This window comes from Atractosteus spatula, chromosome 1 (genome assembly GCF_055471065.1).
Source record: "Atractosteus spatula isolate fAtrSpa1 chromosome 1, fAtrSpa1.hap1, whole genome shotgun sequence".
NCBI classification, from domain to species: domain Eukaryota; kingdom Metazoa; phylum Chordata; class Actinopteri; order Semionotiformes; family Lepisosteidae; genus Atractosteus; species Atractosteus spatula.
In genome coordinates, this window is record NC_142706.1 from 53,934,899 (window position 1) to 54,057,305 (window position 122,407).

Genomic DNA, 122,407 nt, shown 5'->3' on the forward strand with positions numbered 1-122,407 from the left:
TACTGGGGCGGCTGAAAGGAGGGAGGAGCAAAAGGCTGGACTCAAAACTCACCTTATACTGTGACAGAGCAGCCCAGGTTACTGCGATAAATTGTTTATTTATCAAAATCAAACCTCATTTTTTTCCTAAATGCGGGCAACCGACAATCGAGATAAAAGGTTCCAGCTTTGTTCTCACAATTATTTGGGATTTACAGTGTTTTCCAAGGGAAAGAAAGAATTGTGGCTTGCGGAGAATATCTTCGGTTTTTAAGCAAACAATAGCTTCAACTTGTGACACCTGGTGAACAGTTTGACATGTTTCTTGCATAATATATTTTTCTTTAAATAAGGCGTCTAAACTGTTGGAGAGTATACAAAGCGTTCAACTGTCGGATTTTTACAGTAAGTAGACTTCTTAATTCTTTACCGCCTTTATTTTTAACAGAAAACCAGCTTAGTAACATCTGTTTAGTTAGGGTATCCACTTAAAAATAAATTTAAACCTCGTCTCTTAGTGTAATTGATGGTGTTATTATATATATGAACTTAGCTTATATAAAAACTTGCTTACGATGAGAATGGAATGAAACCCAACGAAACTGCACCGCTTTTTAAGCTGCGTGATACTGTAAACCTCAGATAAACTGCTCGCCTGAAGGCCGACAGAAAACTAAACGTTTTGTGTGCTGGACGTAAAAAGCATTTTACTTAGTGCATGTTTCATCTTATTTTTAACTTTAATTGTCATCCCATCTGAGGGACGTGAAGCAGCGACCTTCTCTGTAAAATCAGATTGTTGTACAGTATATAAACAAGCTTGAAAGGGATCTCCCTTCGGTGCCATGGAAACTCAGACACATTGATACTAGTTCACCTGGTGGCAGTGAGCCAAGAGGTGAATAAGACAAGAGCTGTTGTGTGACTTGGGGGAAATACCACACTAAATACAGCCGCTTAAGTAAGCTATCTGTATTAAGTTTCCATTCCATTTGTTGTAAATGCTTGTTCTGTTTATGAAGGTAATTTTTTATAAGTTATATAAGTTAAACGTTTGAAGTTTGAATTTATTTGAATGTCGTATAGTACCTTTACGAAAATCTCATTTAATAATTACGTACAATATGCTGCCCCCAATTTGATAGAATTTTAAAGCGCTGTTTCAGGACTTACTCTTTATATTTTATATTTTATATATGTCTTTTCACATTGATGTTTGCATCATCATGACTTTAAATAATTTTATTATAAGCTCCTGTTATAGAAATCGGGTCAGATAAGCAAGATTTGGCTCGCAAACCATTGATTAACGTTTCTTGAAAAACCTTTTGCATAACTATATTCTCAAAATATTTTAAGAAAATATTTAAGAATGACCTTTTTCAATTCTTAAACTCTATACTTCATGTATATTTCATATTATCCATAGACAAACTAAGCCTTGTCAAAAGGTTGCTGCTTTATACATTAATCATAATTTGCTAAGAGACATTGAAAAACAATATGTGTTGTAGCCACCTACATTTGTTACATTTTTAATGCTTTTCAGTATATAATACATTTTATTTATAAGTGATTTTCAGAAGAACTCAAAGCACTGTTCAATAGCACACATGTAATACTCATATCAGAAGTAAAAATTCAAAACTACTGTATTTAGGGTGTATAATGGATTTGAGGAATGAGTTCCACAGACAAGGTGCTGCATACGGGATGGTTTTACTTTTCATTATGTGGAGCCTTGTCTGTAAGATAAGACCACCTGAATCAGCAGATTTTAGATGAAGTGTTAGACTTAACTCGTGCAGTAAGCCCTTAAGATAGGGGTGTCAGATTCAATTCCTGGAGGGTTTATTGCCTTCTAGTTTGTGTTCCACCCATGTTCGTGACTACAAAGGTGTTTTTTTTTTAATTAGCTGTATAATTATAATACATCTAATCAGGCTCTGTTGTCAGTTCTAGCTATGGTTTTAATGGAGTGAACATCACATATAAGCTACTGTGAAAGACCTTAAGAAAAATCCTGTATTTGTCTTGTGTATGAAATAATTAGGTTAATTGTTTAGTTGACTACTCGGGTTGGAACAAACACCAGAAGACAACTGACCTTCCAAGAGCTGAGTTTGAAACCCTTGCCTTAAGATAGCGTGGAGCTAGATCAATCACAGCAGCAGGAGATCCTTCATGTCCAGTCTAAATTTCACAGAGAGTCTAAATTTCACATCCAATTTGCATAAGATAGGAGTTAAATGCTAATGCACAGTAGATATAGGTAGCACACAAGCTGTAGAATTCTAGACATAGTCAAGTCCATTTAGTAGCCTGGCAGATGCCACAGCAAATTGAGGGATGAGTCTAACTTTGATTAAAAGAAGGCATGTATCAATATTTCAGTGCTGGACAGACATAACATAAGCCTAATGTTTTGCAGATGGAAAGACGATACCTTTGTGACTTTTCTAGTGTGAGTTTCAAATGACAATCACAAACACAGGGCTAGAAGTAACACCAAGATATCTTACTTTTGTCAAGGTATTAATTTCAGGACCAACAACAACAACAACACTGGAATCATTAAACTTGCAAAGCTGATGTTGGGAGCCTGTGAGCATAACTTCACTCCCCTCAGAGATTTGAAAAGAAAGTTCCGTTGCTTCCATATCTTAATATTGGGCAGACAGCTTTAAAAGCAGCAGCAGCAGTAGTATGTGCATTTGTCTGCAAGTAAATCTGAGTGTCGCCAATGTAGCAGTGCAACCCAGGTCTATAATAAGTAATCTACCGACAATGTAAATAGTAAAGGGAAAGTTCTTGCACAGAACTCTGAGAAACATCTTGAGCAAATGGGATAACAACTGCTTTAAAACAGTCATCATTTATGAATGGAGCTCTTTTCACCTGATGGGAGCCCAACCAATGAAGGGTAGTAACACCTGTCCCTTGATAAATGTCTGTGTGCTTCAGTAGGTTGCAGTGATTGACAGCATCAAAAACGCTACCTGATAAATACCGAGCATCAAGGGACACTTATCACTCTATTTATGCAATGTGTTTTAGAAAAAGTAAAGTAGGTCTACATGAATTTTATATATTATATGTTTTTGGCATCATTTATTAAATCCATTATTAATGAATGACCATGATACACATGAGTAACCTCACTGCGTAAGATTTGGGCTAATTTAACATGCTGAATGTCAAGCCAGGCAAAAATTCAGAATAAAGTATAGAGCGGAACTAATGTGCCTGTCTTATTAAGTGGACAACACCTGCATGCCATCGGTATGTTGGAAGCTAGACCAAGTTTGAGCATAGTTGTTCACTGTCTGTCTTGGGTTTTCAATGCCTGGCACAGTGTCCTACCAGATACAGTCCATCAATGACAGGTTGATGTCTGAGAGATCACCAGTCACAGAACCTTGCCAAGATCAATAGGCAGAACTAAGTGTGTCTGGCTATGGGTGTCTAGTCATTACAGAACTCCATTTCTAGTGATTAATAACAACCTGACTTCACTCGCTGCCCCTCCTGTAGGCTCATCCTGATGTGATATCATCCCAATAGGACAATGCATGTCCTCACACAGCCCCATTGAACATTGGTAGGTTGAGCTGGAATGATACAGTATGTGATATGTAGGACTCAAAGCATGCATTGCTTCCAACACAGCTACTTGCGTTAGCAGCCTGTGACTCTAATGGTATGGAAATGACTGGCTGTTTCTCTGTTTTCAACTATCATTTAGTATAGATACAGTATGTCAAAATTATGCTGAACCAATCATATAGCAACTAGCATACATGAGAAAATTTTAATTGGTCATTGCTTCCATACATTTTTAGTTCTTATTTTATTACTTTTTAAAAAAACTTTTGAATACACTCAGTTCAAACAAAACCTGGAAGTAGGCCTTTTCACAATTATGTTGAAAGGAGCTAATCTGCTGAGTTTAGTTTGTTTGATTGCATAGAGGCTCTTTAAACCCTCAAGGACACAGGTGAAAGCTGATCTGCAGGGAAATAGAAGCCATGTGCTGGTTTCAGACATCTCTGCCTCCTGTACCTCTGTTTTAAATTACCTCAACATGTTTACTGCAATAAATTAGCCTAATACTTCAAATAATTATTATTTGTTTAAAGATATTGTTTTTAAAATTTCTTAACATTAGTAGACATTAGTTTGCAGTGATTTACTGAAGGTCTGAACCAGTACACTGACTAGATTTTACAGACCCTAGTGCATTTTGGCAGATGTTGATAACTCAATACATATAAATACATATCAGTAAACACATTTTTAATTGTTTTTCTGTATTGCTATAGAGTTTCTAATTAGAACACACATGCAGGGATTTTATCTTCTAACAGAAGATGAAATGTATGATTTTGTAAGTAAGAGACATGATGGCAAAGTATTGCTGTTTCATCTTCTTGTGCAGGCAAGGCTCGCCTCTCATCCTCTGATATTAAGCAGCAGCTAGCCCTTCACTTTAAGTACCACACACAGAACATTTGCCGCCTTGTGTGTCCCAATCAACTGGTGTTTAAGCCTCTCACAAATCCTGGCTTCAGCTGCAGCCTGTAATTTTAACTGCTGCGCGCAAATATATCCAAGGAACATGATTCATCTGCAACAGCCTTTCTATTCAAAATCTCAGAAGCTTGTAATGTAATAACCTGGGGCACTCAAGTTTATAATCTGCATGAAACAGTATAGATTTAATGTTGGTCATATTTCAATATATGTGAGGAACGTATACGGTACACGGAACAGTCATAAGTCACTGTGTCAGAACCATTTTTGGTAATTAAGCTACAGTATATGGTGGAGCAATGGTTAACATTCCTGCCTCTGAGTGCTGGGGCTCTGGGTTTGAATCCTGAGGGCCCATCTGCATGAGGTTTGTATGTTCTTCCCATGTTCACGTGGGTTCCCTGCAGGTGCTCCAGTGTCCTCCCACAGTCCCAATGAAACTAAACTGGTTGTTTCATTGGCTTCTGGGAAAACTGCTCATGGTGAGAGTGTGTGTGTCTGTGTGTGCACTGTGATGGACTGGCGTCCTGTTTAGGGTATACAGTATTCTTGCACCTGTTGCTTGCTGGGATAGGCTCTGGCTCCCCTGTGACCCTGAGCTGGATGAAGCAGTTTTAAAATGGATGGATGGGTTATTGGTGACATGGGTAGTTTCTTTTTAAGTCCCTCTGAGTCTCTTCACAAGCAAAGTTTTCTTAAATGTTTCCCTGTGACATAATGTAAAAAATAGGAAAAAATGAAATTCCTATTATCCTCATCAGTGGGACTTTTTAAAAAATATTTTGTAAACTCCATTAAAATAGTTTTATTCACTTAACAAATCCCAACAATCCTGATCATTCATGTATATATACACTTTAATGTAATTTTAGTCAACTGTAAATTACAGTGGTAGCTTATACCTGTGAAGACAGGACGTGGATGGAAAGGCAAGGAGAAGTAAATTTCAGGAAATAGTCAATTTGTTACTCTTTAGGAGAAAATAGCAACCTACACGTGCAGCCAGTCAATCATCCCCTCTAATAGCCTCTGGTCTGGATAATTCACAGTATCACGTTTATCTCTTTCAATTTGGAACCAGCCTCAAAGTTCACTCAAAACACCCATGGGACCTTTCCAGTCAAATTATCAGTGTGCAACATGCTACTAGTCAGCTGTCTCCCAGCCAAGTAATTGTGACGCAAAGTCAGATTCGAATTTAGATTCTATTTGCTATCAGGGGTCATGCCAGCCTGGAGGGTCTAAGGAAACCCATTTCAGCCCCATGAGAATGATTTAACATATTGTAGTACTTTAATCCACATAACCATCTCTTTGCTGGCTAGAGTTTAAATTGGTTTTATGTATTTCCCACATTTCCCACAAGACGTAGTGTTGTGAAAATGTGTTTTCTCCCTTTCAGGTTTTCAGATTTTTTTGCATATTTTCACCACTGAATGTTATTTGAGCTCCATGTGCGCGTCCTAGTGTGCTCCATATTTAAATGGAGTTTTAATGAACAAATAAAATCAGAGTCTGGTGCTTGTTTCATTTACTTAATAAACAAAGTCATCCATCATCCAAAGCCCCTGTGTAAAAAAATAATGTCCCCATAGTTCAGTCAATTCAATTAAAGGGACAACAAGGGCCAGCTGTGTGAATACTTTATTAAACAATCAGGGCTGATGTTGGCCATCTCTGCTCTACATATAACTCACAAACATTAGCTCTCTTCATCACAGTGAAGTCCTCACCACGGGCATCTAGAGGCATGCAATGCCTTGTTCAAAAGATATCACTCTTGACGTATATGTAACTGTAGCTTACTAAAAACCAAAACATACTGTATGCATCCAAAGTAAAAATGAAGGGTCTATTTAAGGCCTCTGATTTAAAGCTAGCTGAATCCGTTAACGACTTTAGCGATGTGTTCTGTACTTTTACTACACCATATCATCCTATAAGGAGTCTTGCTACTGAAAGTATGAGCAAGTACACAGAGAAAGAAGCCTTTCGTAGGAATGTGTGCCTTCTTTTTACATGTATGGTTAGTGCTGACTGGCAGTGCGTTCTGTGCAGGGAAGGGTTGAGCACTTGTTGAGCCTGGTAACCAGGATCCTTATTTGTCTGTTGTTGGCCTTCCTCATATTTGTTTAGAAAAACCCCAAGCTTTACTACAAATAGAAAGGCTCCTACTTAAACTAAGTGAATCCCTTTTGGTTTGTCTGACGTGGTTAATGGATGATCAAAATGTACTGCACATGTGACGTAGGTGAGTATGCATTTTCAGAATATTTTTAACATGGCATAATCCCCTTACCAGATTCCATTTAAAGAAAAATGCAGAACAGTCATAGATCCTTCGTGTTATTATTATTCCTGTTTGCAGACTGCCATTCTCTAAAATGCCATAGGATCTTTGCTTCTTGTTTTCAAGAATTATTCAGAGAAAAAAAGAAATTCCATTAAATACTAAATGCAGGTAAAGAAGATGTTTGTTTTATAAATATTAGTTTTTATTGTTCATTTGCCTGATAATTATTAACAGCTATTGTACTGTAGTAGGTGTACAAACTGTAAGTACTGCTTTTTTAATTAAGCAGTAGTCAAATCTGTTTGTCCTGCGTTAGTAAATAAGAGGACATCTATTCTGTCAAGAAGAAACAAGTAATTCTTATAGGGCTAGGGTAAAGTTGATAAGTGTGCTGAACAGAAATAGAGTTAGCTGTCATATTCCCCTTATTGGGTTTAATGGTTGTGGTTAAGAGTTTTAACCTTGCAGAGAAAATAACGTGGTGCCATAAAGCAGATATTCATCTACAAGAACAGTGACAATAATAAACTTTATTCCTCATCTGAATGCTTTCTTACTATAAATACTTTTCCTTGAGTTTATAGTTGTCAGTTTTAAAGTATTTCGGATTACCAGACTGCCTAACAAATGACATAATTAACAATTATGGAACTTTACAATTTATAAATGAAAGGAGGCTATTTGATCCATCTTACCCATTTGCTAGTCACTAGTTTGATTGATTCAAGGTTCTAATCCAGCTGTTTCTTGAAGGAAGCCATAGTATCTGCTTCAACCACAAGGCAGTGTAGCTTGTTCCATATACTCACAACTCAGGGTAATAAAATTGCTTCATGTTTTCATTGTTAAATGCACTTCCACATGGTTTCCACCTGTGTCCTTTGGTGTGTTTTCACTGATTGAATTTGATTGAATATCTATGTCAGGTCCCCTCACAATATTCAGCACTAAAATGATTCAGTTCTTTCAGCCCTGTGAGTGTAGGATATTCCTTAAGTCCTGAAATACATCTCATTGTTCTTTTCTGGACTGATTCTAGAGCAGAAATTCCTTTTTTTTTAATATGGTGACCAAAGTTGTGCATAGCAGTCTAAATGAGGCCTCGTAGAGCATTGTACAATTTTAACATAACGTCTCTCTATTTGAATGCTACACTTGTAACTATATAGCCTAACATTTTACCTTTTTTTACCTTTTATTGTTTTCCCACTGAGGAAAGGTGTTTCCCACATACTGAACATGAAAAGAAAATTGTCACTCAATTGGTGTGTGTGTTTGGACAAATAAAGAATATGTTTTTTTTAAATATTGTTCAAAACATGCTGTGATTAATTCAAGTGACCGTGAAACACTATTGAGAGAGAAATGAAGAAACAAAAACCACAGGAACCAATATGTTCCATTTATGAAGAGAACATCGCATTCGTGTCCTTGGTGTGCTGAAGGCTGGACTGTGTCGCTTGATGTCTGGGTTGTTCATAGCCAGTTTCTGAGATCACAAGACATTAAATTCAAACACCATCCAATAAGCAAATACAGTTGATAAACAAATTGCGGTTCAGTTATATTCCTCTGAGAGATAATAAGTCATGACACCTCACCAAGACTGGAAATTATAGTGATTAATGGGGCAATTAAAGTGATTAATGGGCTCATCCTGACGTAATGATAGCCGAGCAGGACAAGCTGCATCCTCTTGCTGCTCTTGTGACAATGACTAGGTCGCAATTGGAGAGATCACCAGTCACAAAATCTTACCAAGATCTATAGGGAGAACTAAGTGTGACTGTCTGGCTAGGAGTGTTTAGTTGTTACAGAACTCCACTTCTAGTGATTAATGGCAATCTGACCTCACTTGCTGCCCTTCCTGTAAGTTCATCCTGACATGACATCATACCACAAAGACAATGCATGTCCTCATGCTACTCTTGTAATCATGACTTTCATAAGATGAGGTTGCTACAGTTATGTTGTGGATGTCCTACTCTTCCAATCCCTTTGAACATTTGTGAGATGAAGTTGGATAACATGGAATCCTGGGATCAGAAACCCGTGAACAGGTGCATGCTTAGAGGAATTGGTCAGAGTCCAACAAGACAGCATTTTACAATCTTTTGTTGGAACAGATAATTCCATCTGTGAAAGGCATGCATCACAGATACACAGTTTGTATTAATTCCACACATGCTACTATGCCTGTATCTATCACAGAACTCTGTTAATGATAAATGCGAATTATGATACAATACAATAATACAATAATCATTTATCTCCAAGCAGCTATGTTTTACTCACATAGAGACTTTCAAAAACATACAAACATTACAAGTAAACATTACATTAAAAATCACATTCCAACAGGAATCCACACAACTTTCCAGAACCTGTAGGTCCTCCACTTAGTCACCTGAAGCCCCTATAATTGCACAATACACTTTCACTTTTGCACCTAACCACTAATTGCATTTATCGTGAACTCATTTATTGAGTAATTTGATTGAATATGTCATAAAAGAATTCCTCATTTTGTTATGTTTGCATTGAGAGACTCTGAAGCTTCTGTTTGAAGGCATCAGTTGGTGTTCTTTATGCAGAACATGTGAAGGATCAGTGCAGATGCTAACAGCTAGTGTCACCATACTCTTAATGGAAGCATTTTGAAAGTTCTCTCAAGTGGCTATCTTAGAACGTGTCCTTAAGAGTTTGGACGTCTTGGGTTTCTGTTGCACAGAAAGATTGTTATACCATACAGTTAATCGGAAAACTGAAGTTAATTAGCAGTCACTAAAATCAGGTTTCCTGATTGAGGACATTCCTGTCATTCTCTTCATGCTGTCCCAGAGTCTTCTAGGGTTATTAGCTTTAAATGCTTCCTCCAAATGTGGCTAATGTGCATTTCTTGGTGTTTTCACCAAAGTCCTTATTCTTGAAAGTGAACTTCCTCAGATTCATGGTGTGTTTAATATTCCTTGTTATATATGCCTACATATTATATATATGATTAATTACTATCAGCTAGTCAATGATTAGCGAGCATCTGTGCCACATCTGTTCTGTAAAATGTTAATGAATTTGCAACAAAAAAGATTTTCATTTCTCTGTTAATACATTTTTAGATGTGGGAGAAGGTAGTTTTGATGACCTAAAAAGGGAGAAGCCCAAGTTTACCACAGGATTAAAAGTAAAAATGTGCCAGAGCATAGGTCACAGCATTCTGACACTGGCTAAGGATCAGAAGGGATTCAGTGTAGGATGCTCTTTCACACTGTTTCCCCAGTGTTTTCTTTTTAAAACCAAGCAAATAGAACATAGTGACAACAACTGGAGAATGAAGCTGTCAATACAAGCATGAGAACTGCAGTATATAAAAAGGGGCTGTAATCACAAGTTCATTTTAATGTTGATTTCAGTGGTAGATTTGCTGGTTGTCACCATATCTACTGGTTTCCCATTCAGAACTCTCTACTCTTCAGCGTCCCGTGCTTGGAATTAAACTTAGCCTGGCTGAGCTGGGGGTCACTGAGCACAAAGCAGCTATAGAGCAAAAAACAGTTGTGAGAGATATTAAGAGATTGTTAACATAATCCTCACTGCTTTTGCATGCTGTTGCATGGGAGAAGAAGTATGTTTGCATAAATTTGTGGGGTCTCAGAGTGCTGCAGGCACTTCTGTGTCATATTTAGAAGCTAAAATCTCATTCTGTCATGGCTTACACAGCATAGATGCATAACAGATTTATTATAAGCAAAGCAAACACCTTATTCAGCCTTGAGAATTGAATTAAGCTGTTTTTTGTGATTTTTCCCTTCCATTTTTTGACATTTAAAAGTGAAGGTTCAGTCTTTTAAAATCCAAAAGGTGACGTACTGTATAACTGCTCAGTTTTTCTTGTTAAAGAGCTGTACTATTCATTCCATTTTATTCTAATGAATAAAACGGATATTACTTCGCATATCGTACTTCCTATTAAGTCTCATATCTTAGATTTGCTTGAACAGTGATATTAGTTATAGGTTTGGTCTTGTGAGGTAGGATTTTCAATAGGATTCCATCATGACTGGCAAAAATCCTTAAATTCTTAAAAGGTCTAATAGTCTTATGGTTTTAATAGGTCTAACGGCAAAGTAGGTAAAGTCATTGTTATTTGTTTTCAGATTGAGAGAAAGTGGTTGTATATTATTTATATGTGTGATTTTCACTTTTTCATTAGCCTCACATGCCATTTGAAAAGCATTTGAAATACTGCCTGCGTTAAGACACATTCAACACAATGTAATTAAGGAATTTGTAACAGTGAAAAAGGCCTATTTCCTTTAAACTATGAATAATTTTCATCATGACCGTTTCTTACGATTTACTGCAGTTTCCATTTTCCAAAAAAAGAATATGAATAACTGGTGTGTGTGTGCTCACTCCTTTCAGAAGTATAAAGTGTCTCTGTAAAAGTGAATTCTTATGCCAGTATACTCCTCAGTTAGAGTAACTGGGCAGCACAGCTGAGGGATCATAGCTCAGCAAGTGAAAACTGGGGCAGTAACATTTATCCGTCTTGGACTGTTGCTGGACGAATGTTGGTGCCCCAGTTTTGGGTACAGTAGGTGTAATGGGTAGGGCCCTGGCCTTCTAACTGCAAACGTGGGGTTTCAGGTCCCTGCTAGGGCACTGCTGTTGTACCCATAAATAAGGCATTTTTCAGATAGTTTGTTTCAGCCAAATACTCAGCATTATAAAATAAGCACACATTGCACAGATGCAACACCCATATTAATAAAAAAAGTGTATCCAGCTCAAAGTGCGCACACAACTCCTCTCTGACAGTAAACAATTTTTTTATGCCGGCCAGTTTCGATGGCCAGGCTGTGGTGGTTGCTTTTTTTCTTAGGGTTTGGCTGGGTTTTTGTCCCTGATAAGGTGTTCCTGCTATGCATGGCATTTTACTGGAACAATTACACTAAAGTATCTTACAGCAGTGCTCCACCTAAGATTGGAACCCACAACTTTACATGTAGGTGTGAGTTTAAGGCTTTAATCACCACCCTTTTGTTTGAATGAGAAATGTGTTAAACACCCAGCACTACTGTAGATATCCCAGATAATGTATTTCAGTGTTTTTAGAAATGTATGCCGAAATTATCTTTTTCTCAGATGATTCTGTTAAATCCCCTTTATGTACTTGGTGTGTATTGCTTTCTGCTGCTACATGATGTAACAGCAATAGCTCCTGTTTAAAACAACAGCTGCAACAAAACCATTTACTTGGAAAAAATGTTAATTTTCTTAACCGACACCTTGCAAAGAACAACATTTCGTATGAACAGCTGTATTCTTTAAAATGTAATTCCCTGTTAATGCGGCTGACCCTAGTGCCTCCTCTGATCATAAAGCTTAATGTGCTGAACTCAGCTGTTTTCAGTGGCAAGAATGTAGTCGCGTTGCAGTAGGGATGTGCAAGATACACTTTGAAGATGACATGGGGAATTTCTCTTTTTTTTTCTCCACCTCTTCAAAAAAATAAAAGAAAATCAGCATCACAACAATCACATTTGTAAACCTGTAATAAAATATTGGGCATTTTTTAATTTTTATATCCTGTCATTTAGCCTCTTAAAGATGTTTTGCATATTTGTTTTCTTTGTACACCATTATACATTGACTGCACACACGGGAAACTAACACCATGCATGATTCTAGCTGACAACAAGAGACGCAGGTGCTGAAATGCTGTTCATAGTAATGCAGTAAACAGAAGTGAATCAAATTGATTAGCTGTTTAACTCTCCTTTTGTTGCTTTTCAGAGCAATATTTAAGAGTCAATGCAGCTAATCACCTCTTCTAATTATTCACTCTTGTTTCTTCTGGTATATTTGAGAAATTGTTTTAAATAATGGAAATGTTGAATATTGTTGTATTCAGTTGAGTGGCTACGATGAACAGATAATTTGGCATTGACAAAACACTGAAACACAGCAAGGAGCAGACACAAACCCATCATACTGGCTTGGTGCTGTGCATTCAGTAGCATGGACTTTATAACCTATAAAAATTAAAACAAAGTATTTTTTTTAAAGAGTTAAAAGAGTTAGAGAAATATGATGAAAGTTAAAAAAAAAATCAAGAGATCTCAGGCTGAAGGTTTCCGCTGCAGTTAAATCAATATGACACAAAACAGCCCAAGATCGACAGATCAACTTAAAACACTGACGTAACAGTATTGTTTCATCATTTCTGAAGAAGTCTGAGGGTTTTACATGTATTAAAATCATCATGGAAATTATTCTCAAATCGAGCGCTGTTATGGAGCTGCCCACTACAGATTCATGTTACCATAGCAAGAGTATGGTAGGGGGTTTGAGACAAAAAAGCAAATTATGTTTTTGTATAATGGTTGTGCGTAATGGGAAGGGAGTGCGACTTCTGTTGGAACTGTGCTATACTGTACATGAGTCTGAAACCCAGTCCGGCTGAATGCTGATCCTTTTCTGATGGGGGGGGGTGGAAGTGGGAGGGGCGAGAGAAATCCTCTAGCTTGGCTTAGACCCTGGCATTAAGGTCCATTGCGGAGACAGATGGCATGCACAGGCAGTAGAGAGACTGACACGTGTGGGGCGGCTAGCCTGAAATCCAGAGATGACCCCCATCCAGTATAGCCACAAATGTCACCACAAATACCCGGAAAAGGTGAACTGATGTCATTTTTACAATCGTGAAGGCTGTTCTGACCCTGTCCTCCTGGTGCTTGTTGGTATTCATCATCACGTATGATTATTCCCATGTGATGGAAATATGCACATTTGATCCTTAAATTTTATTTATTTTTACTCATGAGAGAAGTATTTTTGGAACTATATGTACAATATAAAATATATATATCTAAGTATATATGTGGATTAAATCATAGGCATTGACCTTGTGTAATATTTTTAAACTTTGAAATAGGAATTTGTGTAGTTTTTTAATAATATCGTCTGTCATGTCACCTAAATGTGTTTATAGGTTTGAGATCACATTTTGTAATAATAAAATTCTTCATATACGGATTTGGAAAATGGATCTTTGCTGTTTTGCATTTAGAACCTAACTAAATAATTTTAGCCATCAAATGAAAAGCTACATTGATTGATCTCTTGGAATCTAAGGTTCTCTTCCATTTAAGGCACATCAGCAGTAATCACGTTTTCTTCACCTGCCTTTTGAGTGCGCAAAGTACATTTACTGTAGGAGGGGAAGTAGCAGTATCCTGTCAATCAAGCTTCATCGTGTGCTGTTCTTAAAGCTGCAATTTCCGTATTTTCAGATCTGTGACCACATAAATAGCATTTTTACTGGAAAAGATGTTTAATCTGTTTGTGGTAAAATCAATGCATACTGTTTTTAAACATTGTTTTTTTTCCCTTGAAATATCTTCTTTTTAGGAACATTTTAGAAAAATAGGCTCAGAAGTTTTAGTGTGCAGCTGTTGTCAAGAAGTGCACTTTTATTCGTATGATCTGTATGGAATTGCTATTCCTCTTTGGAATCTAGCTGTAGACATTTTCTTTGCGTTGTACATACAGTATACTGTACATAGATCAACAATAAAGTAGTCTTGGTTAGAAATCAGTCTTTTTTGTGCTGTATGCCATAATTAGATTCTTTGCAGAATACTAATTCTTGTAAGGGTAATTACAGGAACTCCTGTACTTGATCTATTAACTAACACATCATGCACTTTCTTTCTACTTTCAGACCTTGTTTGAAAGAACTAGGTCTGCCCCCAAATGTTTCACGGGGCTTTCTGACTTTGTAAGCTTGGTAATGTGTGATCACTTCATGGCTATGACTTGGGTAAAATGTAAAATATCCATCCAATCTCCAACTGCTTCTACCGATTCAGGGTCACTGGGGAATCGGAGATTATCTCAGAAAACAATGGGCTCAAAGCAGGGTTCACCTTGGATGAGAGTCCAATCCGTCGCAGGTCAGACACACACCCACTTAGGACACGTTTTTCTAGAAACCAGTTAACCTAGCAGGACCATGGAAGAAAACTGGAGGACATGCAGGAAACCCACATGAACGCAGAGCGAACATATAAACTCCATGTGGATTTGAACACAGGGTCCCAGCTCAGCAAGGCAGCAATGCTATCCACTGCACCACCAGGCCACCCTATTTAAAATATATCCCCTGTTATTTTTCTTTTGCAGTGGAAAAAATTCTTCAATAAATACAGGTACAGTATAGAGTAATTTCAAACTGTATGGCTCAGAGACTTTCAACACTCAGCAGAAAGAAATGATGGACCAACTTTAATACAAGATCCGGTCTAATTGTTTCACAGGTTAAACTTCCAAAGTGATTAGTTAATTTATGTGATTTTTAAATTAAAGTAAAATCCATTTTTTTCGCCATTTAATGCCTGACCATCTATAACCTGAATTAAAATAAAATGCAATCCGCTTAATACTGAAAAAATGATCATCATAAATCTAAAGGAAATCAGATTTTCAGCAAATGAAAAAGGGACCACTGACATTCCTAGAGCCTTCCCGACTCCAGATTTATATTTAATCCTGTATTTAGGAATGAGGGGGATGATTTTGTAGGCTTGATGCTCTGTTCAATGCATGCTGTGAACAGGAAGAGGCAAATTCCTCTGACATTTCCAGTTTTGTTTCCTCTTTGTTTTACTTTTAAGATATATAATTGCACTTTGCTAGTACTCTATAACCAATCTGATAGCAAGGCAGATTGAAAATTGACAAATTTGACAAGTTTCTTTCAATTGCAACAGGATTAAGACATAGTATGAGTATATTCCTCTGTAATTCTGCTTTAGAGCATTTTCAATATCCCAATTAATCAATTTATTTGCTTCCTCAAATGCATGATGAAAAACAAGTTCTTGACAGTGACTGCAAAAACAAGTATTAGATACACCAAAACATCAATCGTTCTTTCCTGTAAATTGACAGAAGTTCAGTCATTAAAACCAAAACCTATTTGTAATTCTCTTGCTGGTTAATTTAAGAACATAGAAGAATATAATAAAATGTTACACAAATCCTGTGATTTTCTCTTATACTTGTAACTAATATACTTTGAACTATAGGGAAACTGATCATGTAGCTTTGTCAGAAGCATATTCTCAAAGCCTGTCACCAATGTGATTTTCATAACTTTGCATCTCTTGCAAAAATGAATTCAGTCTTTTAAAAGTGAAACAAAGCACCATGAAATAAAGGATGGAGCACTGTAGATCAGCATCAGATACAAGGACGTTTTTAACAGACGACAATAAGTGAATAGACCATTGTGAATATCACATAGGAAATATATTTTCAACATCGAAATAGAAGGCTTTAGTTGGTTTGCATGTGTTCACATTTGAATTTTCCATGAACAGTGATCTCACGGTTTACCTGAAAAGGCTGTTCTTTTCTTCACTGATTTTCACAACCACACACTTGTGAACAAACGCTTTCCTTAAGACTACAGACGTTTGACCTTTATAAAAAACAGTTCCCTTTGCAATTTTATCCTAGAAAAAATATGTAATAAAAATGTAGGCATATTAATTTTTATTTTTCAATTGTTAATATTTTCTGCAGAGGGGTTTAACCCTTTTCAATAGAAAGAAAGGCTCATGAATTTAATATTGTGCAGTCAAACATTTTTTAACTTTTTTTTATACTTTCTCAAGTATCCATATACATAAGCAAAAAATATTACAATGAAATGCAAATCTTTATGTTCATACAGTTGATTACAATATGTGTGACCTAACAACTAAATAAATACTTTAGAAAACAATTGTGGGTTCTGGAGGCTGAATGTTATACAGTGTTCGTAAAAGATGGCAGAGACCTTCACAGCCCTGATGTGTTTATTCTGAATATATTTAGGTATTACTAAGAATGATCATACTGCTTTTGTATTTGCTATCAGAGCAATAGGAAACAGGAAATATAAAGAAAAAAATGCTAAGTATGAACCTAAGAGCCTTGCTAACTGAGAAAGGCAAGGAATTTGGCCTCTTATTTTAATTGCAATCAACTAAGCTGAGTGAAGTATGAGCTACTGCTTATAAAGGCTACATTTATGCATATAAAGTAGTAAGTAGGCAAACCAAGGACAGCACAACAAACTAGAATTTTGCAAGCAATGTTTGGTCAAACAAATGCACGTAAGCATGCACAGAGACTGATAAATGCCGTCCCTTGGAACTGCATTTCTGTTTTTTTATCCCTGATATAGGGTATATACAGGGAGAGAGCTTGTGCTTTCCCAGTCTTGATCCAGGATGAGCAGAAGTGACCTACAAGAAATATTTAATAAATATTTGCTAAATAGAAATGAGTGGAGAAGAACTGTAGATAAAAATCTAGTGAATTAATTATACACTTTAATGTTTTAGAATAATATGTATGAAATAGAGCAGTTTCATTTTCTAATGTTTGAAATGTCTGTTACTCCCTTCTTTACTTGCTATTACTGTACTTCTAAAAAGTATTTTAGATTTTTTCCAGTGGTTACATAACTATTGATCATTTCAGATATGTTAATCCTTTTCTTAAACGATTTAAGTATTTAATCCTGTATTGCTGTGCAGTTTTTTTCAATGCTTTAAGAACCTAATAATTCTCACAAGTATCAGAAGGGTTTTTCTTATGCCTTTCAATTCCCAGTTGGATTTTTTCATGGTACTTGCCCAGTTTGACCAATCAAATGCAGTTGTTTAGAATTCAGAATATAATACTTATGAAATAGAACAGTGTTTCATCTGAACTTCTGTGTGAAGAAGCAGCTTCATCTTAGGAACATAAAGATGATAAATGCACTGTGCTTTGGTTCTTATGAAGTGGATTTTGATTCCATTGGGAATGTTGAGGGAGGGACAGTGTTGCAGTGGTTGGCATGGTGGCCCTAGGTTCAATTCTGGACCTTAGATGCTATCTGCGTGGAGTTTGTATGTCCTCCTGTGTTCACATGGGTTTCCTCTGTGTGGTCTTGTTTCCTCCCACAGCACAAAACAATACTGGTGATCAAATTGGCTTCTGGGAAAATTGACCCTAGGTGTGAGTGTGTGCATGTCTATGTGCCCTGTGAGGGACTGACTCTCCTGCGACCCTAGATTGGATGAAGCAGTTAGAAAATGGATGGATGGGAATGTTGGACTTCTTTTTAGTGCGGAAATAGCTCACATAACTAAAAATTCTTTGGTCTCTGTATTTGCTTATGCAAATAGAGTGGATTATCCTGTCTGCTGCAGTTCCTTCTCCTCTCAGAGCTTCGTTACTAATTTCTGCCTCCAGAAACAGGCCACAGTTTTAAAGTGCAAATTCTGGGAATGGCAACTAGTTACTGCAACCTGTATTATATACATATATAAAAACAGTGTCTTGAAAACGTATTCAGCCCCCACCCCTTTTTTTCACACTTAAAAATCTCACGGCCTAGAATTATTATTTAGAAAGTTTCTTTCAATTGCGACATTATTTTTTTAGAATGGGAATTTTTATTTGTGAGTCTTGCATTCATCTTTACAGAGCCAACCCAAAAAAGAAAGATAATAGTAAGCCATAAGTTAATTACAAATAAAAAAGAATAACAATCTCATACTTTATTAAGTATTCACCCACCTTGGTCAATATTACCTGGCAGCTATTACAGCTAGTAGTCTTTTTGTTCACCTAGTTGGACCTTTCCTCCTTGCAAAATGGCTCAGGCTGGGTCAGGTTAGTTGGAGAGTGGCGATGGAGTGGCAAGTTTGAGGTCTTGCCACAGATTTTCAAACGGATTAAGGTCAGGACTCTAAACTGGGCCAGTAAAGAACATCTATTTTCTTCATTTTAAGCCACTCCAGTGTTGCTCTTGCAGTGTGCTTTGGACCATAGTCCCGTTGAAAGACAAACGTCCTCCCCAGATGAGCTTTCTGGGAGAGGCATTTGTCTGTAATGTGCGCCATTCATCTTCCCATCAGTCCTGACAAGATGGCCAGTCTCTGCTTCTGAAAAGCATCCCCATAGCATGATGCTACCACAGCTGTACTTCACGGTGGAAATGATGTTACCTGGCTGGTGTGCAGTGTTTGATTTGTGCCATACAAGTGCTCCACTTTAGTCTCGTCAGACCACAAGACTTTCTGCCACATCTCTGCGATTTTTCTAGATGGCGTTTTGCAAACTCTTTTTTTTTTAGCCAGGGTTTCTTCCTCGCAACCCTCACATAATGACCCATTTTGCGGAATGCCTTGGACTGACTTCTGTAGCTCGTTCACAGTCACAGTTGGCCTTGCAGTTGCTTCTCTGATAAGTGCCCTTCTTGTCCAGCAACTATGTTTAGTGGGGGGGGCCTGATCTAGGGAGGATGGGTGTAGTTTCATACTTCTTCCATTTCTGTACAATGGACTGCACTGAGCTCCGAGGGATGTTCAATGTCTTGGCAAAGGTCTCGTACCCTTTCTCAGATTTGTGCCTCTCTATATTCATGTATCTGACTTGTTTGGAATGCTCTTTGATCCTCATTTGGAGTTTTTGTTTTTTATGAAGTTTCTACCATACTGTAGGGGTATTTGTATTTCTAAAAGAACTGACAACAGGTGGTACACTAATTTCTTACACAGGTGGAGTCAATCAACAAATTGTGACTTTTGAGGGAATGTAAAGCACCTGTGCAAATTTGAGTATGCAATTACAAGGGGTATGAATACTTCTTAGATTCCATCATTTCTGTTCATTTCTATTTTTCATTTATAACAAACTGTGGAACTGTTTTGGAACATTTATTTTGTTTTTGCACGGTACTTAATACTTTCTAGATCAGTGCCAAAAAATCCTACTGCAGTGTAATTCAACTTCAGAATCGCCGACAACAAAATGTGAAAAATGTGTTGGGGGCTGAATACTTTTCAAGACACTGCATATATACGGTATGTGTAAATTCTCCACATCTCACCTTTTTTAAGTTAGAGTCAAGAAGTACTGTAGGTCATCTAAAAATTGAATGAATTGTAAATGGTCATTTAAAAAAAAATGTAACTTTCATATCTGTTTCTTTTGTTCCCTAGTGTTGTTTGTAGAACAATTTTAAGGTTGAGAAGCGTAGACAGTTGTACAGTAGGTTCAAGTCCTGGGTGGTTCCCCTCAGAAAAAGGTACTACACTTTGACTGTTTCCATTCAAACATACCCTTTTGTATAAATGGATTCAGATGTAAATAGCTCTGGATAAAACTGCCAGATGAATAAAATAAGAATAATAAAGTAGTAACAGCTGTGTAGTTACACCTGCACTATAGAGGTTTAGAAAAGATATGTTAACACGAGGCTGTGGGAGTGTGGACTAAGGTACCCAGCCATGTTGTTGAATTCGATACTTTGGCATCATTCAAGAAACAACTGGATTGGATCCCTGGATCAATTAACTGCTAATTACCAAATGAGCTAGAAGGGCTGAATGGTTTCCTCTTGTTTGTTACCTTTCTTATAGTCTAATGAACTGAGAACCTAATAGAAAATAGAAAACACTTACTTCTCAGTCCTGTAAAATAGCAGTTTTTCGAGGTCTGTCACTTGTGAATACTTCGATATGGTAATGTGAGAACACAGCTTTACAAAGCTTTGCGTTAGCCGGAGCAGTGCAGGACTGAACACTGTTTCTTAGGTGAGGAGGGTGATGTGTCAGTCTTGTTTGCCACGTTTGCTTTTTCCTGGCCTCCTCGGGGCGTTGCGGTTTCCATGAAACGAGCGTGCTCGTCTGCAGGACTGTGGAGTCTTCCGCTTGAGCAGCTGCAGCAGCATGCGTGTCTTCACAGGCCCAGCGTCGCTGCGCGTGAGGCATGGAGAGGACCTGGGGCCCAGGAGCTGGAGGGGCTGCAGACTCACCCCGCTGTTGAGCACAAGGCTGACGTACTGTCTCCTTGTCAGTCAGACTCCCTTTCTTACTCTGGCAGCAGCTTTTTCAAGCAGGGCTCAATCAGCTGTCTTGACGAAGACAAATTCTGATATCGCCGGTTTCTATGATATAACATTTTGATAAATATTTAATAATGTTTCTAGTATGACTTTTTGTGTTGTTTTATGAGTGTGGTCCACTGCCCCTCACTTTGTCCTGAACTGCTGGAGTGAGAAATTTTCTATAAAAGCTCAAAATATGGTGTAGGGGAAGGACTCGTAAAGTAATACATCGTTTAAACATTTCATTAATGAAAGGGAACGTTTATATTCAGTGACACAGTAGTTAAATTCCTGTGTTTCTAAAAAGTGTAATAATCCTACCATGTAAATAGCCCATAGGCATAAGTAAGTTCAACAAAAAAGGACAATGTTTTATTTCTTCTGAACATCTTCATATTTTTTTGTTTCAATCACTGTGTAAAATAGAGAAAATGTCTTAGTGTCTGTGTTGTTTCCCAATCTTTGGCATCAGGTTTCAAGGATGCTGTATTATTTGTTGAATCTGACAAGAGGTTAAAGTAAAAGGAATATATGTGGATCATATATTATTTGTTTCTAGTTTTATATGGTAAATCTGACTGAAATCTGAAATCACTTTTCTTTAATGTGAGAGAGACTCTGTTACATCAAATGTCTTTTAAATGAAACCAACCTGATTTTATGAGTATACTGACAAATACTGATCAATGATCGAAGCTTAAATTAGTGTTCGGTAGAAGCAATTGCTCTACAATTAAATTATTGCTAAGCAAGCTATTGCAATTGTTGTAATATCGAAGTAATAATACAGTTCATACTGTTAACCAATGTTGATGTTCTGAAAACAGAAATCTAGTCTTTGTAGATATTATAGTTGATATACTATTATACTATACTTGGTATATTATAGTAATTATTTTACTTTATAGCCCTCTGTTTTGCTTTACCTTATTGTATATTTGCTGTAATAAAATTAATAAGTAATAATATATAACTTACTTTTTGCTTTTTACTAGTGTTTTTATACTTAATCTGAATAATAATGCCCAATCATTTTTTTAATCAAATCTTAAATCTGTGCCTTTATTATTTTAACATCTGCAGTATTTTAGAAATCTTAGAAAATTGATGAACATTCTAATTTATATTGAAATGTACAGTAACTTTACCTTATATTAATTGACTTCAACACAATTTCAGCTAGTTTAAAAGTAGACATATATGTATACTTCAGAAAATACATTTTTGGATGTTTTTGGTCCTATGACCTACTTTACATATTAAAGAACAAAAAACATATTGTTCATGTATCAAAAATTATAACCATCTGAATTAAGTTATTTATTTTTCTGTATCTTTGGTAATCGTTGTGTGCAGTGCCTTAGCAACTGGCATTTAGGATTCTTGAAGTAAGGAAAAAGTTAATTTCACAGACAATGTGAAAGAGTGAAATTTGAAAACCTTGAAAAAGCTGAATCGTAATTGTATTTTGACATAGTAATTAGACCTAATGCTGGGAAAAGCTTGTAAAGTATAAAATATAAAATATTCTAAAGTATAAAAGTTTTTAATGTAAGGAGTCTATAGAGTATTTTGTATAAGTTTCCTATGAATAGCAATCTTTTTTCTATAATTATAATTTATCATTATGATGTAGGGTTTGTAGGGTATGATGTAGGGAACTGCACAAAAAAGCTGCAGTATTACTTTTTTTTTAATTAAATTTGTAATACTATAAATTATGGATTTTTATTTATTTTCTCATGGTTGGAATAGATAGCACAACAAACATCACATTCATATTTGAAACATTTTGCCCTAAGTTGTCAGCTCTCGCTATTTTCCTTTGCAAGCTTCAGTGTACTGAAAACTAGAAATAACTGCAGTGTGCTCAGGCTCACACAACCTGTAAATATTTCAGGAGCTTGTCTTTGCAATCATGGACATTGTTACCATGGACATTGTACAGGCTTGAGATCATTGAGCCTAGCAAACAGTTTCCATACAAAGACCTTATTACCTCTTCACAGCCGATGTGATTATATTAATAATATCTTATCAAAACGGGTAATACTGGGTAGACCGGAACTGCAGTGCTGAAATTTGAGTGAAATGTGAGGCAAACTATGTGGCATTGTGGCGCAGTCTTAGCATTATTGCCAGACACAGTTGGGACCCTGGGTTCGATTCCTGCTGTCTGCGTGGAGTTTGTATGTTCCCCCAATGTTGGCGTGGGTTTCCTCCCACAGTCCAAAGGCATGCTGGTAGAATAATTTGTGCTGGTGTGAGTGTGTGCTTGAGTGGCTGTTTGTGTCTGTGTGTGCCTTGCAGGGTGTACCCTGCCTTGCGCATGTTGCTTGCCAGGATAGGCTTTGGGTCCCCTGCGACCCTGAACGACCCTGAATTGGATACAACAGTTAGAAAGTGTGTGGTGAAGCAAACATTTGTCAAACGTTCTCTGCCTAAACAACTTGCAAATAAGTTAAATTAATAATAATTTCATAAGTTAAATATTAGCCTTCCTTAGAGACAAGAAAGACTAATCTGTGTAGACTGGTAAATTTTAGATCATTTATCTATATGTGTGATTTTAAAATGTACTTTGTCTGTAAAAAGAAGTTTATGGTCTCATCTTCCCTTATCTTATAGTATTATCGATTCACACCATCAAGTTGAGACTGATTGAATAGTGCTTCCAATCATAAAGTTAGCTTTTCAACCTTCACTTAAATATTTAATAAACATGCAAATTGGAAAAATAAATTACACCACCATCGTCAGCTAATGGAATACAATCTGCACTTCAGTGATGAAGAATCCTAAACATCTCACAGCAGTGCTTTAAAAGTACTGGTGGAATGCTGTCAGACATTCAGCTGCTGTCTAATACAGTAGATGCAAAAATCACTTAGTGCAGAAGTCTTTGGGAAGCTAATGAAATGTGAAACAGCATGAATGAACTATGTTGTAGCAATGCAGTTAGAAAATACTGGAAGTATCAAACACACAGAAACATGATTAAATTAAGGAGGACTACTATTTGAATATCTTTTTTAGAAAACCAAAGTATTCTTGATACTTTAACAAAGCTCACTAGGTGTATTTCTTCACAAACTGTTATTGTTCAACAGGAATGTTTGGACATTGTAATGTAGACATTATGAGTATATTATTAATACTTAACTAGGATTTACTTCTTTTTTAGATTAAATGTGAATTATTGTCATATCTAAATAACTATTTTAAATATTGTCCTGAACTGATCTTAGAATACAGCACACACTGACTTCAAAACACTTAAATTGAAGTAAGTAAAGAATTCTGTTTTCCTAATGCTATGGTATCACGATAGTGAAAAAAGACAAAGCTGTTGATAACAGCCATCAGCGCCGGTTGCTTTGTTGTAAAGGTGTTTCTGTCTCTTTACACCTCAGACATAAATAGAATACTTAAAATTGTGTATCTGGCATAGTATGTTATGTTTTTACTCTTGTCTTTGACTTTCTCTAAAAGTCTGATTCCTCTTCCCTAGCGAACATTTCTGCTACTGTATACTGTGCAAGTGAGATTAGGTGTGGTTGGCGTTGTGAGCTGTGTTTGCCTTGCCTGTTCACGTGAAGCTCAAGGCTAGCCCAAGAGTTCCAAAGGGCTGGGATGACTCTGGGTGTCTCCTTACTCATTTTCCAGCTGCAGAATGTGTTCATATACTGTACATTGTGTTCTTAGGCAAGAAATAAGGCATGGCTGCTCTGTATGTTGTTTAACAAGTTTTACCTTCTAAGTGTTTTTTTTCACCTTTGTGTCTTTGTCAGTAATAACAATCAGCTGTCATTACTCAGGAGGTGATACACCATGGACACACCTATAATATTGTTTTGATAAGTTGAGGAGGCAAAGAATGATTGAAGCTATATTATATTACATAGCAACAATACTGGTATTTCCAGAAAGTCAAACAATTCTGTCTGATCCATACAGTATATTCATATTAAAGTGCATTCCACTGTATTATAAGTGTATCTGGAAGACATTGTGCTTCTAATTACTTGTCTGTGTGCTACAAAATAGACTGTGGTTGGAAAAATGTTCTAAGGGGAAATAGGCAGCTGCTACCTTCAACTGCTCAACACTGTAGCCAGGAGATGTATAGTTTTTCATTTGATTTTGCAAATGGCTTTATACAGACTTGCTTGCTTTTTTCAACATAATACAACATTTCAGACCTCTTTAAGAATGAATAACAAGTATACGTTTCAAGTATCATACTGGAAATCCTCTGAATAGGTTGGTATTGAGATTTTATACAAAATCAAATCCTGTTGAAAATTTAAAAACATTATAGTTCTAGTTGGTAAGTCTTTTAAAGATATTTAAATGTTATGCTGTGCTTTTTCTTTTGTCACTAATCAGCCATTAGAATAGATCATAGAACTGCTGTGATAACTGGGATAGTAGTTCATTTCAGTTGCCTTTTTTCAAGCTTCACAGTTTCATATCCACTGAGACCTAAACTGGATCTGAGCTGGAAGGCAGCTTTTATTGTTTTATCCGAATAAATAAAAAATAAATACACTGACTTCAAGTTTTAAAATCTTCAGATAGTTCCTCTTAAGTTAGGAGATTCTTTAAATTCAGCACTATGTTCTTGAGTTATATGAGCACAGAATTGTATGTGAGCAGAAAATAATAAAGCATTATAGTCTACATATTATTATCCCCATATGTCATAGTGTTATTCTCTCGGGTTAAAATGGTGTTCTTCTGAAATCTGACCGTTAAGACCGAGTCGATGATTCTTCTAAAGTTCCGCACAGGTCGCTGCCAGTTCTTTGTATGTCACTAAAAATTAGGTTAAGATGTGAAAGCCCTTTGTCGCAGAGTCATAAAAGTTCCAGATTGCAGATGGGGTTTTAGTAGGTGGTATACTGCAGAAATATTAGCTTATGTGTTGCATTTATTACTTTTCTGGTACCGTGCCAGACAGCATTGATTTACTTCTGCAGAGGAGAAAAGCAGCCTTAGCACAAGAGCTAGATTGTTTCAAATTAAGTAGTTTTAATTTACTTGGGATGGCACAAAAGCAGAAACTCACATTTCTTCTTGTCTCAGTATAATTGTAGCAAATAACATATCCTTTGAATGACTGTTGAACAAATGCACCTTCAGGCTGCCCTCCTCTTGTTGGAGAATGAGTTCAATTGAGAGACTAGAAGTAGTTTTGCTGCTTTTTATAGAGCCCATTGCACGAGTCAATAACAGAACAGTGGCTGTGAAGGAACCTTTAGGATTCATTAAGGGGTAGCATATGTTATTTTTGTTTTACTTTTCCTATGGCTTTCCTGTTGTCTTTATTTCTAAGAGTTTATTGTCAAAAGAATCTTGATTTCATCATAAGTTTGTTGTAAAGCTTGCTTCTTCCTTTTTCCCCGTTTTCTTACATTATATCTTAGAAGAGCTGTTGTTGTAAAGTTAGTCATTACATTGCCACATTACCAGTAGCTTTTTGTGAGAGACTTAACATGCTTAAAACACACAACGCCTCCATTATAATGGTAGAATGCTTTCAGACCGTTTTTGTAAAAAATATTTTGTCATCTTTATTTTATATGGATTTTATTTTCTATGTAATCTACAAAACAGTTTCTGAATTTTCCAATGAGCACGTTATCTATTGAAGGTAAACTTCCTTATCTGAAAAAAAAAACATGAGCTCATAACATCAACAAAAATTAAATGACAGTCTGCATGACAGTGATATTAAATATTTGCATCACCATGTGCTATATAATAAATGCATTATAGCTCAAATTTCTGGAGCTGTTTTGGTTGGGGGTTGTACAACAGAATGTTTCCACATCTTATTTTTCTCAGTATCATGAGGATTGTGCTGTAAAGCATTTATTGACAGATCCTGTTGTTGCTGTCTGACAGATACTATCAACAAAAGATGTTCTTTCTTGATACCTGGCTTAGTGTTATCTCTCCTGAGGAGCTCGAAGTGGTTGTTTCTGAACTTTGGAAAATATGTGTGCTATTGATTGATTAGCCTGCTCTTCTGTCGCCAGAAGGCTGGAGTAAATTGCTTGTTATTGATAAAATATTTGTGTTGTTTCCCTTCAGAAAACAATTTGCTTTTTCTTCTTTTTTCCATATTACTCACAGAATATACAAACGTATATTCTCTGATGTAATCAGAATAGGGAGGTAATTCCACAGAATTAGTTTTGTCTCAGATTACTACAGATACATTCCAAAACTCTTTTAAGCAAACCATTTCTCCCTAGTGTATTGAGTTTCCTGCTTCCTGGTTGCCTGGGACATTTTCTGCCAGCTGTGGAGTAGCACTCATTTATTGGGGAAGAAAAGACAAAAATGAGGCCATTGGCATTTACATTATCAGGCTTTCTAGGGAAAAGAAAAAAGCTAATGTATAATGAGATGCCCTTGGACTATGGATCTCTAGAGAGGTGGTCTTCACAGTGCTAATGTCCTACTTCCTCTGAATGAGAGCTCTATTTTTAGGAACTAGAGCATCTTTTCTCGTTCCAAGAGTTCTGATTCTCTGTCTCTTGGGCCTCCCTGAGATCTTACTTTTTCATCCTGCTATTTTAATGTTTACATTCAAGATATGCATCGAGGCAGTCTGCATCAGTTGAAAGTGGCCAGGTAGTTTTGTAACATCAGTTTTTATTTCTAGTCTTCCTTGAAAAGGTGTGGTGATAATGTGTCAATCTTGTCCACTTAGCTTGAGAAGAGTGCTAAACCAAAGTGATTCATTTCAGTTGTCTAGGCAGTCATTGCATTGTGTCTTTATTAAGTGCACAGGAACATACTTCAATAATAATGTTATGGAAATAGACACAAAATATAAATGATTTAACGATTTAAACATTATAATACAGGCCATAGTATAACTGCATAACTGCAACTTCAGTATTCATACTCTCCCATTTCAAATGATGCACACACATTTTTAAGGGAACAGTTTTAATCAAAACTTGAATTCTCAAACCAATGGGGAAAAGAAGTGAAATATCGCTGAAAACTACAAAGAATAATCAAAAACTGAAACTGTTTGCAGTAGGTGTAGAAGGTAATGCAGAGAACTTTGTTCCTTGAGATTTCTTGATATGGTTTTACATTTTTGCCAGTTCATGTCAAAGACAGAAGTTAGAGCTGTCAGTCTCAGTATGCTATTGTCTTGATTTCTTGTGTGAGTGTACCGTATCTTTCACAGCTCACTGCACAGTGGGCCTGTGGAGCAGACGTTATTTAGGGGAGCAAAAAGCAGATGGGACATCAGCGTGGGCTGGGGTACTTCCAGGGGGTTGTGGCAATTAAACAGCAGAGGAAGAGAAGGGCAAACTCAAATTACAACAAGAGCGACATCTGGCATGTTGCATAGAAGGCTTTTCATCTACGTTTTTTGTTTTTAAAAAAATATATTATTAATATATGATTTATAGTTTTTTTTCTTAAACTTTTGTGTTAATCTTTTTCATACATTTTCATACAACTTCTCTCAGGAATTGTACATGGTGGTGAGAAAGGAATTATAAATGAGTTGATCCATCTAATACAGTAGTATCTATCTCTGTCCAATTAGAAAGCAAAAAGCTGGAAAAGAACACGGGGTACAGATTAAAGTCATTTCGCTAACCTGGTGGCCAGAAAACTTGTACCTAATATCATCAGCCAGTATCATGGAGGATTATTAAGAGTTGTTTTTGAAACTGTTTAAAGACTAAAACAATGTTGAAAGTTCTGGACGTGGGTGAGAGAGTCTCTGTTTGAATCTGATACTGAGTGAGAACCCAGCTGTATCATGGCAGTGAGGAGAGGGACAGAAGGAAACGAGGCTCAGGCTTGAGATGGGCTTTGCAAGAAGCTATCCCTATTAGTGTTTACGAGGAAGGCTAGTTGTGAACACTCATGGACATCAAGGTGAAAGGTAATGTGTATAGCCTTGACTGCATCTTTCTTATTTTGTGCAATAGGTGGTCTAATGGAAATCCAATATCAGTCTCTGCTTTAGATAAGCATTGATGTTCTGTCTCACTCTGAGTAGGTCTAAAGGGAAAGGACTACAGCATGCTTCTTGTCTGTATTTTAGTGGTTATTTTCTTACTGAGATTTATTTGTGTCTTGCACTCTGCATCAAGACTCTCTCTTGCTCAGATCTTTAGAGGGAAGATCACACCTACCTGTACCCATTGTATGATGGAGCAAAAATGAGCAAACTGACATCTACATCAGAGAAACCATTGCAAGTGCAGGTGAAAGAGGACTGAGGAGGTTTCCAAAAGAATCATATAGCTATGCAGGTAGCATTACAAAGAGAAACAATCGTCATAGTACTGAGCAAAGTAACAAGGTGGAAAGTTAAAACCTCAAATCCTTTTCAAAGAATTGCAGCAAATGAATGAGAAGGACATGAGAATTTTGTTTTTAATTTGAGTGATAGCATTTCATATCTTTAAATACAAGCTGTACAAAACTATAAATACAAGATATGTTCAGTTTGCATCTACACTGTATGAACTGATCAGCATGATTTCATTACAAATACTAACAAATCAACAAAGCCAAATATCAATTGGAATGATTTAGTCACAATTTTGATAATTGGATTGGACAGTGATGTTCTGTTTTTGGCCAGATTTTGCTAAGTTAGTGGAAAGTTCACGCACAAGAAGCTTGAGAAAAGAGCCATTTCCCACCAGTCAGTGTTGAAATGTGCAATCACCAGAATAAATCCCTGGTGAGAGCTAAAGTTACAAGCTGGCTAGAGCAGGGGTGTCCAATTCTGGTCCTGGAGGGCTGGTTACGTCTGCAGGTTTTCAAGGTCTCCTGAAAGCAACAGCATCTGAAGAACTGGGAGAAGCTGTTAAATTGGTGCAGATGCCAGTAACCAGCTGCTTTAGTTTGTTAAGAAATGAGCTGGAATGAAAATCCACTGACACAACAGCCATTCAACACTGGACAAGATTGGACAGTCTGGGCTAGAATGTAAAAATGTCATGGGAGGTGAGAGCTGTTCCCCCTTACTGAGTAAACTGAGTCTCTTAAGATTTGGAATTTCTTATTCTGCACTGTTGACTCACTTCCTTACAGAGCTTTCTTGTCACCATTTGTGAATGCAAGGCCTTCATTCATTCATGTCTGAAAAAGAAAGGACACATTTCTGTGTAATAAATTAGCTTTAACTTCCGAATGACATTTTTTTTCACATTTTTTTCACACAGGACTTTCTGTTTATAAAGGTGGATTTCATAATAAGGATCTTTGATCGATAAAGAAAACATATTCTGGGGTGAAGGCGCAGCTATGATCCAGGAGAGGTAAGAATTTTAATTTCCCAGAACCATGGTCATAGACAATCTCCAGGCTCTTTGAACTGTAAGCTGTACTTAAAGTTAAAACAGATGTGAGTGCAGTATGTAAAAATATCTGCCTTTCTGCCGAGCACTGTATTTTTCTTTTCACTGTCTGGAATTTGAGAAGTTTGCTTTTCAGACATGTGGCATGGAGACTGCACAGTTGCTGGAGCATTTCAGTCACGTGAGAGAGAGCAACCTCACTGACAGGTTGCTGGAATCTGCAGCTTCAGCTACATGCATTTCTACTAATTACTGTACCTTCTTTTTTTTCTATTTTAGGCTACATACCTATGATTACATTAGAGTAATTGACCAAGTATTGACATAAGTAGATTGAATAGAACAGTTCTATAGATAGGATATGTGATGTGCAGTGTTTTGCTCTAGGTTAAGATCTCATCACAGGAATCTGTAAACACACATAGTATGAATGTGGCATTAGTAGAAAATTTCAAACAGCATAGAGGCCACCTCAGTTGATGTTTTTTTTTTCATTAAATATAGTGCCGAATTTAAAACAGGACCGTTGTTTTTTTCAGACTGATCTTATGTGATGCTCCAGTTACATTTAGGCAGATGATAAGTTGGAACTGTGCTTCATTTTTGGAAAAGTGAACATTAAACTGTTTTAATCACAATCACATTTTTAGGCTGGGGTGTGAGACAATGGTCTATTAGTGCTACAGAAAGCTCTAGTTTTCCTTCCATCCTAAGATATCACATATTAATTTACATATATATTTATTTATTTATTTAGAATGTTAAGGGTTATTTATAATGGTCAGTTTAAAATATGTACCTGAACCAAGGAGGTACTTGCAAAAATTCAGAAGACCTGCAGATAAAAAAATGGTCCCAATTAATCAAATATTTAAATCAAATTGAGTAATTTAGTGCAAATAAAGCTATGATGGCTATTGAAAAATCAAATTTTATTGCTCTTCAACTGAATGGAATGAATCGATGATCTTCAATCTTGCAAGCTTCAATTATTCTGAAAATTGTACTGTAAAGATGATTGTGAAGAGAACTCTGCAAGTCCCTAATGTGTTATGTGGTGGTATTAGATGAGATTAGGTAAATTTGTTGCATTTCTGTTACTATTTTAATAAAATTGTAATTTAAGCCCTAATCTGGAATTGTGAATTCTCTACTGGTCTCTAGAAATGACTCTACCACTGTGACCCCTGTACTGGTATTGTATGTGGAGATCGCAGGTATCAGCCTGGTCCCATGACCCACTGTTGCAAAGAAAACTGAGTAAACCCTGGCCAACTAAGTACTACCCAACACTGGTGACACACAGTCGGCTGAATGCTGCTGTTTGATTAGGAATACCATTTCCATTCAGCTAGTGAGAAGGCCCAGGCTTAAAGTGCTCCGTTTTCGCCAGTGTTGTACACATACTGGTAGAGACACTTGGTAGCCCCAATCATTATTATGAGGATGTTTATTATCTAAATAGAAACTGTTGACTATTTTCCTTTTTTAAAAAGAAATCACAGCCGCCTTCATAAAATTAAACCGTATCTGAAATTATTCTACTCTCTATTAGGGACATAAGATCTGTAGTAAGATATTAGAAGAATGTCACTGTTAGAGAGAGCTGATTTCTTGAACATAATGAACAATGTAATAGGACAGCAGGAAAAGAGTCAGTGGTCGAAGACAAACAAGGAGCCAAATCAATTAGGCTGTGACCTAACAACCCTTTCCTGTTCCAAAAAATGCATCGGAGACCCTCATGCCTAAAAATAAGTTTTCTGGAGATTGCAGAAATTATTTTTGCCGCACCCTGTCTTATTGTAGTTGGGATGAGGTAAAAGAGCGTGTGTTTCTCTTCAGAAGCCCTGTTTAACTGGGGTCAGAGTAATGCACCTCTGATTGAAGTTTTCATTGTTTTTAGAGAAAAATAGAGTACATCACTCCCATAGTTTTTAAATGTATCTGTATCAACATGTAACTGCATGCTTAAGCCTGGCCACATTAATGTGTATATAAGATACATTACCTTCCCAAGAGTATGTGGAATATGGAATAAATATTTCATTTTTGTAAAGAATGTCACAGGATATGCTAATCTTCCAAAAATAAGGAGGTATGTGACAGACTTCTCGGTTGCAGACAGCAAAGGCCTGGGAAGAAAAGTGTTCCTTTCACTGCTCTATTTTTAAATGAGCGTGTAGCCTTATCAGTCCCTGACACTGTCTGTTCCTGGTTGGGGACTGATAATGCTTTTGTCTGTAGTAAATCTATGTTTTCCTGAGTCTTCAGCTCCTACAGAGCCACAGAAAGCCCTGCCCTGAGCTGTCGCCTGCCACACAATTAACTTGTTACCATTTCAGACTCGATTACGTCAAACAGCCAACACAGGGAAACCACATATCAATTAAAGGACAGGCGGCTCAGCTATAGCAACTAACTGCATGCAAAGAGAAGTCTTTGTGTTCAGTGCATTTGTAATGGCCCTGGACATACACTTAACCATTTTTGTGTGCACGTAGGAGAGTTTGTAATTAGATATGTGAAAATTACCTACATAACAAAAATTTTAACATTTTTTAGCCAATGTAGATTCTTTTCTCTTTAGTGAATATATTACTTCAGTGATACCTGAATTTAGATTGTATACTGCATTGTCAAGGCATATATTACAAACCTATTTTTGCTCATTCATTTCTTGCAATTTAAAATTAAGAATATGTGTCAAAGATAGAGTTTAATCCTAAATAATCAGATTTTTACTGTTTCTGAAAAAAAAAGAGAAAAGCATATAAAAATATAATTCAGTGATCAATTCAATTCCAGTTTTATGAATTCCTTGGAGGAAATTTGTTTTAAGGTAGATTCCAACACAAAATTACAACAAAAATAGACAAACAAGTCCAAAAAAGAATACAGTACAATAGTGTTTCAGGACATAAGAGTTATTTTACGTTGTTTGGAAGTGAGATTGCAAAGGGGATGAAAGCTTTTCTAAATCTCTTACTGTTATACCTGGGGACACAGAGGCATTTCCTCAACCAAAGTAACGTAAAATTCACAGTGATTCCTACAAGATGACAAGAAGACCTAGACGTTCGATTTGAAGACGAGCATTGGAAAAGATGTTTATAGACTCATATGTATATTTCTCTTTATGCTATACATTGCTTGCTTCAATTTAATCTCTTATACAGAATATGTCTCTCTCCAGAGAGACTCCACAAAATGAACTCAAAATGGTCATAGCATTGCCCAGGATGTGTGACAGAGACAGGTACCCTTCTGCACATGTTTTGGTCCTCCTCAGAGCTAAACACATTCTGGCACAACATAGCTCAGACACTTTCTCTCGTGACCACATCTTTCTGGATCTTTGTCTTGCACTACTGGGTGATGAGGCTCTGTTAGCTAGATTTGGCATGAAAAAAGTTGGATTTATCAAGATGTCAATGAGATCAGCTATTAAATGATTTGGAAACGCAGTGTTCCACCAGGTGTTGCAATGTAGCCCAAAGAGAAAGACTCATGTATACCATGTGAAAATACCTCTTACAGCTTGACGAGAAAGCCCTCTGTTTAGGATGACTTCCTTGACTTTGTAAACTCTATTAATTCTTCTCAACTGCATCAGAAGTACGTGATTGAAAACCTTTTCTATGTTCTCTTTCCCAGAATCACCATCCCATTTTTATTCATTTATTTATTTTTCTAATTCCCAATGGAAATCTCCAGGTACAAGAATTATATACGGTATGACCCCCTATAAAGGTCTGAATTTAGTGACACATTGTGTACATGATGTCTGTAAATATGTAAACATGTTTTTTCATTATTGCTACCTTTCTTTACTGCAGACGGTTTGTGATGTATTAACTGCCGCTAGTACTGGGGAGGAGGGAGGGCCGGCTTGTCATCATTGTGAATTCCATTGTCTTTTTCCTTCATTGTTTTTGTGAGAAAATTTGTAGGCCTAACAGGAACTAACCTCTTTTCCCTCTCTTTCTTATTTTCATTCTTCATACTTTGCTTCATCCTTCTTTCCTGACTCTGAGTTTTGTTCCTCTTCAGGTCTCCAGCAGGCAGACATGTTCCTGGAAGTGTTGTGATTCGGAGCAGAAAGCCCCAGTTCCTGCTGCCCTCCACTATGGTCTAGTGGACACACAGTGGACAAGATGCCTTCTGCCGTTGCCAGTGGAAACAAGGATAAGCAGTCCCTGACTCTGAATGGGGTGGATCCCGAAACATGCATGATTGTGTTTAAGAATCACTGGGCTCAGGTAAACCCTTGTCCTTTTCTTCAGCCACGTCATGCGGCTCTGTGCAGGACAATGGGCTGTTGCGTAACAGGGAGGTTATGATGTGTGGCCATCTTGAGTTAGCTGGACGATTTCCATCTGTCCTCATTTAAACTCTCAGATATTTTGGCAGGAATTTGGAACATAAATGAGGACAACCAGTTCGGTAATACAGCACAGCTCTTGGCCTTAAACGCTAACACTTTTTAAATTGCTTTCCTTCATGTTCTTGAGGGCAAGATTTATAACCCACATGGGCTTTTGTTCTTGACGAGACAATCCAGCCTGAGCTTGTAATTGAACTTGGACTCCAGTATTCCATGTCAAAGACGTATAGGTTAGGAAGAAATCAGAGGACTGTCAGACAAGGAAATCAAAGTAAAAGCTGATGAAACTAAAATGTGTTCTTGAAATAATTTTTTTTCTTTATAAATCGAAATGAGAGAAAATACAAGATTTCACAGAAGCTGATTGATTTAGTAAGAGGACATGCCTTCAAGCTTGGTCATTTATTGGTGAGTGAAAATGAAAGGTGACTGTTGCTGTAAATCCAGTTATGTTCACCCCCAATTTGGGAAAGACAGTCTTTCATTTAAAACAGAAATTGTTGCTTGATCACAGAATGCTTTCTCATGCAGTGAAGTATATAGTGTGCCAAACAAAACAAAATAAGCTGTTTTTATTAAAAACAGAAAAAGTACAAGCCCAGAAGATTACAGTTTTATGGTTTAGTGAAATGTGTCAAATAATAGTAAGGCATGTACTTTTGCATAATACAACAAATATTAAATATAAGTTTTGATTTTGCTGCATCTTCAGAAAATGCCTGTATTTTTGCTAATTCAGTAGGAGCATGACAAATGTCTGAAATGATAATGTACATTCAGCCCAACATTAAAGCCAACCCAGGAAAGGATCTAATTTCATTACATTCAATGCACTTCTTGTCAGAATTCTCTTTGAGTGTGTTTTTTCCATCATTTCTAGAGGTTGTCCTGCTTTTCCTAATATTATTGCATATCTCTGTGTTCTGTTGGGTAATTACATTTAAAATAGCTGTTGAAATCCACAAACTTTTTCATTTTTGTTTATGAAGACTTTGGTGATGGTGATCTTGTCTAATGCTAAAAAGTTTGAATTATTTCATTATTCAAATCATATGCTTTCATCTGAAAATGTAACTTTTTTTGTGAAGTAACAGAATCTGCTGTCTTGTTATTTGTAACAAGAGTTGTTCACCTCATATTTCACAGAGGAGCTTCAGAAAAGCTTTGGCATTAAGGACTTTAATAATAGTCTGACTTGTGAATGGGAATATTTACAGTGTCCTTGTTACTTTCCTGTTCATTACCAGATTCAGCAATTAATTTTCTCAGGTAGATACACTGGTAGGTAGTCTTGCAGCTGTGGCCTTATCTTTATTTTTTTTTATGCCAGCACTTTGCTGTGGGCTCACTCTGTTTTGTAGTGTTTATGTACAGTACTGCTGATTAATTGTTCTTCCACTTTGTTAGTACTGGAGGGTTTTATCCAACTGTGAGGCCTATTCATTCATAATTATCTTGTCTCCACTTAGTCCCTAATTATTTAAGATGGAAGAAATCTTCCTAAGTCTCTTCCACCTTAAGAAAGAACAAAGAAATAAAGTCTTTACAATCTTGTGTACAAATCTTCAAAACTCACACTTCTGATTTGATATTCAGTGAGTGGTTTATCATCTCTTCACTTGCATCCCTTTCTGCTGTAATCTTTTATTTCCTTTGTCTTTATCAGTAGGAAATTCATCTTTCTGTGGGTTCATTGCTATGACATCCTGTATCTTGGATGTAGGGTTTTGTAGGTTAAAGGCACTTAGCTAGTTGTGGGGTCCCAGCTGGACTTTTGAACAAGGGCCAAGGCTACACAGTTTAATTTCTTCGCATTTTGTGAAAGTGATAGCAATGTAAATTTAAGTATTTAGGAATCTCTGTGTGGCCAGATATGTTCAGTCGCTAGAAAGGATTGGTATTGGTAGTATATATGAACCATGTGTACTTTATCAGGGTATAGCACTGTCAGAAAATATTTATGTAACAACATTAAAAGGCTTTGGCTCCAGTGGAGATGTCTTCAGGACTTTTAAATAGGCTATATTAAAAATTAAGCAACTATGTTAATATTAAGTTAAAAAAAAATTCTTTTCTCTGTTAAGGCCTTGTCTGATTAGATTTGCACCTTTAGATTTTTATGATCGCCTTCAAAATTAGGGAGCATATTTTGAACAGGTGCCAAACAATTTGGAAAACATGCCCTTAGTGTTATTCAGTCTTGAATACTACACTGGCTGACAGCATCTGTGGTCTTGTGATTAATCTGGGATATCGGCAAGGTGTAAGAGTGTTTTGCCAAATGACATTGAGTTGTCTTCATTTTTGTATTAAGTTGATTGTAAGTGCAGGACACTGTTCCCACTGCTCAGCTACTTGGCCCTGTGTTCTAAGTGACCTGTGCTTCTCCCTGTAGGTGGTGAAGATCCTGGAGAAGCATGACCCCCTGCGTAGCACTGGAGTGGGGCTGGGGGGCTCAGGAGGGGGCACCCGTTTCGTGCCCATCCCAGGTGATGAGGCCAGTGCGGTCCAGAACTATGTGGAGCACATGCTGTTTCTTCTGATTGAGGAGGACAGTGGGCGGGAGGGCGCCATGGGGCCCATCCTGGAATTCGTGGTCATGGAGAACGTGATGGAGAAGCTGTTTGTGTGGAGCCTGCGGCGCGAGTTCACGGATGAAATGAAGATTGAGCAGCTCAAGATGTACGAGATGCTGGTGGGCCAGTCCCGCCAGCCCCTCCTGCACCACAAGCCTATACTGCGACCCCTCATGATGCTTCTCAGTTCCTGCTCTGGAGCCGCCACCCCTGCTGTGGAAGCCGAGCTGGTCATCCTGCTCAACCAGCTCTGCTCCATCCTGGCCAAGGACCCCTCCGTGCTGGAGCTCTTTTTCCACACCAGCGAGGACCAAGGTGCTGCCAACTTCCTCATATTCTCACTGCTTATTCCCTTCATTCACCGTGAGGGCACTGTGGGGCAGCAGGCCCGCGACGCGCTGCTCTTCATCATGTCCCTGTCTGCTGAGAACAACGTCGTGGCCAAGCACATTGCAGAGAACACCTACTTCTGCCCGGTCAGTGTTTCCATTCTCCCCCTTTGAGGCTCTCTGTGTGCGTGTCTCCACTCATGGTTTTATTGTGGTGTGCGTATACATGTTCTCAGGTGAAGGCGTTAATTAAACCACACGTAGAAGGAGTAGAATTTAAAAACCTGTAGGCCTTTGTAGTTACTTGGGTTGTGGGTTGGAATACATTATTGATTTATTGAAATCTCTTTCAAAGTTCCTTTTAAACATTCCCTAACGGAGAGCCTGTTTTTGGTGCAAGAAAGATATTTGGATCAAAGTTAATAGTGCAATGATTGATTCATGTTATGACATACAGTGGATTTTTATTTTGTTCATCATTAAGTCAGGATATTGCTATTTAAAAGATGCTTAAAGATATTAATAAGTACTGTTAAGATACATTTTTTGGGGGGTATGGAGTTTGTTATGGGGTATCAGGATATTTAGGTATACGCAGGTATTCATTCAGTCCTGAGGAGTGAAAGGAAATTCAAAGGGAAATTCAATGAACAATTTCACCTGTCTTTGGATTATTGAGAGGTCTGATTATTTTGCACTGAAGACAACAAGAACATTGTGCAGAGAGATAATGTCACTAACCATGGTTTGTTTAGATCTGTTAGTAATCTTTGAAATTAGAATTATGTCTGCAGATTAATGCATTTATATTTGAAAATATTATCTAACTGTAAGGTACGCCAGTTTTTCAGAATCACCTTTCTGATCTTGTTAGGCATGGGTGAATATTTGATAAAATAATCATTTGGAGTTTTCAGATTTGATTTTAACCTCAGGAAAATTATCCCTATGAGAATAAAGGGCTCTCTTGGTTTCTTCACAACGTCTGTCTTATTAGAACGCAGCCATCTGCCCTGAACCAATTAACCAACTAGTATATTATCTTTTACATTGTTAAAAGATACACAGTTTACAAAGAATGTGAACAAAAATACAGATCAGATGATTGTGTTAGGTTTTCGGTCTGAAATGTGACACACTGAAAACATGTCAGAGTTAGTACTGGGTATGAGCTCACCCTGAGCATGAACACGATCCTGGCAGAGCTGGCGCACATACTGTATCTCTGGGCGGCCTGCAGTGGGATGTTCTGCCACTGTCTTCTTCAGCTGCAGCCTGCTGGCGAAGACTGGCTGATCAGGGTTGGCATGACTGGAAAAACGCGGCCGCCAGCATAATGTTCACCACAACACATACTTGCATATGGACTTTCATTAGACTCATCAAGAGTCAAATAGCACTCAGCAAGGAATACAACACTCCACCACTTGCTCTGCTGCAGGACAGCAGTTGTTAGCCAAGCAGTTTTGGCTAAGCTGACACTAGGGGTCCTTCAGGCCTCTATTGCCTATAAATACTGTAGTTTCACATGTGCTGAATTAGTTGATTAATTAGATAATTGGTGAAGGGATGAAAGTCACATTCTCTCTGGGGTTTAATTTAAACTAAGTTTGGTATATACTGTAAAGGGACTCATGGTGACAGCTGATGTTGGGTTGTGTAGAGTAGGTTTAGTTTTGTATAGTGCAGGCCCTTATGAAATAAAATCTCCATGTACTCAGGCCTCACAAGCCACCTGAAGAGAGCTGGGCTTTTCACAATGGCTCTCCAGTTATTACCCATCAGTGGGCATGGTCATTACTTTTGCTGTTCTTCCATAAATTAAAATAGTTATAATAAATAAGTAACTTATTTTGGCAGTTTTCTCTCAAGCATTAAACACTGACCATCTGTCACTTTTTTAAATTAAATTACATGACTTTAACTTAGCATTTTATTATCCTAATACTACACACAAATTAACATAACTTTCTGTTCACTAATTAAAATATAAATAACATTATGTGCCTAATGACCTGGTATTATATAGCTTATATCTTGTTTTTTCATTATGCATCAGTATGTAAATGAATACACTGTCCTTTTGGTCCTGTTGTTAAAATGTTATATTATTATTATGAAATGCTTATCAGTTTCATGGGATGGGTGTTGAAGTTCAGTATCCTGTTTACATGCCATTTTCAGAAAGTCAGGCATTTATTAGAAATCCACAGAGCCATTTCAGAAAGAATATTTGCCTGCTGTTTTGATTACTGTTTGCATTCGCCAGCACAATTTAAACATCCTGCTAAAAAGCTGCTTTTCTGATATGACAAGTCAGCCAACAAAAAGATTATTTTTCTTTCTGTACTTGACCTTTAAGGATTTTTTTCTATGCTAGTCTTTTATTAGTATGATGTTATTTTTGTATTTCCCTTACTAAGCACTGCATTTTGCGGAACCTGGCGAAGTAAATCTTGACAAAGTTTACGAAGCAGAGAGTACAGCTGCAGTTAAACCTCAGATTACCTACAAGTAAAAGTCAAGCTCAGGTCCCGAATGTTATAAATGAAAGGTATGCAATTTGAATGCCTTACCCTTTAAATAGACATGCCATTCCATTGCTACATCAAAACCCCAAAAAATATTGTGCAGGGGTAAAGACCAAGTATTCTTTGAAAAATGCCACTTCCTAAGTGCAGTTAATTGGTCCACATATATTACATATTTGACAATTTTACCGTTTCACTGAAGATTGCTGGATAATTTCTAATTAAAGGTTAAAAGTGAATTCTTTCCTCATTTTTACTGTTTGGTAATTGCACTTTCACTGGTACATTTAAGAAAAGAAATTGAGTCTCTGTGTAATTCATGGCAATACAAAATACCTTTTAGTGGTGTTGCCTTTGCACATGGATAGCCAACCTAATTCATTTTTCCTTGTATTTAATTACCTATTTGACACAAATGTATCACATTCATAATCATTCATTAGCTTTCCTACCAGTTTAGCTGCGTTTTCTCTTTTACTTTCTTGATGTGGAAGTATGCAAACTTAAAGGCTTCTCTTATTCTGTTCTTTAAATCTTTCTAAATAACATCACTGTAGCTGGAACAACAATTGATGCTTGCAATCGATAGTTTGTGATTGCGTGACATCTACACAGTCACTGATAACTGACAGTGTGGGACTAATTTTCTCATCTGAACATCAAGAAATGAGGAAGAAAAGACCTGTTTTTTTGAATCGCCAAACTCTTTTTACATTTCTTTATTCTGGCATTGATTGTCAAGAAAGAAAAGGAAAAAAAAACAGACATACTTATTTAAGACTTTGTCAGGTGTTAAGACTTTTTAGAGCCAGTAATCATTTTGTGTGCTGTATGCTCTTGGGCAAAGTTGTCATGGTTTGGGAGAGTAACGTACCTCAGGACTCACAGGCACTTGATGGGCTACCGATGCCAGGCTGTTGGTTGTCAAACAGACTTAAGGCTAAGGCCAATAATGCACTGTTGCTTTGGAAATCTCAGTCACTACTGGCTCAAGGTGAAGCCCAGTCTCATGTTGGCTATGTCCAGACTACAGTGCTGTCCTGTACCCTGAACACACACGGGGAAGTGAACACAATGTTTCCAGCAACATTTTTTTTGGAATACATCTGGTTCACTATCTCCATGCAGATAATTACCAGAATCCTATTATTCCCTGTTAATATATTAGTCTTTTCAGTTGGAAAAAAAGATAGTTTATTCCTACATCAAAACTCCCTCTGTTCTTGCAAGTACACAATCTTTCAACTACTTTATACAAGTATTTCTTATACTGTATACTGTAAAGATGTAATCAGCCAATTACAAATGGTATATGAAGATAACTGTAGAGAAATAATAAATGATCACAAAGCCATTAAATTAAGTACCATTTTGGTTAATTGCCAAAATAATATATATTATCTTTCTTGTGAAAAGTTTTGCTGAATCCAGTAGTACTGTATATTTTCTTTGCTCATGGATTATGACCAAATGTAAGTAAGTCAATGCAGGAGGATGGTTTATACTGTAAATGTTCACCACAAGCCATGGTTCCATAGAGGAATTTAGGAAAGTAATAAGAAATTAGAGAAAACAATAAGGTTGGGGTACAGAAAGAGCACTTGTGAAAATGATAGGAGGATTTGTCATTTCAAAGTTGTTTCAGCACTTAAGAGCCATCTTAAGAGAAAAGCTGCGAAAACCTTACACAGCTATAATGCCATCTACTCAGAGAAAAAACCAACAGGGTGCCTCTCTAAGCATGGTACTGAACAGACAGCTTAAACTAGATTTGAGTCACATTGAATTGCACTGGTCAACTAACAGGTGAAATTGTAAGTATTGGCGATAAATGGGTTCAGCATGGTAATAAAATTCTTTCTATTTACCCAATTTGAATATAACAATTGTATTTGTAAAGGAGGGAGGTTGCAAAAATTGAATTAACATGTAGTTCATTTTCTTTCAAAATGTATATTATACTTTAAATAGTCATATACCAGTTTATGTTTTCCATCTTTAAGTTTTAGATTTTATTTAAACTTGGGTTTGGGTTATGGTCAAGGCAAATTAAAGAAACGTCTGCAGGCTCTGGAATCACCACTTGCACACTTACCTCTATTTAGTCTAGTGGTCTAAAGTTCTTTAGCTCTACTAGCTCACATCTTAAAAATCTGAAGGGAATTTTTATTATTTGCTGTCATTTAAGAGAAGCTCGTTTGTCTCTAGGTGCATAAATGGATGGTAGGGTTTTCTTGCTGGAGTCCACATTTTTATAGATACCTGTCACATTATAGAGAGGTTGAATATTTTGGAATTAAAATTAAAACAGTTTCCTGCAATTGCTGCATTTGTCCAGATAGGGAAAAACAAGAACAGAGCTTGTGAGGCAGCTAGAATGTATACAGATATATGAAAACGGATTGCATTTGAAATTTCTGTCATCAATCTTCAGAGTACTCATGATTTCTGTGCACTTGGATCATTTATTTGTTTTTGTAAACATTTTACAAGCTAAACTCAATCATTCTTTTTTGAAAACCAAACTTAATTCAAAGGAAACTAGTAATTAGGAAACAGTTGATTATACAAATGGTATCTGTTGCTGTGAAATGATTAAATGTGAGGTGTGAGCTAGGGCTGATTGTGCTTTACTGTAATTACCTTTAATGTGCTTACATTGGAACATGAATAACACTTTCATGCCTTGGGATTTGGGATTAACTACATTGTGTGTTGTTATTCCCTTGGGTTGAGGCGACAGCTGAAGCAGAGCTCTCCGATTAAGAGAAGGTCTGTGTCCGTCCATTTTTACAAGATGTCCCTGTAAAGGTTAGCACTGTGCTGAATTCATATTTAGTGCCCTAACAAAACTTAATTTTGTTTCAGCCTCTTATTTTTATGAAAGAAATTCACTTTGAGCTGCCCACCTGTATTGAAATCTGAGAAACTTCACCGATGTGGGACATCTGTTTCTTGAATGAATGATGGATGCAGATTTACAATTTAAGATTGTATTTAAGTTTGAAAATCCTGCTTTAAAATTATACAAGAGGCTTCTTTATTTGTAAGGTTTGGGTTTTTGTTACACTGAGCAGCACAAATTGCAGATTGCTTTCTGTACCTACATAGTGAAACTGCAAACACCAGTCTCCTTGAGTCTAAAGCATGAGTTTAGTTATGTCAAATGGGGACACAAGGGAAAGGGTTTTGTAGTAAATAGATTGCCTTAGCTACTGTATGTGTTTAAGCGGTACAAATTTCTGAAAATTCATCATTGAAGTGAAACATTGATTATCTGCACTTACATTTACTTTTAAATACTTTAATCAACAGATCCTTTGTTTCTTTCTATTTTCTTTATTTTTAACTGAGTATTTACTTTGTGTCTGAGTGTAATCTGTGTAGTTATTTATTTTTTTCGGTGACGTTGTTGCATGTGGTGGATGTGAGGAACACCACAAAATTACTGTTGCATTCCCATTTCATTATTAACTCTGGTAAATTAATGAGAATATTAAAATAGTAAGATGCTCGGCAGTCATTCTTGCATGTGAAAATATCAGTTCATCCAATGTATTTGCTAAAAAAATGTTTTGCCACTTCATACGTGGACACTGATCAAAATAATCTAAACATAGACAGCGTCCAGCACTCGTCCAGTTACACTTGTCAGCATTGGTTTCAGCTTGTAGAAAGGCTGAGAATGTGGCTGTAAATTGTTGCAGTTTCAGATGAGCAATTCCCCTGGAACTTAAGGCATTAATGTGATGAAACATGCTTTACAATAATTCATACGTGTTTCTCAACTGGGTGTCTGTGACAGAACCAGGGATGCCCTTAACTGCAAGAGGCAAATTGGAGTTGTCAGTCAAACTGTAGGGCATTAGTTCACAGTATCCTACTAGATCTGTTATTAACCAGAGGGAATAATACATCCTTTAAGTGAATTCCTTGTATGGCAGTGAGGGTGAAGTTTTTGAGCTGACCTTGAATTGCTGGGAGGGATTATGTTATAAAGGCAGGTTTTGCACTACAAGAATGGCCCAGAGCCTAAACAAGTAAATGCTGACGTATGAAAGCGTGTTTGCGTGCCAGATTCGAGTTTGCCCTTTTTTGTTGTGACAGTGTGCTATAGCATTCTTTGAAGTTTCTCTGCAATGACAAAAAAAACACAGCTCACACAGCTGATAACTGGAAAGATTGCTGTGTTTAGCAAGCATTCGATTTAACTTTGGATTTTGTATTCAGGTAGTGACTTTTTAAGTGTGGGCTTTACAAATCTGTTTAACTGCTTTGTAATGAAGTGTAACAGAGTGGACAGTTGGAGACATAGGTAGATAGAACATCTGAGTTAAAAGGAAAAGTAAGAGTGAACATGATTTTTGAAATAATATTTTAGTGATGTTGATGTAATTCATGCATTTTCTGTAGTGTGGTTTAAAAATAAAGTGCATGGAATGTACAAAACACATAGTTCAATAGTGCCATGAAAATAATATATATTACTTAGCATAAAAATTAAACATTTTCATGTTAACAATGTGTATCCAACAATCATGCAGGCCAATGTAAAACTTGAAAAAAACATATGACTCTTTTAATTGAAACGACAAAATCAATACAGATAATCTGATTGGGATATGAAGTTCATATTATTTCAGTGGCACATGAGGAAAAAATGAAAAAGATAACGTTTTGATAGTACTTTATTATAACCTGATAGACAATAAAATGTATGATGTGTTAAATGTTAAGCCATGTTAAAGTAGTCTACTGGACTACTTGCTTTCATGAAATGCATGGAAATATTCTTTAAATCTGCAGCAATCTTTCAGGATTAAGTATTTTACTTCGCATTTAAATTTTATTTCCTAATATTTCTGGGAGTTTCTGCTTCCACGCATTTCATTTGTTTTCCTAGAAATGAAACTACAGGAATTAGATCACAAGATTTTTATAACATTTCACCATGAGTCCTGTTATACTTACGATACACTTATAAAGCAGTCTTATTACTGCTTGTGAAATGTTTCTTCTTCTGCTGACTCTTTTCTGTGCTCCACTTGATGAAAGAGGAAGGCTTTCTTTGGGACTTCACAGTGCATTTGACATGTGAATTTTAGTTGGAGCAAGGGTGGGATATCTGACGGTATAAAACTGGACACAAATCAAGTGGAAAAAAATGATTTGTTTCTCTTCCACTCCAGATTTTGAGTTCCAATTCCTGTAGTTTCATTTCTGGGAAAACTAAGGACAGCACACGGAATTGGAACTCCCAGAAATATGTACAAATACAAAACTCTGATAACTTACATTTTGAAAAGAAATCTGTTTTAAAGGAAATCCACAAAAAAAAGAAAAAATAGTGTTTGTTTTCCCCTGTGGCCTACAGGTCTGGTGTTTAAAGCTTTTCTCATTTGCTTCCCTGAGATAAAATTTGGTTGAAAAACCTCAGCTGTGTTTCTTCAGATTCCCCCCCTCTTCCTCACCAGGTTTGACATACACACTGCACTAAGGCATACAATACATCTCCCAGAGGCGCCGCACTGATTGGAATCCAAACCAATTTCACATTTTAGTTTGTACTTTCTCCTCTGCTTTGGCTGTGGATATGTCCAGTGCTTCTGTCTATTGGGATATCATCGGATCCCAGGCTGATTGGACACACTGTGAAATTTACTGTCCTCGTTAACTCCAGTTCATCAGATTGTATTCATATTTAATCTTTGGGAATCATGTTTCTGTCATTTTGAGTCTGTGTGTGCTTTTTCACATTAGCATAGCATTAAGAAAATAAAAATGACAAGTGGGCTCAGCCAATTGCATACAATTACAATTACAATCCACTTCCAGGACATAGCCTGCCTGAAACGGAGAAGAATCTGAGAATGGGAGGAAGGACATGTATTTTCTATCAGAATTTGTACTTTATCTGAGGACAAGTTGAAAAGGGATAATTGATTTATAATTTTTTGGTACTCAGTTATAACACAGTTCTGAAATACTATAAATCACTGGGGATCTATTCACATCTTAAGAAACACCTTAAGCACATTGTAAGAAATATTGTTTATTGCATTGTTTTGTTTGCTGAGGATCTTAAGATGCTTGGTGCCTGCAGCAGATGAGTGAAGCTGTTTGCTTGCCCCACTGTAATTTTATAACATGAAGTGCTATAACTAAGATGCAATTAAACCTTCAGTGAAGGGACTTAAGAGAAAGGTCATATTTCTATGAAGTTTTCAGTTTCATTTAAAGAACTCAATTTATCATATGAAAGGAAAACCAAACACAAAAGCAGCATTGGATGAGGGTTAAAAAAATGGAAAATCAGTGTATTGTAAATACATAGCACCTAGGACCACCCAGGAGTAAATATAGGACCATTATATATATATAGACACAGGCCAGGTGTCTTTATATACAATTCTTTTAAAAAACTGCCTTTATGATGAATATCAAATGGGTTCTGACTACTAAATTAACTGACCGAAATGTCTGACCACCATGGACTGTGGTTCTATTATTTTGCACTTTAGGTTTGCCTCTCATTTGTCCCAAGTCTTTCCTCACCGAGTCTGTTTAAAACGTCTCCGCCATGGCTACATCTGCCTAAGTACCACACTTTGAACAGCCTACAGGAGCCTGTTGTACTGTGTCTCATGTCCCCGTTCTCCTGCTCAGGTGCTGGCGACAGGGCTGAGTGGCCTGTACTCCTCCCTGCCCACGAAGCTGGAGGTCCACAGTGAGGAGTGGCACTGCCTGCACAGGGAGGACTGGATGCAGGTCCCTTCGCTGGTGCAGTTTCTGAACTCCCTTGAGTTCTGCAATGCTGTCATACAGGTGACGTCTCCAGCCTCTGTGACCTTCACCGTCTTAAAGAAGCTATTAAATATCCCAGATTTATGAAAAACAAAAATCCGACTTGACTTTTGTTGGTGTCATCAAAAATATCTGACTACAAAAGATGAAATTTGGTGCTGTGAGCTATAATTGGGCTTCCCTATACACCTCAGCATGTGCATTTCATATTTTAATGTCAACTGTCCCTGTCATTTATTCATTTAAGTCTCCAGCTGTAATGTAAAGTATGAATAGACTGTTTTAGTTTCCTTGCACTGGCTCCACGTAGGATTTCAGAATAAGATTCAATATACTGCTGCTCATCTTTATGGGCTTGAACCATTTGGTTCCTGACTACAGGAGTGAACTGTTAATTCCATTTACTCCTATACTCCTACATGTCATTTGCACTCTTTGGACTCTGGGCTTTCAGTTCTGAATGTGAGGCTCCGGACACCAGGAGCCAGTGATTTCTGTTTTGTTTTGTTCCTGTTTCTTGCTCTGAGACTTCAGAATAATCTCCCAGTCCATATTAGATCCTTTATTGTAAATCAATCAATTCTTGTCATAAATCTCACTTTTACAATATATTTCTGATTCCATTAATTTGTGTATACCTGTCTTTTGTTTCACTGTTTTATGGAACAGCACCTTCAGATGAGGTACCATGAAAGGAGTTATTTAAAATAAAGGCTGTTATCATCATTACTATGATTTTGTAATATGGACTAATTTTCACTTGAGATTGAGATGAAATCATCCACTTCGTTCCACTTTGATCATTCTTTGCCCAATTCTAATCAAGATTCATAGAATTAAGTATCAGTGAAGCTCTTGGCCTAATCTCCAGCACTGCTTTTGAGGTTTGCTTTTTTACTCTGGAACAGATAGGCAACAAAGCTGTTGCTGGGATACTATACGCTGTGACTGCTGCTAAGAAGAAGGTGTTGCTGCCCAGCAGACTGCAGAAGTGTTTAATCATGCTTGTGTTCTTGTCCCAGGTGGCACATCCTACTATCAGAAACCAACTTGTCAGCTATATCTACAATGGCTTCCTTGTGCCTGTGGTGGCACCAGCTCTTCACAAGGTCAGTGAATATTCATAGCAAAAAGCCACCGATTCCTGTCTGAACTTGCAGTAGTCAGTCAACGTTTAATTAATTAAGAAGTTCAAATAAGGTTTAACGTGCCCATCAACAACTTAAAAAAAAAATCAGTTAAATTTTCCTGTGTGGTCACATTAACATTAAGGTTTAACTGCATATAATTCATGCTTTTTTATGATTTGAGCAATTCCCTTTATTAAAAGACCAGCCACTTGTCATCTATATTGTACTATGTATAGAAAATAATAGAAAGTATGTATAGAAAATGATACTCTTTTGTTAGAGAGAAAAGTTCACAGGGTAAAAAAACCAACAAAACAGCTGAATAAGTGATGAGTTTTGATGATTTTTGCGTTAGTTGCACCGATGCAGCACTGCTGATCATAGCGGGGAACATACAGGGAATTATTTCGAAGGTCACTTAGCTTGCTTATGTTGGATGTAAAGGAGGACACAATCTTTCACAATCTTTGAAGGATTGCATTTCTTATCATTTGTATATGTATGAAGTGAAGGCAATTGATGAGGCCAGACTTGTTTTGGACTTTGAATGAGCTGACTGCGGCTCTGATGATCATAACAAAGAGGCTGCGTCTCTCCTAGTTGACATTGGAGGAGGTGATGACCACAACGGCCTACCTGGACCTGTTCCTGCGCAGCGTCTCTGAGCCCGCCTTGCTCCAGACCTTCCTCAGCTTCATCCTGCTGCACAAGCACGAGAAGGTGCACATCCTGGACACGCTGGTCAGCCGCATCAACACCCCCTTTCAGGTCAGGGGCAAATGGGACTCTGTTGGAAGGAGGAGGGATTGGAGGAGGTGGTGGGGGGGGGGGTGGCTTTTATGTCTATAGGCGATACAGAATGTACAAAAATATATCAATTATATTGTGACAAATGAAGACTGAAATAAAATGTTTTTTCATAAAATTAAAGTTAATATTTTAGCATATAGCAATGGCTACAACTAATTATATTGGGTTTGTGAATACAGTATCTACTTTTACTAAATCCTGAATGTCAAGTACTGTACTGTAAGTGATTTTTGGTAATTGTTGCATCACTAAAGACAGGAGAAAGCAGTTTGCACTTGTAAATGATGTGTTATTATATTTTGTTGCAGCTTGGCACTGTCTCTCTTGCCTTGTTTAGGACTCTGATTGGTTTGTACTGTGAGGATGTGATGTTACAGCTCGTCTTAAGGTGATTATACCCCACTAACTTCCTTATTGAATTGTATTTCTCTTCTGTGAAATAATGGTTTGTGACAGTAAGTCATTTTTTTATCAAATGGTCTTCTGAAACAGAATAAAACAGCTATTTAAAAATGTTGGAAGTATTTTTCTTATTTTTTAAAACTCTCACAGATTTATTGTAAAACAATGTTTTGTTTCTCTTATTAATCTGTTATTCTTTGCTTTTTTCTTGGGGATTCAGAAGCAGTCTCTGAAAAATTCTTATTTCAGTTTGAAGATGAGTTTATACAACATGTCTTGACAGGCAGTTCTCTCATTGAATTTAATTACTTACACTCCCCTTCAAATATAACTGCTCAAACACAGCATGGTTTGCCAGGCGATTCAAGAGAGCTGCTTTTACATCTCCAGGTACCTGATCCCTTGTAATCACATGATGCTGAGCCAGCGTAGAGTGGTGAGGGAGAGGGATTGCTACTCTGTGTCTGCTGCCAAGATCCTGGCCCTCACTCCCTCTTGCTGCCCTCCAGAGCTCAGCCCACTGCCCCGGAAACAACAGCTAGACTGCATCCTCTGGTCAAAGGGCACAGACAAGCCTCAGGCCAGCACCAAGGGTAAGATGACAAGAGCTGGGAATTACACACTTAAAAAAAGTACAGGAACTGTGAAATGGTCGAGTTAAAAAAACAACACAGGTGTTATGAGAATAAGTGTGGAGTAAGTGCATGTGGAAACATCCAAGCCTGTGATTAATTGCTGTTCCATGGAGAACAGGATTATGTTGCATGATTATGATCTGATCTTCTCTAAATTCCTCATCAGATTTTCCTTCCCTAGCAGCTGACAAATCTTTGTAATTGCTTTCGCATTCCTTTGTTTCTAAGGGGGGGATTATACTTCAGCACAATTAAAAAGTCACTGTCTTTTTATCTTGGGCATGTTTAATCTCTCCATCAGACATAATATTTTAAACAAAAATTGAAATATTTCAGATTCATTTCATCAGATACTAAGAGATTAATTTAAATTATTTTTTAAAGTAACAGTTCTGTTCAGGGTTTAATTTTTTCCTTTGGTTTTGTTACTTTACATATATATAAAAACCAATTCCTTTAACATTTCCCTCTTATTTAATATACAGAGCAGCCATTTTCAGATGATGACAGGCAGGAATATGCTTGTATCATGGGCTCTGAGACTGTCATGGATGTCAGCTACTTGCACTACTTGTATGATGCCCGCAATGGTATAACGAATTGCATTAGGGCCTGCAGAGTCTGGTCTGCCCCCTATGATGGGAAAAACCCACCTCCTGAACAGTACCAGCCAGGCTTAGGGGAGGAAGCAGGCAAACAGCCGAATCCAGCACTGGCCCAGAGAAAAGGAAGGAGCCAGGTGCCGTCGGACCTCGGCACCATAGGGGAGAGGGCCATCCCACTGGAGCTGGAGTGGGATGATAGCTATGACACTGTCCTGTCCCCCGATGGGGGCGAAAACGTCCTTCACAGCCTCCTGGAGGAGAAGGAGCCTTGTCCAGTGGAGCCACCCAAGCACATTCAAGAAATGAGGAAGAATGCCATTATGCTCATCAAGGGATCCTACATCGAGGAGGGAGACTTTCAAGATGACGTCATGGTGTATAACCTCATCGCCCAAAAGGATGCCCAGGATGGCGCGGAGCACCGCACAGCCTCTAGACCGCCGGAGCCATCGACTCTTCCACTGAGCAATGGCCTGGCTCCTACGCAACAACCTGGCACCATGGATGAGCAGAACAGGAAGAATTCTGGCTTGAGCTCGGAGGGGAACTTGATCAAAAAGAATAGTAAAACAGCAGCTGATCACAAGCTCTCTGAGGCAGACCACAACTCCAACTTGCACACTATGTGCCTGGGTGGGGAGGACCTTATCTCCGAGTATGATGAACTTATCAAGACACTGGGGGCGGAGCCTGTAAGTCCAGTTAAAGGGGAAAAGGAGTTTACAAACCCCGTCACTCCTGTAGAGGATGATATGGACTTTGCCTCCTTTTCTGTTGACACACCTGAACCAGAGAAAATACCTTCTCCGTTTGGGTCAAAGAATCACACAGGATATTCTTATAGTGGGAAAAGGAGCCCTGGAGTACCTTTCACTGGTGAGACTTTATGTGCTTTCATGATAATATATGAAATCACTCGATTTCAATATTTCAACATCAGTTTTATATAAATGTGTATTTTACTTAAAGAGTAGAGCAAAATTCTTGTATCGCAGTATAAACAGTGGTATTAATTTGTAGTAAGGAGAACAGTATGTGAATTTAAGAGGTCTTTCAGGCATTTTTAATTCTAGTATTTATCTCTTGTAGAAAACAAAGCAAGACAAATAGGCTGTTTTGAGGATAACAATGGTTAATTCCATTGCAAACATTGAGGCCGTTGGCAAATATTGAATGTAGTCAGATACAGGTTCTGTAACTGTGTAAGAGAAATACAGTTTTTGCTGGAAAACCTTTTCAATTATGCTGATAATTACAGCTTACACTGGAAGAGGCAGCCATGGGTATTTTTTGAGTAGAAGTTGCACTGTGAGAGACCATAACAAGAATTCGTTTGTTGTCTGTCACAGGGGGAGGGTCACAGTTTTTTTTTTGTTTATGATTTCCCTCACCTAACGAGGACTATAACAGCTTAACTTCTGACCTGATCAAAACAGTGGCAGGAATGTTATCGCTTTCGATTGCTTCAAGCTTCTTGTCTGAAATCATTAACTCGTCCATTTTGCTGTCTGATGCTTGTACAGCAGTAAAATATTTGAACAGTGATCCTACAGGATAAAGGCAACATGATATTCAATTGACATAACACCTGCTGTGTGCACCTCAGTGGCCCAAGTTGACCCCAAACACTTTCATTCATCCTGGCCATGTGGTGCTCTTCTGCAGGGCCATTCATCAGTGTGCTGCTCTCACGACTGGAGAACATGCTGGAGAACTCGCTGCACGTCAACCTGCTGCTCACAGGGATCATCGCCCAGCTGGCTGCCTACCCACAACCCCTCCTGCGCTCCTTCCTGCTCAACACCAATATCATCTTGCAGCCCAGCGTGCGCTCACTCTACCAGGTACTGCTTCTCTCACTGCTCTGCCCCAGGGGACTCAGGAAAAAGCTGCCTGTGAATCCCAGCAGACTGGTTGAAGCAATGTGCAAAAATCAGATGAAATAATGCAACTTTCATTATCCCAAACTATTATGGAAACTAAGGGAATGTTTTCCCATTTAAAATGTAACTCAGGTGTTTATTTTTTTAAAAATATTTTCTGTATATATTAAGGGACATTAGATTAGTAAATATATGTAGATGATTAAATGCTAGGATGACCAATAGACCTTTAAAGGAAACAAGGCTTCTGCTATAAATTGTGTCTCTAGACCAGGAGATGACAGTTTTCTCTCTGGACAAGAATTATCCAAACCATTGCCCCAATATTTTGCAGAAGCCACTGTCCTTCTGAACTGTTAAACTGAGATCCTATATCTTTGGCCATTGAAGATCCCATGGCACTGTTTCTAATAGAAGGGGTGTTACCCCATGGTACTGGCTAAAGTTCCTCATCAGCTAGTGAAGGAATCTCTTCAGCCACTCAGCAGTGTGGGTCGTGGCTTTAAATCCTAATAGGGACACTGCTGTTGTACCCTTCAGCAAGGTACTCGACAGAACTGTCTGCAGTACATGTCCTGCTGTATAAATGGCCATTATTGTTTAAAATTGGTTAGCTGCCTTACGTGGTTAAATAAAGGACTGAATAAAAAAGGTTCACATCAGTGGGGAACAAAATAAATCTCCTCCTGTGTAGCATTTTGCGATCCTTTATTTGAATTATTTTTGAAGTCTTACCTATGAATGTAAGGTTACAAAGGTGCTTACAAATGTTTTGTCAATATAGGAATGAACATGAATATAATTTTTTGTTTGGTTCCTAATTATAAAAATAAACTAAACTCTTCACTGGAGAGAAACAGTTAAGAAGCAAAGTGTATTAGATCAGTACATTTGTTTTTTTTGCACCACCTACGATGTGCATTAAGAATGCAATTAGAGAAGCAGACAGCTAAATTAGAGTGAGCTAAACAAAAACACGAACGCTTTTGAACATACTCAGTGTATACTAGAAGTTCAAACCTGGTAAAGCACGTTCATTTCAAAATCTAATTGCTGCTTTTCTGTGGTCTCATGTTTCGTTAAATCAAGTATTCCTCTGAGCCCGTGCCCAGAGATTTCTGTTTTGACTGATGTGGTTTTTCTAATTGATGGCATAAGCCTTCAGAGGCATAAAAATGCATATAATAAATATTCTTTCAAGAACATTATACATAATTGACATTATGTCTTCTTGCTTGAGATTATTTTCTAATTTAGGACCTAAATTGGCTGTATCTGTCTGACAGCCATGTGTACACGCAACAATAAACCACTGACTGCCCTGAAACCTACAGTACAGCTATCCTCACTGGTGCTAGCAGTGAGACACTAACACTATCATTGCTATTACACAGAAAGAGTGGGTTTACAGGCAAAGCACATCAGTGTAAGGATTCCTGCAGTATGTGTTGTTTTTTTACATTCATCCAAATTAAACAGTCACAGACTTGTTGTGATAGGCATATTAATGATGCAGTAAATTTTATACATTATAATGGCTGATTCTGTGTAAATTCAGTTAAAGGCCATGCAACATGCAACAGTTTGAAGTTGCTATGCGCATAAATTCTGTGAATCTATTAGATTCAACTACAACATTGTTCTCTGTATTAACTGCAGTATAAATGTATGTTATTGTTATTGATGAAACAAGATACCTAATTTCAATTCTCATCCACAACCTCCTGAGTAAGCAGTTAGACTGGATGGCCTCTGTACTGTACATCATGTGAAAACACAAAGATGAACTTGTTCAAGCTTAACTGAATGTCCATATTAAGCCTAAAAAACAAAATTGTAGACATTGATGTTTTGATGACAATAAATCTTTTTTCTTTTAACAAATCATCAGTTCAAAAACAATTTCAATAAGTTAAATGGAGAAATTTGTAATGTAGTCATTTTACCCATCATTTTACATCTCCTGTCTGTATTGTGTTGACATTGTATTCACAATGATGCTATGAATTTAATAAGCCTGCATTGTGCATTTTCACATAATGTTCAGGCAATCATTAAGTCTTAGCTGCTTATTCAGGATATGATGGACACTGTTTTTTTTTAATATCTTGAAAGCAGCAGCATGAAAACACCTTTTTGAATACTTCTGTGGAAGATGCCAGAACAGTTTCATTGCAAGGAAAGACCTTTGTGCCCACACGAGATATTGATGTTTGTAGGTTGTCTGCTTGCTTTAGAGGTAATACTGTATGTATGATCCACAGGTACTTGCATCTGTGAAGAACCAAATTGAACAGATTGCTTCCACAAAGGCCGACTTCTCCGAGCTAGTGAAGGATGCACAGCAGTACCTGCTTTATCAAGAGGCTGCACTTAGAAACAGAGGTTAGCTTTATTTTTTACTGGGGTTTTATTATTCTGGGTCAAATTTATCTAGATTTTCTTTCTGTCATCTGAGGTCTTGTCAATGTATGACAGCTTTTAGGTAGTATTAGAATATTCGAAAGGAAATAAAATCATGTAACCTTACACTCTGTGGTGTCTTTTGAAAATATCAGTGCAAGAAAGCAAAAGTAAATAATAATTTAATCAAATAAGCAAAATCATATTAATTACAGATTATTAATATTATGAGCAGTAGTGGCACTTATTTAAAATTTTAACAGGAGTAGCTTACTTAGAATAAAAGGTCAGCGTATTTTCTCACAGCGACTAATACCTTGATGAACCAATGCATCACCTGTAGGGCTGTGACTTGGCATTTTTTCATTGTTGCAGAAAAAGCAACATAGAAAGGAAGACCTCAGCATGGAAGTGTTGTCAAGCTAAAATAATGAAAGATTTATTGCAGCTTCAGTGACATTTATGGTTAAGTTGGCTTTGTCAATTTTTCCTTTCAGAGTCAAGAGTAAATCTCCCTTTTTCCTAGACCTGAGCAATGCTTGACTGTCAGCAGTATTTCGTGGTTTCAACAGCTGACTGATTGCTCATAACAGAGATAGGCCTGCTGCTGCACCTAACTTTCCATCGGTTGGCTGGAGAAAGCACTGCTAACATTCAGTGTTTTCACCGCTTTCAGGGCTCTTAAAGGTGCTAACATATTCACAAGGCCTTGTGGTGAAATACTCCCCAGTTACAGTTCTTGGATCTCATGGAGTACACAGCTGTGCAAGTCTTTTTGCCATGTCCTACTCGTTTCACTCTTTGTATGGAAACAAAATCCATATACATTTAATGGCAAAGTTGTACAGAAACATCACCCGTTTTATTTTTAACTTGTGGTTAATTTTGATAGGCTGCTTTTTGTAAAACAAAATACTGTACAAATATTTTAGCTTTAATGGACGTGTAGAGAGGAACAAGTGATATTTATGCTGACAATGAATCTTTTAAATTGAGTTGTTAAATTCTCCTACAACCCTTCAAATTTGCTTCTTAGATTAGACTTAATCTTATTGGTTTTTAAATATTCTGATCAATATGAGTTATATATTTCTACATGATGAACATGTTCTCACCCAAACTAAACTGTAATCAAAAATTGTATAATAGTAGAAAACACAAGTGGAAGCTTGTGATCTGAGTCATTCAAAATAACCCTATCACACCCCAGCCTGATATATTAATTAGGCACTTACTGTACTATCTGTTGAATTTTTGGCAATGGGACATCATTACAAAAGGTCTCTACTCTTTCAGATATATCTTTGAATAAAAGAAATCTTATCTTTAATGAAACGCGTATCTCCTGTAACATTAAGTTTCAAATGGCTTTAAAACAGACTCAACAGTTCAAAAGTGTTTAAGCAGTTCCTTAATGCTGTTTTTTTAAACTGGGGGGTTGTTTTGTGGTATTTCTCAATAAAATATGCATTATGACTTTTTCTGAAAGTTGGAAATAAGCTTTCTAGCTCCTTCTAAAACCCAATTGTATGGCTTTCTTAAAGATATCATCCAGGACCTCCTTGTTGTGGAGAACGGACAGAAGCTGCAAGACGAAGAAACCAGAGCTCAGCTGTTGCCTAGCAGCAAGACCAGGAAAGCCCCGCAACAGCCCAAGATTCCCCCACAGGCAAGAAACGTTGTATTTGGAACTGTTCTTTTTATGGAATTTCTCAAAGAACTTGCAGCCATTGCACAGGAGCACTCTATTTTATCATACATTCCAGTGGAAGAATAGAGTTTTAATCAAAGCTTGTTTTTATGCCCATTTTGTATCTGGATATTTTATACTTTTTGAGGACTTTGAAAGTTTTATTTTTATCTCATGTTCCTGGCACTACTTGATGAAGAAGATACCTCTTTGGTGGATGGAAACCTTTTTCTGTCTTAGACTGGAAGAGACCGGGGGTTTACTTAAGGCTGGTGAATCATTCCTTTCTCATTTTACCATTTCAGAGATGTCATAAACCTCTCACTTTTCTGATAAGCAATAACTTAAGACACTCTCAGAATGGTCGGCAGTAGAGTTGCATTTGTTAGACCTCTGATTATCATTCTACTGAGGACTTGCATTATGAGCTGGATTTGTGCTACAGGTTGACAAGCTCAAGACTCAAAGGAATACATTAACACAGTTGATGTGGTATTAAGATATACCTTCTCAACTAAAGGAGACATACGATTTCATCAAAAAAGGATCCATTAACTTTGCTTATTAATTTGTGATCTGTTTCTTGAGATTTACACAATAAGGACTCTAGCTTTCTTTAATTTGTGGCCTTGCACACTACTGGTGGTACTCATCTACCTATGTAGATCACAGAAAATCCTTTGTGTTTCATATGTATTTTATAGGTAGTGACTTTGACTTTGATTTTACAGCATTCAAGGGCTTAGTTAAATTACGTTTCTCCTGGAGAAAACCTGGTGTGTTGTAATGAAGTGATTATAATTTCATTTGCTGAGCTGAGGCAAAGCCCTTGTAGAAAGGCTACGATATCATTGACAATGAGTTCAAAGGATTTTCGAAAACTGCAGTCTCTTGAACCTGCTGGTATTCGTTCATTGAGCTGCTTCGTACCACCTCTAGTATTGGTTATGACATTCTCAATTTAAAAAACTGACTTCATTTCAGATCAAAATGTGTTTGATAACAGACTGATTTGTTTGGATTTGATTTATTTGGTAGCCATGTGTTGGATTTTCTTTCAGGTGAAGGAAGTCAAAATTACATGTAGGCTTACTGGGCTCAAGGGAACCATTGAACTAAGTACATCAAATCAAGGAACAGTGCCGGATAAGACTCCGCACTGCCTCTGTCGTCCTGAAGGATACTCACAGATGTTATGAAGAACATTCTTAGTTGTGTATTCATTATTATCACAGCTATTGTATGTTTTAGATAAGACCAAATTTACTAGAGCACAGTAGCTACTTAAAATCCCTTGTCCAGTGTAAGAAGAAATGGAATCTTGAGTCATGATCCATCGATCGCCTAAAATCAGAAACTGGATTTGTAATCCTTGTTACAGTTAGCTACTGAACTTGAGTTTAAGAAGCCTGCATGTAAACAGAGAAAGGAAAAATTTTACAAGTACACCATCACAATCACTGTAAACAAGCTCACCACTTTGCAAGGGAGTGTATGAAAGTAAGTGGGCTTTACAAACTGCAAATGCCTTAATGTTAAAGAGTTTTGGATGATGATGACTAAGAGCCTCTCTGGAAATTTGGGTTTGTCTATGCAGATGAAATGTATTTTGGGTTCTATACTGTACATGTAAGCCTTATTTTAGTGCTATTTGCACATGTATATTGTAGTAAATAAGAAAACATCTATGCAAATTCTAAGTAATATTATTGGGGAGAGATTTTACTACATTATATTTCTTAGATGGGGAAGGGTATTTAAATGTTTTAGTTTTTTTATAGAGAGCAATCAAACTCAACTATTTTTTACATAAAAATCTGAAAATTGTTTTGTGAAGAAGCATGCCCTTTATGCTTTACGTGCTTATCATTTTGTAAGTATAATGTTGAGGAGTATTGTACAGGGGAGCAAAAGACCCTAATGTGAATTCAATTCAACAAGAAGGGTCTGCCTCACCTTTAATACATGAAAATTTCAAACTGATCCAGTTGACGGAACTTTAAACTCAATGTCGGTTATTACAAAATATCAAATGCGATTTGTCCAAATATAGCCATAGAAGGTTGGTTACTTGATTTTAACCGGGATCTATACTGACATGAAGAAGTCCATTTGACAAAGTACAATAAATATTTGAAATGTGGTTCTATCTTCTCTGAATCATTAGATAAGTTAAATTTACCAGGGAGCTGCCAAATGGCCCACCATCTTTTGGAGAACAGAGTGGCTGTTGTAGAGGTTGCTGGTTCAGATCCCCGCTGTGTGGGGCTGTTTCAGCAGAGAAGTGAAATAGCCCCACACAGCGGGGATATTTGGTCTTCCTCTTTGTGCTGGAATGAGTGTCAGAGAGGTAAGCTGAATTGGTTAACAAATTACAGGTCAGCATGTGTGGTGGGAGACGACACTCATAAAAATGGCAGTTCCCAAAAACTAGGAAAAAATGGGATATGAATTTGATCTAAATAATTTGCACATTGTCTAATTCCAGCACAATGCTGATAATAAATTTTGACTACATTGTTTTTTTCTACTTTTGCTGCCATCACCCATATACCAGCTGTGTAGTGCAGGGGGAAGAAGACTGCCAACATGATGAATCTGATCATGAAATCTTACGACAAGCTGTTTTTTTTATTTTTATTACTTTCCATTATTTACTTTCCAGTGAATAATGTTTATTTCATGAAGAGAAAGCTGTCTGAGAATACAGAAGTTTTATTAAAAAAGAAAAGACATTTTTAAGTACTTTTCCTACCTACTGTAGTAACAACTGCGTAAGTTATTTTATATAATTCATTCCAAATATTTCCCTTCTCTGGATTTTATCAAAACATTTAAATGTCCACTAGAATAAGAGGTAACCAACAACTCACATTCATTTCTACATCCCAGTGTCATGGTCTCAGAAATCATGAGTAAAACAATAAAGTTTCCTGTTCTATTAAAATGTTGTATATATCAGTTATTGATTCTTGATTGATGAAACTGATAAATATAGGTTTTTCACTCTCTGATGTGCTGTGAATTACAACAAAAAAATTTTTTGGGATAATGTGAAGAGCAATATCTTTTACAGGTTTAAAACAGTAAAAGATCATCTAAATGTACAATTTCAGCCACAAAGATACAAGACGTATAATGGTCTTCTGGAATCTAGAGAAGAGCAACCAGATACATTCTTGAGTTGAAAGGAATGTCCTGCAATGACAGGCTAAAACATTAACCTGGTTTTTAAAATCAACCTCGTCTTGAACTGTGGAGACAACAAGAGGACCTGATTCACATATTGAAAATCAACAGTTATTGACAAGCTCAGCCTAATATACACAAAGACAGAAGTGAAAACAAGGTGGACGCACATTTAAAACTGACAATTATTCACACAAATGTTGTGTGAGTATGGTATATTCCCAGCTGTACCAGCTTCTGGTATATTAGTGGTACTGAAATGGCTGAATAAGATCCATGGATCATTTAACTACTGTACAAATGAAACAAACTAATTAGATGGGCCAAATGGCAGCATCTTGTCTGAAACCCTTCTTATGTACTAATTGGATTAGAGGAATGGGTGAGTATAAGGATAGATTTCTGTTTCCTTTCCTATTACAGCCTTGCCTGAGACACAAAGTCACATGTTTTTAGTAATTATAAAAATAATTTGTAAAATGTTCATAGTAATAAACATGAATCAACCTGTTAATTTTGATTCATTAAAGAATAAAAGTTTTTGAAGGCTCCATAATCAATTTCTACTTTGTGAGTAAGCTTGGCCTGATTAGTGTAAACACTGCTGTACTGGCATTTCTATTTGTCAGAACTTTAGTTTAAAACTACAGTAGGTCTACCTTAAAAGATGCAATAATGGGCACTTTATGAATGGGGATTAGTGCACCCATGTAACCGATCCTCTACTGTTTTTCCATGTCACCTGGGTAACCATTATCACAATTTTCGTGATCACAAATGTAACTGAAAAATGTGACCCAGAAGAAAAGTAAATAAACAAAAATCCTTTTAGATGTCAGGAGTTGGAAGAATTTCCTTGTCCTAAACAAAACTGGAACCACTGCATCATAAAGCCTTTTAGAATTCTGCTTTCAGAGCTGTGTCCAAAAACACCTTCCACTGGCAGAATTAGCTGGGTCTTTGTCATTGATCTCAGTGTCTCCTTGCTGTGCTCTCCTGTGTTTTTTTGGAAAGGTAAATTTGGATGGAATCCCACTTTCCCCACTTAACATTAGCAAATGTATATTCCAATCAGGGCCACTCTATTTTTAATAGATCCTGAAGTACCCTATGCTGCACACCAGGAATTTCCAAATCCATACATTAATGAAAATGTATCAAATTGATTTGCATTCGCTCAAACCTCATACTGTACTTACCGCTTGGATCTGATTTTTAGTTTTAGAACTGCAAACTGTCACTGCTACTGGCTTGCACACACTGAAAATCACTTTGAAGCAGAGATCTACTGAGCTACACAGAAAGAAGTAACCCATTTTACTTCATCACTTGCCTTTCATGTTAATTAGCAACCGAAGAAGGTGAACACGCATTTCTGTGTTTCATGCTTCTGCACGTTTAATTAAACTTGCAATTACCAAGCAAATCTAAACAGCTTCCAGCAGGCCTGCTCTTGCAATAAAATGAGAAGTGGCTTTTGAAACATATCTGTGATGACTTTTTAGTTTTTCCTGTAGCTTTAGTAGTGTAGTTCCTGTAGTTTTTTGTCTCGGTACATTTTTAAAAACATTATGACTTCATTTCTAAAAGTTATTTCTTTCTAAGTGTATGGAAAAAGTAAGATACTTTTAAAACTGAAAATTTTCCAACGATACTAAACATATAAATACTATCCTATATCAAACAAATTATGCAAAATTAGGGAGCATATTTACAAATTCCAAAACAAGGTCTTGCTCCAAGACCTACACTATTTAGCTAATGAGTTCTGAAATGCGAAACTGTAATCTCTTCCATGTGCTGTTTAATACGCTATTAGACGTTTCAGTTTAGCACAGGATTAAAAAAGGCAGAGCAGTGACTGTTCTTTTGGGTTTTGTTAAACTGCTAAAAATCAGTAGACAAAAAACACTGATCGTCAGATCTGCCCTGATTATCTAGCTTCCTGGATCTTTCTTTTTGTGTGAGAAAATCAGATATGAAGCAGGTGCTGGAATAAAAAGTTAAACTCTACTCAGTTCAACTTAACAGTATTCTATTGTCTAAGTATTGTCAGGAAGACTGGGGGTTAGCAGTGTACAGTATATGGCCTGCTGGAAGATACACAAGCTGTACGTCTGTGGCTTATGCTCTGCACCAGGTTGCAGACAATAATAACCCTTCACATGTAATGGTAACTCCTCTCTACCATGTATACTGTAGTAATGTATAGTTCCAAGGATGATGGAATGGCAGCGAAAGTGTGCCAGTACGCTCAGTACATGAGCTATCAATGGGGAGGAGAAGTAATTAAGCCAATTCATAGGTGGGGATTAATGGCCAGGATTGACCAAGATGCCAGGATAACACTCTTACACTATTTGAGAAGCGTCATGGGATTTTTAATGTCCACAGAGAGTCAGGACCTCAGTTTTACATCTCATCCAAAGGATGGCACCATTTTTATAGTATAGTGTCCCTGGCACTATACAGAGGCTTTTGGACCCACACAGATTGCAGGATGAGCACCCCCTACTGGCCCCAATAACACCTCTTCTTGCAGCAACCTTAGCTTTCCCAGGTGGTCTCCCAACCAGGTACAATACTAGCTAGGCTCACACCTGCTTAGCTTGGGAGTTGCGAGCTGCACGGTGATACAGCTCTGAGCCCAACAAGCAAGTAGAGTATCCATAGCTCAACTGTAACATTCTGTTCTTGCAAGAAAGCTGTCATTATAGGAGCTGCATAAAGACTGTTATCCTGCTGGGAGGTTGTCTCGTCAGGATGAGCACAAAGGAAACAAGTGAGGTCCCAGGTCTTGATCGATACAGTACCGTGAGATCTAGTTGCCATTAATCACTACAAAAGTGGAGTTCTTCAACAGCTAGACATTCCTACCCTGGCCATTACACATAAACCTCCAATTAATCTTGGCAAAGTGTTAGGATTAATGATCTCCCAGGTCACAGCCTATCATTGGCGTATACCTCTTACAGTAAAAAAATATATAGTCATAAATGTATATGATTTTCACTGACTCGGATGAGAATTTCTTCATTTAAAAAAAAAATTGCCTGAAACCTGTCTTCAGGGACACGACCTATGCAAGCAAATGCAAATTCCCAGCCAGCTGAGTGAATGAACCACAGACAAAAAGCACTGAACTTACAGAGATATAAACCAATTTTTAGCACTTGAGTGGGTTTCTCTTTCATTCTAAAGCCTCATTTCATTTTTCTTCTTAAACCATTGAGTAAGCATTCATTATATCTTAATTTGAAAATTCCTTTGCTGAAAGCAGGTTTTAAGAATCAGGTCAGAATCTGTCTAAATGCCTAAAGAGCTGCTTAAACGTTTGGCTTACTTCAGTTGTGTATTCACCTTTAGAGCTGCTCAAAATTACGTTAGTTGTTGTTACTGATTGGCTCATTTGAAGAAAGCAATGGAGCAACAAAAATAATGAAGAGGTTGTATGACACAGGACTGAAAAGCAAACCTGTTCATTAGCTGTGGTGTAACCTGTATGGGTCAGATCATGACCTACATACTGTACAAGCAATTTTTTTCTTTCTCTTGACAATCACCTCCATACTGTGAATGTTTTCAATGTAGCTTGTTTTGAATATAGATACCTGAATGGAAAATACCTTGCTCAATATTGACAGGAAAGTATAAAAAATTGTCATAAAAAAGAATGACAATACTGACATTTACCTCACATCAAAATCTTTAACAATTTTCAGTATCCAAAAGAAAAAAAAATGCATGCCATGAAATGTATTTTTTTTATTTTAAAATGTGTGCAACTTTGAGTGCTGGAAAGGTGTCGGTGTGCGGCCACAGTGGAAATGGCCACCCAGGCTCACTCTTCCTCAGTCAGGCATGGCTGTACCCTGTGGTCTCTGCAATCCAGCTTCAGCTCAGTATATAATCTGTTGTAAGGAAAAGCTTCTTACCAGCTCTCCTGATTTTCATCACATGCATCTATGTAGTGGATTGAATACCAATTCAAAATTCACAGAGATTGCATCTTAGTTTGCATTTCAGAAACAATGCAGCAATATCCCTCTTGGATTTATAAATCCTGAACAGGTGTTTATCTCTCCAGTATGTCAGGGAGGGGCTTACTGGAGAACTGCCAGTTGTACTGAAGGGACTGAAACTGGTAGCAGCACGCTGTCTAATCAGAGCACATGCAATCTCATCATTAATATTGATTGAAACTGTAGTATTGACTGATACTAATACTGATTTGTTGATTACTGAGGGTCATTTTTCCCTGTCCCTCTTATGTACTACAAACGCATAAGCTTCAAATGATATGAATGTTACATGAAAGCTGATGTACTCTCACTGTATTATATTCATTCATGTGAGAAGGTTTAGCAGATGCAAGCTGACCTTGATTTCTTGGTGGATGGCTGTAGCAAAACTTAGTTGGAAGAAACAGGCCTCATTATAACCTCTAGGAGGGGGGTTACTACCCATACAGGTTTGAGTAAGGGACACCAAGGTCAGCATCCCTGTGTCCTGGGGTTACCATGGTAACTCCCTTATTTGGCCATAAATTCCTGGGATGAAGATGAAGAAGACAAGAAGGGAAGTATTATGGTGTGTTGTCTGATGTAATTGGAGAGGGTAGGTGTGATTGCTAAATTATAACTATTGCACAGCACATTTTTTTAAACAATCAAGGCTAGAAAGTTACAGTAGAGGTGGGCAAGTGTTAGCCACCAACTCCCACTTGAAAGTGTATATAATGTCAGATGGTTGCTCCTATTCCTTGAGATTCCTGTTGTTTATGGAACTCTCATTGTGCACTTCGTGGATAAAGAAAGAAGATTCTCCTCACTACTGTCTGTGGTCTGATTCATCTTTGGGGCTGCCCTGACAGCTTGTCTCCAATCCTAACACTACTTTCAGCTTCAGCTATAAAGTAAAAAGAAATCAAGTTGGATAAAAAAGAAATGAAGTTAGATATCATTATTAAATAATGTTCAGAGCTGACATAAAATGATTCCATAGTTTTCCTCCAACTTCAAGAAGAATTTATGATCCCATTCCCTTCTATGCTTTTAAGAGAACGTAGTGTGGTTTTAAAAATATTTTGATTGACCACAAGGTAGAGCTATGCGCCAAGTTAAAAATCAATCTAGTGAATAAAGAGAACTTGGAAAAATTAGATAAAATATTGGTTGTGGTGGAGGGGATCCCCATTACCTGTAAAGCGCTTTGAGTGAAGTGTCCAGAAAAGCACTATATAAATGTAAGCAATTATTATTATTAAAACATACTACATGTTATATTTCTGCTCTTTTGTACTGAGCTGAAGGATTTCAATTCTGAAATATACTAATAATGGCCCTGGGATGACTTATCAGAGGTCCCTTACCAGTGCATTATCTACCAGCCTTAGACAGGTACTTTGTTCAGTGAAGTTTGAAAGCCCTGCCAAAGAGCTGTGAAGATTTCTCAGTACAGTCTAATTGCCACCTTGCACTGATAGCAGAAGCCAGGTCATTACAGCATCGGGGAGCTTCCACGAGTTTGGAGTTTTCACTTGAAAAGAACACAAAAGTACAGAAAAAACTAAATTAAAGGCCTCCTTGCCCCTGCTTGTCCTTTTTCTCTCTATAAAAATGCAATAAAGACCACAAACTATTACAGCACCATTGACTTCAGAGAGTTTAATTACATGACCTTTTTTGAGTCTTTCTAGTTTTCTGACTATTAGGTTATACGCTGTTATTTTTAGTGAACTAATGAAGTGATACCAGTTGAGCAAGCACAGCAATTCAATGTACATTTTTTAAAGTATTTAACACACAGTGAAACTTTACAATCTAGGCATTAAGTAAATGACAGATACCCATTCAATGATACAGAGCACCACCACTATGAACCTGGCCAAAAATGAAAAATGACTTGTAATCACCTACTAAACTGTAGCTGCCAGAGGATGATACGGATTGAAGATTATTTGGATTAACACACGCATAACTGCTAAATTTAAGTCTTTTACACTCGCTTTTTAGCAGCCCGCAAGCGTCCTTCAAAGAAGTGCTCTGTAGCAAAGGAATGTCCAGTTCTAGAAGTTAATTTCTCTGCATGCCCAAGGACACGGTTCACGTTGTCAGCGAAGAGAAATGGCTGCTTCTATGACACAAAACAGCAACGGCGGAGGTGTGCTGTCACGAGGTCTTCTCTTCCAGGATGGCTCTGACCTGCACAGGGTCTGCCCGGCCCTTCACCTCCTTCTGCACCAGGCCCACCAGCCTGTTCAGGACCCTCTTGTTTCCTCCCTGGATCGCTCTGACCTGCAAGGTGTTTTATAGACATCAAGACATTTGATAGTGGCCTCTCCGGTTATATCTCTTCACCGCTGCAAAGAAAGCAGCTCATGGGCAGAACTGGCTTTAGTTACTGAAAATTCTATCAGTGGAAAAAAGAACAACATTTTTCCATTATGTTTCCCTCTCCCAACTCACTCTCTATTTATCTGAGCACTTGAGAAGCAAGACTGAATTTTGTTTCTTCAGCAGTTTTCTTGTCGTCTACAGAAAAAGCCATCTGCCACCTTCTCTGTTGGTCATAAACAGAACGCTTACTAACGAGAGGGCGTCTCACCGAGGCTCTCATTCCACTGCCTCACCACATATGTTCTGTATTTTCAGAGGACCCTAAATGTCTTAACACACGATAATCACTCTAATTGCATCATTTGTAACAAGACAGGATGCACAACCAGGAATGCCCCCAAGTATAGAAATTAGAGGAGCTTTTATGAAACATGTTGTGTACAATTTTTCACACAGACCTTTACAAAGGCAGAAAGCAGAACATATCAAATGATGAGAGGAGTACATACAAAAATGCTGTATGTGGCATTGAACTGCTTGTTACCACTGCCCCCTGCAGGAATGTCAGAATATAATTAAAGAGCAGTCAACCTGCCGAGATAAGTAAGCATGTCATGTCACTTGTGAGTTGAGATAACACACAAGTCCAAATACCTCGCCTACACCTGCTCAGCATGAAAGGTCTTTCACAGCTGAAGAGTGACAAACTGGCACAACAAGCTCACCTCCTCCTGGTGCGAGTCAATAACAGCCTGACAGATCTGCTGGATTGCGCTCCTGTCATGAACCATGCTCAAATCCTGTTCCTGAACAATCTGGCTGGCACTTCTTCCAGTACCTCTCCACAGCTCCTGAAAGACCTGTCCAGGAGGGTGGGAGCGGAGAGGTGCAACATTACTCTCCTCACAATGAGTTTAGATAAACTTTTTGGATAAACTCAGTGGGTTTTTTTTATTGTAAGAAATTCATTCAAGCCTCCATTGAGCTTGATTCTTACTTGTGTCTGTGAAAACTATAAACATATTTAAACTTGATTAAAAGAATTCAGCCTGTATAAAATATGTATATGTATGAATAAAATAAAAGAGATAAATAAAACAAAAAAATCCTATAAAATAAAAAGTGAATTATAAAACGTTACAAGCCTGAAGGAATCATAGGTCAGGATCCATATTGTTCAGACATATAAAAAGTCATTACAAATGCATAGTTAGTTTGTATTCTACAAAATACAGATAAACGAATTCAGACATTTTTACTTTCTTCACATAGACTGGGAAAAAACATCCCTGTATTATTGTTTGCATTAAGCATCACCTGCCAGTTGTTTGCCTAATCTTAAAGTACATCTAAATCGTTTTGAATATCATTGTCTTCTTGTTGTTGTAATGTCTACAAACTTATTTAAACTAGGACGATCAGTGCTCTTAGTACAGATCCCAGGAGAACTCCACTAATTACATCATCCCAACTTGAGTATTTGCTATTTAAGATCACTTTATTAGCCATATACAATTTCTTGCATTAGGAATTCATCTTTTCGCATACCCCAGCTTGCTCTCCATGAGACACAGACACACAGACAGGGGGAGAAGCTTGGGGTCAGAGCGCAGGGTCAGCTATTGTACAGCGCCCCTGGAGCAGTTGGGGTTAAGGGCCTTGCTCAGGGGCCCAACAAGGGGTTCCTCTGTCGGCCACGGGATTTGAACCGGCAGCCTTCCAGCCACAGGCGCAGATCCTTAGCCACAGTGCCACCGCTCCGCCCACCAAACTGTACTCTGTTTAGATCTACAGCATTTATCAATTCTCAAACTAAAGTTATTTATTAATCTTGAAGGTACCTTTATGATAGATGCCTAAGAGTCTTTATTATCCCCGGGTGGCAGCAGCAGTATGGGTGTACAAATGGACAGAAGAAAAGACTACAGGAACAACAACATACATAGTTGCATAGAAAGTCAAGTGTTAAGTAACAATATGGCTACAGGTATGAATGAGAACTTCAATTTGTTGGTTTTGGAGTTGGAGAGTCAGTATCTGTGTTCTGATGGGAGTAACTGGAAATTATTAAACAAGGGGTGTGAGGGATTGTCACAGATGAATTTTGCATTGCGCAAAATGTGTATGATAGATGGAGGAGAGGGCTGGAAGATCAGCACCAATGACCTTCTTACTGTACATATCTGAGATTTTTTTAGTACCTTAAACAGTTCAGCCTATTCTATGTTAATACTATAAAGACAAAGAAATGTGAGCACCTGAGTGAAATACAAATTTAGTACATCAACCATTTTTCTTGCCTTATGTATACAGTATGTAGATGTGTTTTACTTCTTCCTTTATGGTTTTTATGCTGCTGTAGTACTGAAAGATTTTATTATTTCTTTTAGTCTCCATTACCATATTCCTTTCCACCTCTTTCTTGGCCTTTACCTTAGTCTTTCAGCCTGTGACAGTAATTCATTGTACTCCTCGTTGCTAACTGGTTCCCACTGTTTTGATTGATTGATTGATTCCCGCCAGGATAAATATTTTTTGTGTTTCAATCACAGTCGGTTGTAGAAGTTTCTAGTTAGGCAAACAGACCTTAATAAACTGCTACCACAGCTATAAAAGGACATTACAAGGGTTAAGAGAAACACTGAAAGGAATATTTAAACAGAGGTGAAAATAATACGATTTTTTTTCAGTAATATAATACCAAAAGAATAGTACATAAAGTGTCTCAGAATTAAAATAAAATAAAGTGCCTCAGAAATATCATTGGAAACTTTTAGATGAAAAAAGGGAAATGACTCATGTATTAAATGACTACTTCTCTCAGGTGTTCACCAAGGAAGATACTGACAGTGTGCCTCAGGCTGAAGAAAGCAAAGTTCTGCATTAAATAATATTACCATGGAAGAGGTAAAGTGTTAAAATAAGTATTAGAAGCATTTGAATTCCCTGGACCTGGTGAAATTCAACCAATTGCCTTAAGGAAACAAGAAATGTTTTTCATAAGCCTTTAGCAAAACTCTTCTAACAGTTCCTCAAGACAGGTGCAGTACCCACTGACTGGAAAATTGCTAACACAGTGTAACAGGGATAAGCACTAGACTAGGACTCTGGATTTCACAATTTCATTAAAGGAGCCACTCAGGACCAAGGCTGTATGTACTGTAAATGGTCAATGTTGTGGTACACAGTCTTTCTTTCCTTTCTGTCCCTCTGTTCCAGGTACGGCCCCCAGCACGGCACCCTTACACTCCTAGTGCACTGACCCTGACTGTGGAAGTGGACTAAGAAAAAGACCTATTTACAGACTGGGTGAGCTATGGTCAGCCTGGTTACTATGACAAATTTATACATATTTCCACTCTACAGAGTGCTTAATGGTGACGTATGTAGGATCCATCTTCCTTTGCATTTGGCTTGTTTTTATTTTGTATCTAGATGTCATTGGTGTGTGGCTATTGCTGAAATAAATTCCAGTCAACGGGCTGAACGGTTTATTCCAAGTTTGATGGTATTGTAACACATTTTTATTACAAAACATTGATAATTACTACAATATTACCCACCCATAAAAGGTGCAACAAAAGTGAATTAAGTTTTACCTGATTGTAAACCAATAAGTCTTACATCTGTAAGATTATGGAAACTATTTAAAAATAAACAAGATTATCTGTATGGCAGTAAGATTTTAGTCAAAACAGATTTAGAAAATGTCAACTTTGTTAGAAAATCTAATTTTGTTAGATTATATTTAACAAGCAATAGAATACTGGAAAAAAAACAAAAACAAATTGTGTGATATTTACAGATTTTGAGAAGGCTTTTGATAATATTTGTCACAAAGATTAATTCTTAAATTGAAGGCACTAGATATTCAATGTAATATCACAGATCTTTGGATTAAGAATGGATAGGAAACAGTACAGATAAGTGGTGGATGCTGAAACTGTAATGATGTTGTTAATATTAATAATTCCTTGCATTTATATGAGTAACCTTAGGAAATGTTTTGTTAATGTCCTATGAAAGGCTTCACTTGCTTTCGTAAATGCAGCTGGTACAATACCATGAAGCCCTGGAGATACATTAATCTTAAACAGTACTAATACTTGTAACACTTTTGTCTTTCTGTTCCTTACATACAGTAACTCTGTTTAATTTAAAACTTTGTCTTTGCATGTTGTCAAATTTTTCATTGATTAACAACTGAATAAAATATTCACTTCATGAATTAATCACTTCCCTTGTTAGTCTGACTCACTTCATCCTTTATTGGCTCATAGAAAGAAGAACCTGGCATTTATATGAAGAAATCATAAAAAGAAAAAGAACATTTGTTCATCGAGCGGCAAACATAAAAAAAGTAAAAGATGAATGCACATTTAATAAAGCTTGTCTATGCTTATCTCTTCCAGGTAGAACACTGACATCCTATGCCGAGGCACATATCATTATGTGACAAAAATATAATGACAGTATAGGTGCTGAAAGGTCTTTCTCTTACCAGCTTTGCCACCGAGGAAGAGATCTTCCCAGCTTCCAGGAGGTTAAGGAGTTCTGCCAAAGAGGACGGGGAGATGGGGCTGAAAGGAATTTATTTGAAACCAATTAAATTCCATTATACGGGTTGCTGAGACTCTCTCTAAAATAATTGGCAATGTCAGGACCCAGCTGTATATAACTCTGATAATCATGGCAGTCAGTCCACAGACTGCACTGCCCGCACTCCACATCACGCACACACACAGGTCCTAGGCTAACACTGATGCCAGGGTCCTGGGTTTGAGTCTTCACCAAGGTACCAAGGTGCCTTCCATGTCCTTAAACAAATATGCCTCAAAGGTTAAATGGTGCCTCAAAATTGTTCCTTTGTGCTAATGTGTGCATACCCTGAAATGAACTGCCATTCCCAAGAAACTCCCCCCTTGAGCTTTGGGGTGGCAAGGCTCCTAGACCGTCACCCCTCAGTCTGCAGCTCCAAGAGGGATTCGCTTCTGGACTCAGACCCCTGCTGGAGGCTACCTGTCATAACTCCACTGCCAGGGCCAGAGTGATCCACAAATGAGGAATATCTCACAGGGGTATACCGCAATATTTTACCAAGTATAACTAGTATCTCTTTATAACCCCTGCGTGACAGATCAGTCATTTCTGTGTATTACATCATATTTACATACCCTTGTATTGATTTATTAGGCATATTTTATTGCTTTAATAAAATTTTGTATTTTTAAATCTGTCTGTACATTGCTGTTTGTTCGGATTCCTAGAAACCAAGATGTAACTCTCTTAATTTACTGTTCCAAGTTGTCATAAAATATTTTGAATGGATAAATACAACGAACGGTTAAACCACTTTGAATAATATGAATAATCTGAATAATTTTCTCTCATCTATTATTTAAGTGAAATGTTTTAACATATTAGCTACTTTATTAACATCTTGCTATTTTCACCTACAGCTTGAGCATTTAAGTTTTGATTAAAACTTATCGCTTTGAAAAAACGTGTATGCATCATTTGTAATATAACTAAATGGAACATTATGTCAAAAGGGTGAATACTGGCACTGTAGTTTCAATATCATACTTCACATTTTTTTTGTCTCACCTTGAAAGGTCTGATTAACAAGATGCCATTACAGGTATTATGTGGCAGTTGGTAATGACAAGCGGAGCACAGCGATGCTCATAAGTTGTTCTAAGGACACAGTAAAGACAGCAGGCGGAAGGAGCTTCTCTCTCTCTCCCACACAACAGTGAAGATTCACCTTTGGCTGACATTCAGGCTGTGCTGCTTCAGGAGCGCCAACAAGTCCTTAATGATCCATCCAACCACCTTCTTTGGCTCAGTCGTGGTCTCTTGCACTACACTCACAAAATAGTCCATTAACCCGTCTTCATTCTGCCACCAGGGGAACAGAAGCAAGAAGAACAGACATCAAACCCTCATGGTTTTTGAGACAGAGCTGGTCAGACAAATGCTTATATTTCCTCTGTATTTTTTAAAATTGAATAAAATATCCAAACACACACTGTTCATCTATTTTGCGGTCATTTCTTTATGCATTTTTTTGCACATAAAAATAATTTTAAGCTACTGAAGATGTGCAGTGAGTCAAGCACAGAATAACTGGGTACTGAACATGGGCTTACAGACTTTAAATTTGACTGTACTCATTTGCTTGCCTGCTTCAAAATCAAGCTTGCCTTTCCTTCATAATTAAATTAGAAGATTTCCTCCAGCTGAAAGAAGCCCGGTTATGAGGTTCAACAACATGGCTGAGTAGCTTGTTCCACACTCTCATAACCCTTTGGCTAAAGAAGTGGCTCCTGTTGTCAAATGTTAATACACTTCTACATATTTTCCACTTGTGTCCTCCAGTTTCACTGTTTATACTGAAAATCATTAAGGTGATTTTGTCAGTGCCTTTGAGGATTTTTAATACTTAGATCAGGTCCCTTTGAAGTCTTCTTTCTTAGCTTGTGTGCCTAAGACATTTCCTTAAGCATAGGTAGGTATGTAGCTGCTCTTCTCTAGATTGATTCAATCACAGCCATATTAATAGACGACGGAAAGGTTTGAACAGTCAATAGAAAAATGTAAATATAATAATAGGTGTAACAGACTTATCTACTTATAATTAATATTAAGTATAAATATTAAATCCTAATAATGTACCAATAATTGTCTATATCACAGTACTAAATTCCTAAATAGCACTCTTCACAACAAGGCACTACACAGTTAAAATTTAAACACACAACAGACTTATTAAAATAACACTCAACAAAATGTATGCTAAAATTAAACCTAATTCTTCATGGCACCAGTACAGCAAATAAAATTGCCTAAACAGCATGCGATCCTAAGGATTTGTTTTGTTCTTTAAACCAACAAAAATACAATACTTCCTAAGATACACATTCAAATAATGTTACAGAACATGTAAATTGCTGGTTCAGAGTGTTAAGTGAGAATAATTAGTGAAAAGGTAATTTCCATCCCCTTCCCACGTCCCTCCAAAAACCATCTTCACAGGAATGAGTGAAACCGAAAGAGAAAGAGACAGAAGACACAAAAAGAGCATACAGTAGCAACATACTAATTACACTAACAGTCTCAGGAGGCCCTGAGTAGCACATTAGCAACAGGTTAAAGTCAAGGGCGTAGAAGGGAGGCTCAAGGGAGGAATAAGAATGGGCGTAAGAATGGGCAGGGGGAGGTTTGCCCTCCCCTATTTCCTGTGGCAACTGAGGAGGGCAAACCTTCCCCCGCCCATTGCAATGCTTCAGACCGCAAGACCCTGTAACAATTGTGGAAACAGCTGAAAAGATCATTGGAGCCTCCCTCCCTTCCATTCCTGTGATCTATCACAAACGCTGCTTACACAGGGCCTCCAGTAGAGTAGATGACCCCTCCCACCCCTCCCATAAACTCTTTGCCCTCCTACCATCTGGGAAAAGATATCACAGTGTACTTGGCTAGCTCCATCAGACTCTGGAACAGCTTCTTCCCGCAGGCTGTCAGGCTCCTCAACACCCTGGAATCTACTTGCACCCACTCCAATTCCAGAAACAGGGTTTAAGTCCCCCCAGTGTGTTGTGTATATTGCATTACAGTATGTATTTGCCTTAGTAATTTGCACTTTGCACTATGTGTATCCTGTCTATAATGGAACAAGCAATAGGTTTATTCCATGCTAAAAAAAATACAACGTTTCGGCCGTGGAGCCTTCTTCAGGCGTGAGAAAGACAAGGCAGTAAGCAAAGGTAATGTAGTGGGAGAACAAAGGCTGGGAGAGAGGAGGAGCGAGAGGCGGGACCAGGGGACAGAGAGAGAGGCCAATCCGGAGGTGTGAAGTCAGGATAGGTGAAGTGAGGTGTGAAATGAAACCTACAATGAATAGAGAGAATTTAGAAGAAAAGTAGTCTGTCGTTAAGAGAAGGGGGAAGGTGTGATCCTAGCTGCAGGATAATTTTGGTTTCTGTAGTCTTTCTGATGTATGAGTTCGGAAAATTCGGGCAACAGCTACCCACCTGAGCTACTCCTGTCTATAATGTCTATGTCAGTGTCCTGTCTGTATTTGCACCGTGGACCAGGAGGAATGATATTTCGTCCCACTGTATACTTGCATATGGCTGGAATGACAAATAAACGTGAACTTGAACTTGAAGGGAGGAATACAATAGTTCCTTCCAGACTAGTCAGGAAGCTAAACGACCTGGGTATCAACACCTCTCTTTGCAGGTGGATTATGGATTTCCTGACTGGCAAACCACAAACTGCGAGGGTAAATGGAAAGCTTTCTTCCATGCTGACTGTCAATATAGCTGCCCCTCAGGGCTACAGTGGTGTGAAAAAGTGTTTGCCCCCTTCCTGATTTCTTTTTTTTTTTGCATGTTTGTCACACTGAAATGTTTCAGATCATCAAACAAATTGAAATATTAGACAAAGATAACACAAGTAAACACAAAATGCAGTTTTTAAATGAAGGTTTTTATTATTAAGGGGGAAAAAAATCCAAACCTACATGGCCCTGTGTGAAAAAGTGATTGCCCCCTAAACCTAATAACTGGTTGGGCCACCCTTAGCAGCAACAACTGCAATCAAGCGTTTGCGATAACTGGCAATGAGTCTTTTACAGCGCTGTGGAGGAATTTTGGCCCACTCATCTTTGCAGAATTGTTATAATTCAGCCACATTGGAGGGTTTTCGAGCCTTAACCGCTTTTTTAAGGTCATGCCACAACATCTCAATCAGATTCAGGTCAGGACTTTGACTAGGCCACTCCAAAGTCTTCATTTTGTTTTTCTTAAGCCATTCAGAGGTGGACTTGCTGGTGTGTTTTGGATCATTGTCCTGCTGCAGAACCCAAGTGCGCTTCAGCTTGAGGTCACGAACAGATGGCCGGACATTCTCCTTCAGGATTTTTTGGTAGACAGCAGAATTCATGGTTCCATTTACCACAGCAAGTCTTCCAGGTCCTGAAGCAGCAAAACAGCCCCAGACCATCACACTACCACCACCATATTTTACTGTTGGTATGATGTTCCTTTTCTGAAATGCTGTGTTACTTTTATGCCAGATGTAATGGGACACACACCTTCCAAAAAGTTCAACTTTTGTCTCGTCAGTCCACAGAGTATTTTCCCTAAAGTCTTGGGGATCATCAAGATGTTTTCTGGCAAAACTGAGACGAGCCTTTATGTTCTTTTTGCTCAGCAGTGGTTTTCTACTTGGAACTCTGCCATGCAGGCCATTTTTGCCCAGTCTCTTTCTTATGGTGGAGTCATGAACACTGACCTTAACTGAGGCAAGTGAAGCCTACAGTTCTTTGGATGTTGTTGTGGGTTTTTTTGTGACCTCTTGGATGAGTCGTCGCTGCGCTCTTTGGGTAATTTTGGTCGGCCGGCCACTCCTGGGAAGGTTCACCCCTGTTCCATGTTTTCGCCATTTGTGGATAATGGCTCTCACTGTGGTTCGCTGGAGTCCCAAAGCTTTAGAAATGGCTTTATAACCTTTTCCAGACTGATAAATCTCAATTACTCTGTTTCTCATTCGTTCCTGAATTTCTTTGGATTGCTGCATGATGTCTAGCTTTTGAGGATCTTTTGGTCTACTTCACTTTGTCAGGCAGGTCCTATTTAAGTGATTTCTTGATTGAGAACAGGTGTGGCAGTAATCAGGCCTGGGTGTGGCTAGAGAAATTGAACTCAGCTTTCCAAAGATGTGATAAACCACAGTTGATTTATGTTTTAACAGGGGGGGCACTCACTTTTTTACACAGGGCCATGTAGGTTTGGATTTTTTTTTTCCCTTAATAATAAAAACCTTCATTTAAAAACTGCATTTTGTGTTTACATGTGTTATCTTTGTCTAATATTTTAATTTGTTTGATCTGAAATATTTCAGTGTGACAAACATGCAAAAAAAAAAAGAAATCAGGAAGGGGGCAAACACTTTTTCACACCACTGTATGTGCTTAGCCCCCTGCTGTTTTCCTTGTTTACCCACGACTGTGCTGCCAGACACACCTCCAACACCATCTACAAATACCCTGATGACACTACCATTATTGCCCGAATCACTGCTAATGATGAGACACCCTACAGGGATGAGGTCAGGAACCTGGTGGAGTGGTGCATTAAGAATAACCTCTCCCTCAATGTCAGCAAAACCAAAGAGCTGGTCATCGATTTTAGAAGGCAGGGTGGTGACCACACCCCCTATCCACATCAATGGGTTGGCTGTTGAGATGGTTAGAAGCTTCAAGTTCCTGGGTACCTTCATCGCTAACGACTTAATGTGGTCCCAGTATATAACTGGAGCTATAAAGAAGTATAAAGAAGGCACAACAGCGCCATTACTTCCTCAGACAGTTTAAAAAATTTGGTCTATCTTCAACTGTCCTTACCACATTTTACAAGTGCGCTTTTGAGATTGTGCTCACATGTGGTATTACAGTGTGTTTTGCAGCAGCTTGTTGTCTGACCTGAAGGGGTTACAGGGGGTGAGAGAGAGTGTCTTTATTATCCCCGGGGGGGAGGAAACTGTGATCAGATCAGCCGTCCATCACTGGAGTACACCTCCCCTCTATTTCTGACATTTTCACAACTCGCTGTCTCAGGAAGGCTGGAAGTATCACTGAGGATACCAGTCATCCTGGTTTCTCCTTTTTCTCCGCAATTCTCTCTGGTAAGCAGTATAGGAGCATAAAGGCACAAACTTCCAGATTCAGAGACAGAGTTTCTTCCCACAAGCTGTCATATTACTGGACCCTACCACTGGCTTACACTGATGTTTTTTTTTAAGCTGTACAGCATATTATTTAACTCAAGTGAACTTGGGCTGAAATGGACTCCCACTAGTCCTCTTGAATAACTGTGTCCTGGTCTTATTCCTACCGAGTTTTAATTATGGACAGGGATGGACAATGTAATGAAAAAAAGAATAAATTTAATAAATTTAACGTGGTACGTATACAATGCCTTACTTGTAGATATTGAAAAAAGTGAGCTTCTAAGTTTTTTTATGCTCTGTCATTTTCTTAAGAAACACTCATGAACAGGTTCCTTAAGATGGCATATTAAATACTGTTTTCAGTTTCAAATGATTTTGTTTTCAGGCCTCAGCTTTTGTAAACAATTCCTTTTGCAAATCGTTATTTGGACAAGGGAAAGCCTTCTGATAAGGACAAACCCACTGCGAAGCACACACAACCCTGCTGTTTACTCGTCACGCTCTCCACAGAGGAGCCTTGGTGTTCCGATGTCTGCCCACCACGAGCACAGGAAACTGACTGGCTCCCAGGAAGGATGAGCCAAGCTCGTTCTCAGAGCTTCTCCTCGTGATTTAAGCATTTTCTTATTTCCCACTGGAACCTTTTACAGAGGTCCTTAAGACTGCAGAAAGAACTTGAAGCAATCTGGTATGAAGTGAAACACAGCATTAAAGGAAACAAAATCCCCAGAAGGTTCATAAGAGACCTCATAATCCCTTGATTGATACTGTAACCGAGAGTGAGTTTTAAAGTGTAATACATCAAAAGTACTCAGAAGGCAGAAACTGGGCACAGTCCCAAAGGAGTGACTGCTACAGAAGAGGGAGACAAGTTGATCTCTGCTCCAACAGTGGTCATCTTCACTTCTACTTATCTTTATTTTTGTGTGAATAATACAATATTCCCATTGTGCATTGAGCACCCGGTGCAAAATATATAAAATATCTGAATCCAATTACTACAGTACAGGTGTTTTATTATAGATCATCTTGAAGGAACTCAGCACTGAAATTTTTTAAAAGAAATAGACTAAAAAATGTTAGACCACAGGCCTACAGCATGCAGGACAAGAAACAGTGAATTATATATCATCCTAAGCCGAAGAATTCTCAAAGTGAAAACAGTTTCTATACATCTTAAATGAGGAAGTCCTATTATTTCTTATTTTTATCTGTCATAAGAGGAGACTCTTAAATATCGTGCCACCTTCTTCATCTGTGCCATTTTTTTTCTTTTTTTGGTGTGAATCTTGATACAACTTCAAAACGTTTATTGTAAGAAGAACTCTTCATGTTATAAACACCACAAAGAAATTTAAAATAATAGCATAATCAAACAAAATGAAGCACACTGACATGCAAAGTTAGTGTAGTAGTGCAATAGAATCTAAATGAAATGAGGAATAGCGAGTTTAAGAAGTTAAACCAACATTTTGAAAACAAGACCTTGATCCAGACTAAAATTATAGAGGGATTTGGTATTCCATAGCTGCAGAAGACCCTGTTTATTTATAGTGTGACATTTTGCTTCAGGAACACTAAAACTCCAGTCATTAGACCACAGATACTGTAATAGGGTATAGGTATAAGTACTAATTGTGTCTTTATGACAGCCAAATTATTGGCTGTCATATTGTATAAAGTAGCCAAATTATTCAAAGCCTTGTAGTATGGAAAATGAAGTTTCAAATTAATGCTAAACTTAACAGGTAGCCCATGCCAAGCAGATAAAAGAGTAATGTGTGTTTAGAACCTAGATTTGGTTAAAATTCAAACAAGCCTGTCAAAAACAAATTAAGAAGCCGCAGCTAGCAAAGCATTCTAATAATCCACACTGGAAAACAATAGAGCATGAAATAGCTTCTTCAGTGTCAGATAGTCAGGCAATGTGCGAGTGAAAAAATAAAATCCTTCAATTTAATTTTTGATCCTAGACATGCTTTGAAGTCTACTAAAAATCAATGATGACACCATGATTTCTCAACAGAGACCCATGAAACCTCCAGGCCATCAATAACAACGTTAAAACACTTAGTTGTATGTATTCAATGGGGGAAGATGAGCAGCATCACCAGTGTCTACCATTATTAAGATGCATACATATTTGATGCATCTATTGCTTAATTTCTGACAGGCAGTTTTAGAGGGCAGAAACAGTCAATTCAGTGGTCTAGACCACAAATAAATAAGACCATATTCATCATAAACATAGAAATTAAAACCTTACTAACATATAGTATTGGCACTATATAAATGCAAAACAGATGAAGACCCAAGACTGATCCCTGTGGGACACGAGAAGAGACTAAGGATGAGCCTGAAAATATTTGTCCCTTTATCACAAATTGCTTTTGTGCCGTCACAATCTTTCCCAGAAATACCCACATAATTCTTTCTACGATTAAGAAAGGGTGGTTAACAGCATCAAAAGGAAGCATTATGCTACACCGAATCATTAATTTACCCAAAGACAGGAGATTCATTTCAATGTAATGGTCTAAAACCAGACTGAAAGGTTAAAGAGTTTGTTTTTCTTTAATTGTTCTTGGAGTTGGTGCTATCACAACATGTTCCAGAGGATGATAATTCTTTAATAATAGTTGCCACAAATAAACAGAGAACTGAAAAGGCAGAACACCATGAAGAAGTAGGAAAAAGAACAAGCTGTGTTTCTGATTGTCTTAATGAAGGCAATCAAGCTGGGTGGAGTAAGCTTTCAAAATGTGAAGGGTAATTCACAAAAAAACCCAGAACAGAAACGGATGGAATACTGCTTTGAGGAAATCAGCGAAAACTAATTTTAATAATATCTACTTTAATGTGGAAGAATTTCAGGATTGTGTTGCACTACTCTTTTCAGCCCAGCAATACATCGGTCTCTAAGATGTGTCTTACAGTTTTAAAAAGGTGGGAGGGTGTCCTGACATTTTTTGGAATCTTGACAAGGTCAGAAAAGAAGACCTAGCAATTATAAAGGCATCCCCATTTAAAGTGCCTCCAAGCCTCAGAATGAACAGTAAGAGTAGTGTCCCTCCAAGTGCACTCCAGGTCACAGGCTATAGATTCCATTGTGCATTGCAAACTCAGCTCACCAGGGACAGCAACGAGTGGATAAAAGAGAGGGATTTTAAATACTTTAGGATCTCTGACAGTGTTGTGCTGTATAATTGAACTGCAGCATTTAACTGAGTGTCGCACAAAAGAGTAGCTAAACCTATATCAGCAGGAGTGAGCCCAGCAGGATTCAGTGATTTCAAGTGACAGAAGGGGATGGTGTGCTTGGTTCTGGATGGTGGGATCCGATATTCCAATTTAAGCACTCAATTCAAAAGCTGAAGAAGTTAAGAATACAGTATTCAATCTGGAAGGGGTGGTAGACCCCTGACAAAAGCAGGTGAAAATGGAAGTTTTCTGTAAAGAGATGATAACAAGAACAGGCAGAGATGTGAAAATAAAGTCAGGATGTTGCAGACAGTCCGAATGTAATGCCTTGGAGAATGTGGCACCTCTAGAAAACTAGTCAGGACAGGAGAGGAGAGCTGCCATTAAAACAGCCATTCTGTTGATGCCATATTTTAGCCATAAATTACAAATATTCTAATCTTCTGTTATATATGGTAACCTTTCCCACCTTTATTAGCTATAAATAATGTTAACCTAATGGATATGGGTTAGGATATCAGCCTAGGACCAGACATTTGGGATGTAGACATACTGTACTGTTGATCAGAGTATTAGAAGAAAAGAACTCCACAACCATCATGTACATTGCTTTCTAACAACAAAATAAAATTTGATTTGAAACACAAAAAAAAGCATACCCATTTCAAAATGTACCTATTCCTACCCTCTTGGGTATCCAAACCCGGGAACTTACCATCAACAGACATGTGGTACATACAGCAAGATAGTCCAAAGCAAAGTGAAATCGTTGGTGTGTGCTGACCATTGGCTAATGCCACAGGTAAGAGAGAGAGAGATCCACTGTCCTTTCAGTAGGCTCTTGGGCAACAAACCAAAGTAGGTCCAGGTCCAAAATCACAGATCAGCAAAACTCAGCCCAACTAGAGCAGCAAAAAGCAGGCTTCAGCAATCACAAAGAATAGTGCCTAATCACATACTGTAAGTACCTAATCAAAGCTCAAGCAGATTAAAATTCAAATACCTAAAAAGAAATCTCTGTCAAAGATTCTGCAGCCAACCTGTTCAAGTGTACACTCAACAGAAGTCATGTTTTAGGCAGAAAACAAGATTTAATGAAAGAGCTCTAAAAATGTTGGATGTACTGGAAATTTTTTTTTTCCGTTTGTTGGGTATTCTTCTATTTTACAATAAGAATTGGAACAGTGGAATTTGTTAGGATTTTAAATACTTTAAAAGTCTGTAGAGGAAGTTCTAATGATAAAAACTATCTATAAAAACTATAGTAATGTGAAAAAGGTAAAGCTAAAGAAAGAAAGGAGTTGGCCAAAGGCAATTTTAGAAATACACGGCATGGGCAGTCTGGCTGCTCTGTGGAAAGAACTCACCACCAGTGTGATGCTGTGCTCTGGGAGAAGGCCGTAGTGCTCCACCAGATGTCTGCGCTTCATCTGAGGCAGCTGAGGTAGCTGCTCCCTGATCCAGTCAACATTGATGACCAGCTGAGGATCTGCATTGGGAGGGACTGTCTGCCTGTCATACACTATCAGAGGCGGCAGATTAGGTTCCGGCATGAACCTTAAAGAGAAAAAAAAAAGAAAGGAAGGAACTCTCATCAGTGAAAAAAAAATTTCTGGGCTCTATCTGAAGTGTGCATCACTGAGAGGCACATTCAGGTCTTCAACAAGCCTAGTGACAGCTAATCCAAGTGTTACATGTGTTACAGATCCTGTCACGCTCACTCAGAGACAAACTGCCTGAAACTGCAGTTTTATTTATTCTATAATTTAACTGTTTGGCTTTCCATTCCTCCATATATAACACCCACTGTTTAGTAAATAACTGTTTACTGGATTGGTATAAATAATGGTGAAGCCTGGGCTTTACTGAACCATTCATCACTTTCAGTAAACTGTTTTCACACTTCTTCTGATGAGGTTGTAGTCACCTGTAGTCCTGCAGCCCTTCTTTATCTCTCATTGGAACAGTGAGCCTAAAACCAAACACAAGGACAAAGACATATCAATACTGCGTATCCAAAGTACCGATCGACTGCTTGCTGCTGAAGGTCTTCGAGTCTTTGTCATCAGCCTGCTGCTTGTTCCAATAAACTCAGCTCTTCACGGCACTACAGCAAGTGTTCTGAGGATTTGCCAGTGCTATGACAGGTGTCTTGCAGTGAGAAAATGCACAGAGCAGAACAGACCTGTAAAAGCTCACTGCTTAAAAACAACCTGTAAAGAAGACAGTTCTGTCTTTTGAGCCAAAGTAAAAAAAAAAGCCCAAAATTAATTTGACAAATTCAAGAGACTCTGTGGTAGATTGAACATTGTTAGATTTGAAATGTTGGAACGGTTCATTAATATACAGTAGCTGTTTATTCTACCTGTACCTCTTATTTTTTGCAATTTTTCTAAATTATTTAATGAGAAATAATTTAATAATTCCAGTGGATTTAGTTAATCAGACAAATGACCAGTGCTCTAAAGAAAAAAATGGGTAGGTCGTTTGAATCACATTCACTGGCAGAGTTTTCTTATAATGTCTTATTCTGATTAATGACACTTCACTGCAATTATATTGGGAATTACCTCAGAAACTAGATCTTTTGCTTAGTTCAAGCCCACCAATTAATAAAACCGTTTAGTGTAGATTTATCCTGGTTAATAATAAAACAAACGTTTTTACATCAATACATTAATCCTATTTATTGGGATTTCACTAAACCATGTCTACTGAACATAATATCTATTTACTGCATACTTATGCCTGTAGATGCCAGTAGAATATGTGTAATTTCACACATATCGATAGCTTATTTTGATGCATTCGCTATTTTACACCCTTTCAATATGATTGCTTTCATCATTAATTTTAAACATGTTCTTAAGGAAATTACTTTTATTTTGCTACTATTACTGAAAAAAATTCTTCAGTTTAGCCTTGTCCCGAACACACTGCGGTAAGGACTGGTGCAGCATGACTCCAGACAGGGTGGATTAATGAGGAATGGGTCACCTCAGCACCTCATGGGAATAACCAATTTAACACAGCTAACTTTTCTACCAGCATGCGTTTGGGTGGCAGCAAGAAAATGGAGTACAGTACTACAGTATACTCTGCAAACTCAAAGCAAAACTTACAAACTACACATAGAAGGCATCCCAGATCAGAATCAAACACTGAACGCTAAAGATGTGAGCAAACTGCATTAACAACCACAGACCATGAAGCACATTGACTCATGTCTACTGTAAATGGTGATGTAAAGCTTTCAACAAAAGTATTTTTTTAGTATTGTGAGCCTTATTGTCCAGCAAAGCCCTGGGTCAAATCTAGGCTATCATTAGTCACCTGAGAGCAGGAGACCCCAAGCAGAAATGATTGAGCCCCTATGGTCTTGTGTACTAGTATGTTGAGCTTGTCACAAGTCAGTGATCCAGATATGCCTAGGCCACAATATTACCACTGCCAGGTTTCAAAATTTGCTCCAAAGTACAAAGATGAGCCAGGAGAGTTTCAGAACATAGTTTGATGGACAGATGATACTGTACATCTGTATATCATTTATATTAATCCTATGATCATACATACAGTACAAATTGCTGGACTGTAAAAAGAATCAGTTTGGACTTTGGCATCACAATACGTTTGGAGTGCACTGTATATACTGCAGCTAAGAATATCCAAACAACAAAACACACGTAATTAGCTTTAGCATGAGAGTCCTGGAATCAAGGCACTGTGCAGTCACTGGAACTGTCAGTCTCCATCCTTCAATACAATATCGCAGACAGAATAAAATTATGCATTTTTAGTACTCTCTACTTTGTACATGCACTACAGGTGATCAGGTAACGAACTAAGGTCAGTGAATAGCACTTATAAATAAAATGCAGTACAATCAAAGTTATTCCAGGTCTATTATAAAGCCACTTCTCGGCAAGTGTGGGAGTTAACTCAGAACCTATCCCAAACACACAGGGTGAAGGCTGGGACTACACACTGAACAGGTAGCCAGTCCATCACAGGCCACACACGTAAGCTCCGAGGAACAATTCAGAGGCACAGTATTAATGAACCCAGACAGTTAGTTTTTGGAAGATGAGATATCAAAAGCACTTTAATTGAAACTCACACAAACATGAAGAGAAAAGGCAAACTCCAAAGAAAAGGCTCCCTTGTCTGACTTGATTTGCATCAAGAACCCAAAAGCTGTGAAACAATTATTACTGTTATTATTAATTAGATTTATTAGGCAATGTGCAATTTGGTTTACTTCACTAGATGGCAGTGATGTGCAAATATCAGAGAAAACTAAAGGCTTAACGCTAACCAAGACTCCAAATACCTGTACATGCAGCTCGAACAAAATTCAAGGTGAAGGCATTCTGCACAGGACTGCTACATCGGGTTGAACTTGGGGTTATTGCCGAGGAACTTTATGAATGCGCTGGCAATGAGGGTGAACTGATAAATATGAACATCCCACCTATCTATCCCGCCAGTCTTCGTACAGAGCGTGGGATTATTTTAAGGGCAAATGGATTCAGCAGCAGTAAATGAAAGCTCAAACTAAAACCTTCATATTTTTGGCAATAACGTATGTGCAAATAGATTGCTAAGGCAGGCTTTTATAGATCAAGCATCCTTGTGCACACAGGATATAAACATGTTCACAACTCTACAAAACGTTCAATCGCTCTTACCCAGATTTAAAATCAAAGGCTCGTGTCTCATTCATTACCACCCCTCCACTCTCAAGGACAGCCATCTGCCTTTCAATTTCATAGTCTGTGGAAAAGATCAGGAGGTCCAGAGTGATAAAGGAAGCAATATGACAAAGTATCCAAAGCCCACTTTCAAGCCTTGATTGTGGGAATAGCTGTAATGTCAAACATCTATAAAAACACAAAAGCAAGCATTTAACTTTTCTCAGTCTTATGTGTTCCATATGTCATTTCATGCATTTCTCTTCTCTCTTAAGGCTGCCTTGCTAATAAAACACTGAAACTCCCAATCAATAAAGTACCACAAAAATCTCCTCTGGAAGTTAAAAAAACACTTTCATATGTAAACGTCACTTGTTTTATTCAAAAGTTAAGAAAGAAATAAAGTGCTATTTTAAAATATATATAGGAACTTTACTTGGATCGTGAGCAGAATTTTAAAAGAAAGTTCAAAGAAGGCCTGTTGACTCTCAGGGATAAGGGAGAGAAGACTGCATAGAAGTGTGCCAAAATCTTAAATCTCATTACAAACCTGTTGAGGCACAGAGCCTTTAAAGACAGATGTTCGTTTATTATGAGGTTGGTTTTAAAAGAAGCACCTTAAAATAATGGCACGACACTACCTTCACTGTACGTGAGTGGTACTCATTAGTTTTATGTTTGCTTGTTACTTTTACAACATGTGCAAAACTAAAAATTAGCATTAGGCTTAAATTCTGTAAGATCTGATTAAAGCACAGTTCTGTCAATTCTCCTCTAAAGTGGATGAAACTGGAAGATAAGAAATAGGGATATGAGTGGCAAGATAAAACCAGAAATCTGTAAATTGTTGAAAGACCAAGTCCTGCAGAAGCTGGCAGAAGTGTTTCTCACAAAGAAAGACCAACCTACAAATATTACTCTAACATGCATTCTTAAGGGAATTCCCAAGAACAGATAAGTGAATGGACCTGGTAGAGGACTAATATGTAGATGCTATAAGACACATTTTAGGTAATAGATAACCATATGTAGCATACTGTTATAAATATCCTTTTAAAATAACCATAATAATTCTTTAAATTTCTGTAGCAATTTTCATTATTACTGCATATGTCATCCAGTTGGGTGTTGTGGAGCAATCATTAGGTGCTAGAAAATCAGTAACACAGAAGCTTGAGTGCAGAAGTGAGAAATTAATTGACCAAATGAATTAAGGGAGAAATTTAGGGAGCCCAGTTTGTGCAAGCCCAATGTTTAGCCAGCACACTGGAACCAATACCACTAATCTTACAAACACTGCCATGAGTTTTGTGATGACCAAATAGTCAGGAGCTTGGTTTGAAGTCTTATGCGAACAACAGCATCACTGACAACATGGTCAACATGCTGGGGAACTGGTTTGGAAATGATGGTCCAGTGGGAAGACTTGTTTTTCCTAAAAGCACACCCAAGCCAGCTCTGACTAGGTCCAGCTTTGCTTAGTTTCTAAGATATATAATGAGATCAGACTACAAAAAGGTAACACTGTACTCTTCAACCACAGGAGGAATTACAGGTTCGATCAATGATCTGCAGGATGTAAGGCACATTTTTTAATACATTTGCTTCAACAATTCCTAGCAATACACTGTAATTGATGAATTAGTCGCTTTAGCTCTGAACTGGGAGGCCACGGTCAGTGTCAAAGCTGTGTTTTAAAATTCCCACCACACGTCGGCATAACAAGCATAACAAGCAACATAACAAGCCCAGATCTCACCAATGGCCCTAGCCAGGAAACGGGCACTGTTAATGTTCTTCACTTCTGTCCTCACCCCCAGCGGATCCCCAGGATGATGAACTGAAATGTTGGCATCCACTCTCAACTGGCCCTCTGCAGTGGAGGAACAAAAATAGCCCTCAATTAAACCCAGTAGAGAATTGCTGCCATAGCATCATTTAATTAGCTGCACTGAAATTGAATTTGCTCAGCCAACGAGAGTTCATAAAACTCAACTGCAAAATAGCCAACGTCTAACTCGATCAGGAGCACAGCAACCCCTGCTAGACTACTGTGTGCCATATCATTTACCATAAAGGCCAACTTCTCTTCCTCCGGACTGTTGCTGCCTCATTTTCGGGTTATAAATCTAGCTGTTAAAACTCATTTTTCTACTTTATTTTTGCTGACTTGTTTTAAAAAGGCATAAAAATAATGTGAAAAAACAACTTCAAGCAGCGACTATTGTGGCCGAGCAGATGTATTGCTTTTTAATGCACAGGGATGGATTTTGCTTAGTACACACATATATGGTTTCCTACATGTATCTCAAAATAACCATGACCTTATCTGCACTCTCTAAAAAGAAAAAGCTAGAAGATAGTTTTCACCTTAAGGAGAGATCAGAGAGCACATCATTATCTGAAGATCATTTATGGGTTTCCATAGCAGAATAATAATGTATCCCATAAACACATTCTATAAGAAACTATTACATAAGCTTTACTGTAAGTGACATATAATCGGTTACAAAAAGATTTTACATGTGACCATTAGGAAAAGCCAGAGGTCATGGACAAGATTTTTTTGGTCAGAGAAAGGGTCCAGTATGACTAACTCATGGCAGCCAAAGTTTCAAAGTCAGCAAAGTTTTTTTTAATTCTTGACATAAACAATTTTGAGAGGAAACAAACCTACTTAATGCATTCCAAATCTTCATTTTATTTGGGTTTCCATAGAAGGACCATTCAAGGTTTTTCTCCAAATCAAAGATGCCATGGAGAAATCAACAAAATGTTGTCATGACTGGGGATTAACTAAGTTTCCAGCCTCTACAATGTTTGATTTTAAGGAAGAGCAATTTTTAAAATGTCCCAAATTTTCTGAAAACTCTTACACAATTCCGTCAAATTTCATGAGATTTCATCTAGGGCCTTGGATGGATCATCTTGGGCCGTGGTTGTTTCTCATTAACTCGGACATCCCTTACCCGCCATATTGGCCTGGCTGGTCCCCAGCGCCTGTAGGATGAGCTGTAGCTCTCTCACAGCTGTAGCTGCCTCCTCACCGCAGCACATGTCCGGCTCCATCACCAGCTCCATCAGCCCCACGCCTGTGGGGGACAGCACGCAGACCCTTCGGTCACTGCGGGACTGTGGGCCATGCCTGCTCTTTGCAAACTGAGGATTCAATGGGGTAAATGCGTGGGCAGTGCTTGCAGGCTCAAAATTATTTGATTGGAAATCTGCCCTTGAAAAGTCGTTCTGCTAAAAGGGGAACTGCAACACTATTTCTACAATTTGGGGTTATAAAGATCCAGCAATGTTGAGTGCATTTCAAACCAGAATGAAACTACCAAGGACATGGTAACATGTACAACTTCCACTTTACATCACAAAAGAGATTAACTTTCAATGTATTCATAATGCCATATTGCCATCCTTGTCTGGGATTCAGAATGAGGCAAGAAAACTTCAGATGACACAAAAGAGGCCCTATTACATTGTAAACATGCTTCAGCCCAAGTGAATTTTGCTACTATATTAATAGTAAATATTTTCATGAAACGGACACATACAAGGCAAAATGTTTTTAAATACTTTTAAGTATTGCAAAAAAAAGCAACCTGCCAACCAACTAAAATACACTCAAAATAATTAATGTTGTTTCTCATTTGTTTACAGAGACTAGCGAGCAGGAAGGGAGGCTTTAACGTCAATTCTCATGAACTCTCACTCTGGACCTTGGCAAGACCAGCGGTTTCTCATCCGTCTGTGACAATATGGCAACCATATGGTACTTTCACAAGGTATCTACGGTCACGATTTCACACTTTATTTGAAATTCATAAAAAGTGCATGATACCGTCATTTGTTTTTACCAAGATTTAATAACCGATCTGAGAAAATTGGAACTGCAGTTTCCCTTTAAGCATGAGACTGACAAGTCTGTGTGAATTAGTGTTAAAAAACACACAGATCAGGTACAAACAACACTCCACTTGCCTAGCAGTTCTCACCAGACCTCAGTACATCACTGAATGTGGTCTAGGTGGACAGAAGAGACATACACCTGACGATACACTTGATTCAAGGCACTTGTACACGACACGTCAAATCTAATTAACATCTGACAGCCCTCACACACAAAATGTAAGAGGCCCCCGAAAAGAGTCACCTGCTCTGTTCAAGTCTATTAGGGTCTGGCTCCTGGAGTCGTCATGCAGGCTCTTGCCACTGTCCTGCTCCAGCTGGATCTGTTTAATTCTCACAGTCTTGGTCACCACCTCTTTCCTCTTCTGTCCCACTACAAGGCTGTATGCGAGGCTCCCATTTACTGCAATGGGCACTCGCTGCTGGGTAATCTGATAACCTGCCTGGAGCACAGAAGTCAATCCATTTTATTTTTATATTGCGTCACACTTTCCATGACTGCTGCGGCTGCTGTGGAACAGAATTCTAAAACGTCCACAGAAACATTAAAATAATCTGTATCACAGTATTGTATTACAATAATTAAAATTAATATTTTTCCATAGATCACCACATTGAATAAACCCTTCAAGCTGACACAAAAGTCTTCTCTTAGAAAATTCACCAACTACAAAATGTTTGCTAGAGAAAAAATAAACTTGTTATTAAAACTGAAAACGTTTATGAAGTACTTTGGTGGAGAGATGCACAGCATGTTGTTTTTGACAGCAATGAAATGACAGAGGTTACCCTCTGACACTTTCCCCAGAAAGAAACAAAGACATAAGCAAGCAAGTTATTTAAGCAATTCAAAAGTGCAAACTTTGCTCTAAGTAGGAAGCGATATGTTGTCAAGAGAATCAAGGCAAAAGAGAACAAAGATTAATCACTACTGATGGAAAATTACAAGCATGAATATGAGAAAAGACACCATGCCCCTTCTGCACCTGAGCATCAAATTAATTATCTGCTCAAGCCTACAGATTTTAGCAGAACAGGCTTTTTGGCCTTTGAGCAACAGGTGCTGTGGAAACATTAAACAATAATGTGCCAAGATAGTACACAAGCAGTATCCGCAATAGAAAAAAGGCACAGAATCAATATTTTGTCAAACAGATCATGCAAAATCAATTTCTGAAGGTCCATGCACCCTCTTTCATTATAGGCACAAAGGTATTGAATAGCAAAGTCTAACCTAACAAAGAGGCACAAGATGTCAGGCAACTGGCACCACAAATATTGGGTATCATACCTACATGTACAAGACTGTGATTAGACCTGTACTACTATATGGAGCTGAATGCTTGGCAGTTGGAAAGAGGGAAGAGAACTTGATGAGAAGAACTGAAATGAGGATGTTGAGATGGATTCTGCAGATTTCAATGAAGGATAAGATCAGAAATGAAGAAATCCGTAGACGATGTAGGGTGGTGGATGTGGTTGAGAAGGTGCGAGAGGCGAGGTTACGGTGGTATGGACATATCATGAGGAGGGACGTTGAGGAAGTAACAAAGAGGGTAATGGAATTTGAGGTGGAAGGTAACAGGGGAAGAGGCAGGCCTAGAAAGAGATGGATAGATTGTGTGAGAAAAGATATGGAGGTATGTGAAGTGAGTGAGGAAGATGTGCTCGACAGAGACAAGTGGAGAAGAGCAACCAAAGCAGCTGACCCCAGGACAGTCTGGGACTAAGGCTGTGAAAAAGAAGAAGAAGAAGAAGAAGAAGATACCTACATGTACTATGACCCTCAATTTAATGTCCCTTGCATCCTTAATTATAGTCTCCCAGACCTCAAAATCATATGGAATCATGCACTTAACACACACTCTTAATAATCTAAGTACCCATTATAACACAGTACATTATTTTTGCCATTAACTTAAAAAGATTACAGATTTACTGCAGGCCAACGCCTCAAATCAAGGGCTTTGCATAAATCTGACTGTATTCCTACAAAAGCATGCTGTAACTGGTTTGATGATGGCTAATAGTCTGGAGTTGCTGGGTTTTATCCATTAGACAGAAAAAAAAGTAGATAATAATGTGTTTATATGTACTTCACTTATTTTATGTAATTAAACTGGTATGCACTGGAAGTAAAATTCAAAAGCAAGTTGTACTTTTACCTTTTATTAAAGTTTATTTCAGCTTGTTTGTGAAAGTAGTCCCTTTCACTTGGAATTTGATCCCAGAAATTCCACTTTAGAGACTGACTAAACAAGCACCATGAAACCTTAGCATTATAGTAGATTCTTGTGTATTAACGACATTTTTGAGAACTGAGGCAACCACTGGCAACGTTTATGATAGTTCTCCAAAAATTGGAGAAAATTCCCTTCACGGAGTATAAAGAGTATAAAAATAAATAAATAGGTATAATCTTCTTTAGTATAAGAATATATAGTACATTAGTATAACAGACGGCTTGGCAGCTTTATAAAAAAAGTCAAAATCCAAAAGTATACGACTAGAGGCATTTTAACCAAAAGAATGGTCTGTAACTAAACATCCAAACCTTTTGTCAGTTTCTTTCAGCATAACTGAAGTTCTTTGTTTTGAAATCATAGTGAGGATTATTGCAGTGCTCAAAAAGCAGGGTCATTTTTCTGAACTGCTTTTATAGCCTTGTGTTTTGAAAATGTGGGTCTCCAGTGAATCTGTGGGCAGTTCTCCAGGAAAAGAAAATGCTAATGGTGAAAAATTAAGTTTTGCATGTCATTCACGCAGTAAAATATTCAAATTTAGCTTCTTCATCCCCCTTTCCAATGTATTAATGAGGTGTCAAAAAAGACTTTTAAAAATGATTTATGTACCTTTCTTCTAGAGGGTGCACTTCTTTTCAACTCTGAAATTAAATACATTACCAGCAATCTCTCCTAAATATCTGCAGGATGTCTTTTATTCAGTCTCCACTCTTATCTCTTTTTGGCATACTAATCTGAATTGGTTTTAAAAGCAGCCCATAAATGCACTACAATTACCCATGAGCTTTGGGATTAGAGGAAGTGTGTCATCGCTTCACTCCATTACTGCCTGTTTTTATGCTCCAAGGTGAAAATCACTTAGCAATAACTTGTGCATTACTGGCTTTTAACAGCCAAGAATGGCATCCATCCTATTCAACGTAATAGTAAGAGATGCTTCTTGCATTGTAAAATGTAACACTGTGCTTCACAGAAATGTACTTATTGAACTTTGCCATTAGATTCAATTGCGGTACTTTGCAACTGTATGGAAAAAAAAAGTTTTGAAAATAAGAGAGTAAACAAAAGGTTCATTCTTACATAAAACCAGCAAAAATGTTTTAAGACTTTTCCCAACATAAAATCACAAAATATCAATAATTTTAAAAAGTGGTTATATTTCTTTCAGATGAGAGTCTATAGGTCTTACGGGCAGATCAGCATAGAAGTAGTGCTTCCTGTCAAACAAGGACTTCTTATTAATGGTGCAGTTCAGGGCCAGACCTGTCATCACAGCTGCCTCCACACACCTCCTGTTCAGCACCTGGGGGAAAGGGAGTGTAAAGTCATGCAAAGGACTCAACAGCTGGACAGTTTCACCCTTGGATTAGTCAACAGGGCTGTTCTGTGGCATCAGAAAAGCAAAACGGCAAACGCCCAGTTCTTAAACAAGAGCGTTTGAGAACTTGGGACAGCTGAAGTCATTCACTGCAATCAAATTGTAATCTTCCACATTAACATGGGATGCAATCCTAACGTCTGAGGCATGGCAACTACTGAAACTACATGAAAACTACTATAAGTCTATATACGAGTAACAGAAAGGTTAAAAATTCATCAAAATATCCCAAAACTCAGGAGACCACGCTTTCTGTTCTGTTGATTCAAAGCTGCCCAGGCATCACAGCCCATAAGTATCTCTTGAATCAGTCAGCATTTGAAATCTTGTTTAAAACTTACATTCATAAACTACCTTTCAATTCTGTTTAATTTACTGTATTAATCTCTATATATATAAGCCTTTCTATTAGGTTTGCCTTGTTACATTGTTGGGCATATTGAAATGTATAATTTTTGTTGCAATGTGAAATAAAGTTTAAAGTAAGTTTTAAATCATTACTAAAATAAGTAATGTGAAGTCTTGGGAGATTTTAAATATGAATTTACAGCAGATGATTTCTTGAGTCAAATTTTTCTGTTTCTTATAGTTTTATTATTTTTCTTGGACACGTTATCAACAAAAACGAAGCAATCAAAATTCTATAAGTAAGCAACAATGTGAAGTTGGGATAAAACTAAGTTAGAAGATTAGAGGATCACGTATATGGAAATAATTAATAGTCCACATGGATTTAGAAAAGGTAAGTCTTGCCTCACCGACTTGTCAGACTTTATTGAACAAGCAACAGCAGTAGTGTATTCATAAATAACATATTATAAAGTGTATTTCAATGTTTTTTTGCCAAAGTTCCTAAAAAAGATAAATTAGCACATTACAGTGGACATAATGGTACAGTATTGGTATACAGGTGTAACGGTAGTAATTAAATGTAAGGCATGTGTTTGGATTGAAAATTGGCTAATGGAAAAGGGGTACAGAGAGTACGGATAATGAATGAATGCTCAAATTAGGGTAATACAATTAGTGGAGTACCACAAGGACCTCTGCTGGGACCACTGCTGCTCCTAATTCATATCAATAATCTAGATCTGGTATTAAACTACTCAAGCTTGCAGATGATACCAAATTAGGAGGACTAGCAAACAGTAGAGGCAGCAAATTAAATTCAAAAAGATTTTGATCAAATTAAAGACTGTTCAAACACCAGGCAGATGATGATCAGATGATGACCAACAGCAATCCAGAGCCTAGACCTACAAGGGTGTAAGGCATACAGTAACTGCATCCTGAGCTGGATACCAATCCATCATAGGACAAAGTCAAAGTCAACTTTCTTGTCAAACCAACCCTTCGAGTTGTTAGGAATTTTTTGTGGTGCGCTCAAATAAAAGAGGTACAAAAAAAGCAGATACAAGAAGAGAAAGAAAAATCATAAATAACATACACATATCACATACACAATACAACATAATGCTACATTACTGTGAAGACAGAGTCCACAAATTCACCAAACAACAAATACCTTTATAACAAGCACACAAACACAACACCAGTTTTGAAATATCAACTGAGGAGTTAAACGAAACTGACCCACATGGACACAGTGAGAACATGTACACCAGCTCGGAGACACAGGAGTTTTAAACACACCCTCCAGCTCTTCTAGTTTCTTAGCTGGGGAATGGCATCATTCCAAAAACTCAAGACTCATCAACTTGCCAGTATGCGGTAAAAGGAATATAATCTGCTTACAGGTAAGGTGCCCGGGAGGGAGGCGTCAAAGAACGACACCAGAGAATTAGGAGGTGCGGAGAACTTCACGTGAGAGCCGGAGAACAGCTTGGACTTGGAATGGATCTGTGCGTGAACCTCCAGGCCCACCACCGCAACCAGCTGCCGGGGGTCACTGGGAAAGACAAGACAGGTGTGTTTGACAACTAACAGTGCGATAAAAATCAGACACCATCCGATTTTCACCGACTAAATGTGCCATTAACATGGCGATTGTTGAGATAATAAGGTTATAAGTCTGAACTGTTGGAAGACTACCAATAAGGCCATGGCAGCAAAGACATATGTGTGTGCTAACTATTCCACCATAAAGAGCTTCAGGAAGAGAAGAAGGAGCTGATTCTCACAAGGTGACTCACTGCTGAAATGCCTGTTGATGAGCATGTTTCTTTAAACCTTTCATATTAAAGAGTTGGATACATTTTCCAGTTATAGTTCACAACAAATGCTAATAGGATTATTACCTAGTGTAACACCGAAAGCATAAATATTAGCTATATTATAAGATAAACTGTAAAATAAACCATTTATATTATTTCAATACTGTAGAAAATATTTTAAACCCTTATCACTTACAATTCAGCACATTCAACTATTCTTACAAGTTACAAATCCTAAACTGCCAACTGACAAGAGCTAGCAGTCACCGACAGAACAACTAGGTAGCAATAACTGTCAAATGAAAAAAAAAACACCTCAAGGGTAAGTGGACAGCAAACGCATCTCTTTAACGACGCTCTTACAATAAATACAATACCATAAATCTCAACAATATGTGTGGTAAATCTGTGTCCAAATTAAACGTACTTGCAGAGTATGTCAATAATACATGAACATACTGTGAAATAACCTGGCGACCGGTGATTTTGAGCAGAAATAAGCACATGCATCACTATAATGCAACACATATTTAGGACAATTAGTAAATTTTGTGCCTTTGCAGTAGAATTTTTCTTTAGAACTACTGCAGCAACATATTTGATATGTCCCGATTTTGAGGTTGTGTACAGCAGAAAATACTACTTTTATATATTTACGTTATTTACCACTTAGTGTTTACCTATATCAAATGCACATTTTTTATATAAGATATAGATATTTACTTCTAATCCCACTTGTATCATATATACGAATCAACTACATACAGTATAGGAAAATACATCTTACAGTAACGTGCAGTAAACCTACATACTTCAGAGTCGAAAACGTACCTTTTAATTTTGGCTTGAACTTGATTTTGGAAACATAAATATGAAGTCCGTACATTTCTAATGAAGAAACTGTTATAAGTAAAAGTCCTTAACAAATGTCTTTGACTTGGGCTTACTCTATTAATACAACAACATACTACACACGATCTTACAGAGGAAGCAGCCATCGCTGTCCTTGCGCCCTACTTTCTGGAACTTGTAGTTTTTCACTTACTTGACTTAAACGATACACAGTTAAGAAAGTACATTTGAAAAACTACGACTCCCATAATGCACACTGACATAGCAAAAGCAGAGTGAGGTGTAGTGTGAAGTCCGACTAGTAATTGGTGGTTGATACATCTTGTGGTAGTTTATTCTTTATTAAAAGTCCAAAAAATAAAAGATTATAAAAACATATAATGAATTGCATCTGCGCGGAATTATATAAATTGTATAAAATGAATAAAGTACAGAATGAATGAAATAAGCAGAACAGGAAGACGTGCTCTGAAGCATACGAGTTTTTAAATGAAGTACAGTTCTGACGTCAGTCCTCTTCGTTATGTAGTTGCCTCTTACATTTAAATTTATTCAATTAACCCAATGTTATCCAGAGATCTCAATGCACAAACCGAATTTGACTTTGATTTTTTTATATTTTCTTGCATTTATAGAACCTTTCATCCCAAAAGCACTTTACATACAAAATGCATGTGAGACTCCCTTCTTCTATAACCGAATGACTGCATTCACCTCGTTGACACTCACCAGTCACTCTGTGTTTTCAGTGGTATTACACAGCCGATCCAGTAGAGAAGTGAACAATTGATATATCAATTAAATTCTGGAGGAAGTTTAGGGAGGTAAGATTGTGCAAGCCCATTGTGGCATTTGGTCAGGACCATAGGGTTAACACCATTACTGTTCCAAACAGTACCTTGAGAAATTAATGACAACGAAGCCATTAAACTAGTAGGGCCTTGGTTTAATCTGTAGAGCAGCCTTTCCTGCAGCACAGTGTCCTGGTCACTAAACTAGAGCATTGGTTTGAAAATGCTGATCCACCTGGACCACATACAGCAGCAGCCCGGTTTTCCAGTTCTGACGAGACCCAGCATTGCTGAACTTTTAAGATCTGGCTACAAGGTGGTAACACAGCTGTATCCTGGTTTCATATAAAAGTTATTTAATATCATTTGAATTCCACTGCAGTTAAGTTTTTCTTTGGATACTCCTTTTGTGATGTTTACTTATCTATTAATTGTGGGTTGTGTCTCCATGCATGTCTGATCGTTTTACTGCAGAAATCCTGCAGTGCTGGTATAGGTGTATCCAGTTGAGTAACTCCTAGAATCTCTTACAGGTATTTAAGTATTTGCCAAATAGAATAATGTTTTGTAGTTTAACAGTGTACAATACATTCCATACAAGATACTGGTCAGTCTGTGCAAAAGCCTGTGATAAAAGAGTTCAAGTCTTGAGCATTAAGGTTGTGTACTGTGTAAATGTATAATCAGAGTGCTAAGGTACTAAATCATTCTGATATTTGTAGTTGGTCTTTGGGTTTTTTGACACAGAATAAATGAAATATAATTAATTAGCATTATTGTATTTCTGCACCACTGTGACTAATCATGATTTTGATGATGAACTGAAAGAGGAACACAAATTATCTGTGTAAAGAAGAAGTAAGTCACGACAATCGTGGATCTAATGTTTTTCTACCTAAAAAGTGAGACTAATTGATTGATTGAATGGAGCTTTTAACGACATGCAATGAGAATTTTAACTAGTGGGCCAATCAATATATCAGTGGGTGGCCTCAGACAGGAGGCAAATGTAAAAGATGTGGTTCAGTTCTCTTTAAAACTTAGAACACCAATCAAATAATTGAACAAGCTGAGGTCTCAGGAATCAACTACGGTATCAATGCATTTAATCTTTTAAAGTCCGTCTTTTTAAGTTTTTAAGTCCTACCCAGCAGCCTCATGACCCTGCAACTCACAACTGGCAACTCACTGAAGCTCAGCAGCTCCTGGGAAAACCTAAGACTGCTGCTGGAAGTGGTGTTAGTGGGGCCAGTAGGGGGCACTCACCCTGAAGCCTGTGTGGGTCCTAATGCCCCAGTATAGAGATGGGGACACTATACTGTAAAAAGGTGCCGTCCTTTGGATGAAACGTAAAACCTCTCCGTGGTCATTAAAAATCCCAGGGTGTTTCTTGAAAAGCGTAGGGGTGTTACCCTGGTGTCCTGGCCTTTACCAAACATGGTCTCATAATAATGAATTGGCTTCATCATTCTTCTCTCCTCCCCACTGATAGCTGGTGTGTGGTGAGCGTTCTGGTGCACTATGGCTGCCGTCGCATCATCCAGGTGGGGCTGCACATTGGTGGTGGTGGAAGGGAGACCCCATTACCTGTTTAGTGCTTTGAGTGGAGTGTCCAGAAAAGTGCTATATAAGTGTAAGGCATTATTAGTATTATTTGTGATTTGGTTAACCATTGAATTAAAAGGTCATTATTATTTAGGGTGAGCCCCTAACTCTTAATCTTAAATCACTCTGACACTTAAATCTTCCAACTTCACTCTGGTTCCTGTTCAAAAGCTAAAAATACTTAGTAGTAATGTAGTAATTCTACATTTATTTCAGCCCAATTTAATTATTATAACATGTCAAATGGGGAAAAGGGGGCTTGTTTGTCATTTTAGTTACACCACTTGCCTTTCTCTTACAATTTGTTTATTTTTAAAAAGATTGATTTTTAATTAGTTTGATCCCATGTACAACTTTTCAGAAACAAGGAAAATTCAGCCTGGAAGCAGTAAGAATCATCACTAACAAGAACAGTTACAAAATAAATAGGCAATGCTATTGTTTAAGATGCTCTACACGCAGATTTCACAACAAGCCACAGAAACCCAGTGGGACTAATGTAAAGGCAATGGTCTCCAGTGCTTTGGGCAAGTACAGTGTAAAACTGTACCACTCCTTTTCCAATCAGGTGAGTCCTGAAATCTTGTAATGTAACCTAATTTCTTCCTCAGTCCCTGTAGCTAGATGTTGCTGTGTCTTGAGACCCAAGGTTTGAGCCTGTGTCTGGCTAATTACTACACAGCAGGTGCTCTGGCTTCTCACGAGAGGAACCTGTCAGATTGTGCTGCGTTTTTTTGAAAGAAAATCTGTCTCCTTGTTGGTGCCAAAGACACCCAGAGGCCCAGAGCGTGGATACAGGTTTGGAATCCAGGAGCAGAGAACCTAAAGGAGACCATGAGATCAGATGCCTGGTGTTTACAATGAATGCCCCAGGGAAGCTCGTCCTGGTAACTAAAACAGAATAATACATACCAGACGAAGACCCAGGGGAGTCATGTTCTTAGTGCAGCAGTGCGGTATGATACTGTTTTCACATTCCAGGGGAGAACCCTGGCAATTTTGTACAGTCTCTGCTTCTGGAAAAGTATGAAAAGACCGAAAAAAAACATTTTTTAAACACTAATATAAACTTCCAAGAGCTTTTCCTAACACTTTAAATACTCATGCCAAATGGGTTGCCTTCCACTGGCCTTTCTAATTAGATTAATGAAGAAATCCACAGATATTCATCAGTACTGTACGTAGGTTCTAAAACCTATTTTTGTACTGTTTGTTGTTGTCACACTGTACGTGTTATGAAGAAGAGAATTCTGTAAAAATATACTGAGACTACCACATACCACAGAACCAGAAGGCATAATTACTTTAGAAGTAAAGCTAGATTGGCATTTAATAGAAATTAAATGTTTTAGAACAGTTCCTTATTAATCTTGGTCACTTTACTAAACAGGAGCATTATATGAAATGGCCTTACCAGGTTGCAGTGAAATGCTTGATATAACAGGAGTCTGCATCTGTACAAATATTACTTGCAAACACACAGTACATGCATTAAGAATATATTTATTTCAAAAAGCTAATGACAAAAAAGTGATATTCTAAAATCATCAATTTTAATCAAATTAAAGGGCTTTCAGTGGGCAGAGGTTTTAATATTATTTTCCAGAAGTTTTGGCAGCCTGCCTCATCTGTACCTTATGTTAGAAAGAGAAGGGGGAAAACTTCAAAGCAGGTGTACCTGACCAGGTACAACATGTTCATGAAGAAATTGATTTTGATTATAAAAAATCATTAAGGACAGCTGGACATTTCCCTTTTGGAAAAACTGCCTCTTCTATAAGAATCTGAATCATATCTACCAATAAAAAAGATACAATGGTTGGAATATATCATATAGAAAAATGTTTTTTCATAATCAAGTCATTTACTTAAGTGCATTCACTTAATGGACATTCTACTCAAGCACAACAAAAAAATACAGCCTTGGAAATAGCTAAATGTTGGTGGCCTTGAGAATAACAATAAAATGCATAAAGAAAAAAAAGGAAAAGCTATTATTAAAGCTATACACTTACAATAAGAACAGGAGCAGTTTGTAAAGAACATTGTTATTTTGTGCAAACTGAGAAACTGGTTTTAATTTACTACATGGAAACAGGAAGATAATATTGTAAAGAAGCCTGAAAGGTCTGATTGTCAATTAGTGTTAAGAATTACAGATACATGCTCTTTGAAATTACAGAGAATATATTCGCACAGCTCAGAGTCCCTCTATGTGCTGCGGGATTAATATATTTCTGTAATTATTTTGGATATTAAACTCCAGAAAAAAAGGAATTGGAAATAAGATGTCTCACAACATTTACTTTATGACTTTGAGAATAATTCATGTTAGTCTATACTGACAAACGCACAGAAAATAAATAAAATTAACTTTAAAGTTATAGAAATTCAAAAGGCATGTCACATTCTACAGTTTTTGAAAGTAAATTCAGAAGTAAAAGAAGGATGTTAGTAAATGCTGTATGTATAATCTTCAAGAAAAAAAAACTGAAGAACTTTGGTGTATCTCAGTCAATTCTAACGAAGTTTTACAGAGCTTTGAGAGCAATCTGACTGCTCTATAACTGTTTGGTTTGCAAACATGTCTGTCCACTCCAAAAGCAAACTGCAGTGTGTTGTTCGCTCTACAGAGAGGGTCACTGGGTGTCATCTGCCCTCCATTGATAATCTTTTAAATTCTACAGCAAAGAAGTGGGTACAAAATATTGCTGATGACCCCTCTCACCCAGGTTACCCCTTCCTTCATAAACTTCCCTCAGGAAGATGCTACCAGTCTATTGAAACCAGAACCACCCAGTATTTGAACAGCTTCTTTCTTTGGGTTGTCTTATTGCTTAACCAGAATTCCTAGTTATATGTGTACTGTCTTAATGATGTCTATTGTCTTGTTTGTGTATGGTACTGTATATGTAGAATGTACTTGGTGCTGCAAAAACACCAATTTGTCTGCACCACCAAATCCACCAGAGTAACTTACTTGTACATGAAATGTGCTTGGCAAGTAAAGGTGATTCTGATTCTGAAAGTTTTGTAAAAAGAGACCAATTTGATATTCATCCCCTTTAAAACGTCATTGGTGTGTTTTGCTGAAGCCAGGAAAGCATCATGTCTTTTAAAGTTACCCATTTTTTAGTGAAAACCCTTGGTTTTGGATTAATTCACTGTGTTAACTACAGTATATTCAAATAGTTTGGAGGTTACCTGAGAAAACTGTATATGGAAACAGACCTTTTTTTCCATTCATTTCATTTCCTGGGAATTAGGCTTTTTTTAAGAAACTGTTATCTGGCTGAAGACAGTCATATTTTTTTCATAGGTATTTTGAAGCAAGCTGCATGCTTATTGTTGTGTCCCTTTCCCACTGAGGGTACAATGGCATCACAACAGAGAGAACAGTTACTCTGCAGCAAGAGGGGAGTTATTTACCCTCAAAGGTAAAGAAAGGAAGATACTTGATTTATTCAGTGCTGTCAAACTCTGAGGCCCTGAATATTTTCTAGCCATACTTTTGCCATTAAGCAAAAGACTTTGGAAAGTTTACAAACCTTTAAAACTATTGATTAGCTAAGTAAAATAACTGCAAGCTCAGGAGAGAAAAACAGTAACCTTGTGTTTTGAAACAATTGGTAATGTTTTGAAATCAATCAATGCTGTTCTCCTTTACACAGACATCCAACAAACTTTTAGTTTCAATTGCATACTTGATTCTTTTTTGTTTTTTGTTGATAAAAGTCTACAGATTAATCATATAGATCTTGTTTTATACAAATGCCTTCTGAGAAACAAAATGAATGATCCGTTATTACCAAATCATCTGTGCGTCACTGATTTTAGATTTTGTTTTCCCATTCCTGACACCTCACAAACAATAGCTACAAAGTCATTCTTTCTAACCGAATAAGAACTGAAAGGCTTAGACAAAAAGGTAATTCAAAAAGAAAACTGTTACAAAAATGACATTCTACCAATATTGTTGTTTGTGCTTTCCAGAATGATCAAAGGGTGCACTTGGAACAGGATATCTTTTAAGACAACTTTCTTCTTAAAAAACTGGGAAGTCTGAATGCTGACAGATAGAATTAACTGAAGAATTGAATAGCTTCTGCCATTGCAGAGGGCTGGCTATGGCTAGCCTCCTACAGGTCTTTCTGTGGGCTGCAATGCCTTTTTCTTTTTCCCAGGCCAGGGGGAAAGAACAGAAAAGTCATTTCACAATCCACAGAGATGCCTGGACTAAATTGACCACATATTGTACATAAAAACATTCACAGAGAGTGCAGGCTGTTGTCCCAGATAAGGATCCTTTTTCATGAACTATTTTATGGCTTTAGTATTTTTTGTACTGCTTAACACTTCAAGTGGATAACGTCAACTGGACCCCTTTATCATGATCACAAATTATTTGGGCCGGCAGCTGGTTGGCGCTCGTAGGAGCCAGGAACATTCATGATTCTTTCTTTTTGAAAATGCATAGTGTAAAGAATTGGAAGTGATTTTATTTTAGGTCATATAAGTCAAGAAAATAATTGCATTTGTAAAAGTTTATCTTCCTTTTTGTAGTTCTACACTTCAAAAACTATAGCACTGTATATGATATATTACACAGAATGTTCAGTATTTTATATCTATATGGTAGACATTGATTATTTGGTGATTATTGTGTATGCATTTTTAATAATAAAATCTTACAGCTTTAAAACAGAGAACATAAAATGAGTAATTTTCATGGTAAGGTAATAAAGATTACAAGAAGTCAAAGCTCACTGGGGAATCCGTAAAATCAGATTAAATTCCTGCTGTGTGATGCTTGTCCTTAATTAGTATTTTTTTTGGTATTAGGGCATTTACATTTGCATTTTGTTTAGATGCCAGATGAAATAATAAGCATGCATTTAACAGACACTTGCTGCTGCTTCAGGCTTGTTGTTCTGCAGTGACATTTGAACAAGCCTGTTAAAACAGAATTCATAACAATGAAAGGAACTTAAAGAAATTTACATTTTGAAAACAAAATATATTCACAAGTTTTTGTGAAGCCATCAAGGCCGAATAAAGCAGTATGCACTCAGATTTACAATATTCCCTGCTGTATTTGTCTAATCATTTTTTTTTCAAATTAAATTGTCAGTTAATGTGCTTTCCCAGTTCATATGATGTTGGGAATCCTGGACATTCCCAACAAGTTTCTGTAACGCTGTGGGTACCTGCAGTTCACAACCAGGTGGTCTGATTTTTAGAAGATTTATGTCTTAAACTCCTTAAGACTGGAGAATTGGCATCCGGGTCTGGTACAAGTCTAGTAATATGTTGGCAAAGTTGTTTTTCAACCTGAAGGTAATTTTAGAGATGACTTACATTTGTACCTAATGTGTTTACTTTGAATAAAGACTGATTAAACCCTGAAACCAAATCTTGCATTGATTTTCACGAATGTAGTTACTTTCACTAAATCCATTGTGTCTGACAGGTCTGCCTTCTTAACCAGACTGAAGCTGCAGAATGTTGAGTTCCTTTTAATGTGTAAGATGTTGATGGGTTCCAGTGATGAATATTATGTCCAGCACAATTTTCAGGTGAAATAATCTTTCCGCCTGATTACTGTTTTCAAACTTGTTAATCAAACTATTTTCACATTTCAAAATTGTTTGCAACTTCACTGCAGTGAATGGGTTAATGCTATTGAAGTATAATGCAAATTGCATGCAGGCTTGAGTCAGGCTTTGCTGACAATCAGTTTTTTTCAAATAGGCATATGAGACAAGAGGAAGAGCTTTCAAACAGGCAGGTGTTTAAATCTGGGTGAGGTGGCAGACCTCAGGAGAACCACTGGCAGAGACTGAGAGGCTTGTTACTAAAATGAGGAGATTTTAGTTACTGACAAAGAGGATGCAATGCAGACAACTGACACAGAACTAGTCTCTAAATGTGAATTACATGTTGCTACATTAATAAAAAAAACTATTTTTACAGTCATTGCTCTGTTTTTTTTTCTTCTAAGAGTTTTGAGATTATATGTATCAAAGAACAAGATCAATCCCAGACATGATTTACACCAACTGATCACCTTCAGGTGTTAAAATAGAAAGGGTTTAAATCCTCCATGTGCACAGTACAAAACAGACAAAAAATGAAGCCCAGCGCTTCGTATTAATAACACAACAGCTCTGGAAATACGTTTTGCTCTTTGTTTGAAAAGGAAAAATATAATGATGGACAGCAAAGGTGCCAGACTTCAAACCAGGCTTGCAGAACCTGAAGTGTAAGAAGATTGCTGGATGTTTGTGGTAGATTCCCCTGGTGGCTAAGGAGTCGAATTCTGAAAAACAGGAACATTAGAAGTCAACGCCATTTCTCTTGTTTGCTGCTTGCTTCTGTGCTTGCCTAGGGTGAGGATGTATGATGATTTGGTACTTTGCATAACTTTACAATACAATATGTGTACTGTATATTGCAATACAAGCCTAAAGTAACTTTCTAAATTTCCACTTACAGTAAGTTGTAAATCAACACAGAAAGTATATGGGTCACATAAGTATAAAATCGTGTTCATCACTTTATCAAAGACACTTTGCAGAATTTAAGTGGGTGAATAACAAGTTTAATCATTAACAACTGGAAAACTTGAATTAGAAAGAACTCCCACCCTATGTAAAAGAGCAGCTTGAAAGCATTTTGTGTTTTCTTAAGAAAACATCCTAAAAATGAATGAAAAAAATATTGTATCAGAGCATTCAAAACAAAAAAAATACTCTAGCAAGTATTTATGACAAGCTAGTCATAAAAACAAGGATTGCAAGAAAGAGGCTACAGTGAACCAAGACACTTGAGTTTACAAATCTGTTTTAGTTGTCTAGGTCTAAAAGTTCACACAAACTGTTTTCATCATCAGTTCAACACAAGAAATAACTGAACAGATAGTAGCGTTCTATGCAGAAGATTTGCATCCATTTTCTGTCACTGAAAATAAATTATGAAATACTAGCACAGTTACTTTTTAGCAGATTGATGATGCCTAGTCTGTATGAGCGCTAAAATGAAACTTTACATGAATCTTAAACAGGCGACATCTGTTGTACTGAGTACAAATAGGAGGGCATCAATAGCTATAGAAAGTTAATTTACTGTGTTGGCAAACTTGACATTTAGGTTTGTATAAAAAAATAGATAAACAAAGTCTGAACTTTTATAATTCTCACACAGACATTGTTAACATCTTATATTGAGTCCAATACATAAGTAGTTAATATGTAAACAAATATACAAAATATTAAAATATACACAAGTGCCTTTAAATAATATTCAAGGCACTCAAAACTAATTTCATTTATTGATAAAAAATCAGAATGTTATTAATTACTGCACATTTCTTTGCTAAATGAATTGATCTCCTAGTAGAAATCAGTTTTATAAGCACTGTTTATATAAACAATTTCTGCATAATTAGGCAGTATTTAGAGCATGTGCATTAAAATGCAGTGAAGCTGCTACTGTATAAAGCACTGTCAGACTGTCTTTTTAACACCTTTGCCTGGAGTGGTACAGTACCTGGCTCTGCCCCTCGTCCACCTGGGCTGTCTTCTGCTCCATCTATTCAAGTGAAATATATTTTTTTGTTTCACTTCTTTATAAGATGTGCCATGCCGACCACATGTGTATTAGGAATCAATTGTCCAAGCTTAAAAAACACGTACCCCTTTTTAAATAGACACAAGTCATTACAGGTCAGTTCCACTGAATACACCTGGATATTTTATATGCTGTTTGACTGGGAATGGTGTTAACATTATGTATGTTATTAAATGGGATGCTTGAAAACACAATCCATAAACTCAAAGCCTGTTGCCCAGCTTTCTATGTTACAAAATAAATACAGTATACTTCACATTGTTGTGTTGCTATTGTATGATATTTATAATGTACCAATATTGGAAAGGGGTGTTATACAAATGTGTTGTTCTTTTTTGCTATTTGTACTGATGCCTTAATTTATGAATGGTTTATGAGCAGTTTATACAATTTATACAGTAGTCAGGTTGAGTGACAAAATAATTTGTATCAATCTGGTATCCAAAAGGTATTTGTCTTGCAAAATCAAGTTAATATAAATATTTACTTTTATCCTACACTAGTAACGCCTAAATGAAATCAAAAACTTATATCTCATATCTAGAGCAAAATAACCCAAAAGTAGCATGTTTCATATACTGTATAGTACATTTAATAAAATGTAAAAAAAACCCAGGTGTCGTCTAATACTACACCCATATCTAACACATTCTAAAGGTAAATGAGGTTCAAAATTCATTTAACATGGTCTGCCTTACACACGTTATCACTCTAGCCACAGATTTTAATGTGCATATTCTGCTGACTACAAGTCAATTGTTTAACGTGCATACATTGTTACAGCTAGATAGGGGGGTCAATATGTAGCTAGTGTCAACATTAGCAATCCTCAGGTTTCAAAGTGAGTAGAAATAAAGGGTGGAACACAAGGTGTTTTGTTTATTTGTAGAGGGTCTAAAACACATTGATCAAAATCTGGTTTACTTTAGTTAAATAAGTTCTCCAGAAAAGGTCAGAGTCATTAATAGTCCTGGGAACACAGGATAAAAGACAAGTAGTTAGAAACAGAAAAGAGGCAAGGGAGACATATTCTATGGAGAGAGAAGGCCAGATTTTAGCTAAATATTGGAACCTTGTTTAAAGATAGATAAGACTTTATTGATCCCGAAGGGAAATTGAGCTGTTACAGCAGAAAAGAGCATGGCGTTCTCTTATTTTAGAAAACTGATTTCCTTTGTGAAGGTTCTCCACGATTATTCTCATGGTCAGTGTATGCATTTTTTAAATAGGGAGATAATAATAATAATAATGATTCCTTACACTTATATAGTGCACTCAAAGTGCTTTACAGGTAATGGGGACTCTCCTTCACCACCACCACCAGTGTGCAGCCCCACCTGGATGATGCGACGGCAGCCACAGTGCACCAGTACACTCACCACACATCAGCTCTCAGTGGGGAAGAGAGCAGAGTGATGAAGCCAGTTCAGAGAGGGGGATTATTAGGAGGCCATGATTGATAAAGGCCAATGGAAGCAAGGTGGGATATATGCTGGGCGAGATGCCAGTCCATCTCAGGGTGCACACAGACACACTCTCTCACACCAGGGCCAATTTGTTCCCAGAATCCAAATAAACTACCAGTCTGTCTTTACACTGTGGGAGGAGACCAGAGCACTTGGAGGAACCCCATAGGGAGAACACGACCTCCACACAGATAGACAGCACCCCAGGTCTTAAGCACCAGTGTTGTGAGGCAGCAGCCCCAACCACTGTGCCACGGCACTGCCCACTCTTTGACCCATTTTAACAAATTGACAGATGCAGTAAATCAGCATGAGACTGTCAACTGTCATCTTAAAATAACTGCAAAGCTTTCAAATAAAACATACTGACCAGCCCTCAGCCAAGACAAAGAGCACAGGAGTCAAGAAATGTCTTGATGAGACAGAAGAATATTTAATAGCACAAATCAGCAATGTGCTTATATAGCCATCCACAAACATTTCATCGTAGAATACATAATCACAAAGTTTCCCCAGTTGTTTCAAAAGTCAGATCAAATAATTTGAGTCCCTTGCCTTGTTTTTCATTCTCCTTAGTAATTTCAGTTCATCCAGTCTCCTCAAATCTTAGTCTTTGGCTAAAGGCTTTTTGCTGAGTGTTTTTCATATCTGGGATTAGTTTCTCTGAAGGGAAAGCCTGAAGTTCTTTTCGAATTTCAAATGCTGTTAAAATTCAAAAATTTAAATTTATTTTTTTTTGGAATCAGAGATTTAAAACAGAGCCTGCAAGCTAGAGTCTACAGCTCCTTTCACCACCTGAATAGTCTATAATTCCCACTTTTCATGGGACTCGGTTACAAGAAACTAATGCTGAATAACTTTTGTCTGTTGGGTTTGCTTGTTTGTGAAGCTTTCTATTCACTCGATGCTAATAGCAACAGTAATTCACTTGATGAATAACATAAGATGAACATTTCTTATAGATTGAGTTGTTGACCATGAGTAGACAATTTACAGTTTCATAATCACAAGCTTTTCACACGCTGAAGCAGTAAGCAGATTGTATCAGCGCACCTCCCCTCTAGGAATTAAAGTCTATTGGCTGCATGCAAACATTGCAAAAGGAGGGAGGGCAGCAACTTGAATGAGATGATGCCATTCAGCACAGGTACAAATCAGACAGCTATACACTAGGCCTGCTGTTGTACACGCTCTCCAGGATGTTAGAAGTGCATGTCTCAGCCTGTGGTGGCTTCTGTCTTGGTCTGGTTAAGATGACATCACATTATTCTAGACAACTGTCTCAGAGATTCTGATTTTCAAAACCATGAAAGATGACAAGAATGCAAGAATGTAGGCTGGGGAATATATTGGCAGGCTGCAGTGTCTAAGAGCCTGCTACCTAGGACTAATTCACAGCGGATCCATCATTTGTGACAGGAGTAAAAGGGCAAATCTTCCAAGAACAGCTGGTCCTCAACACATTTGGCCTTTAGCCCTGACACATAATTGAAGCTAAAGGCACTGATGGAATGACAGTATAATGGCAGTATAAAACTTAACAGACTGTGGAGCAGGAGAGTTTAAACTGCCAAAAGGTTTAATGCATCTCTGAATTAAACAGGTGAGCAGGTGAGAACTTGAACAAAATGTATGTTGTTTCACAAGAAAAAAAATACACACCTTGAAAAGTTATGTTATACTTTGAAAAGTGTTTGGAAATTGTCTGAGGCACCATTAATTAAAGTGCAACATGTACTGCACAGTTTTACAAGGCGTTACAGAATTACTTGAGGGATCTCTTTGTAGTCTTGTTTCCAGCTTTGTGCTATTTCTTGCTTTTAATCTTAGCCAACAGAGAGTAACCAAAGAGGTGAGCATAATGAACAAATGATCCACAGTATTATTTCTGGTGAAAAGACCTTTTTCATTCAGTATCATACAACACTAAAACAGAGGGAGTTTTTCATTGGGCCTGTCAATTCAGGGCAATGTTTTTCCCCTTTTCCTTGAAAAATAGATAAACATTGAATATTTAGAAAGAGACAGTGCAGAAAAGAAAACCAGGATGATTGGATTGGTTTTTTTTTTGTTTTCATGAGCAAACAATTGCTAAAACATATCCGACAGCAGTAAGACACAAGTTCTATTTGTAACCATAAATCCAGCTAAAGGCAGACTATTCCAAACAGCCTAATGTTCACTGACTTTGAATATAGGAGTGATGTCAAAGGAACACATTGAATCTGCAGCCACAGCACCATGGGCATTCAGTGAGGTTGTCAGCTGATTGCATTTCATTTCAGGAGTGACACAATTCATTGTTACCTAATGTCCTCTGCTGCCTGGCATGGGAAATCAGAGGCAGATCATTTTGTCTTTGTTGGTAGATGGAGTGCTGGGCATTCAGTGCTGTTCCTGTGGAGTTTTGCCTCTCATGGAAAGGAATTGAACATCTAGTACACTTTGCAACAACAGCCCAAGCACCTTTCTATTGAAGAATGCAATGCTAGGACACCCCTTCCCATTCTACTGTGAAGACAAGAAGGGATCCTTCTCTACTGTACATGTAAGACCGAGATAAAAGTTTTCTGTCAGTACATGTTTTCTTTAGAGCTTAATAAATTCTAGTTTAACAAAAGAAAAAAGGCTGCAATGAAAGCATAAGCAATAATGGACTTGTGAGTGTGTTGCTATGCAAATGAAAGTTAATAATAAGCTTTGAAAGGTTGTGGCCCTTTTATGATTCTAGAATACTTTTTCCTCTGCTGCTTTCCCGCTGAGTCTCTCATCGTCCATTATGCAGATGATCTGAGGTGAATGAAATCTTGCTGTGAAGCTCCTGTTTGCGTAATTAAAAGAATAAAATCAAGAAAGAGAAGAAAGATGCATGGATGAAAAGCACAAAGTAATGTCTCTGTTGAATGTGAAACATGCTATATTAGCAGTCTCGTATTCAGGGATGTTGTTGCTATGTAATAGCGTTGCTAGGGAAAAAAAGGCTTACCGCATTTGGCATCAGATCACGAGTCTAAAATGCTTCATTCGAAGACCAGCCACAGGGGGGAGCCATATCTCTCTACTTCCAGGCACATGCAAACAAAGTTAAGTGAAAGAATGATTAAAAAAATGCCAGAGTATAATACAACTGGGACACGAGATTTTTTAGAAGAAACCGTTTTACTGTATGCATGGCTGGCTCTGAATTCAGCTTCTTCTGTTATCTGCAGAGCTGAATTTAATCAATGCTGCACACAAAAGACTAGTTTCTTAACAGGAATACACAAATCCAGCTAGGAAGGGGCTCAAGGGAATGTCTATAGCAGTCTAAAACTGTTGCTGGTAAAGTTGGTGCTGATTACATTTGAATACCTAATTGATACAGCAAAAACAAATAAATTACCTTGTTCTGTTGTGTATGTTCTGTATTTCAAAAAGTTACTTAAAAGCTGTTTAAAAATATATTTCTGCTTTGCCAATGTTCGATTTGTGTTGCTAAGTTCCTAAGTGGTCCTAAGTGGTTTGATGTGCTAGAATTTGAAAGCATTCAGGAGTTAATTCTGAATCATTTAAATCCTGGAACGATAAAATGCTCCCTGATTTGTTCATAGAGAAAAGAAGCCCCACCTGAAATAGGCATCAATTTTTATACTCTTTAGCAGTTCCAGAATCCATTGGAATGACCCAAATCCAAAACTGTGTTTGCATTTAGGCAAAATCGCTTAAAGCTCAGGAATTACAGGGCTTACATGCTGAAACCAATGTAGTTGCATTGTCCTTCTGCAGATTTGTGTTTTAAATATTTAGTAGCTGTTTCCACAAAATGCATATAAAGCTGGGCACTAAATCCCTAAGGATTTTGGAGGAGGCTTGGTGAGCAGAGCTCTTGGCACAAAACAATATATAAGGCCAAATTCTCTGCACTACATTGGGAGGCAATAACAAAACTGGATCTGTAATGCTGAAGAAAAGTACACTCTGTACTTCTTTGGATTTTTTAAAAGAACAGACCAATGGATCCAAGAAAACCAATCACCGTACCAGTCATTAGTCACAAATGACTTCCAGCTCCTAGTAAAGGGATTATTTGCTCTTTCTTTAGTAATGTCCAATAATCCAGCTGTCACCTGTTATTCTTTTTGTGGTTTCAAGTTTAAGGTTATGACACTGAATTTTGGAAACTGGGAACCTACTTGTCCCTAAATGTAAAAAAAATTCAGAAGAACAGATTACATTATATTTGGAGGGTGCTATGACTGTTTGAATGAACTGGTAGAGAATGCACTGAGAGGTTGGCATTGCTGTATGAACTAGCTCTTTTCTTCGTAAGAACATAAGAATGGTTATAAATCAAAGGCCATTTGGTCCATCTAGGTCAGACAAAGTATTTCCATTAACAACATGGCTGTGAAGCTTGTTCCATGCTCCCAAATTACTCCGTGTAAAGAAGTGCCTCGTGCTCTTTGTTTTAAATGCAGTTTCACTGTCCTCTTATTTGTGTTTTACTGGTATTTCTGAAGACTTCCATTGGGTTGACTTTGTCAATGCCTTTTCTGAATACTTGAATAAGGTGCCCTTGTAATCTTCTCTGTTTGGGACTAAAAAGGTAAAAACCTAAACACCATTTATCTTAAAGTCTCTTCAAGTTCAGTTTTTCCCATTTGTATTTGTAGTTTATGCTTTTTGTACCTGCATATAATACTGCACTCTTGTCTTCTGTACATTAAATGTTAACTTCTACAGTAGGAGTTTGCACAGTCTTTTTTATATACTGTTTTTTATAGTCTTATTTTTATATACTGTAAATCTAATTGAATTTAATTTGCTGCAACTATAGTTTGTTAATTCTATTATTTTGGTATTGTTTACTATACATACAGTATGGGGCACTTGTAACAAAATTCAGATATAAAATATGAACAGTAGTGATCCAGGTATAGATCCCTGTGGTACCTCATTGATGAACTCACCATAATGTCCCTGCCTCATTGTTAAATAACTGTATCCTGCACAACCTGTTGGCTGCATCTTCACAATTTACTTGACCAATTCAAATGGTCATATTCAGAATTTATAGACTGAGGCATTATTCCTCAAGACTCTGAGTGAATTGCTGTTGAGGATAAGTGTATTTTCAAAAATGTCTTTAATCAACATATGGTGTAAGACTGTTTATGTCTGGGTAGTTTTGTTAAACTGTGATATTTTCACTATTGTAGTCACATATTGTGTACTGTAGATTGAAATAAATTATTTTTAAAAAATGACTGATTAGCTCTTTTTTAGATCCACCCCAGAAATGTTCATTTTTTGTTGTTGTTTGCTGATTTAATTTTTTATGTCAGGTTCATTCCTGCAGTCCACTATCCTATTTAAATTTCTTACTCTGCAGCACCCATTTGCTGACTGGTGTTGCTCCCTGATGCCTTGCCACATCATTAACCAGCTGTTCCAGTTGTACAGCAAAGGATTCATGATCATTTCCTTTTTATCTCCATCCTGCAGTGAGTAATCAGTCACCCTGTCATCACAGAAAATGTCCCCTCCTGCATGAGACTGATATCTGGAATCACTGCGCGTCCCCTGGATCCAGCCTGAAAGGCACAAATCTGCAAGCAATGCAAGCACACAATACTACTTCCAGGTCCTGTGAGATGGTGCCACTTCTTCAGCAAAAACATCAGTATCCTAGATTTTAATAATTCTTAAAAACAAGCCTTGTATGAAACGAGTAGCAAAGAGTGTTTGTAAAAGTGGTTAGGTCATGTATGTGACATGATGTATTATGTATGTGATGGGCAGTATGGAACTGGACGAGTCCCATGAGACATACATTACACATGTATGCATGTTCCTTAAGGGAAGGATATAGGTTCACACATAATGGTCATAAATAATACCTGTGAGTTTCAGTGTTAGCTCCTTGAGGCAGTTGTAGGATGATATACATGATATTGCGAAAAGATAATACATCAACAGTAAATAAAGAGTCTTCTCATTCCAGTGGCTTTACATAGGTTTAGAAAAGATTTCCTTATACAAAGGGAGTTACACTCCTTTGTAGACGAATTGTGGTTCAGAACCTCGAACTTGCTGTGTTTGTTTCAGCAAACAATTCAGGGGATCTTTAGTCCTCAGTACTAGATATAATGGAGTGGGATGAAACAGAAAATATGTAAAAATCTGATAGTGGGTTTTGATTAATATAAGCCTACGGTACCTCTTTAACTGCCTTGGAAAGAGATTTGTTAAATTGTCCAGGGCTTTCCAAGTTACAGTAGGTCACACTGTAGAATTTCCTCTAGTTAGATTAAAAACAGCAGAATGAGAATGTTTGATTCGTAGTATCGGAGGGTCGGAGCACATTGATCTGAAGAACCAAAAAGCTTGTAAACTTACAATAAAATGTTTTTTGAGAAGAAATTAAACCAAAAACATTGTACAGCTTGTCTCTCTCTACCTTTGGGCCTCTACAGCACCACAGAAGGTTTCCTGTCTGCATTCATCACTTATCCATCCATTTTCTAACCACTTTATCCAGTACGGGGACACTGAGGAAGCCTGCAAGCAACAGGCACAAGGCAGGATACACCGGGATACAGAATCACAGGGCACACACCAACACAAACGGCATTTTTACAATGATGTGTGTAGAGTAGTTGAAGATGCTGACAGGCCAGTTCTAGAGGGGTTCAATAAGACCTGGTGCTGAACAGAACAAAGAACAGATCTTAAAACAACTAAGCCTTTTCTTAAACCCTTGCTTAAAATCCCGATACTAGAAGCAGAGGAAATGAAAAGTAAGAACTCGAGGTAACAGCATTAACAGGTTTTCAGTGGCATTATAGGAAAGATTGAAACATGGCCAGGGGAGGATAATGAGGACAAAAAAAATAATGCGGTGGGATTATATATAAAAATTACACTGAAAGCTGGAGAACTGAAACAACAGGGCACAGGTAGTTCTGAATCGAGATGGGATAGACTTGAAAATGGAATTCCTGAGAGCTTAACAATAAGTATATGGCTTCATACTGGTAAATGGAGAAATTAAGAAAGAAAATCACAAAAAGGAAGCACTCTCCAAAAAGTTTAAAAGCACCCCAGATTCGAAGAAAGAATAAGAGTATAACAGGCTTAAGTGCAGATAGAAAGAAATACTGTAGTGTATTAGAATCACAGAGGGAGACAAAAAAGAATATTGCAAAAGCGGCAAAAAATAAAGCAAATCATTGTTTCATTACTGCAACAGTAAAAGAACCGTAAAAGTAGGAATCGTTTCCAAGATAATATGGGAATAATAAAGAAGGGAATGGAAGAGTGGATGTTTTAAATGAATATTTCACACATGACATATACAGTACTCTTTATAATTTCACCATGTGATAAATCAAAATTATTGGGGATAGTATTTTTCTGAAAATGACTTTAACATTAGAGGACTAATGAGGAATAATGTTATGTACTGTATAAGGTATATTTTTTAGATGCATTTTTATATAGGAAACAAAAGGATCAGTTTTTGGAGGATCACTCACAGTGCCCACCAAAAGTACTGGGACAGCAAAGTCAAAACTCATTTTTGCTTCAGTGTCTTGCTTTACTGTCATGCATGGTATTGGAAATCATGAGACTAAAATGAATGGTAATTACAACATAGGAATATTAGCATATTCTGAACTGTATGAACAGTTTCTGTGCTCTAGTTCTGTTTGGGTTTTGCTTTTCTTTCAGCTTCAAAGTTGCTTGCTTTTCATTAAAAGACAGTTCCTTTTTGACATTTGACTACAGATTTGAAACTCTGAAGTCAAACTGAGACAAGTTGATAGGATGTCCACAGCTCTTTAAGTTAATCTGACATACCGTCAGTATCCTGAAATAAATTTTTCACTTCCCCGTTTCAGTTGTTTTCTTAGTATGATTTTAAAAGCTCTATAATACTGCCCATAACCTCTAATCTGGTCATATACGGTAGCAACACAGATATTGCTGATTTATATCAATGATATAAATAACTACTCCGTATCTAAATGAGAGTTTAAATATCCTAACTGGGAATCTATTAATATCATCACTCATTTTCTAAAGTATTAATTAATAAAATACTATGAAGTCTGACTTAAGACATTTGGACTTTATTCTGTAACATACAGTACGCATGATATTGATCCCTTCTAGTTTAAAAAGCAGCATGATATATTCATTTAACATGTTTACCTTATATTTGTGTTTTACTTTCCCTTAGTAGCTATGGTAATGGAAAGAATGCTTTGCATTATTTTTTTTGCCATTTTTTAAATATTTTTGTACTTTGTTTGAAACATATACTTTGTTTCCCTCTAGGAAATTCAAATACCTTTTTTTCAGCTGCTCCTGTATCATTATGTTTCTATTTTTTAATCTTGGGCCATTTTATGCTGTTTGTAGAACGTTCACATACTTCTAATTGTTTTCTGAATTACTCCATCGAGCTATCAATGCCTGCTTTCCAAGACCTGGAATTAATTATTTTAGGGATTCATTTTTGAGCTTTTTTATATTGTTTCCTTCTATTAACTACATTGAATCCTAGTGCATTGTTTGTAAGATGTGCCTCTATACTTCATAGTCTGTTTTTCTAAAATTATAAACCCTAATTTTTTATTGAAGTTGGAGTTTTATATTACAGTCATAATTTCCCATTGGCTCCATTTTACAGTTCATTAGTTCCCTTAAAGATATTGGTTGTTTGAACGGATAAGTCAATAAGAACTAATTGGTGCCTTTAAAAGCTGGATTAAGCTTTTGTATTCCCTATCACAATATCCCAATCTCCCAGTAATGTCACATCACCTTTGCTGCATATTGTTACGAACACGGACTGAGATCTGTGTCAAATCTTGTAGTAGACCCTATGCGAAGCGGTAAGAGCTGGAGAAAACAGGAGGCGTGGTAAAAGGGAACACACAGGGGTTTAATAGTGCACAAAATAATAGTGACAATCTGTGAGACAGTGAACGGAGAAGACAGAACGGCATCCAAATCCAAACGGGTCCAAAGGCAGGTCAGGGCACAGTCCGAGAGTCCGTCAATGAGTAATCCATCCTGGGACGCGACAAGGTTAAAATCCCCGGGAGGGGGGAACACACGGACAGACAAAACATGGAGGTCCAAGGGTGATGGGGCGAGATCTTCCAGATTTCAGGCTCAGGAAGCGGGAGGTGTCGGGGATGAGGCCTATGCCCTCAGGAGACGGACGTAGGGTTTCCTGGTGCCAGGCGGGCCTTGCGAAATCCTTACCCTAATGATGAGCCCCGAGGACTGGAGGAGCTAGTCTTTAAATAATAAAGCTAAGAGGGTACACCTGGGGAGCTTAACAATCACAAGGACAATAATGGGAGCAGTAGAGCGCCCTCTAGGGAGGGATGTCAGGCGTGACACATATGAACCCATGTCAGCATAATGTGATCTGTATCTAGTTATTCATTTATTCTAGTATAACCCATATAGAATCTAAACGTCCTTGCTTCACTTCTCTAACCTGCAGCCTATTTTTGGTGTAAAAAACCCATTAGTGTACCTGCAGTATTAATTTTATATTCATTGTCTCATAGTGATATTTCAATCTTTCTTATAACATCATATCTTCCTTTTAAAGCAATAGCCTCACATTTTTGAATCATATTCCTTACAATTCTAACATGGAGGTATAAATATTTATTTAAGAACAAAGGTGTTGCTTGTTTTATTCTGATTCTTAGTGTTGCCTAGGACTTTTCTGATCCCACTGAACTACTCAAATTTCTCCAGTTTAAAAAAAAGGTTAAACATAAAAAAAGTTATGTTTAAGATTTACAATACACCATTAAGGCCTCATCTAGAAAATTGTGTTCAGTTTTGGTCACTAACCTGCAGTTCAAATAGTTCAGAAAATAGCAATATAGTAGTGAAGAACAATTTCATATCTCAGAATGAACCTAACTACATAACAGCAATTACCTCACCCTTATACTGTACATGAGCAAACTAACAGAGCTACAGTACATCTCTTCAGTACAAAGCAGAACATTGAAGATTGATTGCAAATTAGATACAAGTGTATACAATCCTAAGGAAAATGGAGAGGGCCATTCTAGGAGACATAGACTCCAGGAGTCACAGACTACAAGGGGAATCAAGGACGCAGTGGACACAATTGTAAAACAGAAGACAGAAGGGAATCCATTGTATTTAGGACAGAGAATAGGGAACCTTTTTTAAACCCTGGGCTGATAAAAGAAATAAATTAATGATAAAAGTTTGGATTCACTTAGCTAATCAACTTCCAAATGAGCAAGATGTGTCTCTACTCATTTGTTATCTTTCTTATTTTCATAATGAAGGCATTAACATTAGAGTGACGAACATGTGTACACGTTGCAGGATTAAATTTTTGAAAGCACAACATAAAACATTACTGATGCTGCCGTTTAATTATTTGACCTATTTATCTTGCACTATGCAAATTTTATAAACTTACTTTCATTTCTTATTTCCTGTATCATTTCCTCTATGTGTCTAGTATATGACCCTGCCTAGCATGCTCTGCAGTTAGCTGTTTTTGTATCTATAGAGAGTTCTTACTTTTATTCATTTATTCAATACTTAATTATTCCTTTTTGAAATAAGAATGTACGCTGCTCTGTTTGGAGAATGAGTGAGGGAGGGGTGTAGCTTTATTTTGTTAGACACATGTTAAGTCATAAAGATTGAATGTATCATTTTTCAACATACCTTGTGGACAGAAACAAGACACAGAGGTGTTCAACTGGCAGACAACATTAGCAGGCACAGGATGCTCTTTCTCCACACACCCCTTGCAAATGTTTGCCTGAAGTAGGCAATTGGGAATTGACCTCACCTGTTAAGGTTTGCACACACTGTCTCAAATCCAGCTGCCACATCCCCTTTGCCAAGTCATTTCTCTAGATAAGCTCCTTCTCCATCTAAGGTGCAGTGGGTATGCTGTGACCTTTTCGTTTAACTTCTGTTTCGTCAGGGGAAATGTGGAAGCACTCTGGGACAAGGCTGGTTGCTTGCTTGAAGGACAGATAAATCCTGCTTCATTAGAAAACAAATCACCATGGAGACTGGAATTGCCCAGGCCGCCCCAAAGGAATTATTGGGAAAAGAAGACGGAGCTGGCAGGACTACGGCTACGTGGTATGATACTGAAACTCCGCTTCATGGAGAGTGGCTCAGCTTCTGGAACTGAGTGCCAACTAAGTGGATAAATAATTATTGTGTTCCAGGAGGTGTCAACTGAGATTGGTCTTATTTGTCTGCCTATTTTTGTTTATTTGTGGGGTTTGAAGGTGGTGGTGATGGTGTGTGTGTGTGAGGGGGGGCAGTTTTTTTGGAGTCCTAGAAGCTAGGGCACAGCGCAGTAAAAAGTGAATGCGTCTATTCAGAGACATTACAGAACAAAAGCTGCCAGGGGAACAATCATTCCCACAGCACTTCGCAAGAGGAGCACAAGGCTGAGGCCTTGAGGGTTCATCTCCTGAATAGGTGTAAGAGAGAGCTCTCCAGTCATCAGTGGCTATTTTCTGCTCAAGACCTTGTTTTTGTCACACTCTGTGGTGCCATGGATACCAGTACGAAGAGGCTTAGCTCAATAAATAGCACAAAACACAACCTTCAGATTCCCTTCGGAGGAACAGTTAGAAAAAGTACATTTTAAATAATATAATGTGCAATACATAATGTCTGAATACAATTTCTGTGATGGTTCTGATATTAGTACCTGAAATTGAGAGATGGGGACTATATTGAAACCACAATTTTACAATTTCCAAGTGATATTTTTCACTTTCTCAACTTAATAAAATAAAATGCAATGTAAATGAATGATGGGATTTTTAAAAAATCATACAAGCAAAAGTACATATAAAAGAATGTACATCCAAAAATATAAATTTGTTTGTCTACTGTCTTATTTGGAAGTTAGTAACTAATAGATCCAAAAGGATATCTACTTCCACTGTGTGGCTGGGTAGCATTCTCCATACCCAAACAACCCTTTGTGTAAAGAAGTGACTTTTTCTGTTTTAAATCCACCTCACTTTGGATTAGATTTTTGTCGTGTTGTTCATATTTCAGTGTGATTCTAAAGAAGTCCAGAGTGTTGACCTCATAAATGCCTTTGAGGATTTTGAATAACGAAATCAGAACCTCACCTCAATGTTCAAGACTGAAAAAGTTTAGTGGAACGTTTCCCTGGGATTTATCTGGCCACCACGCTCCGGCTTGATGCAGAGTAACAATACCTCTTTTATAATATGGTGACCAAAACTGCATGCAATGTTGGAATACACATTTTCTAAATCTAAATCTAAATCAATTTTAGCACAACATCCTCTGATTTAAATTTTCAAGTACAGTATTTCAGTATTCTGTTTTCCACTCTTTTCCCTACATTGATCATCATTGTTCAGGTGAACATACTGTGGATGGTAATGTTTTATTTGAATATTGCTGCATCATGGCTTAATTATTCCTTAATAACGGCTACACAAGACTTTACAATCACATGAATAATACTTTATAGAAACAAGCACAAATGACATACAGTAACGTGTGTGTAAGAGATCGTGTCATTTGTTTTTGCATAATTTTATATCTTGGAAATTGTGCTAAAACAAATGTCAAGACCTTTAATGCCCTAAGAGTGTCAAAAGTGGCCCTAATTTAGATCTCTGTGGTATTCTGATAACCACTTAACGTTGATCTGTATAGCCTTCAAAATATTACGCAGTATCATATCGTGTAGAGTCAGGCTTTCCAATGAAGCTCCTGTATCCCCATAATTATGTTTCTGCTCCATTCCAGCTCTCGTGTATACAATTGAGCCCTCAATTAATAATAATAATAATAATAACAACAACAACAATAATAATAATTGCTTACACTTATATAGTGCTTTTCTGGACACTCCACTCAAAGTGCTTTACAGGTAATGGAGACTCCTCTCCACCACCACCACTGTGCAGCCCCACCTGGATGATGCAATGGCAGCAATAGTGCACCAGAACGCTCACCAGCTATCAGTGGGGAGGAGAGCAGAGTAATGAAGCCGATTCATAGAGGGGGATTATTAGGAGGCCATGATTGGTAAATCTGAGAGACGGCGTCTTTTTACAGAATAGTGTCCCCGTCACTATACTGGGGCATTAGGACCCACATCCCACATCCTGCAGGCCGCAGGGTGAGTGCCCCTGCTGGCCCCATTAACACCTCTTCAATTGACATATTAGGATTAATTTGACCTATCTGATTGTTTTCACCTGTCATAGGTTGTCTTTTTACAACTTCCCTTTGCAAGTAACTTAAAAATGCCAAACCTTTGTTAAAGTGAGCAGTTCCGTTAAGTAAACAGCCTGTTGACAGGAAAATAAGATAGCGGTTGTGAGGACCTCCAGGACCCCTGATCCACTAGATCTAGTGTCCTACTTAATCTAATATAATATAATCATCTGTTATCAGAGACACGCTTATTCCTGTTAAAGTCTGTGGCTTATCCTGGACTGCACCCTAGACTGCCTGGAATGAGCAATGTAATAATTAGTTGATTTTGTAAGGAGTATTTAAGGTGCACAATATGCGAATGTTTTTTTAATGTACATCACGATAGAAGCACAAAAATAATAGAAGTTTTGATCATAAAAAGGGTCTACTTGTGTCACTCAAACACACATTCTATGTATGACCTCCCTGCTGATATTTCTCAGTTTTTGTCTCATTTCCTGCTATTATAAGGTTTTGTCTAGGGGAACTGCGGCCTTCAGTGCTACCTGTTCTCCTCATTGGAATTTTCAACATTTTGTCATTCACCTTCATTCACATTAATGTATCAGCTCCTGCTCCGACAAATTTGCAACTGTCCAAGGATAAAAGCATGTGGCTGAATTTGATGGGGTGTCTTCTGTTCATTTTTCATTTTCATTTTAACATTTATTTGAATGTCTTTATAACTGACTTGATGCAATATTTATCTGATTGAAAGTGTTAACTGTGATGCCTGTACTATCTGTGACTCTGAAGTGCATTTTCTTCATTGATAGAGCAAAATATGAAAGAAAGCAATCAAAAATAGCAAGATTGAATCAAATGGCAACACAAAACACAACACACATGAAAAAAAGTGTGAAACATAAACCTTTCTTATGTATTCCACAGGCCAAGACTCAAATAACAGATGATAACTTGACTCAGCCAACTCAAGCCATGAACCTCTGACCCAGCAGCAGATCTGAATTTGGCCCTTGGTCAAAACAGGCCTTTGTTTTGTGATTATTTGTGCTTTTTTACCACATTCAGTACTACTGTATATTAACACACAATACACTTTTGCCATGGAATGAAACAGGTGACTATATACAACATTCACAATAGGACAATTGATGTCATTTTGTCTGATACTAATGTAAGAAGTGTAATGCCAGCAGCCATATCACCCTATAACTCACACCTGGCAATCCACTGAAGCTCAGCAGGTGTGAGCCTGGTCAGTACCTGGACGGGAGACCTCCTGGGAAAACCTAAAGTTGCTGCTGGAAGAGGTGTTAGTGGGACCAGCAGGGTGTGCTCACCCTGCAGTCTGTGTGGGTCCTAATGCACCAGTATAGTGACGGGGATACTATACTGTAAAAAGGCGCTGTCCTTTGGATGAGAAGTAAAACTGAGGTCCTGACTCTCTGTTGTCATTAAAAATCCCACCTTTCTTGAAAAGAGTAGGGGTGTATCCCTGGCGTCTTGGCCCTTACCTCTTAATAATCCCCATCTATGAACTGGCTTCATTTACTCTGCTCTCCTCCCCTAATAGCTAATAGCTGATGTGTGGGGAGCGTTCTGGTGCACTATGGCTACTGTCACATCATCCAGGTGGGGCTGCACAGTGGTGGTGGTGGAGGGGAGTCCCCATTACCTGTAAAGCGCTTTGAGTGGAGTGTCCAGAAAAGCGCTATGTAACTGTAAGCAATTATTATTATTAATGCCTAATTAAGACATTGCAAAGACATTTGCTATTTTATCACGTTGTCCTGATTTCAAGACAACGAACATTTAAATATAACCCACCAATTAGAGAAGCCCATGCTGTCACTTTGGAAAAATATTTCAGAGACAGTATCCTTCTCAAGCACTTGGAAAGTGTCAGTTCCATCTCTGTAAGAAAAAGCAATTGGAGAGAAAATACAATGGAAATCCTCCAGATCAGAATCACTGTAACTCATTTCTTCTATTGCTTCAGAAACCTCTACTTCTAGTTAAGCAGCTAAAACATTGAACCTTCAGTAATAATGAACTGTCTCTGGTTCCTGACCGAGGTGAATAATATATAGACCTGTCTGTCTGCTTTGCTAATGGGATCTGGCTTTTTCAGCTCTATAGTTAGAGATGAAGATTTGATTCTCAGTTGTGCCTGTGCCAGTAGTTTCTCACCACAACTCCCCCAGAGAGATTGCAAATGATCTGGGATTTGTCTGTTTCAGGCACAGATTCCAATGCCATTATTTTTCTTTACAACATCATTTTAATTTAGTCTGCACTGAGAAATCACTGGCCTTCAAGCAATGAGACGAATCTGCCAGTGTGAATAGTTTGTTCAGTGTGTTCTAGTTGTGTATTCTGCTTAACAGAGCACATCTCAATAACCTGTGCCTCTGTTTTTCGTCTGATTCAGATTTGCTTTTCACTGAATGAATAAGCTAAATTCAATACAAAACCTTTAAAGATACAAATCCGTTGAATCCACCATCAGATATACCTGTGATCCGGAAGACTGTGAGAAAGACCTGGAACAGTGAAATGAATGTGGTTTGAACTGCACAAAAGACAATATGGTATCAGATTTTACCTGCAGGCTTAACTAATTTACAGATTTCTCCACCTACACTTGAGAAGGGACATGTAATTG

General features: G+C 37.6%; 2 protein-coding genes and 1 long non-coding RNA gene across 3 annotated transcripts; 2 read left to right on the top strand and 1 right to left on the bottom strand.

Moving 5' to 3' along the window:
• Positions 1-273: 273 nt before the first annotated feature.
• LOC148841276 (uncharacterized) lies at positions 274-34,220 on the top strand. Its single transcript, XR_016091307.1, has 3 exons — positions 274-384; positions 29,966-30,061; positions 34,154-34,220. It is a non-coding gene; the product is annotated as an uncharacterized LOC148841276 (long non-coding RNA).
• A 37-nt stretch (positions 34,221-34,257) lies between these two features.
• Positions 34,258-59,226, top strand: fhip1aa (FHF complex subunit HOOK interacting protein 1Aa). The gene is made up of 11 exons (XM_088910844.1): positions 34,258-34,362; positions 36,883-37,539; positions 46,590-46,748; positions 47,750-47,836; positions 48,458-48,625; positions 48,976-49,055; positions 49,460-49,662; positions 50,190-51,185; positions 51,975-52,153; positions 54,457-54,577; positions 56,140-59,226. The coding sequence occupies exons 1-11, from the start codon at positions 34,258-34,260 to the stop codon at positions 56,370-56,372; spliced, it is 2,988 nt and encodes a 995-aa protein (XP_088766970.1). The 3' UTR covers positions 56,373-59,226.
• A 5,899-nt stretch (positions 59,227-65,125) lies between these two features.
• On the bottom strand, positions 65,126-95,152 carry gatb (glutamyl-tRNA(Gln) amidotransferase, subunit B). The gene is made up of 13 exons (XM_088910858.1): positions 94,983-95,152; positions 93,733-93,886; positions 91,789-91,902; positions 88,601-88,799; positions 87,414-87,536; positions 86,204-86,317; positions 84,442-84,526; positions 81,681-81,725; positions 81,121-81,310; positions 71,580-71,713; positions 70,314-70,392; positions 66,538-66,672; positions 65,126-65,770 (listed from the first exon to the last, which is right to left on the bottom strand). The coding sequence occupies exons 1-13, from the start codon at positions 95,147-95,149 to the stop codon at positions 65,645-65,647; spliced, it is 1,665 nt and encodes a 554-aa protein (XP_088766984.1). The 5' UTR covers positions 95,150-95,152; the 3' UTR covers positions 65,126-65,644.
• Between the last annotated feature and the right edge of the window lie 27,255 nt (positions 95,153-122,407).

Excerpts from the sequence above, each read along its gene's own strand:
- fhip1aa (XM_088910844.1), top strand. The coding sequence starts at position 34,258 with ATGCCTTCTGCCGTTGCCAGTGGAAACAAGGATAAGCAGTCCCTGACT. Across the intron at positions 49,056-49,459 it reads ATGTTACAGCTCGTCTTAAG|GTACCTGATCCCTTGTAATC; the intron begins GTGATTATACCC and ends TTACATCTCCAG. Across the intron at positions 54,578-56,139 it reads GGCTGCACTTAGAAACAGAG|ATATCATCCAGGACCTCCTT; the intron begins GTTAGCTTTATT and ends GCTTTCTTAAAG.
- gatb (XM_088910858.1), bottom strand. The coding sequence starts at position 95,149 with ATGGCTGCTTCCTCTGTAAGATCGTGTGTAGTATGTTGTTGTATTAAT. Across the intron at positions 81,311-81,680 it reads GAAGGGCTGCAGGACTACAG|GTTCATGCCGGAACCTAATC; the intron begins GTGACTACAACC and ends TTTCTCTTTAAG. Across the intron at positions 66,673-70,313 it reads CTTCCTCGGTGGCAAAGCTG|GTCTTTCAGGAGCTGTGGAG; the intron begins GTAAGAGAAAGA and ends CCTCCTGGACAG.